Source organism: Pogoniulus pusillus, chromosome 37 (genome assembly GCF_015220805.1).
Source record: "Pogoniulus pusillus isolate bPogPus1 chromosome 37, bPogPus1.pri, whole genome shotgun sequence".
NCBI lineage: Eukaryota > Metazoa > Chordata > Aves > Piciformes > Lybiidae > Pogoniulus > Pogoniulus pusillus.
Genome location: NC_087300.1, coordinates 8,992,047 through 9,128,969, shown reverse-complemented (window position 1 = coordinate 9,128,969; position 136,923 = coordinate 8,992,047). Strand labels below are relative to the sequence as shown.

At 61.5% G+C, this 136,923-nt stretch overlaps 2 protein-coding genes across 6 annotated transcripts; one reads left to right on the top strand and one right to left on the bottom strand.

Moving 5' to 3' along the window:
* Positions 1 to 9,377: 9,377 nt before the first annotated feature.
* On the top strand, positions 9,378 to 32,553 carry CTPS1 (CTP synthase 1). Of its 2 annotated transcripts, XM_064172382.1 has the most exons (19): positions 9,378 to 9,473; positions 10,079 to 10,252; positions 10,636 to 10,806; positions 12,019 to 12,119; positions 14,223 to 14,339; positions 17,477 to 17,560; positions 17,775 to 17,855; positions 20,288 to 20,439; positions 21,884 to 22,016; positions 22,745 to 22,833; positions 23,788 to 23,882; positions 24,308 to 24,370; positions 25,342 to 25,385; positions 26,446 to 26,542; positions 27,100 to 27,155; positions 27,238 to 27,334; positions 28,273 to 28,417; positions 30,659 to 30,749; positions 31,359 to 32,553. In XM_064172382.1, the coding sequence occupies exons 1-18, from the start codon at positions 9,389 to 9,391 to the stop codon at positions 30,741 to 30,743; spliced, it is 1,869 nt and encodes a 622-aa protein (XP_064028452.1). In that variant the 5' UTR covers positions 9,378 to 9,388; the 3' UTR covers positions 30,744 to 30,749; positions 31,359 to 32,553. The 2 variants fall into 2 exon arrangements, with proteins under 2 accessions (XP_064028452.1, XP_064028453.1); XM_064172383.1 differs by lacking the exon at positions 28,273 to 28,417.
* Positions 32,554 to 36,100: 3,547 nt separating this feature from the next.
* On the bottom strand, positions 36,101 to 121,301 carry SCMH1 (Scm polycomb group protein homolog 1). 4 transcript variants are annotated; one of them, XM_064172512.1, is made up of 17 exons: positions 121,199 to 121,301; positions 105,794 to 105,866; positions 99,537 to 99,643; positions 96,256 to 96,330; positions 93,169 to 93,237; positions 86,787 to 86,857; positions 85,922 to 86,156; positions 81,860 to 81,948; positions 79,291 to 79,534; positions 61,479 to 61,711; positions 60,823 to 60,949; positions 59,716 to 59,916; positions 59,137 to 59,322; positions 50,703 to 50,834; positions 42,541 to 42,738; positions 41,461 to 41,603; positions 36,101 to 36,866 (listed from the first exon to the last, which is right to left on the bottom strand). In XM_064172512.1, the coding sequence occupies exons 4-17, from the start codon at positions 96,278 to 96,280 to the stop codon at positions 36,741 to 36,743; spliced, it is 2,079 nt and encodes a 692-aa protein (XP_064028582.1). In that variant the 5' UTR covers positions 96,281 to 96,330; positions 99,537 to 99,643; positions 105,794 to 105,866; positions 121,199 to 121,301; the 3' UTR covers positions 36,101 to 36,740. The 4 variants fall into 4 exon arrangements, with proteins under 4 accessions (XP_064028582.1, XP_064028581.1, XP_064028583.1 ...); XM_064172511.1 differs by lacking the exon at positions 105,794 to 105,866 and having other exon boundaries at positions 121,199 to 121,300; XM_064172513.1 differs by lacking the exons at positions 105,794 to 105,866; positions 121,199 to 121,301 and adding an exon at positions 101,025 to 101,090.
* Between the last annotated feature and the right edge of the window lie 15,622 nt (positions 121,302 to 136,923).

Genomic DNA, 136,923 nt, shown 5'->3' with positions numbered 1-136,923 from the left:
AGGTCTGCTGCCAGCCTCAGCCCTCAGCACCACACCTGTGCCTCTCTGAAACACCTCCAGGGATGGGACCCAACCACCTCCCTGGGCAGCCTGGGACAGTCTTTGAGGAACTTTTCAATGAAGAGATTTCTTCTCGTGCCCAACCTACCCCTCCCCTGGGGCAACCTGAGGCCATTTCCTCTCATTCTGTTACCTGGGAGCAGAGCCCAACCCCCACCCCCTGCAGCCACCTCTCAGGCAGCTGCAGAGAGCAATGAGCTCTGCCCTCGGCCTCCTCTTCTCCACACCAACTCCCCCAGCTCCCTCAGCTCTGTCCTGCAGACCCTCCCCCAGCTTGGTTGTCCTTCTCTGGACCTGCTCCCTTTAGAGTGAGGGCCCCAAAACTGAACGCAGCACTCAAGGTGTGTCCTCATCAGTGCTGAGAGCTGGAGGCTGATCCCTTCCCTGGTCCTGCTGGCACAGCCACTGCAGGCACAGGCCAGGCTGCTGCTGTCTGCTCAGCCACAGCTCCTCTTTTTTCTGCCTGCTGTTGCCCTGCTCTTGCAGGGCACCCAGAACTGCCCTGAGCAGTTTCCTCTGGTGGCTCAGAGCCATCCAGCTCCTGAAAGCACCAAACCTGCTCTGCTGCCCTCCTGTGCCTGTGACCTGCTGCACCCAGAGGCTGCTTGTTAGAGGCAAAGCCTTTTGGTGGATTTCCTTGGCTCTGGGCACTGCCCAAAACCACCCAACCTGCCCTTGGATGTGCCCATGGACGTGCCCATGCATGTGCCCATGGACCTGCCAGCTCTCTGTGGGGCAGCAGACTCGAGATGCCTTGGCCAGAAGATGAGCAAAGCTGCCTCTGTGAGGCCTCCTTGCCAGCTCAGCTTCAGCTCTACAGAACTCCATCCAGGAGTCCCCTCTGGGCACTCTTCCCCTCTCAGGGCTCAGTGTGTGTCAACCTGGATTTCCTCCATTCTCTCTCTAGAGCCTTTCTGCCTCTCCCCTCCCTGCCTGGCTTGCCAGGAAGAGGCTCAGAGAGTCTCTAGGGCCTGCTTCAGCCCTGCTGGCCTGAGGAGCCCCTCTGTAGATCTGCCCTCTGAGTGCCCACACCCTCTGCCCCCACTGCTGTCCTCCCACTGCCCTCTGCTCTGCGCTCCCTCCAGGCTGTTCCTTCTGCAGGTGCTGAGCTGTGCTCTGCTGTCCTCTGGCCAGGCTCAGGTCCCACAGCTCATGCAGGTTGCTGTGCTGGTTGCATTCTCTCTGCTGCTGTCCTTCCAGAGCAGCCACAGGACACTGCTCTGGCACAGGGGCCTGAGAGACAGAGACTCCCTGCACCAGAGAGTGATCCTGGCAGCTTGTGCAGTCAAAGATGGAGCTGATTTCACCCCCACCTCTGCCAGGAAGCTCAGGTGACCTTCAGCAAAACACTGAGTGCCTCCATGGCTGGACCACAGTGCCACAGAGAATCAGGGCTTGGGAGGCACCTCCAGAGGTCATCCAGTCCAAGCCAGATGCCAGGGCAGGGTCACCTGGAGCAGGTCACACAGGATCACATCCAGGAGGGCTTCCACCACCTGAAAGAGGCATCTACACACCTGGGGGAGAAACCAACATGGGGGAGAAGCTAACTTGGAGGAGAAGCTAACCTGGGGGGGAAGCTAACCTGGGGGAGAAGCTAACATGGGGGAGAAGGTAACCTGGAGGAGAAGGTAACCTGGAGGAGAAGGTAACTTGGAGGAGCTAACCTGGGGGAGAAGGTAATGTATAGGGTTAACACTCCAGGGGGAGTAACCCTGAACCTGACCCTAGGTTCTTGGCCCCTCCCCAGGGTTAGCTCACTGCCCCCACTGCCTGTGCTATAAAGGACAGAGGCTTCCTGCTCCTCGCTCTCTCTGCTCTTGGCTCCTTGGCTCCCACTCGCCGCACACACACTCCGCACAGCTCTGCCTGCTTACCTGCACACCCCGAGGCAGCCAGGAGGCAGCCAGGAGGCAGCCAAAGCCACCAGCACACACTCGGGTTGTGTTTATCCCTTTTTGTATTTTGCTGTTTTCCCTTCCCTATCCTTTGTAAACTTCTCTACCTCTTTGTGACTGCAGGTGGGGAGGACGCAGGCTCCCGAGTCACCAGCAGGCACTGATGGGAACACAGAGCTCCAACACAGTACCACAGGATCACAGGATCACAGGATCACAGGATCACAGTATCACCAAGGTTGGAAGAGACCTCACAGATCATCAAATCCAACCCTTTACCACAGTGCCCAAGGCCAGACCATGGCACCAAGTGCCACATCCAACCTTGCCTTGAACTGCCCCAGGGACGACGACTCCACCACTGCAGCTATCCAGAGTGTGCCCAGAGGGTCCCACTCCTCAGGCACAGCTGAGACACAGAAGTGTGACCTGAGCTGCCAGCACTGAGGGCAGGCAGCTGGCCTGAGTCCAGCTCTGTCCAGGAGCTCCAGTTCCCAGCAGATGCTGCTTCATTTGCAACCCTTTCCCTCCCTGCCCAGCTCACTGCTGCCTGCTCCTTAGCTCACAACTCTGACCAAAACGCTCCCATCCTAGCCTGGAGGAGCCCCACAGCACCTCCCTGGGTGCACTTCTTGCTTGGGTGCAAGCTGAGGCAGAGGAAGCTCCATGGGAACACGAGGAGGAATTTTTCCCTGTGAGGCTGCCAGAGCCTGGCACAGGCTGCCCAGGGGGGCTGTGGAGTCTCCCTCTCTGCAGATACTCAACCCCCACCTGGATGTGTTGCTGTGTGCTCTGCTCTGGGTGCTCCTGCTCTGGCAGGGCTTGGGCTGGATGAGCTCTGGAGCTCCCTTCCAGCCCCTGGCACATTCTGATTCTTAGGAAAGAAATGAAGATGCTGAGAGGGCTGCAGCAGCTCTGCTGTGAGCACAGGCTGAGAGAGTTGGGGCTGTGCAGCCTGCAGAGGAGAAGGCTTCGAGGAGAGCTTGGAGTGGCCTTGCAGGATGTGCAGGGGGCTGCAGGAGGGCTGGGGAGGGACTGTTGAGAAGGTCTGGGAATGGCAGGAGGAGGAGGAGGAATGGGTTTGAAATGTGAGAGGGGAGCTTGAAAGTGGCTGTGAGGAAGAAGTTGTTTGCAGTGAGGCTGGTGAGAGCCTGGCACAGGCTGAGGGTGGTGAAAGACTGGCACAGGTTGCCCAGGGAGGTTGTAGAGCACAGATTTGGATCTTTGATCCCATTCTGTGCTTCTGTGCTCCACAGCCTCCCTGGAGGTGTTCTGGGCCAGGCTGGATAAGGCTTTGAGCCCATTGGGATGTGTCCCTGCCTGTGGCAGGAGGTTGGCACTGGCTGAGCTTTGGGCTCCCTTCCAACCTTGACCATTCTATGACTCTATCAAAAGAAGTGGACAGAAGAGTGCTGGAGGAGAGGGAGCCCTGCCTGAAAGAATAAAGACCTAGCAGGAGGGATCACAGCCCCCCAGTGCCACTGGGACACACCAGAGCTGCTCTGAGAGTGAGCCAGGAGGGCACTGCCAGTGCCAGCCGAGCCCCCAAGGCCATGTGGTGCCCCAGGACTCGGTCCCTGAGAGCGCCCCCGAGTGCCACACACTCAGCACCGCCTGGCCCTTGGCAGCTGCTCTGCTCCTGCCCCATTCCAGCACCCAGTGGAGAGGGTCTGGAGAGGACACAGCTCGGCGGAAGGAGAGGACAGTGCCAGAGCCTGCCGGACACGAGGGACTGTCCTCAGCCTGCCCCAGCCCTTGTCCCCCGGGTGGCTTCTCCTGGCACTGCGGTGCCAACCTGAGCAGGTCCAGAGCACAGGCAGAGGCTCAGGAAAGGTTTGGGCACTTCACACAAGGCCTCTGCTAGTCACAGGATGGTTCACAGTGTGAGAGGGGCTGGAAGAGACCTCTGGAGAGCTTCCAGCCAACCCCTGCCAGAGCAGGAGCAGAGGATCCAGCACAGGGCACACAGGAACACCTCCAGGCAGGGCTGGGAAGGCTCCAGGGAAGGAGACTCCACAGCCTCCCTGGGCAGCCTGTGCAGGGCTCTGGACCCTTCCACTCAACAAGTTCTTCCTCATGCTGAGCTGCAGCTTCCTGTGCTGCAGTTTCCATCCCCTGCCCTTGTCTTGTCCCAGGCACAGGTGAGCAGAGCCTGTCCCTGTCCCTCCCTCCCTGGCCCCAGCCCTCAGCTATTTACAGCCATTGCTCAGATCCCTCTCAGCCTTCCCCTCTCCAGACTCAGCCCCAGGCTCTCAGCCTCTCCTCAGGCAGTGCTCCAGGCCCTGCAGCATCCTTGCAGCCCTCCTTTGGACTCCTTCCAGCAGGTCCCTGTCCTGTCCCTCCTGAGCTGGGGAGCCTCTTTGTGCAGGCTGTGGGCACACAACTCACCTGCTGGGCACCTGCCCTGCCATGGCAAATGCCCTTCTGCAAGGACCTGACTGCTGCTACCTGCCTGCACAGCTCAGTTCTCACTAGGGCAGGATCTGTGCTCTCCTCATGCTCCCTGTGCCCAGCTGGCTCAGCTGCTGCCCTGCCAGTGCCAGGCATGCCCCCTGCCTATGCTTTTCCATTGGCTTGTGAGGAGCTTCCATGAGGTAATTTGCTCTGCATTTGTGCCTCAAACTTCTCCTGTGTGGAGGCTGAGATGAGCCCAGGGAGGCTGACCCAAGGGTGCTGCTTGGTGCTGGTGCTCTGCAGGGTGCCAGGTCTGCTGCTGACCCTCACTGCCTCCTTCTCCAGGGCCCCAGCTGTGGTACCCTGAGGGAAGAGGGCAGCAGCCACCAGCTGGAGAGCTTCGTCCTGCCTCCAGCTCTTGCCACAGACATGTCCCCCCCAGGGGGCAGGGAAAGCACTGCCATGCAGGGACTGTGTCCTGGCCTCAGCTGGAGTCCTGTGTCCAGTTCTGGGTCCCCCAGCTCAGGAGGGACATGGAAGTGCTGGAGAGAGTCCAGCACAGAGCCACGAAGACAATGAAGGGGCCAGAGTGGCTGAGAGCAGCCAGGCAGAGAGGGCTCTGTGGGTGATGGTAGAGAGTAGGCTGCAGATGAGGCAGCAGTGCCCAGGTGGGCAGCAGAGCCAATGGCATCCTGGGCTGGCTCAGGAGCAGTGTGGGCAGCAAGACAAGGGAGGTTCTTGTGCCCCTGTGCTCAGCACTGCTCAGGCCACCCCTGCAGTGCTGTGTCCAGTTCTGGGCTCCTCCATTGCAGAGAGATGCTGAGGTGCTGGAAGGTGTTTGGAGAAGGGCAGCAAGGCTGGGGAGGGGCCTGGAGCAGAGCCCTGTGAGGAGAGGCTGAGGGAGCTGGGGGGGTGCAGGCTGCAGCAGAGGAGGCTCAGGGCAGAGCTCATTGCTGCCTGCAGCTGCCTGCAGGGAGGCTGTAGCCAGGTGGGGTTGGGCTCTGCTGCCAGGCAGGCAGGGCCAGAAGAAGGGGACACAGCCTGAAGCTGTGCCAGGGCAGGTCTAGGCTGGAAGTTGTTGTCAGAGAGAGTGACTGGCACTGGGATGGGCTGCCCAGGGAGGTGGTGGAGTCTGTGTGGCTGGAGGTGTTGCAGCCAAGCCTGGCTGGGGCACTTAGTGCCATGGTCTGGGTGGTTGGATGGGGCTGGGTGCTAGGTTGGGCTGGGTGATCTTGGAGCTCTCTTCCAACCTGGTTGATTCTATGATTGATTCTATGCCCAGTGCCAGGCCAGGACAAGAACTGGGGAGCCCAGAGCTGGATGCAATATTGGTCCTGCACTGGAAACCCAAATGAAGCATGCAGGACCCTCAGGGTGCTGTGGTGTGGCACTGAGGTTGGGTCTCACTCTGCTTCCCAAAGACCTGGGGGCTCTGCTCCATTCTGACCACCTCCAGAACCTCACACTCTGGAAAAAGATCTGGGGCCAGGCCCTTTCCTGTAGCTTTCAACCTCAAATGCTCCCCTTTTACCTGCACTTTTTGGCCAAAAAAGGGCTCAGCCTCAAAAAAGCTCTGGAGCCCTCAGCACAGGAAGGAGATGGAGCTGCTGGAGAGGGTCCAGAGGAAACCATGGAAATGATCAGGGGGTTGGAGGAGTTCTGCTATGAGGACAGGCTGAGGGAGATGAGGGTGTGGGGGCTGGAGAGGAGGCTCCAGGGGGACCTTAGAGCTGCTGCCAGTGCCTGAAGGGATTCCAAGCAGGCTGCAGAGGGACTGTGCCCAAAGGCCTGCAGGGACAGGACCAGGGCAATGGTTAGAAATGAGAGCAGAGCAGATGGAGTTTGGATGTGAGGAACAAGTTCTGCAGGAGGAGGCTGCTGGAGCACTGCAGCAGCTGCCCAGGGATGGAAGCTGCAGCACAGGAGGTTGCAGCTCAGCATAAGGGAGAACTCCTTGACTGTGAGGGTCCCAGAGCACTGGCACAGGCTGCCCAGGGAGGCTCTGCAGTCTCCCTGCCTGGGAGGTTGTGTCAATGCTCTGCAGCTTTCCGTGGAGTGCCCCAGCTGCAGCTGGGCAGGCTGCAGGGTTCTAGGCCAAAGGCTCTCTGCGTTCACACCTCCTGGAGAACTTGGCTCAGCCCAGGGAAGCTGTGAGGGGCTCAGCAGGGCTGGCTCCGGGCTCAGCAGAGCAGGTGGCAGAGCCCTGAGCTGACTCCAGCAGAGGCCGAGCAGGGAGCGCCCATCCTGCGCCGTCTTCTCTTGCACAGCCCTCTGCTGCCACCCAGGGGTGGGCACGGCAGCTGGGGACGCTGCCAGCCCTGTCCTCACTGCGCCCCTGGCAGCTGGGGATGCGGAGGGTACCCGGAGGAGACGAGTCAGAAGAGTGACCCTCACCCAGCACGCCCCGAGCAGGACAGGTGCTGAGTGGAAACAGCAGAGGTGTGTGCTGAGACGCAGTGCAGAGCGCAGTGAACCATGCTGTGCAGTGCCTCCAGTGAAGGGTGCTGTGCAGTGCCACCCATGACTGGTGCTGTGCAGTGCCACCACCCATAACTGGTGCTGTGCAGTGCCACCCGTGCATGGTGCTGTGCAGTGCCACTACCCATAACTGGTGCTGTGCAGTGCCACCCGTAACTGGTGCTGTGCGGTGCCACCACCCGTGCATGCTGCTGTGCAGTGCCACCCGTGCATGCTGCTGTGCGGTGCCGCCACCCGTGCATGCTGCTGTGCGGTGCCACCCGTGCATGCTGCTGTGCGGTGCCACCACCCGTGCATGCTGCTGTGCGGTGCCACCACCCGTGCATGCTGCTGTGCGGTGCCACCACCCGTGCATGGTGCTGTGCAGTGCCACCCATGCTGCTGTGCAGTGTCACCACCCATAACTGGTGCTGTGCAGTGCCACCCATGCTGCTGTGCAGTGTCACCACCCATAACTGGTGCTGTGCAGTGCCACCCGTGCATGCTGCTGTGCGGTGCCACCACCCGTGCATGGTGCTGTGCAGTGCCACCCGTGCATGCTGCTGGCCAGAACAAGGTCCAGCATAGCAGCTTTCCCTGTTGGTTCCTCTAACATTGGGAGGAGGAAGCTATCACCTCTGCACTCCAGGCACATCCTGGATTGCTGCTGCCTTGCTGTGTCGTCCCTCCAGCAGATGTCAGGGTGGCTGAAATCCCCCCATGAGGACCAGGGCTGGTGCCCTGGAAGCAGCTTCTATTTGCCTGTGAAGGGTCTCATCTGTTTGGTCCTGCTGGTCAGGTGCCTGCAGCAGACCCCTGCAGTGACGTCACCCTCCCCTGTCTTCCCTTTGATTTTAACCCATACCCTCTCAACCAGCTCAGCATCCTTCCCCAAGTGCAGCTCCACTGGTTCCAGCTGGTCACTGAGACAGAGGGCAACAACTCCTCCTTTCCTTCCCTGCCTATCCTTCCTGAAGAGCTTGTAGCCATCTATCCCTACATTCCAGTCATGGCAATCATCCCACCAGGTTTCAGTAGCAGCCACCCTGTCCTGGCATCCCAGCAGCACAGTGGCCCTTAATTCGTCCTGTTTGTCGCCCAAGCTCTGTGCATTTGCACAGGGGCACTTCAGCTGGGCTGGCCCTGGCCTCCTCTTGTGTCAAGCCCCCTTGGTTGCCCCAGATTGTCCTGGTGCAGCATCCCTGGCTTGCCTCAGGGCACCAAGCTGAGGGCCCTCATTGGCTCTCCATCCTTCTGCCTCCAGCGAGCTGCCCACTGCTCGCCACCAGCCAGCAGGAGACTACTAACCCCTTCCCCCTTCTAATCCAGTTCAAAGCCCTACCAATGAGCCCTGCCAACTCCTGCCCCCTCTGGGCCAAGTGCATCCCAGCTCTGGTGCCTTGTGAACCCAGCTGCAGTTGCAGAGTCCAAGCCCCTGTTGCTGGATGGGATGACGCTGGAGCTCCCCTGCCCCTCAGGGATAGGCAGGACTGTAGACCCCCAGGATTCCAGCATGGGGGGGTTAAGAAGGATCTCTGGAGGCCATCCAGTCCAACCCCCTTGCTGAAGCAGGACACCCACAGCAGCCTGCCCACGATCCAGGGTGTGGAAGCTCCTGGGGGAAGGAGACTTCATAGCCCCTCTGGGCAGCCTGCTCCAAGCCTCCAGCGCCCTCACGCCAAAGAAGTTTCTCCTCCTGTCCAGATGGAGCCTCCTGAGTTCCAGTTTGTGCTCAGTGTCCTCTTCTCCTGTCCCTGGGCACCACTGAGAAGGAACCGGTTCCAGTCTCTTGCTGAGCGTTGATCAGATCTCGTCTGGGGCTGCTCTTCTCCAAGGCTCCATAGCCCCAGGGCTCTCAGACAGAACGGTCTGGGTGGAAAGGGACTTTAAGCTATTCCAGTCCAGTCCTCTGCAGTCAGCAGGAACACCTGCAGCTGGAGGAGGTTGCTCAGAGCCCCGAACCACCTCACCTGGGATGGCTCCGGGGATGGGCACCTCTGGGCCAGGCTCTCACCACGCTCAGTGCCAAACGCCTCTCCCTCCTCTGCTTGAATCTCCTTCTTTCAGTTAACGGCGGCGGCTCCCCCACTCCTGCCGCCCCCTGCCCGGCTGCCCCCTGCCCGGCCAGCCCCGCTCCTGCCGCCCCCTGCCCGGCTGCCCCCTGTCCGGCCGCCCCCGGCTCCTGCCGCCCCCTGCCCGGCTGCCCCCCGCTCCTGCCGCCCCCCGCCCGGCTGCCCCCCGCTCCTGCCGCCCCCCGCCCGGCCGCCCCCCGCTCCTGCCGCCCCCTGCCCGGCCGCCCCCCGCTCCTGCCGCCCCCTGCCCGGCCAGCCCCGCTCCTGCCGCCCCCTGCCCGGCCAGCCCCGCTCCTGCCGCCCCCTGCCCGGCCGCCCCCCACTCCTGCCGCCCCTCTCCCGCTGCCCTCTCCCGTCCTGCCCCCGGCGCCTGCGCAGGCTGAGGGGTGGGGCGGGGCGGGGCCGGGAGCGATCCCCAGGCTGGCCCCGCCCACTCCCCGCCCTCGCGCCTCCACCGCGCACGCGCCGAGGCCGTGCCGCGCCTGCGCGGCGCCGCGCGCCAGCCTCATGCGCCTTGCCGCGAGCCGGCAGCAGCGCCGCGCGCCCAGCTCGTCACGCACCGCCGCGCGCCGCTCGGGCCCGGCGGGAACAGGTGAGGGGGGGGCGGGCGGCACCATGCGGGCTGGGGGGGAGCGGCGGCAGCGGGCGGCACCATGCGGGCTGGGGGGGAGCGGCGGCAGCGGGCGGCACCATGCGGGCTGGGGGGGGCGCGGCGGCAGCGGGCGGCACCATGCGGGCTGGGGGGGAGCGGCGGCAGCGGGCGGCACCATGCGGGCTGGGGGGGGAGCGGCGGCAGCGGGCGGCACCATGCGGGCTGGGGGGGGAGCGGCGGCAGCGAGCGGCACCATGCGGGCTGGGCTGGGGGATGGGGAGGGGGGAAAGCGGCGACAGCGGGCGGCACCATGTGGGCTTGGGGGGGGGAGCGGCGGCAGCGGGCGGCACCATGCGGGCTGCGGGGGGAGCGGCGGCAGCGGGCGGCACCATGCGGAGCCCCGCGGAGGGGGGGCGCGGCGGGGCCGGCGGTGGCGGGAGCGGGAGTCTGTGTAGGCGGGGAGCGAACGGCGCAGGCGGGAGCGGCGGGGCGGGTTGAGGGGAGCGCCCAGCAGTGGCCGCCCATGGCGCTGGCGGGGCACGGGGCTCCTCCAGGCGTTCCCCTGCCCGCGGCGAGCCTGGCTGAGGCCGTGCCGGTGCCGGCAGCGGGACAGATGAAGTACATCCTGGTGACCGGCGGCGTGATCTCGGGCATCGGCAAGGGGATCATCGCCAGCAGTATCGGCACCATCCTCAAGTCCTGCGGGCTGCATGTCACCTCCATCAAGATCGACCCCTACATCAACATCGACGCGGGCACCTTCTCCCCGTACGAGCACGGTGAGTGCCCAGCACCGGGCTCTCCCCGCCGGTTTGCTGCAGCAGCCACCTCCGCCGCACGGTGCTTGCGGCTGGCCGTGCGCCGGGAGCCTGCCCGGTGGGGCAGCCCCTGCCGGCAGCAGGCTGCAGACGTGCCCGGGCGCTGGGCGCTGGGCGCCGAGCCCCCGGGGCCGGAGTCCTCCGCCGCGGGAGGCTGCGGGTCGGGTTCGCCTCGCCGCGGGAGGCTGCGGGTCGGGTTCGCCTCGCCGCGGGAGGCTGCGGGTCGGGTTCGCCTCGCCGCAGCGGTTGCGGGAGGCCTCTCTTTGCCGCGGGTCCCCGCAGCTGCCAGGCAGCCCCAGCGCCGTGGCCGCAGCTGCCCTGAGCTGTGCCTCCCGTGTCCGCAGGGGAGGTGTTCGTGTTGGACGATGGAGGGGAGGTGGACCTGGACCTGGGCAACTACGAGCGCTTCCTGGACATCCGCCTGACCAAGGACAACAACCTGACCACGGGCAAGATCTACCAGTACGTCATCAACAAGGAGAGGAAGGGAGACTACCTGGGCAAGACTGTCCAAGGTGAGGGGAGGCTTCCCCTGTGCTGCTTAGGGATGCTTCTCTCTGGATTTCTGTCCTGCAGCTTCCCTTGATGCCTTTGTTGTGTGGGGCAGAGCCCCTCTGGTGGTTTGTTTGGTCTCCAGAGGGGGAAGCAGGAGGTGCAGGGGCACTGCCGTGTGCCACACTCAGCTGGGTGACCTGGGAGCCCCTCGGAGCTTCAGCTGCTCAGCAGGATGCAGCTCACAGATGTCAGGAGCTGGAAGGGACCCAAAGAGCTCATCCAGTCCAACCCCTGCCGGAGCAGGACCACACAATGCAGCTCAGGGCACACAGAACACATCCAGACAGGCCTGCAAAGGCTCCACAGAAGGAGACTCCACAACCTCTCTGGGCAGCCTGTGCCAGGGCTCTGGGACCCTTCCAGCCAAGAAGTTGCCCTTGTGCTGAGCTGAACCTCCTGTGCTGCAGCTTCCATCCACTGCTGCTTGTCCTGTCCCAGGGGGCAGTGAGCAGAGCCTGTCCCCCCCTGCTGACCCCCAGCCCCCAGAGAGTTACAGACATTGATTCAATCCCCTCTCAGGCTTCTCCTCTCCAGACTCTCAGCCCCAGGGCCCTCAGCCTCTCCTCACCAGGCAGTGCCTCATGCTCTTGGCCCTCCCTTGGGCTCTCTCCAGCAGATCCCTGTCCCTCTGAAACTGGCTGTCTGGACCATGTGCTGGGTGTGGGCCCAGCTGCCTGCCTGTGGCTGTGACCAGAGCACACTGATCCACCCGGGTGGTGTGGGTGCTTGGGCTCATTGCTTCGCTGCTCACAGTGGTTATTGCCTTGGGTAATTGTCCTGTCCTTAGAAAGCCCAGAGGGTCTCTGAGGGCCAGCTCAGTCCCTTCCCTTTTGAAGCATCCTGCACAGCTGGTTTGCATAAGGACTTTTAGGGACAGCTTAACACAGAGTAGCTCTCAGCTTGCAGCACAGAAGTGCCTGTCCCTGGGTCCCCAGCTCTAAGGGAGCATTGGCTCCGTGTGTTTAGGCTGAGGCAGGCTTGGGTGTCCTGCCAAGGCTCTTCTCTTGCAGATCACAGCCAAGAATAATTGCTTCAAAGAATGCATAAAGGCCCAGATCCCTGCCCGGGCCAGAGAGGCCAGGCCTGCTTCTTCCCCATAATTGCTGTGATGAGCTGGAGGCAGAAATGTGCCTGGGCCGTGCTGTTAACCCTTGCTTGGCTTTCTTCTGCAGTGGTTCCCCACATCACAGATGCCATCCAGGAGTGGGTGATGAGGCAGGCACGGATCCCTGTGGATGAAGATGGCATTGAACCCCAAGTCTGTGTGATTGAGGTGGGTAGCTCCTTGTTCCCCTGTGCAGTGAGCTGAGCTCTGTGCTGAGCCTACAGAGTGAGGTTGGATTTTTGCAGTGATGTTCAACTTCTGCTGACACAGAAGAAGGCTTTGAGGCAGCATCTGGGGGTTCTGTGTGGGCAGCAGTGCTGTCCTCCTGCCTTGCCCCCTGCAGGCATTGCCAGCTGCTCTTAGTGGTGAGCACAGGACAGGTGTGCTTGGCTTCAGCGCAGGTCTCTGCTTTTAAGGTGAAGGCCAGAGGTGAGATCAGGGCAGCTGTACAGAAGCTGTGCATTGAAGTTTACCCTTTCACCTGGAGAGCTGAGGAAGTCCTGGATGGTCTGTGCCATGCTTGCCTATGCTGGGCAGTCTGATGCCAGGGCTGCAGGAGCTGCACACAGCAATGCAGCCAAGCTCTTCTATGGAGGGAACTGAGACTCCCTTTTTCCAAGGAGCCCCATGGAAAAGAGAAGGGGCAGTGAGTTACTCCTGCAGAGGTTCCCATTGCTTCCCTTGAGAGCAGCTGGAGAGTGGAGTCACCTCCCAGGGTAGTGGTGGATTCCACTACAGGGCATGACTTGAAGGCTCAGCTTGGCAGCGAGCTGGGCCAGAGCACTGCAGCTCAGCCATCGCCTGGAAGGGTTGGACCAGATGATCCTGGGGCATTCTGTGATCCACCTCTCATTGACTTGGTTAAAACTCCTCTTGTTAGCTTCCCTTCCTCTGCCTAGGCCCTGGAATGCTGCACAGACTTTAGAAGTTCATGGAATTGTTTGGGTTGGAAGGGACCTTGAAGATGATCCAGCTCCAGCCCCAAGGCAGGGACACCTCCCACGGGTTCATAGAGTGGGCTGGGCTGGAAGGGAGCTCCAGAGCCCATCCAGTCCCACCCCCTGCACTCAGCAGGTTGCCCACAGCCCTGTCCAGCCTCACCTTGAATATCTCCAGAGATGGGCCTCAACCACCTCCTTGGGCAACCTGTTGCAGTGCTCCACTACCCTCAGGGTAAAGAACTTGTTCCAGCCTGGCCCTGAGCATCTCCAGGGAAGGGACATCACAGCCTCCTTGGGCAGCTGTGCCAGTGCCTCCCCACCCTCAGTGTAAAGCATTTCTCTCTGGGCTCCAGTCTAACACTAACCATAGAGACTTAGACCTGCAAAGATCCTTTCCAAGCCCAAACATCCCATGGCTCTGGGCCAGTTCCATTTTGGAGGTGCTTTGCTCTCTGCAGTCTAAGTCAACAGAATGGATTTCAGCTCAGAACCTCTGCCCCAGGGCATGACTTACTCCTCAGTGCCCTCTTCCTTGGTGGGTAGAGGCAGGCTGGGTAGGTCTCCTCTGCCTCTCCTCGGCAATGAAGGGAGCCTTGGAGTGACCCAATGGAAGCACAGCCCTAGGAAAGGGCATGGCACAAGCTGGAGGTGCCAAACCCAGTGCAGCTTGCAGTGCACTGTCTGGGCAGAGGCAGAGCAGGGTGAAGGCCCTGAGCCTGCCCAGCTGGCTGCTGGGGGTGGCTTGGACAAGATGACCTTTGAGGGCCCCTCCCAAGCCAGTGCAGTCTGTGAATCTTACAGGCCTTGTCAGGGTGCCCAGATCCTGGTGACCTGGGGCTCTGCCTGCAGCTTGAATGCCAGCTGCTGTGCCAGGATGCAGACCTGAGCCCTGGAGTGCCTGGGGGCACATGGGATGCTCCAGAGCTCAGAGCTCCTCTGCTCCTGACTCTGGCCAGAGCCACTCTGTGCTTACTAAACCTCGGCTGAAGTTTGGCTCCTCAGTGCCACCTGATGCTCAGCAGTGGCCATTTTAACGTCTCCACCTCGCTGGGGAGAGGGCAGAGGTGCAGGCAGTCCTCTGGAGAGGTGCTGCCTGCACCAGGAGCTGGGCTTTGCTGTGCTGCTGTGATTCTGGGGGAGAAAAGAAGAGCTGGAGCTGCCTGGGGGCTGTGGCAGGAGTGCAGGCAGCAGCCAGGCCCTGGCACTCTGGATCAGAGGGGTGCTGGGGAGATGCTTGGTGTCCTCTGGTGTATGTTTTAGCAGGGCTGCTGGGCAGCAGTAGGTGATGTGTTGGCCCTGAGCTCACCTCTGTCTGTCCTGGCCCCTGCAGCTCGGGGGCACAGTGGGTGACATCGAGAGCATGCCCTTCATCGAGGCCTTCCGCCAGTTCCAGTTCAAGGCCAAGAGGGAGAACTTCTGCAACATCCACGTCAGCCTCGTGCCCCAGGTGAGCACCCAGAGCCTCCCCCAGGCCGGGGCTGGCCGTGGAAGTGTGTGCTTGGTGTTTGTGAAGTGCTCTCTGGGCACGGGAGAGAGTTGTGAGGGGGATGCAGGGACTGGTGCTGAGGTGGCAGTGTCTGCGAGCAGAGCGCAGCTGTGTGATGGTGCAGCAAAGCAGCTGGGAGTGGCAGCAGGTTCTTGGAGGAGTTCAGCTTGGAAGGGACCTCAAATCTCAGCCACTTCCAGCCCTCTGCCGTGGGCAGGGACACCTCCCACCAGCACAGCCTGCTCAAGGCCTCATCCAGCCCTGAACACCTCCAGGCAGGGCACATCCACAGCCTCCCTGGGCAGCTTGTGCCAGGGTCTCACCAACCTCACTCAACAATTTCTTCCTCATCTCCACTCTCACTCTCCTATCCCCCAGCTCAAAGCCATTGTCCCTCATCCTGGCACTCCCAGCCTTTGTCCAAAGTTCTTCCCCAGCTCTCCTGGAGCCCCTTCAGGCACTGAAAGGCTGCTCTGAGGTCTCTCGAGTCTTCTCCGGGCTGCACAGCCCCAACTCTCCCAGCCTGAGGTTCTCTGTCCTTCTGATTTTCTTCATGGCTTCCTCTGTACCCTCTCCAGCAGCTCCAGGTCTTTGTGCTGGGCTCTCAGATCTGGAGGCAGTGCTGCAGGTGAGGTCTGAGCAGAGCAGAGGGGCAGAATCCTCTCCTGTGCTGCTGCTCTCCCTGCTCTGGCTGCAACCAGCACACAGCTGGCTCTGGGCTGCCAGGGACCAGTGCTGGCTCCTGGGCAGTTTTGTCACCAGCTGACACCCCCAAGCCTGCTCCTCCTGGTTGCTCCTGAGCCACTCCTTTCCCAGCCTGGATTTGTGCTTGGCATTGTCCTTGTTCAGCTGCAGGACCTTGTGCTTGGCCTTGCTGAAGATGCAGCTTTACAGAGCTGCTGTTGTCTGGGCTTGTCTCCTGGCTTGGGCAGGTGCAGTTGCTGGGGCTGAAAGCTTCTCTGTTCCCCCTCACTGGCACAGCCTTGCTGCAGAGCTGACAGGAGCTGCAGTGCCAGAGCCACTCCACAGCCCTTTGGACTTCTGCTTGTGGCAAAGCTCTGCCTGGGGTCCTTTAATCACAGTGTTAGGGGCTGGGAGGGAGCTCTGGAGGTCATCCACTCCAGCCCCCCAGAGCAGGGGCACCCAGGGCAGGGCACCCAGGAACACATCCAGGTGGGGGTTGGAAGTCTCCACAGAAGGAGACTCCACAACCTCCCTGGGCAGCCTGCTCCAGGCTCCAGCCCCCTCACACCAAACAAGTTTCTCCTCATGTTGAGGTGGAACCTCCTGGGGTCCAGCTTGTACCCATTGTTCCTTGTCCCATCACTGGGCAGCACCAGAAGGAGCCTGGCACCTTCACCCTGACCCCCACCCCTCAGACAGGTATAGACCTTGATCAGATCCCTCTCAGCCTTCTCCTGTCCACACTGAACAGCCTCAGGGCTCAGCCTCTCTTCCCAGCAGAGACCTTCCAGCCCCTTCAGCACCCTCATAGGCTCCACTGCACTCTCCCCAGCAGGTCCCTGTCTCTGGAATTAGGTGTCCCAGAACTGGACACTGTTGCAGCTGTGGTCTTGAGCAGGGCAGATAGAGAGGGGGAGAACCTCCCTAAAGCTCCCAGAGCCTGACACCTGCCTGAGGCCTGGCAGCCTGAGCTGCATCTGCCCTGGGAGCAGGGAGGCTCCATGAAGCAGTGCTGTGGGAAGCAGCAGTTGCTTGGGATCACAAAGGAGAACCAAATGTGCTGAGGTGCCAAGGAGGTGAGGTGCCCCTGGGCAATGTCCAGGCCTGGAAGGGCTTTGTGCCATGTAATCATGGAATGGCTCAGGTTGGAAGGGACCTCAGAGCTCAGCTGCTCCAACCTCTGCCATGGGCAGGGACACCTCTCAGCCAGACTTGGCTTGAGCTCAAGGCCTCATCCAGCCTGGCCTTGGGCACCTCCAGGCAGGGGCAGCCACAGCCTCCCTGGGCAGCCTGGGCCAGACTCTCAGCACCCTCACACTGAAGAACTTCTCCCTCAGCTCCACTCTAACCCTGCTCTGCCTCAGCTCCAAACCATTCCCCCCTGGCCTGGCTCAGACACCCTCATGCAAAGTCTCTCTGCAGCCTTCCTGCAGGATCCCTTCAGGCACTGGCAGCAGCTCTGAGCTCCCCCTGGAGCCTTCTCCTCTGCAGGCTGCACCCCCCCAGCCCCCTCAGCCTGTGCTCACAGCAGAGCTGCTCCAGCTCTTGGCTCATCTTTGTGGCCTCCTCTGGACTCCCTCCTGAAGCTCTGAGTCCTCCTGTTGGGCACAGCAGAGCTGGAGGCAGGATTGGAGGTGAGGCCTGGGCAGAGCCAAGGGGTAGGATCCCCTCTCCTGCCCTCTGCCCACACTGGTACTGCTGCAAGCTCAGCTCTGTTCTCTGCTCTGATGTGGGAGACAACTTTCAGCCTTCAGTCTCTGCTGTAGGAGTCACTGCTGAGCAAAGTGGTGCACGGGGGGAAATTCAGGCTGGAGGTGAGGAGAAAGTTCTTCCCTGAGAGAGTCATTGGACACTGGAATGGGCTGCCCGGGGAGGTGGTGGAGTCCCTGGGGCTGTTCAAGGCAGGACTGGAAGTGGCACTTGGTGCCATGGTCTGGCCTTGAGCTCTGTGGTAAAGGGTTGGACTTGATGGTCTGTGAGGTCTCTTCCAACCTGGGTGATGCTGTGATATGGTTCCATCAGCAGTGCTGGGGAGCAGGAGCACTGTGTGCCCTGGGGGGGGCTTGGCAGAGGTCAGTGTGGCAGTTCTTGGGGTGCAGATCAAGCTTTGTTCTCTTCCTGTTCCTTCCCCCTTCTGCTCAGGCCAGGGCCCTGCTGGGGAGCAGATCAGAGGTCACAGACGTTGGGGGGCAGTGGGCAGAGACCTTGGGAATCTCTGCTTGCTCCTTCCCTCGCTGGAGCTGAGCTCTGGCTGCTGCCTCTTGCCTTCAGTGTTCTGCAGGCTGCTTAGAGCCGCTGGGAGCTGGCCAGGGGCTGAGTGAGAGCCTTTAGCCCATGGATGTGGGCTCCTGGTTGGCCTGATGGATCCACAGCAGCAGCATCTGATCTTCCATCTTCTGCTCTCTTCTGACCAGCCGAGCTCCACCGGGGAGCAGAAGACTAAACCCACCCAAAACAGTGTCCGGGAGCTCAGGGGCCTTGGGCTGTCACCAGACCTGGTAAGGTTTGCTGCTTGCCTCGGGCTGGACCCTGGCAGTGCTCTGCAGCAGCATCCTGCTCTGAACCCCGGCAGAGGGCAGAGCTGCTGTGCTGCGAGGCTCAGAGCTGGGCTTGAGCCCGGCCGTGGCCTGCAGGGGGCCGGTGCCCGCCGGGGGCCGGCTGGTGCCCGAGTGCTGCTGTTGTGCCTCAAGCCCTGACTCTGCTGCTGCTCAGATCGTTTGCAGGTGCTCCACGCCCCTGGATACCTCGGTGAAGGAGAAGATCTCCATGTTCTGCCACGTGGAGCCGGAGCAGGTACCCCAGGGGTGCTGCCTGGGGCTGGGGGAGCTGTGAGCTGAGCGGCTCTGGGGCAGCTCTGCCTCCTTAGCTGCCCTCTCTTGCCCATGTCCCTTGCACATGGCACCCTGGAAAGGAGTCCTCCTTGTGCCAGCACTTAGCTCTTCTCCTGGGGCACTTGGCTGAGCCCCAGAGGATGCAGTGGAACTCGGGACCTGAGCAGCTGCACCTGCCCTTAGTTACCCTTCCACACCCCTGCTCTGAGCACAGGAGGCTGAGATGCCTCCCTCCTTAGGGGCCAAGGAGTAGTCTCCCAAAAGAGATTTCAGGTGGCCATGGATGTATTTTGGCTGCAGTCTGTCTCCTGCTGTGCTGCCCAGGGTGGCATGAGGGGGGAAAGTGGCACAGAGAATGTGGAGTGGGATTTGAGAGCAGCACTGCTGGGATAGGCAAAACTTCCATGTTGGCCTGGTTCCTCCAGTGCTGAGAGCCCTCTGCAGGGCACAGGCTGAGGTGGAGCCTGAGGAGTAATCACAGAATGGTTTGGGTTGGCAAAGCCCTCTGAGGTCACTCAGTCCAGCACCACCATGGCCCTAAGTGCCAGGGGCACAGGGTTCTGGAATAACCCCAGGGCTGGGCACTCCACCACCTCCCTGGTTAGCCTGTGCCAATCCCTGACCACTGCTGCAGCAAAGAAATTGTTCCTCACCTCCAACCTAAGCCTCCCCTGGCACAATTTAGGGACATTTCCTCTGATCCTATCACCTGAGATTGGGCAGCAGAGCCCAACCCCCACCTCCCTGCAGCCTCCTCTCAGGGAGCTGTAGAGAGCACTGAGGCCTGCCCTCAGCCTCCTCTTCCCCAGGCTGCACCCGCCCAGTCCTTCAGCCTCAGTCTGCAGGCTAAAGCTCAGCCCTTCCCCAGCCACCTGAGAGTCATTTCCCAGCTGCAGGCCCTTTCCTGGATGAGGTCAAACTGAGCCCTGCAGTTTGCAGCAGCACACTGAGAAGGGCCTGGCTGTGCTGTGGATGTGTCAGCAGAGCAACCTCTGCCTCCTCTTGGCCAGGCCCTGGCAGCTGCCTCTTGTCAGTCACCTCCTGGGATGCTTGGTGCAGCCTTGCAGCCACCCTCTGGGTGCAGCTGGAGCTGGGTGTGGAGGAAATGCTCTCGACTAGAGGAGGAAAATTGGCATCTGGGAGGGTTTAGAGCTCTGCTTTGGTTTGAGGAATGAGGACTTGCAAATAGTAGTGCCAGAGTATTTGTGAGCCTCAGAGCAGTCTGCCTCGTGGTGGGCAGGCAGCAGTTGCCCAGAGCTGCCTTCCTCTTCCTGAGGAGCCCTTTTTGGTGCAGCAGAGCTGCTGACCCTGCTGCTGCTCCCTGCCCTGGGTGCTCCTTGCTCACAGCTCTTTAATCAGTGCATGGAATGGGTTAGGTTGGAAGGGACCCCAGAGCTCAGCCAGTGCCAACCCCCTGCTATGGGCAGGGACACCTCCCACCAGCACAAGGCCTCATCCAGCCTGGCAGTGAGCACCTCCCTGGGCAACCTGTCCCAGTGCCTCACCCTCCTAAACTTCTTGTCTCCTCTCCCAGCCCAAAGCCACTGTCCCTTGTCCTGGCACTCCCAGCCCTTGTCCAAAGTCCCTCCCCAACTCTCCTGGAGCCCTTTCAGGCTCTCTTCAGCCCGTTGCTGTTGGGGGAGCACAGCTGCCCTGGGGGGCCCTGGCATGGCCTGAGTTGCTGGGCTTGTGGGCAGGTGAAGTCTGGTTTCAGTCAGGATTCCCAGGAAGGCTCTTCTGTGTTCCCTGGACTCTGCTGTCTGCTCCCCCAGCCTGGCAGCAGCTGATTTACTGCCAGGTCATCCTGGGAGAGCCCAAGGAGCTCAGTGAGCAGCAGTCCCTGGGCAGTGTTGGAGGATTCACAGCTTCACAGAGTGCATCAGGCTGGAAGGGACTCTCCAAGGGCATCTTGCCCAACTCTGCTGCAGGCAGCAGGGACAGCTCCAGCTGGAGCAGGCTGCTCAGGGGCTCCAAGGATGGAGACTCCACCACTGTCCTGGGCAGCCTGTGCCAGGCTCTCCCCACCCACCCTCTGCACAACTTCCTCCTCATGTCTGACCCAGCTCTGCCCTGCTCCATATCCAAACCATTGCCCTGGGCCTGTCCCCACAGCCCCTTCTGAGCAGTCCCTGCCCAGCCTGCAGCTCCCCTGCAGACACTGAAATGCAGCTCTGAGCTCTCCCTGCAGCCTTCTCCTCTCCAGGCTGCACAGCCCCAGCTCTGCCAGCCTGTGCCCACAGCAGAGCTGTGACCTTTCCAGCCATGTGGGACTGTTCCTAAGCCATGTGGGTGCTACTCAGGAGCTGTTGCTGCAGGTTTAGGTGCTCACTTGGCTGTCTGCTGGGGCCTGAGGCTCTGAGTGCTCTGCCCTAATGCCCTTCCCTCCTGTGCCAGGTCATCTGTGTCCACGATGTCTCCTCCATCTACCGAGTCCCTCTCTTGCTGGAGGAGCAGGGAGTTGTGGACTACTTCAGACACAGGCTTGACCTCCCCATTGAGAGGCAGCCCAGGAGGATGCTGATGAAGTGGAAGGAAATGGCTGACAGGTGAGCTGCACCCTGGGCACAGCCTGAGCCAGGGCTGCTCTCCAGGCTCCCCTGGGTGCTGAGTGCTGCTCTGTGCTCTCCCGGGGCCTGTCCCCCTGGGGGCTCCCCAGCGACTCTCACCTGCTGAGGTTGTGTTCTTCTTTGCTGCTTTGTTCCTGGGTCTTCAGAAGAGCTCTTCCAGGTGAGCACCACAGAGTCTGGGAGCATTTTGGGCTGGGAGGAGCCTCGAAGCTCGCCCGGTCCAGGCCCCCTGCAGCCAGCAGTGACCTCTGCAGCTAGAGCAGGCTGCACACAGGACGGCTGCAGGGACAGGACAGCTCCCACCTCCGGGCTGCCTGGGCCAGGGATCCAGTGCCCTCACTGGCAGAAGTGTCCACCTTTAACCTGCTTTAATCTGGAAGGGAGAGATGAGGACTCCCATGGGCCTAAGAAGCCTGTCCCCATCTCTGGGCTGGCCCCTGAAGTGCAGAATTGCCACCAGGAGGTCTCCTGCAGCCCCTGCAGGGTGCACAGCTGTGAGGTCACCTCTCTGGGCTCCTCCTGTGCTTCTGCCTTCTCCCACCAGCTCCAGTGCCCTTACAGAGTGCTGTGCAGCTCTGGTGAGCTGTGTGGGAGTGCTCAGGGGGATCCCTATGGATGGGCCTCTGGAGTGTGCTGGCAGGCAAGCACAGCAGCTGCCTCCAGCTGCTCTGCCTGCGACTCCAGCACCCAGGGACTGAGCTTTCCCTGTGGGGAGTGGTGAGCTGAGTCTGCAGGCACCACTCAGGCCCTGCTGAGCTCTGAGCTCTCTTTGTCTTTCTGAGAAACTTAACTACCAAGGTTTAGGTTCTCAGAGTGCCTTGGGTTAGAGGGGACCCTCCAAGGGCATCTTGCCCAATGTCCTGCAGGCAGCAGGGGCAGCTCCAGCTAGAGCAGGCTGCCCAGGGGCACCTCCAGCCTGACCTTGGCTGCCTCCACCACATCCCTTCACTGGCACAGCCCACCCAGCACTGTCAGCAGGGGGCTCCTGGCCATAGGGTGCCCAGGTGGTCAAAGGAGCTTGGCAGGGCTGAACTAAACCTTGGAGGGTCTCTTGGCTGCTGCCTGAGTGCTCTGCTGCCCAGTGCCAGGGGCTGAAGGTGTGGGCACTGCAACCTCAGGATCCATAAGTCTTTTCTGCTCTGCTGGCTGCTGCAGTGATCTGCCTGGGAGCTGCTGTTCACTGCAAACACTGCAGAGCTTTGATCCTCTGCTCAGCTTGCTGCAGCCTTGCAATCCAGGGCAGCTCCTCAGGAGCTCACTTGTGGAGACTCTGCAGCTTCCTCTGTCCTTTCCTTTGTCCTTTCTTTTAACCTTGGTTTGGTGTTTTGAAGTCAAAAAACTGTCCCAGGGGCTGGGAGGACTCAGGGCTGTGGCACTTGGCTGGGCTGTGCCCCTCTGAGCCCCTGCTGTGTGTGTCCCTCAGGTACGATCGCCTGCTGGAGACCTGCTCCATAGCCCTGGTGGGCAAATACACCAAGTTCTCAGACTCCTATGCCTCTGTCATTAAGGCTCTGGAGCACTCTGCACTGGCCATCAACCACAAGCTTGACATCAAGGTAGGACTGGGGTGGGCTGTGTGGGAGAAGTGAACTCACCCAGGCTCAGGCTGCTGCTAGCCACAGCCCTGCCCACGCAGGCTGAGATGTGCACAGAGCCACAGGCAGGGAGAGCTGGGTCAGGCAGGGAGCTTTGGAACTGCCCTTGGATTTCAGCATCTAAACATCTCTTGTCAGCCATAAACCAGCTTCAGAGACAACCTTTCATCCTCTGGGAGTCACCGGCTGCACCGGGTTGGAAGGGACCCTCCAAGGGCATCCTGCCCAACTGCCCTGCAGGCAGCAGGGACAGCTCCAGCCAGAGCAGGCTGCACAGGGACACAGCAAAGCCTGTGCCAGGCTTTCCCCACCCTCACTCTGCACGGCTTCCTCCTGGTGCCTAGCCCAGCTCTGCCCTGCTCCACTTCCAAACCATTGCCCTGGGCCTGTCCCCGCAGTCCCTGCCCAGCCTGCAGCTCCCCTGCAGATACTGAAGTGCAGCTCTGAGCTCTCCTCTCCCGTTGGTTGGAGCTGCATCGTTGGGAGCACAGAGACAGGAAAGGTTCTTCCTGTGCCCGTGAGAGGGTCCAGGTGTGGGGACTGGCACAGACCAGCCTGGGAAGAGCCCCAAGCACACATGCAGTGGGAGCCAAAGCAGAGCTCTCCAGGAGCAGTGATGTCCTCAGCGAGGGCAGCAGCCCCTGTGCCCTCTGCCGTGGCTCATGGTCCTCTCTTGGCTTCCTTCCCAGTACATTGACTCTGCTGACCTGGAGCCAGAGACGCTGCAGGAGGAGCCTGTGCGCTACCACGAGGCGTGGCAGAAGCTGTGCGGTGCTGAGTAAGGCTCCGGGCCCTGGGCTGCCTCTGCAGCCCTCTGCTGCCAGGCACAGCCTCGCTGCAGGCTCCCCTGGCCCTGCAGCTGCGCCCGGGCAGTGCCTGAACTGCTCCCTCGGGGCCGTTTGGGAGGGGATGTAAAGAGGAGAGCGTTAAATGAGGGAGGGGCTGGGGGAAGGCAGCAGCAGAGGGGGGATGGGCACAGGGACGCCAGGGGGAGGGGCAGGTGTGGGACCACAAAGGGGGAGGAAGGTCTGCAGGGAGAGGCTTTGGGGTGCAGAGGAGTGCCAGGAGCCAGCCCAGCCAGGGGGGTTGGTGCTGGGAGCAGGGATGGAGACCTGGGGCAGGCCTTGGTGTCCTCATGCCCCTGGCCAGCAGCTCCCTCAGCCTGAGCCTGGCTGGGTGATGGCAGCCACCTCTGAGCCGTGCAGCCTGAGTGCTCCTTGCTGCCAGCTGGGGGCTGCTGGGGAGGCAACAGTGCCCTGTGCACCTCCCACCAGCACAGGCTGCTCAAGACCTCAGCCAGCCTGGCCCTGAGCACCTCCAGGAGGTCGTGGAGCACAGAATCACAGAATGTGATCTTTGATCTTCAGCCACGTTCTGTGCTCCACAGCCTCCCTGGGCAGCCTGTGCCAGGCTCTCCCCACCCTCAACCTGTGCCAGGCTCTCCCCACCCTCCCACTCAATTTCTTCCCCATCTCCACTCTCCCCTCTCCCAGCTCAAAGCCTCTGTCCCTCATCCTGGCACTGCCAGCCCTTGTCACAAGTCCCTCCCCAGCTCTCCTGGAGCTCCTTCAGGCACTGGAGCAGTTCTGGTTCCAGGCACTGGCTCAGCTGAAGCCATGCTGCAGGCAGGGCACTTCAGGGCCCTGCAGTGCAGGTTGGCAGGAGGGGGTGGGTGGCCGTGGGGAGCCCCCACGCTGGCCCCACCCAACCAGCCCCTCTCGTCCTGGCGCAGCGGAGTGCTGGTTCCTGGTGGCTTCGGTGTCCGGGGCACAGAAGGCAAGATCCAGGCCATCTCCTGGGCCAGGAAGCAGAAGAAACCCTTCTTAGGTGAGAAATGTTCCACCCCCAGAGAGGGGAGGTCCTGCAAAGCCTCTGCTCTGAGCCAGAGCCTCACCCATTGCCACCGGGGTCTGGAGTGGCCTCTCCTGAGGCCCCCCCGGGGGCAGCTTAGCTGCCAGCTCTGCTTAGCTCTGAAGGGGTTGGAGCTGGCTGGCAGCGGTGCCAGGGGGTCTGGCATGAGGGGCAGGAGTCTCTGTGGAGCTCTTGGCAGCAGGCAGGGATGTGTGGCTGAGGGACTGGAGCTGGGCAGCAGCTGGATGGGGCAGGGGGGCACAAACCCCATCAGAGCTGCCTGCCACGGGGGGGACAGGGCCCTGGAGCCACCTCGGGGGTCTGCCTCCCGCAGGCTTTGTGCTCTCTGGGGGCTGTGCTCAGTACTGCCTGGCCTGACCCTGCTCCTCTGTGCCCCACAGGAGTGTGCCTGGGCATGCAGCTGGCCGTGGTGGAGTTTGCACGCAGCGTTCTCGGCTGGCAAGGTAACTGGGCACTGCTCTGGGCACTGCTCTGCCTGCTGCGGGGCTGCAGGGGTGCCCCCGTGCTTGGCATCTCCAGGCCTCTGTTCTCTGGGCCTGTGCAGCTCCCCCTGCCCCTCCCAGAGAAAAGAATTGCCTCCCAGCCAGATAAATGCCTGGGGCAGGGCTCTGGGGGCAGGGCTCTGGGGGCAGGGCCCTGGGGGCAGGGCCCTGGGGGCTGTGCCCTGGGGGCTGTGCCCTGGGGGCTGTGCCTGGGGCAGGGCTCTGGGGGCTGTGCCCTGGGGGCTGTGCCTGGGGCAGGGCTCTGGGGGCTGTGCCCTGGGAGCTGTGCCTGGGGCAGGGCTCTGGGGGCTGTGCCTGGAGCAGGGCTCTGGGGGCAGGGCTCTGGGGCAGGGCTCTAGGGCAGGGCTCTGGGGGCTGTGCCTGGGGCAGGGCTCTGGGGCATGTTTGCAGCGACCAAGCTTGCTGGTGCCAAGAGGAGGGTTCAGCTCCTGAAGCAAGTGGCCCAGTGGAGTTGTGCCTGTGTGTGTTGGGCACCCTAAATTCCTGCCCCAGGCAGCAGGGATGGAGGCCAAGCAGCAGTGCAGGTGCCCAGGCAGCTCACCCAGGAGCCAGAGTGCCCTCTGGGCTCTGCTGCTTGCCCTAGGGGGTCCCTGCTGGCAGAGTGCTGAAGGGAGTTTCTCAGCCTGGTCCTGAGTCTCCCTGGGAGGGGGAAGATGAGTTTCTGGGGGCAGTTCTGCTGCCTGCCCCTGGCTGGGTGCCTCTAGGACACTGAGCTGCCCCTGCTCAGCCCTGCCTGGCACTGCCTGCCCTGGGCTGCTGCAGGCTGGGGCTGGGCTGCAGCTCCCAGCACACAGGGCCCAGGTGGCTGCTGCCAGAAGTGTGGGGATGAGACACAGCAGTGCCTGCAGGGAGCTGTAAAGGCACCCCAGGGCGTGGGGGTGTGCTGCTCACTGCTGGCCATTCCCTTGCAGATGCCAACTCGACAGAGTTTGACCCCAAAACCACTCATCCTGTGGTGAGTTTCTGGCTGTGATGCCCATCCTGTGCCAGGCTGCCCTGCACCTGCCCTTGGGTGCAGCTGGCAGCTTGGATTATTGCATCTGGTGGCTTTTAGGTTTGTCTTCCATCAGCTGCTCTGAAGAGAAGATGTCTGTGCCTGGGTCCCTGTGGCAGCTGCTGCCCCACAGAGCCTGCAGGGCTCGCAGCAAGGCTCTGGCAGGCTCTGTCTGGCTGTGGTTGTCTTTCTCCACCAGCTGGGGGGGAGGTGCTCACAGGGCAGGGTGGGAACCAGCCGGTGACAGGGTAAACACTGAAGCTTGGCAGTGCCCAGAGTGCACTGCACAGGTGGACAGAGCAGACTCAGAGTGGCTCAGGCCGGGAGGGACCCCAGAGACCATCTCCAGCTTCCCTGCCATGGGCAGCCTCAGCTACACTTGGCTGCCCAGGGCCTCCTCCAGCCTGGCCTGGAACACCCCCAGGCAGGAGCAGCCACAGCCTCCCTGGGCAGCCTGTGCCAGGCTCTTGCACCCTCTCACTCAACAACTTCTCCCCCAGCTCCAGGCTCTCCCTTCTCTGCCTCAGCTCCAAACCATTCCCCTTGGCCTGGCTCAGGCACCCTCAGGCACAGGCCCTCTGCAGCCTTCCTGCAGGGCTTGGAAGGTAGCTCTGAGGTCCCCCCAGAGGCAGGGATTCCCTGGGACACTGATTTTGGAACCCCCCAGGGCTGGCCTCTGCTGTGACTGCAAACACTGCATGAGGAGAGGCCAGAGCCCAGCTCCTGGCATCAGTGATCCAAGCCTGAAGGAGCTGCTTTGGGCTCTTCTGTCTCTTCCCTTGACCATGTCCTGAGCTGCAGCTTCCTGGGCCCCTTCAGCCCTCCTGTGTGTGCTCCACAGCCCTTAGCAGGCCTCAGCTGCCTGCCCTGCTCCTCTTGGTGTGCCCAGCCCAGACTGTCCCTAGGGGCAGCTGCCCTGGGGGCTGTGGGGATGTTGAATTCTGCTCATCACTGTTCCAGAGCCTGCCCAGGGCTGTGCCTCCTCCCTCAGTCTCAGCCTCTTCTCGGGTGCCCTTTGCAGGTCATTGACATGCCAGAGCATAACCCTGGGCAGATGGGTGGCACCATGAGGCTTGGCAAGAGGAGGACACTCTTCCAGACCAAGAACTCGGTCATGAGTAAGGCACTGCTCAGGAGGGGTTTGCTGCAGTGAGGGCTGGGGGTGGGAAGTGGGGCCTGGGGGTCTGAGTGGTGCTGGAGCTCTGCAGGCTTCTGGTGTGAAGTGGGAACCACAGCAGGGCTCAGGCTGGGAGGGAGCTCAGAGCTCCTCTGCTGCACCCCTGCCCTGCCCAGGGACACCTCTCAGCCAGACTCAGCTGCTCAGGGCCTCATCCAGCCTGGCCCTGGGCACCTCCAGGCAGGAGGCAGCCACAGCCTCCCTGGGCAGCCTGTGCCAGGCTCTCACCACCCTCACACTGAGGAACTTCTGCCTCAGCTCCAGTCCAATCCTGCTCTGCCTGCAGCTCTAAACCCTTACCCCTTGGCCTGGCTCAGACACCCTCATGCAAAGTCCCTCTGCAGCCTTCCTGCAGGCTCCCTGCAGGCACTGGCAGCAGCTCTGAGCTCCCCCTGCAGCCTTCTCCTCTGCAGGCTGCACCCCCCAGCTTTGGTGCCCTCCAGGCTGAGGGGCAGCTGCTGTGGCCTTGTCTGAAGTGTTTGCTCTGTGCTGCTGCAGGGAAGCTCTATGGGGACCATGACTTCCTGGAGGAGAGGCACAGGCACAGGTTTGAGGTAAGGCAGCTGCTGTGGGCAGGGAGCTCTCCTGCCTGAGCTGAGCACCAGGGCTCAGGGTTCCTTGCTTCTGCCCTCCTAGGTCAATCCAGAGCTGAAGAAGTGCTTTGAAGAGCAAGGCCTGAAGTTCGTGGGGCAGGATGAGGAGGGGGAGCGGATGGAGGTGGTGGAGCTGGAAGGTGAGTCCTGAGCTGGGGCAGGTTCCCAAGGGGAGGTGTTTGGAGCTCCTGTGGCTCTCCCACAAGGGCTCCATCCTTAAAGCCACAGCCAGGAGGGGCCCCTGGGGCCTGTGCATGTGGGGACAAAGGCAGCATCCAGCTGCAGCCTGCAGGGTCCTGACCTTGGGCACAGAGGAACCAGGTGAGGTTCAGCAAGGCCAAGGGCAGAGTCCTGCACCTGGGCAGGGATAACAAACTGCAGCAGTCCAGGCTGGGAGGTGCCTGCTGGAGAGCAGCCCTGGGGAGAGGGCCTGGGAGTGCTGGGGGAGAGCATCCATGGGCAGCAATGTGCCCTGGGGGGCATTGAGCAGAGTGTGCCCAGCAGAGCCAGGGAGCTTCTGCCCCTCTGCTCTGCCCTGCTGAGACCTCATCTTGAGCACTGCCTTCAGTTTGGGGCTCCCCAGTTTCAGAGGGACAGGAACTGCTGGAGAGAGTCCAAGGGAGGGCTGTGAGGATGAGGAGGGGACTGGAGCAGTGCCTGGGGAGGAGAGGCTGAGGGCCCTGGGGCTGAGAGTCTGGAGAGGAGAAGCCTGAGAGGGGATTGAATCAATGTCTGTAACTCTCTGAGGGCTGGGGGTCAGCAGGGGGGGACAGGCTCTGCTCACTGCTCCCTGGCACAGGACAAGCAGCAGTGGATGGAAGCTGCAGCACAGGAGGTTCCAGCTCAGCACAAGGGCAACTTCTTGCCTGGAAGGGTCCCAGAGCCTGGCACAGGCTGCCCAGAGAGGTTGTGGAGTCTCCTTCTGTGGAGCCTTTGCAGGCCTGTCTGGATGTGTTCTGTGTGCCCTGAGCTGCATTGTGTGGTCCTGCTCTGCAGGGGTTGGACTGGATGAGCTCTTTGGGTCCTTTCCAGCCCCTGACACCTGTGAGCTGTGACCCTGTCCCTTGCTGTCTCCTAGAGCATCCCTTCTTCGTGGGGGTCCAGTACCACCCTGAGTTCCTCTCCAGACCCATCAAGCCTTCTCCCCCCTACTTTGGCCTGCTGCTGGCATCTGCAGGCAGACTCACTCACTACCTGCAGAAGGGCTGCAGGCTCTCACCCAGGTAGGTTGGGGGGCACCAGGGCACTGCTGCTTCCTGGTGGCCTCTGGGCACAAGGCCACTGTGGGGTGGCTGGGGGGGGACCTGCAGCACTTCCTTGTTCTGCTCTCTGTTGGAAACCTCTTGGCTTCACTTTTCAGACTGATTGTGGTGCTGTAGAGCTGCCCCCAGGAGGGGTCCTGAGAGGAGGCCACAAAGCTGACAGAGGCTGGAAGAGCTCTGCTGTGGGCACAGGCTGGGAGGGTTGGAGCTGTGCAGCCTGGAGAAGGCTGCAGGGAGAGCTCAGAGCTGCACTTCAGTGTCTGCAGGGGAGCTGCAGGCTGGGCAGGGACTGCTCAGAAGGGGCTGTGGGGACAGGCTGAGGGCAGTGGTCTGGAAGTGGAGCAGGGCAGGGTTAGGTTGGGCCCCAGGAGGAAGTTGTGCAGAGTGAGGGTGGGGAGAGCCTGGCACAGGCTGCCCAGGGAGGTGGTGGAGGCTCCATCCCTGGAGCCATTCAGGCTCAGCCTTGCTGTGGCCCTGTGCAGCCTGCGCTGGTTGGAGCTGTCCCTGCTGCCTGCAGGGGGTGGACAGGATGACCCTGGAGGGTCTGTGGCTGTGACTCGGAGGGCAGCTGCAGTCTGCTGTGCCAGAGGTGCTGGGGGCTGCAGCTGGCCCTGCTCTTGCCTGCAGACCTGTGGGGCTCAGGCACAGGCTGCTCCTTCAGAAACCTGCTGCAGCTGCTGGTTCGAGGCAGCAGCCCTGCAGGCTCAGGGCTCTCCTTCTGCTGACTTCAGCTTTTGTCTCCTTTGCAAAGCAGCTGTGGGGCAGAGCCTGTGCTGCATTTGCTCCCTTCTGCTGCCCTGTGGCCCTGCCTGGCAGCTCTGGCACCATGCAACAAGCAAACTTCTCTGCTGCAGACCTATTCTGCTGCTGGCAGAGGAGAGCACAGAGGGGCTGCTGGAGCAGCTTTGTGCAGCATAGGCTGAACAGCAGCCAGGAGCTCAGGGCAGAGGAGCAGCAGGGGATGCACTGAGCCCAAGCAAGGCAAGGAGGGCACTGTTGGCCTTTCTGGGTCCAGCTGCAGCACAGGAGCTGCTGTGGCCATGGCTGTCACTGTGACTGCAGAGCCTCTGAAGCTGCCTCTGTTTGGTGCTTCCCAGGGCTGCTTTTGCACTTGGCAATCTGAAAGGCTTCTCCCAGCAGGGGAGCTGCAGTTCGCTCTGGGCTGCAGCAGCCTCGCTTCGTGTGGCCTGCTCCTGCTTGAGCTCACAAACACTTCCCTGGGCTGCAGTGGTCTGAGAGCTCTGCTGGCAGCTCTGGGCCTTGCTCCCCTGGGCCCTGGGCCCTTCAGACTCGGCAGGTTTTCAGGTGGGTCTCAGGTGGCAGCCGGTGAGGGGTGCAGGGTGGGAGCACTGCTGGAGGGGCTGGGCCAGGGGAGGCTTAGCAAGGACACAAGAGGAGTCCTGCGACTTGGGAGCCTCCTGAGCAGCACAGGCTGGGAGGGAGCAGCCCAGGGGCAGAGGCAGGCCCAGCAGCTGCTGGGCTGTGTGAGGGCAGTGCCAGGGCATGGAGAGAAGGGCCTGAGGCTCCTCAGCACAGCTGGAACACCTGTGTGGGCTGGGGGCACCCAGCACGAGTGAAGCCTGGACCTGGATTGCAGAGAGCTCAGGGGAGGGCTGCTGAGGGCAGGAGGTTGGAGAACTTCCCCAGGAGCTGGGCTGGCTCAGCCTGGCACAGGGAGGCCTTGGTGGGGGCCTGAGAGCAGCCTGCAGGGACAGGAGCAAGCAGATGGAAGCAGGATCTTTGTGCAGGGGAGCAGGAGGCAGTGGAGAGGCACAGGAGAGGTCCTGAGGGAGTATGGGGAACAGCTCTGCCACCATGAGCTCAGCTGCCCTCGCTTGGGGGGGCTCCCAGGAGGGCTCTGCTCAGTCTCTGCCTTGGAGAGCTTCAGGAGGTGCCTGGAGGAGGCCCTGAGCAGCTGGGTCTGTGCTGGTGGCTGCCCCTCTGCTGCCCTCCCTTCCCTTCTGCATTTCTCTCTGATTCAGGAAAAGCTTTAAGGGGCTGGAGGGCATCAGCTGGCACTGGGGGATGCTCACCCCCACCCTGCTCCTGTGGAGTCACTTTGGCTTGTCCAGTGCCTGAGCCCTCCACACACCCTGGGGCTGATGCAGCCCCCGAGGGGTGGGGACCCTCAGGCAGCAGCACTCAGCACCAGGCCCTGCCAGCACCCCACTGGTGCTCAGCCACAGGCTCTGCTCTCCCCAGGGACACCTACAGCGACAGAAGTGGCAGCAGCTCCCCTGACCTGGAGATCACAGAGCTGAAGTTCCCATCGGTGAACCACGACTGACCCCTGGTAACTCTGACTGCCTTCAGGCCTCTCCTGCAGGCAGAGCTCCTTGCCCAGGCTTCCTCCTGGCAGCTGCACCTGGCACAGCAGCTGGTAGAGAAGTGGCACAGGGACAAGTGCTGGAAGCTGTGTCCCAGCTGTGTTGAGGGCTCTGCAGTCCCTCCTGCCTGTGGAGCAGCTGTGGGTGGGCACTGCCCTGGCAAACAGACACCAAACCCCCTGGGGGAGCCTGGAGGGACCCAGAAACAAAGCACTGACAGCAGAGGCTGGGGCAGAGCTGAGCCTGGACTGAGGCCTGGGGCCATGGGATGCCCGGGCCGGGTGGGGCCATGGGATGCCCGGGCCGGGTGGGGCTGTGCCTGCCCCAGCTGAGCTGCACAGCAGCTGTACCACCATGAGGGCTTCTTTGGGTGCTGGGCTGGGAGGGCACTGCAGGGCTCACTGCCTGGGGCTTGGGGCCTTCTTGTGTCCCTGGGGGCACGGAGTGAGGACATCTGTCCTGGGCAGAGGAGCCTGGGGCTGTGCCTGGGGGCTGAGCTGTGCTGCTCAGGCTGCTGGGCAGGTCCAGCTGTGGCTCTTCACCCCCAGGTCACTCCTGCTCCCTTCTCTCTCCAGATGTCTCCACGGAAGAGGAGAAGTCCTCAGGCTCCCCAGGAGCTGCCACAGCAATAGTGTGACTGAACCTTGGCTTTGGGCTTTCTTACCTTCGGGCTCCACCACTTCCCTCAGCTCCTCTGCCCAGGATTCTCTCTGGGGGAGCCTCTCCCCGCAGGAGCAGCCCTGGGCTGCCTTCAGCTGGCACCGTCCTGGGCAGCCAAGGCCAGCTGCAGGGGTCTGAGGTGATGAGAACCCAGCTGGGGGAGGGCCTGGCCTGGCTCTGAGCCTCTGCCCCTGCACAGCCCTCCCCGGGTTGGTTGTGTGGAGGCCAGGAGGTGCTGGAGGCTTGCTCTGGCGCTGCCAGCTCCATGCAGCTCTCCTGGGGGCAGAGAATGTTTTGCTCTCTTGTGTCTCTCAGCAGTATTTAAGGGCACTGCTGCCCTTGGCGTTTGTTGCCAGCAGTGGGATTTGACCAGGAACCTCTTCCTGGAGTGGCATTCCCTGGAGCAGCACAGCTCAGGGTGTGCCAGGGCACTGCAGAGGTGCAGCTGGAGGGGAGGGGGCAGAGATGCCACAAAGCCCCTTGCTGCCTGGCTCCAGTTGTGGCTGTCCCCTGTGCCACTGCTGGCTGGGCAATGCCAGCTGGCATCCCAGGGAGGCACAGCAGGGCTCCTGCCCCCCTCCCTGTGCTTTGCTGCACAGCTCCTGGTGCCTTCTTCCCTGCCAGGGCCTGGCACCACACAGCTCCTCCCTGAGCTGGTTCCGACGCTGGGCCCTGGCTCTGCCCTCAGCTCCTCCCTGTCCCGCGGGCTCAGCTCTGCACTTCTCACTGTGTTCCCCCCTCTGGCTGCAGCCAAACCCCCCCGGGGCTGGGCTCTGGGCAGCAGGAGCCAGGGGCACAGAGTGCCCATTGACCCCGGGCACAGCTCTCCAGGGGCTCACAGTGGCAATGCTGCTGCCTGGTGCCAAACCTGTGCCCTGCAGCAGCTGCAGTGCCCTCCCCGCGGCCCCTCCCTCTGCCTTGCTCCTTCCCAGCCCCCAGCAGCCTCCCTGCCCTGTGCCAGCTGCTGCAGGGCCCTGCCGCGGGTGCAGCTGCAGAGCAAACCTGGCTGGCAGCAGCTCCCCAGCAGGGGCAGCTCCTTCCTCGCCTCGGTTTTGTTCTGCCCAGACTGCAGCTGCCTCTGCTTTGTAATAAAGGAGGACCTGGCCAGGAGCTGCTCTGTTGCTGCTGTAGCTTGAGAGGGAACTTCAGAGCCCCTCCCAGGAGCTGGAGCTGCCTCAGCTCTGCCCTGGACCTTGGCTCCAAAGTCTGCCTCAGCCTGGGGCTCCCTCCCTGCCTCCCTCCTGCCCTGAGCCCCCAGCACGGCAGGGCAGGGACCAGCTTCAGTGGAATTACTCTGCAGGATGCCTGATGGAGGATTTGCTCCTTCCTCTTCCTCCAGAGCTGGGAGTGCCAGCAGAGAGGGGTGCCAGGGCCTCTGCTGGGCCTGTCCTAGACTCACAGAAAGGGTTGGGCTGGAAGGGGCCTCAAAGCTCCAAGCCCCTGCCATGGTCAGGGACACCTCCCACCAGCACAGCTTGCCCAAGGCCTCATCCAGCCTGGCCTGGAACACCTCCAGGGAGGGCACAGCCTCCCTGGGCAACCTGTGCCAGTCTCACCACCCTCACTCTGGCATTTTCTTCCACATCTCCACTCAGCGTCCCCTGCTGTAGCCTCAGACCACTGCTGTGAGGCTCTGTGGGGCTGTCACTGCTGCAGCCTCACCCCTCCTGGGGGTAGTAAGCAGCTCCCCGTGCCCAGAGCTGCCCTGGGGGCAGGGCCTGTGGCACCCTTTGGCTCCTGCCTGCTGCTCTCGGGCTGGGAGGGATTTCTCCCTTTGTCCCCCACCCTGCTCTGCCGTGCCCAGGCTGTCCCCTTGTGTGCTGCTGGCTGTTCCCCCAGGAGCTGTTCACATCGGAGGTGTCTGCAGGAGAGAGCTGATTGCCCTGGCAGCTGCTGGGTGCAGGTGGAGCTCAGCTGCCCCCTGGACAACCCCAGCAGCTCTGTCTGGGCACCTAGTGCCAGCCTAGCCCTTGCCCTAAGGGAGGGCCTGGCTGGCTGCAGCCCCACTCGTGGGCATGTTGGTGAAGCCCCCCCCCGGGCCATCCACTCTGGAGCTGTGCTCCTACTGCAGTAGGGCAGGGAGGAGGCAGCCCCCAGGGCAGTCTCAGTGCCCAGCTAGGGCTGGGCAGTGTGCCCCTGAGTGCCAGGTGGCTTCTGCCCTCTCCACCCTTTGCTGCATTTCACCCCTGGGGCTGCAGCAGGGAGGAGCTGCAGTGCAGTGTGAGGCTTGCAGCAGGGCAGCCTGGGCCCTGGCATGGGCACCACTGCAGCATCAGCCCAGCCCCATGGGGGCTGCAGATGCCACCCAGGCTCTGCTGCCACGGGCTGGGACATGCTGCCACGCAGTGCCAGGAGGTCTGAGCAGGACAGCTTGGTGCTGCCACAATGATCCAAGGGTGAGTTTGGGCCAGAGGCAGCTGAACCAACATCCTGGGGTGCCCACCGAGCCCCAGGGCAGCAAAGCCAAGAGCGCAGGGCAGAGCTGCTGACCTCCAGGACCAGCCACAGCCCCCCCAGCAGCTCCCAACCTGCTGCCCTCCCTGGCACTGGTGCTCCTCACAGCCTGCTCCAGCCACAGCATCATCTCCACCAGCCCCTCCAGAGCTCCAGGCACAGCTTGAGCCAGACATGCACCTCTGCCCTCCCTGCACCTGGAGGTGAGACCCACCTAGGCCTCATCACCACCTTGGCTTCTTCATCACCTCACCACGGTGCCACTGAGGGCCAGCCCTGGCAAGCTGGGCCAGGTGCAGTCTGTGCCGTGGGTGCAGGTGCCCCAGGTGGGCCTGGCTGGGCCCCTGGGCTCTGCATTGCCCCAGCCCATGCCACCAGCCCCTCCCCGTGGCTCCTGGCTACAGCTGTCCAGATGTGGAGCCTGTGGCCACGGCAATGTTCTGCTCAGCTTCCACCCCTACCCTGTGCCCAGAGTGGCTGTGGGTGGTGCCTGCCCAGCCCTGTCACCTGCCTCAGGGCACCATGGCAGAGCAGCTCTGAGCTGTGCAGTGATAGGGCCATGGCTTCCAGCCTGGGGGCTCCCTGCCCCAACACCCACCTGCTGTGGGGGAGCTCCGAGAGCTCCAGTGCCAGCCTCTGCCCACAGCACTGCCACCCCTGTGCCTCCTGAGCACCCAGGCTGCTGCAGCAGCAGTGCCACAGCCTCTGCCCACAGCACTGCCACCCCTGCGCCTCCTGAGCACCCAGGCTGCTGCAGCAGCAGTGCCACAGCCTCTGCCCACAGCACTGCCACCCCTGTGCCTCCTGAGCACCCAGGCTGCTGCAGCAGGGCAGGCGGTGCCGGTGCCAGGAGCCGCTGCACTGTGCCTGGGGCAGCAGCGGGACCTGCCGAGCAGGCAGCAGCTGCCTCGGGGGGCACAAGCGATGCCCAGGGCTCTTGAGAGGCCAGGGCAGGGTGGCAGGGGCCGGGCAGAGGCTGCCTGCTCTCGCTGCCCGATGGAGCAGGCAGGGCCGGGCCGCGGTTATCCTTTTATTTATAAACCGGGGGGGTAAGAAGTGCAGAGGAAGCTCTGCCCCCCGCAGCAGCTGCGGCAGCACTCGGGGGGGGTCCTGGGGCAGACGCTGCGAGACAAGAGGCTGAGCCAGGCTGCCCCCGACCATGCTGGGCAGCAGCACAGCCTCGGTTCGGTACTCTGGGCGGGGGGGGGGGGGGGGGGGTCGACTTTTCCCCTTAGGGGTAAACCTGAGCCCATGTGAGAGCCTGGAGGGTGCTCTCGGCGGGGCTGCTCTGCTGCTGGGCAGGGCCCTGAGCTGGGCAGGGGCAGGGGCAGGGGCAGGGGCGGGAGATGCTCTCTGGGTGCAGAGGGTGCGCTGGGGACAAGAGGTGCCTGCAGGGGAGATCCTGGCACAGCCCCCTGGCCACCGCAGAAGGAAGCACAAGCCTGGCACAGCCCCGGGCTCTGCCGTGCCTCCAGCTCCAGTCAGCCCTCCCCCAGCTGGCCGGGCCTGGGCAGCGACCTCCAGTGCCCAGCAGTGTCTCTGTCCCTGCTGGCTGCCGCCTGGGGGCCGGGCCCGGGTGGGCTCCTGCAGCCAAGTGCCCGAGCGCAGGGCAGTGCCCAAGTGCCATGGGAAATAAATACATGGGAGCGTCTGAAGCAGAGGGTGCCCTGCACGGCCCCGGCGGGGACAGCGGCACAGGGGCAGCTCACCCCTGGGCTCCTCTGCCCTGCCAGCCTGGCAGGAGCTGGGCCGGGGCGGACCCAGGCAGCAGAGTGCCAGGAGGGCTCCTGGGGAGCCCTTTGCAGCTCTGGCTCCAAGCTCCAGGAGCTGAGTTCAGCAGGTAGCAAAAACCCTTCCAGCATCTGAGAGACAAAGCCACAGACGGCAACAGTCCCGAGGGGGCGGGCAGGGACCAGTGGAACGCTGCAGCCTCCAGCCCAGCAGTGCCGTGGGCACAGCAGCCCCAGCAGTGCCGTGGGTACAGCAGCCCCAGCAGTGCCGTGGGCACAGCGGCCCCAGCAGTGCCGTGGGTACAGCGGCCCCGGCAGTGCCGTGGGCACAGCGGCCCCGGCAGTGCCGTGGGCACAGCGGCCCCGGCAGTGCCGTGGGTACAGCGGCCCCAGCAGTGCCGTGGGCACAGCGGCCCCGGCAGTGCCGTGGGCACAGCGGCCCCGGCAGTGCCATGGGCACAGCAGCCCCAGCAGTGCCGTGGGTACAGCAGCCCCAGCAGTGCCGTGGGCACAGCAGCCCCAGCAGTGCCGTGGGCACAGCAGCCCCAGCAGTGGCACCAGGCCCAGCCACCCTCCCTGGCTCCCCGCGGCTGCCCCTGGCATGGCCTCCACAGTCGGCGACGAGCTCGAGGGCTGCAGCCTGGCAGCTGCTGGGGCCGAGGGCAGGCAGGGCTCGGGGGTGGGTGGCCAGGGCTGGGCAGCCCTGGCAGTGGAAGACAGGGCAGGGGCAGCTGCCGCTCGGAGCCTGGCATGGTGCTGCTGGGTCCGAGTGCGGCCCGGGGGCGCTGTGCCCTCCCAGCTGCGCTGCCCAGTGAAGCACAAAGCGCCCAGCCCCCACCCTGCCCTTGCGAGGGGCCGGGAGCCGCAGCGGGGGGGTGGGGGGCAGAGGGGGCACCCAGTGCCCGCGGGCTGTGCCCAGAGCCGCTGCCCGCCCCAGGAGCAGGACCCCCAGGAGCAGCTCCTGCTGGGCAGCAGGGGCAGACCCTCCGCTTCCGACAGGGGCCACGGCTTGAGTCCGGTGCCAGGCGCGGGGGCAGCCGTGCCAGGCTGCTCCCCGTGGGGCCGCGGGCGAGGCTGGCGAGCGGCGGGGCCGGAGGGCGCCGCGGGCTGCGCTCAGAACTTGCCTTGCTTTAGCCTGTCGATGTGGTAGGAGAGCTTCAGCGCCGGGCCCAGCTTCAGCCCCATGTACTTCATCATCATGTCGCTGCGCAGCAGCAGCAGAGCCTTCCCGTCGATCTCCTGCCGGAGGGCACAGCGCTGACTGCCCCTGCCGTGGGCACCGCCAGCAGCCCCCCCTGCCTCCCACCCTGCCTGCAGCCCCGCGGCGTGGGGAGAAGCAGCATGGCCGGAGGGGCAGCACGGCCCCGGGGGGGTGAGGAGGGAGGAACAGAGGGGGGAGAAGGGAGCAGAGGTGGGGAGGAAAGAGCAGAGGTGAGGAGGAAGGAGCAGAGGTGGGGAGGATGGAACAGAGGTGAGGAGGAAGGAGCAGAGGTGGAGAGGAAGGAGCAGAGGTGGGGAAGAAGGAGCAGAGGTGAGAAGGAAGGAGTAGAGGTGAGGAGGAAGGAGCAGAGGTGAGGAGGAAGGAGCAGAGGTGAGGTGGAAGGAGCAGAGGTGGGGAGGAAGGAGCAGAGGTGAGGGGGAAGGAGCAGAGGTGAGGAGGAAGGAGCAGAGGTGGGGAGGATGGAACAGAGGTGAGGAGGAAGGAGCAGAGGTGGAGAGGAAGGAGCAGAGGTGGGGAAGAAGGAGCAGAGGTGAGAAGGAAGGAGTAGAGGTGAGGAGGAAGGAGCAGAGGTGAGGAGGAAGGAGCAGAGGTGAGGTGGAAGGAGCAGAGGTGGGGAGGAAGGAGCAGAGGTGAGGGGGAAGGAGCAGAGGTGAGGAGGAAGGAGCAGAGGTGGGGAGGATGGAACAGAGGTGAGGAGGAAGGAGCAGAGGTGGAGAGGAAGGAGCAGAGGTGGGGAAGAAGGAGCAGAGGTGGGGAAGAAGGAGCAGAGGTGAGGAGGAAGGAGCAGAGGTGGGGAAGAAGGAGCAGAGGTGAGAAGGAAGGAGTAGAGGTGAGGAGGAAGGAGCAGAGGTGAGGTGGAAGGAGCAGAGGTGAGAAGGAGCAGAGGTGAGGGGGAAGAAGCAGAGGTGGGGAGGAAGGCACAGAGGTGGGGAGGAAGGAGCAGAGGTGGGGAGGAAGGAGCAGAGGTGGGGAGGAAGGAGCAGAGGTGAGGAGGAAGGAGCAGAGGTGGGGAGGAAGGAGCAGAGGTGAGGGGGAAGGAGCAGAGGTGAGGAGGAAGGAGCAGAGGTGGGGAGGAAGGCACAGAGGTGGGGAGGAAGGCTCAGAGGGAGTTTCCCTGACAGGACAAGAGGCAATGGCCACAAACTTGATCACAGAAAGCTTTGCCTCAACACGAGGAGAAACTTGAGGGTGCTGGAGCCTGGAGCAGGCTGCCCAGAGAGGTTGTGGAGTCTCCTGTGGAGACTTTCCAGCCCCACCTGATGTGTTCCTGGGTGCCCTGCCCTGGCAGAGGGCTGCACTGGATGATCTCCAGGGGTCCCTTCCACCCCCCTCACCCTGTGATTGTGTGACAGGCAGGGTGGAGGCAGTGGCAGAGCAGGGCAGCAGTCCCTCACTCAAGGGCATCATTTCCCCACTGCAGGAGAAATCTGCTGGCAGAGGCTGTGCCCACCCTGCACACAGCCCTCAGGTCAAGGCTAAAGCAGCCAAGGGACCAAGCTCTGCCCCAAGAGGCTGCCAGGGTGTGCAGAGCAAGCTCCTGGAGTTTCCAGCAAAGCTCCAGCAGCTGGCAGTGAGGAGGGCAGCAGCTTGGGCACCACAGCTTTCCAGCGGAGCCAGATGTGCCCCTGGCTGAGGGGTCACCAGATGCCAGGCAAGCAGAGAGAGCTTTGCAGTCAGCAGCCCCCAGGGGAGGTTTTCCAGCCCCTGCAGTGCTTCTTTGCTCGACCTGGCCCAGGCTGGGCTCAGAGCTTTGCAGGCCTCAGGTTTCCACGATGGAAATGAGAAAGGGAGCAACAAAAATCACAGCCTGAGACACAGATGCCTGCCCCGGGGCAGGGCTCAGTGAGGTCTCACAGGCAGAGCTCCACTACCAGCTTTGTTCTGCTCTTCAAAGCTCAGTGTCCTGCACCAGGGCTGGGGCAGCCCTCGGTACCGGTCCAGGCAGGGGGTGCTGAGATTGAGAGCAGCCCTGCAGAGAAGGACCTGGGGGTGCTGGGGGGAGAAGCTGGGCAGCAGCCAGCAGTGGGCACTGCCAGCCCAGAGGGCCAAGGGCAGCCTGGGCTGCATCCAAAGCAGTGTGGGCAGAGATGGAGAGAGAGGATCTGAGGTGACCTTACTGTGGTGTTGCAGTACCTGCAGGGGGCTACAAGAAAGCTGGAGAAGGACTTCTAGGCAGTCAGGGAGTGAAGACTGTGGGGAATGGAACGAAGCTGGAGGTGGGGAGAGTCAGACTGGATGTTAGGAGGAAGTTGTTCAGCATGAGGGTGGTGAGAGCCTGGAATGGGTTGCCCAGGGAGGTGGTTGAGGCCTCATCTCTGGAGGTGTTTAAGGCCAGGCTGGATGTGGCTCTGGGCAGCCTGCTCTGGTGTGACCAGGGGGTTGGAACTGGCTGATCTTTGTGGCCTTTTCCAACCCTGACTGATTCTATGATCCTGCCTCTGCTCTGCTCTGGGGAGACCTCACCTGCAGGGCTGGAGCCAGCTGTGGATCTCCAACACAAGAGAAATCTGGACCCACCAGAGAGAGGCCACAAAGATGACCAGAGGCTGGAGAAGCTCTGCCATGGGGACAGGCTGGCAGAGCTGGGTCAGTGCAGGGATGGTTCAGAAAGGACCTGTGGTGATGGGACAAGAAACAATGGTTTGGATCTGCAGCAGGGCAGTTAGGTTGGACAGCAGGAGGGAGTTATGCACAGTGAGGGTGGGGAGAGTCTGGCACAGGCTGCCCAGGGAGGTGGAGGAAGCCTCATCCCTGGAGACATTCAACTCAGCCTTGCTGTGTCCCCGATGCCTGCAGGGGGTTTGGATGAGATGACCTTTGGGGGTCCCTTCCACCCTGATGCAATCTGTGATTCCCTTCAGCTGCAACAGAAGCTCCCCCCCGGGACTGCCAGTCCAGGAGACTCCCACCCCAGCACTGCTGAGCTCTCTCCTGAGCAGCTACCCCAGAGCAGGTTTCAGCCACTGGCAGCTCTGCACCAGAACCAACTGACACAGGAGCTGTGGCTCCTCTCCTGCTCTCTCACTTCATCAGCACCACCATGCACTGGCTGGAAAAGTTGCCTGGCACAAAAGGGCCTGGCAGTACTGGCTGACAGCAGCTGAAGATGAGCCAGAAGTGTCCCTGGGTGGTCAGAAAGGCCACCAGCATCCTGGCCTGGATCAGCAACGGTGTGGCCAACAGGGGCAGGGATCATGCTCCTGGACTGGGCACTGCTGAGGCTGCACCTCAAATCCTGGGGTCAGTTTTGGTCACCTCACTCCTCACAGAAGGACACTGAGAGGCTGGGGCAGGCCCAGAGAAGGGCAACAAAGCTGGGGAAGGGTCTGGAGCGCAGGGCTGGGGAGGAGCAGCTGAGGGAGCTGGGAGTGCTCAGCCTGGAGAGGAGGAGGCTGAGGGAGACCTCATTGCTCTCTGCAGCTTCCTGAGAGGAGGCTGCAGGGAGGTGGGGGTTGGGCTCTGCTGTCCAGTCTCAGGTGATAGGAGGAGAGGAAAAGTCCCGAAGTTGTGCCAGGGGAGGGTTAGGTTGGTGAGAAGGAAAAATGTCTTTGCTGCAGGAGTGGTCAGGGACTGGCAGAGGCTGCCCAGAGAGGTGGTGGAGTGCCCATGCCTGGAGGTGCTCCAGAAAGCTGCAGCCATGGCACCTGGGGCATGCTTTGGTGGCCACGGTGGGGCTGGGCTGAGGGCTGTATTCGATGATCTCAGAGTGCTTTGGCAGCCCAAACCATTCTGTGATTCTATGACCTGGACTTGATCAAACAGCAGAGGGAAAAGCTGGCAGGAAGCAAGACCTGGAGCTGCCCAAACCGGTGTAGCTTTCACTGCACAAGCTCAGTGCTGTGTCTGCAGCTCTTGGACACTTCTAGACCCACACAAGGACTTGGGAGACTCCCGTGCATAGGACAGGAGCCCAGCAAGGCACTCAGTGAATCCTGCTGGGAACATGCCCCTTGCCAGGGGAAACTCACTCCAGGGTGGGGATGAAGTGGGGATGGAGAGGGGATAGAGGACAGAGGGGGGATGGAGAGGAGATGGAGGGGGATGGAGGGGGGACAGAGGGGGGACAGAAGGAGGACAGAGAGGGGATGGAGAGGAGATGGAGTGGGATGGAGGGGGGACAGAGGGAGGACAGAGAGGGGACAGAGAGGAGGTGGAGAGGCCATGGAGAGGGGACAGAGTGGGGACAGAACGGGGATGGGGAAGGGGCAGAGAGGAGACGGAGTGGGGTGGAGAGGGGGCGGAGAGGGGACAGAGAGGGAATGGAGAGGGGAAGAAGAGAGTATGGAGGGGTGATGGAGAGGGGGAGGAGAGGGAATGGAGTGGGAGTGGAGAAGGGGAGGAGAGGGAACAGAGAGGGAATGGAGGGGGCATGGAGTGGGTGCTGTGTTCTGTGCTGGGGCTCAGCTGCAGCTGAGGAGCCGGGCAGGGCTGTGCTGCCTGCCCGTGCTGCCCCCGGGTGAGGAAGGCCAGGCTGGCCAGGGTGCGGGCAGGGACGTGAGGAGGTTTTGCGCAGCAGAGCTCCAGGGGCACCAAGCGCTGCCCCCTGGCTGCTCCCGCCGAGCGCTGCCCCCCGCCCGCAGCCCCAGCGCCGGGGCAGGCTCAGGTACTGACGTGCTTGCGGAAGAGGTCTGCGTGGGGTCCCAGCTGGGGGTCTGCCTGCCGGATGAACTGCATCACCTCCTCCACCGTCCAGCAGGAGGGGTCTCTGCCGCCCAGCCTGGGCGCGTCCCGGGAGCCAAGGTAGCGCTCGGAGCCTGCGGGGTGCGGACAGCAGCAGGTCAGCTCCAGCCCCGCACCGCTCCCCTGCCGCTGCTGCCCCCCGCAGCGCCGCAGGCACAGCGCCCAGGGCAGTGCCAGCCGTGCCCCAGAGCCGCCTGCAGCACAGGGGCAGCTGAGCTCCTGCTCTGGCTCCTCAGCCTTGCTTTCGGGGGCAGCCTTCGGCCCTCGGCCCTCTTCCTCGCTCTACATCTGAATTTCCCCTGCTTGCCCTGAGCCGAGTTTGCCTCCCCCTTCCCATTCCCATTCCCACTCTTCCCTGTCCATCTGTTCCAGCTGCTGATGGCTCCCACCTTGGCAGAAGCAATTCCCCTCTCCCACCTCCCCCAGGTGCTGCTCCTGCCCTCCCTCCCTACCCCAGCAGGTTCAGCAGCACAGACCCGGGGCAGGCTTCCACCAGCTGTGAGCCCATGTGGGACACTGCTGCTGCCCTGAACGCAGCCTGAGCCAACCCAGTCCTGCTCCCTGTGCCCACGGCTCCAGCTCTGCCCGCACACAACACACAGGTGCCAGGGCAGAGGGGTGAGGGCAGCAGCAGCCTGAGTGATGCCATGCAGGCTCCCGTGCCAGCAGCTGGCTCCTCCACTCACACCAATGCCCCTGGCGCATCCTCCCGGACACCCTTCCCCTCCCAGCCCCGCTCCTCAGGGACACAGACACTGTGGCTCTGCCAGCCCCCTGCCCACGCAGGCGAGCCCAGCTCCTGCCTCCTGCCTCTCCTGGCTCCGTGCCCACCGAGCGCCCGCAGCGCCGCAGCCACCCTGCCAGCGTCCCCTCTGGCGCTGCCACCCGCCCTGCCGCCAGGCTCCAGCGCCAGCCTCGGGCCTGCAGAGCCTCTGTGCCCCAGCAGGGCAGGCTCCGGGCCCGGCCCGGGTCAGAGGGGTGCCGCTGGAGCCAGCACAGGCCCCTGCTTACCCGCGGAGCTCAGGCTGCGCAGGGCAGCGGCCGCGCCCGGGCTGCGGCTCGGGGGCTGCTGCCTGTACCCCTGCAGCTGGAGGTCTCTGCAGCTCCTGCTGCGGCTGGATGCATGCACAGAGTTCAAGGCAGAGTCCAGGGGGTCCAGGCGAGGCTCCAGGGGCCCCGGGAGGCCATCTCCCAGGACAAAGGTTTCACCTGGAACGCAGCAAGCTGCAGTCAGTGCACCCGAACCTGGCCCCAGGGCACCGCAGCCCCAGGGCACCGCAGCCCCAGGGCACTGCAGCCCCAGGGCACTGCAGCTCCAGGGCACCACAGCCCCAGGGCACTGCAGCTCCAGGGCACCACAGCCCCAGGGCACCACAGCCCCAGGGCACTGCATCTCCAGGGCACCACAGCCTCAGGGCACTGCAGCCCCAGAGGAACTGCAGCTCCAGGGCACCACAGCCCCAGGGGAATTGCAGCTCCAGGGCACCACAGCCCCAGGGGAATTGCAGCTCCAGGGCACCACAGCCCCAGGGGAACTGCAGCTCCAGGGCACTGCAGCTCCAGGGCACTGCAGCTCCAGAGGAACTGCAGCTCCAGGGCACCACAGCCCCAGGGGAACTGCAGCTCCAGGGCACTGCAGCTCCAGGGCACCACAGCCCTAGGGGAACTGCAGCTCCAGGGCACTGCAGCTCCAGAGCACTGTGGCCCCAGGGCACTGCAGCTCCAGGGCACCACAGCCCCAGGGCACTGCAGCTCCAGGGCACCACAGCCCGGGCAGTGCCCGTGCAGCAGCAGGGCCTCCTCCTGGGCACAGAAACCAGGGCAGGCCTGGCAAGCACCGGGCAGATGCCAGTCCAACCAGTCAGCAGTGACAAGGGCTGGCACCCAGACTGCAGCAACAGCTGCCCGTCAATGCCAGCACCAGCTCCAGCCTGCAGCTCCATGGCCCCAGCCCCTCCAGAGGCCCTGCGGTGGCAGTGGGTAGAGGGTTGCCTGTGCTGGCTGCCAGTGGGCACAGGTCTCACATACAGCCCTGAACAGGCAGAGGAGGCTCCCCGAGGGGCCAAGCACTGCCTGGCACTGGCACTGGTGTGCAAGGTCCCAGCCCAGGCACTGGGTACCGTGGGGGATGTGCTAAGAGTCCTGTGTGGAGCTGGAGCAGGCTCAGCTGCACCAGCATGGCCAGGCAAGGCTCTCACACCCTGCTGGTCCTCCAGCCCCTCAAGCAGGGTGCTGGGGACCTCTCCTGACCTCCCCACGGGCTTTGTGCCATTCCCTAACCAAGGCTACCACCTTGGCACACGGCAGGAAGGACAGGGCAGAGGGCCCTCCCCAGGCCCACTGTGAGATTGGCTTCCTCACCTCAGCTGGCAGTGCAAGATGAGGATGGAGGGGCTGAAGGAGCTCTCCAGGGTGACAGCTGGTGCTGGCTGAGCCAGCAGGATGTCCCTTTGCTGTCACACTGCGACGGCTCCACCCTGTGCCCATCCGCTTGCAGATTTTACTGTGGCACAGCCCAGTGGCAGCCCAGCTGGCCCTGATGTCTCATGGGTCCTCCTCCAACACCTGTGCCCTGTGTTCTGAGCCACCTGACAGGGAGGAAAGCAGCTCCTGCAGCCAGGGGTGATGCCTGGGAGCTGCAGCTCCTCTGCCAGTGCCTAAGGGCAGCTCCCTCCTGAGCTGCAGCTCCTCTGCCAGTGCCTAAGGGCAGCTCCCTCCTGAGCTGCAGCTCCTCTGCCAGTGCCTAAGGGCAGCTCCCTCCTGAGCTGCAGCTCCTCTGCCAGGGCCTGAGGGCAGCTCCCTCCTGAGCTGCAGCCACTCCAACTCCACGGAAGGTGAGAGGCTGAATGCACCTGAACCCCCAGGCTCTGGGGGGCTGCCCTGGGACTTCCAGGCCACAGGAGCAGCAGGGGAGGAGGGCACGGGGAGGCTGCGCTGAGCTGGGGCAGTGCTGGGGGCAGAGCTGAGCCCCAGAGGCTGCAGCTGCAGGGAAGCTCCATGAGGCTTGGCAGAGCCTGAAGTGCAGCCTGAGAGCTGCAGAGCTTGGGCCCTGCCGACCCCTCCCGGAGGCAGCTCTGCCTGCAGTGAGCCAGGCCGGGCCTGGGGGCCTCCAGCAGAGCCCCCGAGGTGCTTCAGCCGCAGGCAGCAGCAGCACAACCTCGCCCCCGGGCTGCAGAGCAGAGCCCTCCCTCTGGCCTGCCCGTGGGCACCCAGCGGAGCAGGGCTGAGGCTGGCACTGCCACCCTGCACCTCCTGGGGTTTGCCACCCTGCACTCTTCTGCCTCCCTCTGCCTTGAGGTCTCTGGGATGCCCTCGGCAGGCAGCAGCACAGCCTGCAAGCCTCAGAGCTGCTCTGAAGACAGCTCCTGCCCTGCTGCCCTGTGCTGTGTGCTGCCCCTGTGGCACCAGCTTCCCCCGTGGGCAGATGTGCTGGCACCTGCTGCACAAGGAGGCTTTCTGACTTGGGGCTCTTCCTGAGCAGCTCTGGAGGCCTCCCTCACTCCCACACCACCTTCCCATGCCCCACCTCAGCACAAGATGGATGCAAACCCAGTGCTGAGCTGGCAGGGTGGAGGTTCCCTGGCTCAGGCTCAGATGCACACAGGGCATGTGACTGGCACCAGTGGCACTCCACAGGAGCTTCTTCGCAGCAAGTACCCAACAGGACATTTCTGCTCCCTGTAAACCATCTCCTACTGCACACCACAGGGTGAGGGAGAAGGCTCCAGGCAGACCTCAGAGCAGCCTTCCAGTACCTGAGTGGGCTCCAGGAGAGCTGGGGAGGGAGTTGTGGCAAGGGCTGGGAGTGCCAGGAGGAGGCACAGTGGCTGTGAGCTGGGAGAGGCCATTAGCAAGAAATTCTTCCCCGTGAGGGTGATGAGGCACTGGGACAGGTTGCCCAGCAAAGCTGTGGAGGCTCCAAGCCTGGAACTGTTCAAAGTCAGCTTGGATGAGGCCTTGAGCAACCTGAGCTAGTGAGAGGTGTCCCTGGTCATGGCAGAGGGCTGGGACTGGATGATCCTTAAGGCCTCTTCCCACCCACTCCATGGCTGTGATCTGTGCCAAGAGGAGGTTTGGCTCACAGGGCAGTGCAGAGGCAGGCAGAGGGCACAGCCCACAGCTCTCTGCCCTGATGCTCTGCAGCAGAACACTGGCTGCAGGCACACAGCTCTGTGCTGACCACCTCCACCCTCCAAGGACAGCCACCACCCTCAGCAGGTGACAGCCTCAGTGTGCCAGGCAGCCCTGGGACACTTGCCCATGGTCTGCTGGGGCAGGCAAACAGGAGCCCCTGCCTGCCTGTGAGGGTCCCAGAGCTCACACACAGAGGATCTGCAGCAGCAGAAGGAGTTTCTGGGCTCAGGCAGTGACAGCTTCAGAGGCTCAGAGACAATCTGCACAGTGCCTGCAGGGGCTGCAGAGGGACTGCCCAAAGGCCTGAGGGGACAGGACCAGGGCAATGGTTTGGAATGAGAGCAGAGCAGATTGAGACTGGATGTGAGGAACAAGTTCTGCAGCAGGAGGCTGCTGGAGCACTGCAGCAGCTGCCCAGGGAGGTGGCTGAGGCTCCATGCCTGGAGATACTGAAGGTGAGGCTGGAGAGGGCTGTGGGGACCTGCTCTGGTGGAGGATGTCCCTGCTGAGGGCAGGGGTTGGGCTGGATGGGCTCTGGAGCTGCCTTCCAGCCCAAAGCCATTGTATTGGTCTCTGACTCTAGGATTCATGTCAGTGCAGTGCTAAAGAGCCTGAAACTGTGCCAGGGGAGGGTCAGGCTGCAGATGAGGAACAATGTCTGTGCTGCAGGAGTGGTCAGGGACTGGCACAGGCTACCCAGGGAGGTGGTGGAGTCTCCATCCCTGGAGGTGTTCCAGAACCATGTGCCCATGGCTCCTGGGGCCGTGGCTCAGTGGCCATGGTGGGGCTGGGTTGAAGGTTGGACTGGATGAGCTCTGAGGGCTGTGCCAGTGCCTGAAGGGAGCCTGCAGGAAGGCTGCAGAGGGACTTTGCATGAGGGTGTCTGAGCCAGGCCAGGGGGGAATGGTTTGGAGCTGAGCAGGGTTAGAGTGGAGCTGCAGTGTGAGGGTGGTGAGAGCCTGGCACAGGCTGCCCAGGGAGGCTGTGGCTGCCTCCTACCTGGGGATGTTCAAGGCCAGGCTGGATGAGGCCCTAAGCAGCTGGGTCTAGCTGAGAGGTGTCCCTGCCCACGGCAGGTCCTTTCACCCTGAACCATTCCAAGGTTCTGTGACCCACTCAAAAGGCAAGAGAGAACTGAACAGGCTCTAAAGCAGAATCATAGAATCATAGAATCAAGCAGGTTGGAAGAGACCTCCAAGCTCATCCAGTCCAACCTATCCCCCAGCCCTATCCAGTCAACCAGACCATGGCACTAAGTGCCTCATCCAGGCTTTTCTTGAAGACCCCCAGGCACGGTGCCTCCACCACCTCCCTGGGCAGCCCATTCCAATGCCAATCACTCTCTCTGTGAAGAACTTCTTCCTAACATCCAGCCTAGACCTGCCCTGGCACAACTTGAGACTGTGTCCCCTTGTTCTATTGCTGGTTACCTGGGAGAAGAGGCCAACCCCACCTGGCTACAATGTCCCTTCAGGTAGTTGTAGACAGCAATAAGATCACCTCTGAGCCTCCTCTTCTCCAGGCTGCACACCCCCAGCTCCCTCAGCCTCTCCTCATAGGATTTGTGTTCCAGGCCCCTCACCAGCTTTGTTGCCCTTCTCTGGACACCTTCCAGCACCTCAACATCTCTCTTGAATTGAGGGGCCCAGAACTGGACACAGCACTCAAGGTGTGGCCTGAGCAGTGCTGAGCACAGGGGCAGAATAACCTCCCTTGTCCTACTGGCCACACTGTTCCTGATACAGGCCAGGATGCCATTGGCTCTCTTGGCCACCTGGGCACACTGCTGGCTCAGCTTCAGCCTACTCTCTATCAGTACCCCCAGGTCCTTTTCCTCCTGGCTGCTCTCAGCCACTCTGTCCCCAGCCTGTAGCACTGCTTGGGGTTGTTGTGGCCAAAGTGCAGAACCCTGCACTTGGCCTTGTTCAGTCTCATCCCCTTGGCCTCTGCCCACCCATCCAGCCTGGCCAGGTCCCTCTGCAGGGCTCTCCTACCTTCCAGCAGATCAACACCTGCTCCCAGCTTGGTGTCATCTGCAAACTTACTGATGCTGGACTCAATGCCCTCGTCCAGGTCATCAATAAAGCTATTGAACAGGACTGGGCCCAGCACTGATCCCTGGGGAACACCACCAGTGACAGCTGCCAACTGCATGTGGCACCATTCACCACCACTCTCTGGGCTCTGCCATCCAGCCAGTTCTTGACCCAGCACAGAGTGAATCTCTCCAAGCCATGAGCTGCCAGCTTGGCCAGGAGCTTCTTGTGGCAGGCAGTGTCAAAGGCTTTGCTGAAGTCCAGGTAGACTCCATCCACAGCCTGCCCCACATTCACCAGGCAGGAACCTGATCACCAAAGGAGCTCAGGTTGGTGAGGCAGGACCTGCCCTTCCTAAACCCATGCTGGCTGGGCCTGATCCCTTGGCCATCCTGTAGGTGCTTTGTGATGGCACCCAAGATGACCTGTTCCATCACCTTGCCTGGCACTGAGGTCAGGCTGACAGGTCTGTAGTCTTCTGGCTCCTCCTTACGACCCTTCTTGTGGATGGGTATCACATTGGCAGCTGCCAGTCTTCAGGGACCTCTGCAGTGAGCCAGGACTGCTGATAAATGATGGAGAGTGGCTTGGCCAGCTCAGCTCCAGCTCTCTCAGCACCCTAGGGTGGATCCCATCCGGTCCCATGGAATTGTGAGGATCCAAGTGTCTCAGCAGGTCCCTTACTGCTTCCTCATGGATTAGAGGAGGACTATACTGGTCCCTGACTCCATCCACCACTTCAGGAGTCCAGCTGTGCTGGAGACAACCTGTCCCACTAGTGAAGATTGAGGCAAAGAAAGTGTTAAGCACCTCTGCCTTTTCCTCATCCTTTGTCACTCTGTTCCCCTCTCTATCTAACAAGGACTGGAGCTTGTCCTTGGCCCTTCTCTGCCATTCAGATATTTAAAGAAACACTTTTTATTTTCCTTACCAGCAGTGGCAGCCTAAGCTCCAAATGGGCTTTTGGCTCTCTCATTTTTCCTCTACAAGACCTAGCAACTTCCTTGAACTTCTCCTGGGACACCTCCCCTCTTTTCCAAAGGTGATACACTCTCTGTTTTGTCTTTAATTCCCTCAGCAGCTCCCTGCCCATCCAGCCTGGCTGCCTCCCTCCTTGGCTCGTCTGCCGGCTCAATGGCACAGCTGCTCCTGTGCCTGCAGGAGTTCTCTCTTGAAGCAGACTAAGGATCAGGCCTACTGCAGGTTCCTCCTTGGGGTCACCTACCAGAGAAGCCTTCTCTCTTCCCTGACAGCAGAGTGTGAGAGCACTCAGCACCTAAGCCAGGCACCCAGAGCACAGCAGTGCTTGGCCAGCAGGCTGACCACTGCCTGCCCCACTGCAGGGGGAGGAGGGGACAGGCTCTGGCTCACTCTGCCAGGTGAGTGCAGTGCCTGATGCATGAGAGGACAACGATGAGGAGCAGATGTCAAGGATGGGCCCCCAGAGGTGAGAGGTTGAGCAGGCCTCATGGAAGCAGCTCTGCCTTGTCAGTGTGCTGGAAGAGACAGCCCAGGTGTCCCCTGGCTCTTGAGCTTCAGCATGCAGACACCAAGGCCACCAGAAACTCTCCTCCACAGGCTGCAAGCTCAGCCCAGCTGGGCTCAGCTGCAGGTCAGTGATGCTGAGGAGCACAGGCACAGCTCAGCCTGCAGAAGGCTCTGCCCTCGAAGCTGGCATCAGCCACCTGAGCCCAGCAAAGTCAGCACGGGCAGGGCAGGGGTGAGTGGCAGGGACAGCAGAGAGCACAGGGCACTGAGCCCAGATTCTGCAGCAGCTCTCCTGGGAGGTGCCAGAGGGCTCAGACTGACTCCTGGGCAGACTCCACCATCAACTCATGAAAAGGCTTCAGCAAGGCCACGTCCCCCGCTGGCATTATGGGATGTCTGAGCTTCACAACAAAGGGAGAGGTGCAACTGTAGTTCTGGAAGAGCCCTGCTCAGGCTTGGGTAGTGCTCCAGCCACCTGGACCCCCTGCTGGACCCCTCCCAGCTGCTCATGGAGCACGCAGCAAAGAGGACATCTCTGCAGCTGCTTCTGAGGCCACGGCAGAGCTCAGCTGCAGCAGTGCTGCAGGGCAGGCCTGGTCTGGGTGAGCTGAGCTTCTGTAACCCTCCTTGCTCTTTAGGGAGGACAAGGAGAGATCCTGGGCAGGGCCAGCAGGTTCCTGGCTGTCCAGCTGCACATCAGCATCTGCCCAAGACACTGGAGCAAAGCAGCAGGGGGAAGCCTGGGGGAGGATGGCCTGCAGCAAGTGGGAGCTGACACCACACAGAGCAAGGGCAGCTAAAGTGTGGGTGGTGAACTCCAGGTGATGCGGTGCTAGGTGATGGCTGCCAGGGCTCAGGAGGGACAGAGAGCTACTGGAGAGAGCCCAGCACAGGGCCACTGAGGTGCTGAGGGCACTGGAACAGCTCTGGGATGAGGACAGGCTGAGAGCTGGGGCTGGGTGGGTTGGAGAGGAGGAGCCTGAGGGGGATCTGATCAATGCTTACAACTCTGAGGGTGGGCGTCAGGAGGACGGGGCCAGACTCTTCTCAGGGCTCAGAGCTCTCTTCTCTTCTCCCCAGTGACAGGACAAGAGGCAATGAGCACAAACTTGCACACAGAAGCTCCATCCAAAGATGGGAAGGAACTTCTTGACTTGAGGGTGGCAGAGCCTGGAGCAGGCTGCCCAGAGAGGTTGTGGAGTCTCCTCTGGAGACTTCCCAAAGCTGCTGTGTGCCCTGCCCTGGTGCTGCTCTGGCAGGGGGGTTGGGCTGGCTGATCTCTGGGGGTGCCTTCCAAGCCCACCAGGCTGTGACCCTGACCCCTCCCTGTGTTCCACAGGCCTCACACAGCCCCCTTGGACCCTGCCTCGGCACCCAGTGGCTTCCTCCCTTCTCTCCACACATGGAGCCTGAGGCGCGGCAGGGACAGAGCGCAGCAGCCTGCGGGAGCAGGGCTCGGGGGCGCCCCCCAGGGGGCTCTGCAGGGCAGCTGTGGGCAGCGTGCAGGGTGCTCACCTTCCAGGGGGTGCCGGTCACTCTTTGGTAACTTGGGGGAGAGAGGAGCAGTGTATGGAGGGGACTCGTGGGAATAGCGCTTGGCACCCCGGGCAGGTCCCTGCAGAGAGCCGTCTAAGGAGCTGCTTCTGTCTAGGAAAAGAGAAGAAGCCCTCTTTAGAGTGGAGCCTTGCTGGCAGCCCCAGTCCTGCCAGAGCCACTCCAGCCTCCCCTGTGCCACCAGCCTGGGCACAGCCTGCCCAAAGGGCTTCCAGCACACCTCAGTGCTGGTGAGAGCTACCCAGAGACCGGAGCCAGGCTTTGCTGCACTGCAGCCCAGACATCTCCTCTGACTGCCTGCAGCCTGCTCCTCCTCCTCCTGCCCCTGGCTCATCCTGCACAGCTCCTGCTCCTCCCCATTCTTCACCTCCAGGCACAGGGAACCCTTGGGCAGGCAGCCCCTGGACGCTGACCAACGCTCGGTGCCATTTGCTGCAGCTCATTACACCTGCTCCAGTTTTCAATCTTGCTCCTACAGGACCCCCCCAGGTGTCCCAACTGCTCCTCTCCAGATGCTTCCCAGCCCTGGGGCTCTCTGCAGGAGGCAGCTGAGGTGCTGTGAGATGCCTCAGTGCAGTTGGCCCAGGGCTGCACAGGCAGGCTCAGGGTGGGTGGACACAGAATGGAAGTGCTCACACGATGGGGACAGCAGCAGGCAAGCCACCCGTGGGTGCCAGACCCGTCTGGACATGGCATTGGCAGCATGAAGAGCTAAGCAACCAGCCCTGCCTGCCCATGCAGGCCACCAGAGCCCCCAGCTGGCCACTCCAGCTGGCCCAGCTCGGGTGCCCTGTGGGAGCTGCAGCAGTCACAGCGTGCAGGGAGCCAGGGTGAAGGAGCTGACAAATGCCAGGGGCACAGCAGGGAGCAGCTCCAGGAGCTGGGGTGGCAGTGGGTGCTGGGGGGGTACAAACACAGCAGGGAGGGGGGACTGGGACCAGCAACCACAGGAGATGCATCATAGCCAACAGAGAAACAAAGGTCTGGGGAGGGGAAGCATTGGGGGGTCACAACTTGGTGAGCTGCAGACAAAGACAGAGGCAGATAAATGTCCCTGCTCTGCCACAGTCCTCTGGGGAAGGGAAAGAGGCTTCTGCTGCCTGCTGCCAGCTGAGGGGAGAGGAAAGGGCCTGAAACTGTGCCAGGGGAGGGTCAGGCTGCAGATGAGGAACAATGTCTGTGCTGCAAGAGTGGTCAGGGACTGGCACAGGCTACCCAGGGAGGTGGTGGAGTCTCCATCCCTGGAGGTGTTCCAGAACCATGTGCCCATGGCTCCTGGGGCCGTGGCTCAGTGGCCATGGTGGGGCTGGGTTGAAGGTTGGACTGGATGAGCTCTGAGGGCTGTGCCAGCCCAAACAGTTCCATGGCTCCAGGAGGAGCTGCCTGTGCTGGGGCCCTGGGATCCACCTGAGTGTGATGCAAACCTTCTGCCACAGCATGAGAAGGACAAACTGTCCTCAGGACACATCCCTGTGGCAAAGCTCCACTGCCCAGGCAGGGAGGGCAAACAAATGCCCTGAGCAATGTCTCTGCACAGCTGCAGAGTCCTGAAGCACCTCAGCAGCTGATGCTCTGAGAAGCTTCTGTCAGGCACGGGGCTGGGCTGCCTTGGAGGCTGAGTCTAAAGGCAGTGCAAGCAGAGGAGGGCAGCTGCAGAGAGGGGGCAGGGATGGGCATCAGCTCAGTGATGCTGTGGCTGCTGTGCTGTGGCTGCTGCCTGACGCTGCCGGAGCTGTGAGCCTGTGCCCGCAGCCTGCTGTGCCCACACCTCTGGCCCCACGAGGGGCAGCAGCACCTGGCACTGCCTGGGAGGTGGCACAGGAGGGCAGCTGCAGAGGACAGCCCAGGGGATGGGGATCAGGGCAGTGGCAGTGAGTGGAAAGGCAAACCAAGAGGAGGTCTGGAGCAGTCAGGGCCTCTGATTTAAAAGGAGGAACAGGAATAAAGCAAAGGCAGCAAAACACAGAGCTGCAGCCAGCAGGCACCACACTGCCAGGGGAAGGAAACTCCTGGGGCTCAGAAGTGCCCTGAATGTGCTGTGGGTGAGCAGAGAGGGAATCACCTGTGAGGGAAGAACCCAGAATGCAGGTGGATAAATGTTCACTGAGAGAAGGATGCTCAGAGCAGCAGATCAAAGCTGGGCAGGAGCCAGCAGTGGGCACTGCCAGCTCAGAAGGCCAAGAGCAGCCTGAGCTGCATCCAAAGCAGTGTGGGCAGAGCTGGAGAGAGGAGATCCTGCCCCTCTGCTCTGGGGAGACCTCACCTGCAGGGCTGGGGCCAGCTGTGGGATCTTCAACACAAGAAGGACCTGGAGCTGCTGGAGAGGGTGCAGAGGAGGCCACAAAGACGGTCAGAGGCTGGAGAAGCTCTGCTGTGGGCACAGGCTGGCAGAGCTGGGGCTGTGCAGCCTGGAGAGGAGAAGGCTGCAGGGAGACCTCAGAGCTGCACTTCAATATCTGCAGGGGAGCTGCAGGCTGTGGAGGGACTGCTCAGAAGGGGCTGTGGGGACAGGCTGAGGGCAGTGGTTTGGATCTGGAGCAGGGCAGGGTTAGGTTGGGCACCAGGAGGAAGTTGTGCAGAGTGAATGTGGGGAGAGCCTGGCACAGGCTGCCCAGGGAGGTGGTGGAGGCTCCATCCCTGGAGACATTCAAGGTCAAATTTGATGTGATCCTGAGCATTCATTTGGAGCTGTCCCTGCTGCCTGCAGAGATGTTGGACAAGGTCACCTTTGAGGTCCCTCCCCAGGCAGTGCACTCTGTGTGACTCCCTGGAGCTGCACAGCACAGCCATGGCCAGACAGGGACCAAGGGACCCAAACTGGTTCTGTCTTCTGACACTGCAGAGGGAGAGCCAGGACCATGCTGGCAGCTGCTGCAGGAACAGCTGCAGAGGGACAGAGAGGACACAGTGCAGAAAGGCACAGGCTGGGACAGAGCTCTGCTTGCCTGCCAACGATGGCACAGCTTGGAGGGCACCTCCCCTCCCCAGGCTAGCAGGGTGGTGGGCAGTAGGAGAAGCCCCTCTGCTCAGGCTGGGGCTGTGCTGGGCACTGCCAGTCAGAGTCTGCTCACCTCAGCTCAGCAGCCAAAGCCAAGGCCTCTGCTTTGGACATTGGCAGCTCCTGCCCAAGGGCAGGGCCAAGACAGCTCAGCTGGAGATGCCCTGGGGGCACTCCCTTGAGGTCCCCCCTTTGCTTCCAGCTGCAGCCATGCTGAGCATGGGGGGCAAGGTTCAAGGGGAAGAAGTGGGTCAGGAATGCAAATCTCCACTGACCAGAGGTGGGGATCAGGTAACTGAGCACACTCAGTGCACAGGAAGCCAAAACCCAGCCCAAGGGCTGCAGGAGAAGCCTGGGCCTGACACAGCAGATCCTCACCAAAGCCAGGGAGCCACAGCCTGGGCTGCTGGGACAGGGCCACGGAGCCACAGAACGCAAAGGGACCTCCCAGCTGGGGCAGGCAGCTCAGAGCCTGCCTCAGCATGGTGCTAACGTTCAGAAAGGAGGCTGGAGAGGTGATTCTGGCAACAGAGAGCTTAGTCTGAGCTCTGCAGGCTTCAGTCTGAGCACAGTTCTTAGTCTGAGCTCAGTTCCTACTCTGAGCTCAACAGTTCTTAGTCCGAGCAACAGTTCTTAGTCTGTGCTCAGCAATTCTTAGCCTGAGCAACAGTTCTTAATCTGAACTCAGCAGTTCTTAGTCTGAGCTCAGCAGTTCTTAGTCTGAGCTTAGCAGTTCTTAGTCTGAGCTCAGCAGTTCTTAGCCTGAGCAATAGTTCTTAGCCTGAGCAACAGTTCTTAGTCTGAGCTTAGCAGTTCTTAGTCTGAGCTCAGCAGTTCTTAGCCTGAGCAACAGTTCTTAGTCTGAGCATAGCAGTTCTTAGTCTGAACTCAGCAGTTCTTAGTCTGAGCTCAGCAGTTCTTAGTCTGAGCAACAGTTTTTAGTCTGAGCTCAGCAGTTCTTCGTCTGAGCAACACTTCTTAGTCTAAACTCAGCAGGCTTCAGTCTGAGGAACAGTTCTTAGTCTGAGCTCAGCAGGCTTCAGTCTGAGGAACAGTTCTTAGTCTGAGCTCAGCAGGCTTCAGTCTGAGGAACAGTTCTTAGTCTGAGCTCAGCAGGCTTCAGTCTGAGGAACAGTTCTTAGTCTGAGCTCAGCAGGCTTCAGTCTGAGCAACACTTCTTAGTCTGAGCTCAGCAGTTCTTCGTCTGAGCAACACTTCTTAGTCTAAACTCAGCAGGCTTCAGTCTGAGGAACAGTTCTTAGTCTGAGCTCAGCAGGCTTCAGTCTGAGGAACAGTTCTTAGTCTGAGCTCAGCAGGCTTCAGTCTAATTTAGTCTGAGCTCAGCAGGCCTTAGCCTGTCCTAGCCTGAGCTCAGTGGCTCCACAAGGCTCTGGCAAGGCCTGCAGGCCAGGGCTGGTTCAGTGCAGCTGCTCCTGGCACAGCCTGTACTGGGGGTTCCTCAGAGCACACTGAGCCCACAGCTGCCCTCTGTGGCACACAAAGCTGGCCTGGAGCTCAGCAGGGCAGCTGGCACTGAGAGCCAGCAGGGCAGGCAGGGCACGGGAGGGTTGTGAGGCAGCAGCACAGACCAGGGTGGTCCTGCTGGAGAGCAGCTCCATGGAGGAGGAGGAGGAGGAGTGCTGGTGGGCAGCAAGCTCTGCTAACTGCAATGTGCCCTTGGGGCCAAGAGCGTGGGGGGCAACAAGAAAAGTCCATCAGGCCTAGGGAGGTTCTCCTGCCCCTCTGCTCTGCCCTGCTGAGACTACTCCTGGAACACTGTGCCCAGTTTGGGGCTCCCCAGTTCAGCAGGGACAGGGATTTGCAGGAGAGAGTCTGACAGAGAGCCACAAGGATGCTGAAGGGGCTGGGAAGAAAGGCTGAGCCCTGGGAGAGGAGAAGGCTGAGAGGGATCTGATCAAGGTCTATACCTGTCTGAGGGGTGGGGGTCAGGGTGAAGGTGCCAGGCTCCTTCTGGTGCTGCCCAGTGACAGGACAAGGAACAATGGGTACAAGCTGGACCCCAGGAGGTTCCACCTCAACATGAGGAGAAACTTGTTTGGTGTGAGGGGGCTGGAGCCTGGAGCAGGCTGCCCAGGGAGGCTGTGGAGTCTCCTCTGGAGACTTTTCAAACCCCCTGGGTGTGTTCCTGTGTGCCCTGCCCTGGGTGCCCTGGCAGGGGGATTGCCCTGGATGATCTTCAGAGCCCCCTCCCAAACCCTCATGCTGTGAGTGTGGCATTAGCACAGCCTGGTGACCTGCACAGGCTGCTCAGAGGGAGCAGCAGTGGCAGAGCACTGAGCAAGAACCTCAGCTTGGAGAGCAGCTGCCAGGACTGCCCTTGAGGCTCACTCCTCAGCCCAGGCTCGGTTAATGTCTCCTTTACCCCAGCACACGCTGGAGGGGTCAGCCCTGACACCTGCTGATGGCTTCCCCCAGCAGGCTGAAATGAAGCAGAAAAACACAGCCAGGATGGAGGCCAGAAAGGGAGGCAGAGCAGCAGCAAAGCAGCAGTGTGCACTGGCAGCACTGCCCAGGAGCTGCAGCTGCCAGGACAAGAGGTGTGGCAGGGATAGGTTGGGCCTCACCAGCCAGAAGGACACCACGAGGACAAGAGGCTTCCACAGACAGTTCTGGTGAGGGTGGTGGTGGTGCCAGTGCTGTGGCACCAGGTCCCCACCAGCTCTGCTCCAGCTGCTGGGTGCCACTCTGCTCACCTCAGCAGGGCTGACTGAAGCCAGAGGGGAAGAGCAGGAGGCCTCTGCTACCAGAACAGCCAAAGCTGAGCTCCCTGCGGGACTCAGCTGCTCTCTAACTGCTCCCAGCAGAGGGAGAGCCAAGACAAGCTGAAAGACAACGCTGAGACAAGGAGGCAGAGGCACTAAGCTGCCCAAACCCTAACATGGGCAGAGGTTCATCACAGCCCCCCGGGGCAGTCTGCAGTGGGGAAGCAAAATCCCCAGCGCCAGGGTGAAAGAAAGCAACTCAAAATGCTGTGGGGCCTGCAAAAGAGGAGCCAGGTCCAGAAGGTGCCTCCAGCCCTGTCTTGGGATGGCTCCAGATGAGCTCTCCCTGTTCACATTCCACAGCCCATGCCTGCTGCAGACCTGCAGCCAGCTCCCTGCCTGCCGAAGCACCACTGGCTCTGCTGCCCCTTTCCCCAGGACCATGGCTTAGCAAGGCAGAAGGCCAGGCTGGAGCTGGCTGCTGCAGGGCTCCCTTCTGCCCCAAGCACACAGGCAGAGCCAGGGGTGCTCTGGCACCTGGCAGTGCCGCTCGGGGCAGGAGCAGCTGCGCTGCAGAGAGCCGAGGCAGCAGGCAGGGAGCTGGGCACTGGGTGTGCCTGGGCTGCTGCACAACTGCAGCCTCCCCCTGCCAGGGCCAGTCCTAACCTCTCCTTGGCCCTGGCCATGTGTGGACAGCAATGCCCTTTGCCTTCCAGGTGCTGAGGAAGGACTGCAGTGCCCACCGATGCCCAAGAGGCCAGCAGGAAGCACAGGACTCAGGCTCCCACTGCTCTGTGCCCCCTGCAGCCACTCTGAAGGAGGGCTCAGGATGGGCAGGGCTCAGCTCCATGCCCTGAATTCTGATTTTCCCCTCGAGCCAGGCAGCCCAGCCCCTGGCACAGCCTCCACTGACCTCTCATGGTGACTGTACACCATAGTTGGCTAAACGACACTCTCCATCCAAGCCTGCTACCATGCCCAGACCCTGCCCTCCTCCTCCTGTTCTGGCTTTGCCCACAGCAGGGTGAGAGTTCTCCAGAGGGGAAGCTTCCAGTCCCAGTAACCAGACCTGCTGCTCCTCTGCTTGCCACAACAACCAACTCACTTCCTCCAGCAGGGCACAGCACAGCTCCTGGCATGGCTGGCTCCAGAGCCAGGCTGGAGGTGAGCAGCCATGGGGGAAGTCAAGCACAGTCATTGAGATCCTCCTCATCTTCAGCCTCGCATGGATCCCTTCCCTGAGCACGGGTGCCTTGAGATGCCACACAGCAGAGTGCCATGGGGCAGCACAGTGCCACGGGGCAGCAGAGTGCCACAGGGCAGCAGAGTGTCACAGGGCAGCAGAGTGCCACAGGGCAGCACAATGTCACAGGGCAGCAGAGTGCCACAGGGCAGCACAATGTCACAGGGCAGCACAATGTCGCAGGGCAGCAGAGTGTCACAGGGCAGCACAATGTCACAGGGCAGCAGAGTGCCACAGGGCAGCAGAGTGCCACAGGGCAGCACAATGTCACAGGGCAGCACAATGTCACAGGGCAGCAGAGTGTCACAGGGCAGCACAATGTCACAGGGCAGCAGAGTGCCACAGGGCAGCAGAGTGCCACAGGGCAGCACAATGTCACAGGGCAGCACAGTGCCACAGGGCAGCAGAATGTCACAGGGCATTAGAGTGCCATGGGGCAGCAGAGTGTCACAGGGCAGCACAATGCCACAGGGCAGTAGAGTGCCACGGGGCAGCAGAGTGCCATGGGGCTGCTGCTGCCAAGCTTCATGCTTAGCAACATCTCCTTAACCAGCTCCTGCCAAGTGCTTCTCAGCTCCCATCAGGAGTTCTGCCTTCCTCAGCAGGGCCACAGTCAGCCACAGGATTCATGCTGGAAAGGCCTCAGCCAGAGCCACAGCTTGTGGAGGAAGCAAGAGAGGAGAGCAGTCAGCACAGTGCACTTCTCAGCTACCTGGAGAGGCTGCAGGAAGCTTTGCCCTCTCCAAGACTGGCATTCCTACCACAGCAGCTCCCCAAGAGCCCCCTGCCAGCCCTGGGAGGCAACTCCACCCTGGGGGCTGCTGCCACTACCCAGCAGTGCTGGGCAAGCTGCTGGGCCTCTTGCTCTGCAAGAGCAATTCTGCAGCCTGGGGATTTGCACCACGGCAGGAACAATCTTGCCAGGGATGTGTTGTTTCAGCACAGTGGAGGGAGGGAAGCCATGCCAAGAACACAGCCACCTAGGCTGAGCTGGCTGCAGTGTGGCACCACCCAAGCAGGCTGGGCTCTCACTGGGGGCTGGGGGTGCAGAGGCATGGCCAGTGCAGAGACCCCTCTGCGGGGCTGGGGTCCCACTGCTGCTTACAGCTGACCTGCTGCACCTTAGCACTCCTCTACCTCTCATGCAGGCTTGCACCTGAATTCCTGACTGAGTGAGGTCACCACAATGGAATTACAGGAAGCAGGAAGGGCTGGGGGACAAGGAGAGCAGGGAAGACAAGGAGACAGCAGGGATGAGCAGAGACCTGCAGGCGGAGATGGAAACAGGCAGCAAACACAGGCACTGGGATCCTGCACAGCAAGAGCCCCGGGGCGATGCCAGGCGCCCTGCAGGCAGGGCTCTGGGCGCAGGCTGCCTCCCCGGGCTGGGAGCAGCTGGGGTCCCTGCGAGGCCTCCCCCCCAGCTCCTACCTGGTAGATACCTGTCGTGGCCGTAGGGGTGCGGGCGCTGCATGTGGCAGCGGTGGGAGAAGGGTTGGCTGCCGAAGAGGTTGTCGCTGCGCAGGCTGTGGCAGAGCTTCTCCAGGAAGCGCAGGACGTAGCTGATGCTGTTCACCGCCGGCAGGTTCAGAGTGTGCTGCTCCCGGTCGAACACAGCTGGAGGCAGAGGCAGACCCCGCACGTGAACCCCCAGCCCAGGCGGGAGCCGACGCCCAGGGCCGTGCTGCGGCGCTCAGCACCGCGGCTCTGAGCCCAGCCCCGGGACAGGCCGGGACCAGCCTGCTGCTGCCAGCGCAGGAGGGGAAGGCTTCCAGCAGGGGCTGTGCTCCTGCACCTTAAAGGCGAAGCTCAGCGCCAGGGCAGCCTCACCCTGCCGGCAGGAGCTCCGCAGCGCCCCGGGGCCTGCCGCTGCCGGGGGCTGGGGCAGTGCTGGGCACAGGCTGCAGGCAGAGCTGCCACACTGCCAGCTGCAGGGCACCGCCTGGCCGCCGCAGAACGCTGCCTGCCCCGGCCAGGGCTGCAGCAGGCTCCGGCAGTCCCAGCCCTCACCTGAGATGACCTCTCCCCCGTGGCCCTGCTTCAGGAAGCTGAACACAGTCTTCTGCTGGTAGGCGCAGTCGATGCAGGCCTGCACTGCCTGCTGCAGCACGACCGAGGCGCGAGCGGGGCCGAAGTGGTCAGGCAGCTGCTGAACCTTCTTCTTGTCCAGGTGGGGCCCAGTGCTGCCACTCTTGTTCAAGTAAATGCAGACTGCCAGGGGGAGAAAGGTGCTGGCCATTAACCCAGCCCAGAAAGCAGGACACAGGCCAGAACCCAGCCCGGGAGGCACTGGGACTCTGCCTGCCCACACCAGTGCCAGAGGGAACCCACTGCAGCTGCCTGCTGCTCCCCAGCCTGCTCCTGCCCCACGCTCCCCTGCCCAGCTGCTGCTGCTCCCCCTGCACTCTGCCCAGCATGCAGGCTCCCAAAGGCAGGCTGCAAGGGGGTTCCCCTGCCAGCCAGGTAAGGTGGCCAGGATGTTCAAAGGAGACTAAGGAATGCAGCCCCCCCGCCCCCAGCAGGGAAAGTGCCTTCCTCAGGTTCCTCTGAGAGCTGGCCAGCTGTGGGGCTCAGCCCATGGCCTGTGCTCAGCCCCTGGCCCACAGAATGAAGCTTTGCTTTAGACCTTCCTGCCTGGATTCATCTTCAGCTACCTCACAGCTGAAGCCGAGCACAAACTGCTGCTCCTCCCCTGCTCCCTCCTGCTCCTCTCTGCCTGGGTTCCCTTGCTGCAGCTGGACAGGGCATTGCTGCTGAGCTGATGTTCTGCATCTGGCTGTGGCTGGCACAGTTCTGGACCCAGGAGAGGTGCTGCAAACAGTCCTGCCTCTGGGCACAGGGGGCACGAGAAGGGCTACCAGAGTCACTGGCATGCAGGAGGTAACTCGGGGAGGGAGGTCCCTGCCCCGAGCAGGTGGACTTGCAACCTTCCCATGACTTCACTGGCTCTGGAAGTGAGCAGCAGCTCTGCACTCAGTGCCTTCTCCCTTCCTCCCTGCCAGGCCAGCCTGGCTGCACACAGGAGCAGCAAGCAAGGGGCAGAGCCTTGGTGCCACCACCTGCCCGGTGCAGATCTGACTCTATGACCTGGCCAGGAAGGCAACTCGAGACCCTTACCTGTGGGAGCCTGCATGGCAGAGCTGGGGATTGTAGCAGCGTCCTGGGGCACAGTGCTTGTGTCTGGTTCTGGGGTGCTGGTGGTGGGAGAGGTGGGTGCTGGGTTCAGCAGCGTCCTGGGTTTCCTCTGCAGAAAAAGAGGAGAGGTCTCCTTCCATCCCTGCTCTCCGTCCCCGCCCCTGCTCGCTGCTCTCTCCTCCGCAGCCGCCAGCCAAGGCGCTGTGGGACACCACACTGCTGCCGGCGGCGAGAGGGAGCCTCAAGAACCTCCCTCCCTGTGCACTTGAGAAACCATGACCCTGGCAAAGCAACAGGCCTGAGCTCTGCCACCTCTGCTCGACCCAGCCCGGCCACAGGGCACAGAGGGCAGAGTCTGCTCCCCTGCTGGGCCACCCTCCTCTCAGAGCCCAGCAGCGGCCACGCCACAGCTCAGCCAGCCCTGCAGCTCCCGAGACACAGCTCCTGGCCGGCAGTGGTCCCTGGGACACAGACATTGTCCGCAGCTCCGGGGCTGGCCTCTGAGGAGCACTCCCAGCCCGCACACCGCCTGGGGCTCCTCCTGGCTGCAGCAGCGGCCGCAGGCTGAAGCACTGTGCGCAGCCTCAGCATGCAGCACCCCGCGGCTGCCCCTGCCCTACCCCCGCGGCAGCTTCTACCTTGCTGCCAGGCTTGGGGCCTCTCTTCCTGGGGAACTTCAAAGGCTCCACCGACTTGCTGGGTGCAGGCATGGGGTGGTGGATTAGTGCTTTGGTGGCTCGGCCACGCTTCTTCCCTGCCTTGCGGCGCTTTTGGCCCTGCTGGTGCCCCAGGGCAGCCTTGGTGCTGCTGTGCATGCCTGGCTTCTCCGAGCTCCCTTCGGAAGCAGGCAAAGGGCTCTTTGGGATCACAACTGAAAGGGAAAGAGAAAGAGCAGATGCAATTGAATCAGGTGAGAAGCAAAGCAACAGCAGCCTCCAGCTTTAGATGGTGTCACAGGGTGAGCCCTGGAGCCTTCGCAGCTGCTGCTCTCCGTGCCAGCAGGACAACCAAACACACTGCCCCTTGGCACAGCATTGGAGCTGTGGGGCACTGCGGGGCACGGGGGCTTAGCCTGGAGGGGCTGCACTCCTCGAGGCTCCTGCTTCCAGCCACTTTCCTTCCTGAAAAGCACTGGAACCTGCAGCTCTGGCACCTACAGCTCTTCCTGCAAGCAGTGTCCTGCCAGCCACGCCACGAGATGCCCAGACAGCATTCCTGCAGCAGGGACCAGTCTTGGCCTGCCTGGCACAGCAAAGCCCAGGCTGCTCTGTCCCTGCATCTCCACTGAACTGCAGGGGAAGGCTCCGTCCTGGCTGCCTGCAGGGACTCCTGCTGCTGGCTCTAAGCCCAGCTCAGGAGGGCTGAGCAGCTCCTCTCACGGCTGCCAGAGCTGAGTGCCAGCCCAGCCCAGCCCCTGTTACCTCCTGGTGCCTTCCATGGCAAACCAGGATCCTGCTGCTTTGCCCACGAGCCCCTCGGTGTGCCCAGGGGTGAGCTGGTCAGGCTCAGCACACAGCAGCCTTTAGACTGGAAGCTCTGCCAGGACAAACCAACCAAACTGTGGTGGGCTGAGAAGTGCTCGGCAGGGACCTTTGGGCTGCCCTGCTCCTCGGGCCAGGGAACCTCACTGTCAGCTCAGCACGGGTGGGCAAGGCTGAAGGGGAAAACGCTGCCCAAGGGAGCAGAGTGCAGCAGCAGGCTCTGCCAGGCTGGCAGGCAGCCGTGGGTGGCACCCCTGGGGGCACAGGAAGAGAGATTCCAGGTTTTCCTAAGGGTTTAGGAGCAGTGACAAGGAGCAGGGACCCATTCCCTGGGCACATTGACCCTGCTCCTGCCCACAGCTGAGAGGCAGCAAACAGAACCAGGGCAAACCTTCGAAGGTCTGGAGGAGATCTGTGGCTGTGAGGTGGCAGCAGAGCCCCAGGTCAGCAGGCACTGCAGGGGTGTGCCAGGGAGCTGCATCTCCCTGAACTCCTTCACTGCCAGCAGAGCACAGACTGAGTGAAGGGCACCCAGGCAGGCAGCACAGGCTGGGGGAGACCTTTAGTATCATCTGACCCCACACTGCCAGCCACTGACCCCACACTGCCAGCCACTGACCCAACACTGCCAGCCACTGACCCAACACTGCCAACCACTGACCCAATGCTGCCAAACACTGACCCAATGCTGCCAAACACTGACCCCACACTGCCAACCATCGACCCAATGCTGCCAACCATGACCCAACACTGCCAACCACTGACCCAACACTGCCAGTCACTGACCCAACGCTGCCAACCACTGACGCCACACTGCCAATCACTGACCCAACGCTGCCAACCACTGACCAACACTGCCAACCACTGACCCCACACTGCCAATCACCGACCCCACACTGCCAACCACCGACCCAGTGCTGCCAACCACTGACCCAACGCTGCCAACCACTGACCCAACACTGCCAACCACTGACTCCACACTGTCAATCACTGACCCAACGCTGCCAAACACTGACCCCACACTGCCAATCACTGACCCAAAGCTGCCAACCACTGACCCAACACTGCCAAACACTGACCCCACACTGCCAATCACTGACCCAACGCTGCCAAACACTGACCCAACGCTGCCAACCACTGACCCAACACTGCCAAACACTGACCCCACACTGCCAATCACTGACCCAAAGCTGCCAACCACTGACCTAACACTGACAACCACTGACCCAACGCTGCCAACCACTGACCCAACACTGCCAACCACTGACCTAACACGGACAATCACTGACCCAACACTGCCAAACACTGACCCCACACTGCCAATCACTGACCCAAAGCTGCCAACCACTGACCCAACACTACCAATCACTGACCCCACACTGCCAATCACTGACCCAATGCTGCCAGCCACTGACCCAACGCTGCCAAACACTGACCCAACACTGCCAAACACTGACCCCACACTGCCAGCCACTGACCCAACGTTGCCAGCCACTGACCCAATGCTGCCAGCCACTGACCCAACGCTGCCAGCCACTGACCCAATGCTGCCAAACACTGACCCAATGCTGCCAAACACTGACCCCACACTGCCAACCACTGACCCCACACTGCCAGTCACTGACCCAACGCTGCCAAACACTGACCCAACACTGCCAACGACTAACCCAACACTGCCAAACACTGACTCCACACTGCCAATCACTGACCCAACGCTGCCAAACACTGACCCAATGCTGCCAACCACTGACCCAATGCTGCCAACCACTGACCCCACACTGCCAACCACTGACCCCACGCTGCCAACCACTGACCTAACACTGCCAACCACTGACCCAAAGCTGCCAACCACTGACCCAACGCTGCCAACCACTGACCCAACACTGCCAACCACTGACCCAATGCTGCCAAACACTGACCCAAAGCTGCCAACCACTGACCCAATGCTGCCAAACACTGAACCAATGCTGCCAAACACTGACCCAACACTGCCAATCACTGACCCCACACTACCAATCACTGACCCAACACTGTCAATCACTGACCTAACACTGCCAATCACTGACCCAACACTGCCAACCACTGACCCCACACTGCCAATCACTGACCCAACGCTGCCAACCACTGACCCAATGCTGCCAGCCACTGACCCAATGCTGCCAATCACTGACCCAACACAGCCAATCACTGCCCTAACACTGCCAACCACCGACCCAATGCTGCCAACCACTGACCAAATGCTGCCAACCACTGACCAAATGCTGCCAATCACTGACCCAACACTGCCAACCACTGACCCCACACTGTCAATCACTGACCTAACACTGCCAATCACTGACCCTACACTGCCAAACACTGACCCCACACTGCCAACCACTGACCCCACACTACCAATCACTGACCCAACACTGCCAACCACTGACCCCACACTGTCGATCACTGACCTAACACTGCCAATCACTGACCCAACACTGCCAACCACTGAGCCCACACTGCCAACCACTGACCCCACACTGTCAACCACTGACCCAATGCTGCCAAACACTGACCCAAAGCTGCCAATCACTGACCCAAAGCTGCCAACCACTGACCCAACACTACCAATCACTGACCCAATGCTGCCAACCACTGACCAAATGCTGCCAATCACTGACCCAACACTGCCAAACACTGACCCCACACTGTCAATCACTGACCTAACACTGCCAACCACTGACCCAACACTGCCAACCACTGACCCAACACTGCCAACCACTGACCCCACACTACCCATCACTGACCCAACACTGCCAACCACTGACCCCACACTGTCAATTACTGACCTAACGCTGCCAATCACTGACCCAACACTGCCAACCACTGAGCCCACACTGCCAACCACTGACCCCACACTGCCAACCACTGACCCAATGCTGCCAAACACTGACCCAAAGCTGCCAACCACTGACCCAACACTGCCAACCACTGACCCGATGCTGCCAACCACTGACCCAATGCTGCCAAACACTGACCCAAAGCTGCCAACCACTGACCCAACACTGCCAACCACTGACCCAATGCTGCCAACCACTGACCCAATGCTGCCAGCCACTGACCCAATGCTGCCAAACACTGACCCAAAGCTGCCAACCACTGACCCAACACTGTCAAACACTGACTCAATGCTGCCAACCACTGACCCAATGCTGCCAGCCACTGACCCAATGCTGCCAACCACTGACCCAATGCTGCCAACCACTGACCCAAAGCTGCCAAACACTGACCCAATGCTGCCAAACACTGACCCAATGCTGCCAACCACTGACCCAATGCTGCCAGCCACTGACCCAATGCTGCCAACCTCTGACCCCACACCAAACCATGTCCCTCAGCACCACATCTGCATAGCCTATCAGTTCCTGCAGAGATGGGAACTCCACCACTGCCCTGGGCAGCCTGTGCCAGGGATTCATCACCTTTAGGGGAAGAAATCTGCTTTGCTGCCTCTGTCCCACAGCTTTGCTGCCTCTGTCCCACAGCTTTGGTGCTCGCAGCAGCTCTGAGCAATCTAAAGCATCATCTCCAGCGTTGGCCTTGCTTTAGGTCAGGTAACCCCAAAGAGCCCTTCCAGCTTGCACTGCTCTGTGGTTTGAACTCAAGGTGAATCATTTCAGCTTGTTAATGGAACACTAAGCAACAAAATCTTCTGCTGGCTGAGCTGCCTTGTTCTGGGCCACACAGCACCCAGCAGCAGGGCAGCCATGCAGGAATGGGTGGCTCCTTGGTGGGCTGTCTGCAGGCTTCACCTCCTGGGGCCAGAGTCTCCTGTCAGCTGCCCACCACACTGTGACTCCAGCTGGATTTACAGGAGGCTCTCTCAAGTTGCTGTGCACACTTTGAGGGTTAGCCAATGCTGGAGGGCATCGTCTGCCCCTCACAGCTTACCTCAGCCCTGTCACAGGGCTAAGAATGCAAAAGCAAAACATCTCCTGGGAGCACAGGCTGAGTTGGGGCTCTGCAGCCTGGAGGAGAGAAGGCTTCCAGGAGACCTTGGAGTGGCCTGGCAGGGTCTGAAGAGGGATGCAGGAGGGCTGGGGAGGGACTGTTGACAAGGTCTGGGAATGACAGGATGAAGAGGAATGGGTTTGAAGTGGGAGAGGAGAGATTGAAACTGGATGCTGGGAAGAAGTTGTTTGCAGTGGGGGTGATGAGAGACTGGCACAGGTTGAGGGTGGTGAGACACTGGCACAAGTTGCCCAGGGAGGTGTCCAGGACCAGGCTGGATGAGGCCTTGAGCAACCTGTTCCAGTGGGAGGTGTCCCTGCCTGTGGCAGGGGGTTGGGACTGGCTGAGCTTTGAGCTCCCTTCCAACCTATTCTAAGATTCTATGTAGCAAAACGTGGAGCAAGAGAGGTGAAGATGCAGAGGGGTGGAGAGCAGCTCTGCCACTCTGCACTGCCCAGCAGCCCAGGACCTCCACTCACTGCTTCTGCAGATGCTGCTGTAACTCCCAGCCCTGCCCTGCAGAGATGTCAGCACTCAGCCAAGCACAGGACTGAGCTCACCACTCACACCCCTTCAAAAGCACCAATGAAGAAGGCCCTGCAGGGCACCCATGCTGTGGTCCTGTGCTGCTCCAGGTTGAAAAAGACCTCAGATCACTGAGTCCAACCTAGCACCCAACAGCTTCTCATTAACTAAGCCACAGCACCAAGAGCCTCCTGCAGCCTCCTCTTAAACACCTCCAGCCATGGGCACTGCACCACCTCCCTGGGCAGCCCATTCCAATGCCAATCTCTCTCTCTGACAACAACTTCCTAACAACATCCAGCCTAGACCTGCCCTGGCACAGCTTCAGGCTGTGTCCCCTTCTTCTGGCCCTGCCTGCCTGGCAGCAGAGCCCAACCCCACCTGGCTACAGCCTCCCTGCAGGCAGCTGCAGGCAGCAATGAGCTCTGCCCTGAGCCTCCTCTGCTGCAGGCTGCACCCCCCCAGCTCCCTCAGCCTCTCCTCACAGGGCTGTGCTCCAGGCCCCTCCCCAGCCTTGCTGCCCTTCTCCAAACACCTTCCAGCACCTCAGCATCTCTCTGCAATGGAGGAGCCCAGAACTGGACACAGCACTCCAGGGGTGGCCTGAGCAGTGCTGAGCACAGGGGTGGGCACAAGAACCTCCCTTGTCCTGCTGCCCACACTGCTCCTGAGCCAGCCCAGGATGCCATTGGCTCTGCTGCCCACCTAGGCACTGCTGCCTCCTCTGCAGCTCCTCTCTGCCAGCACCCCCAGGGCCCTCTCTGCCTGGCTGCTCTCAGCCACTCTGTCCCCAGCCTGTAGCTGCTTGGGGTTGTTGTGGCCAAAGTGCAGAACCCTGCACTTGGCCTTGTTCAATCTCATCCCATTGGCCTGTGCCCACTCATCCAGCCTGGCCAGGTCCCTCTGCAGAAGGTGCTGTGATGCCCAGCACAGCAAGCTCAGGGGCACAGGGCACAAGGGACTCATTCAGCACAGTGCCCTGGGTCAGCACAGCTCCATTCTGCTGATGGCCAAAGAGAGCTGAGTGGCAGCCTCACGACCAGAGCCAGGGACACTGACAGCCTGGGCAGAGCCCCAAGCTGCTGTCCTCAGCAAAAGCCATCTCCAGTCTCCTGCTGAGCACACACAGATGTATCCAGTCCCCAGAGCCAGCTCTTGGTTTCTCTCCCCCTAAGGAAGAAGCTAACTGCTGAGTGCCCACAGGGCAGCTCCACCACACCAGAGGGCCAGGGAGGGACCCTGCACAGGCTGCAGAGGTGGGACCAAGCCAACCTCAGGGAGCTCAGTGAGCCCAAGGGCAGGATCCTGCACCTGGCTTGGGGCAATCCCAAGCACAACACCAGGCTCAAGAGCAGCCTTCAGGAGAAGGCTTTGGGGGTGTCAGCTGGTGACAAACTCCCCAGGAGCCAGCAGTGAATCACACTGCTGTCAGGGCTGGGAAGGACCTCAAGGATCATCCAGTTCCAACCCCCTGTCATGGGCAGGGACACCTCAGCTTGCTCAGAGCCACATCCAGTCTGGCCTTTCACCTTCCTGCTGCTGACCACCAGCTCAGCACACCCCAGCTCTGCTGCTGACCACCAGTCCAGCACATCCCAGCTCTGCTGCTGACCACCAGCTCAGCACATCCCAGCCCTGCTGCTGACCACCAGCTCAGCACATCCCAGCCCTGCTGCTGACCACCAGCTCAGCACATCCCAGCTCTGCTGCTGACCACCATCTCAGCACACCCCAGCCCTGCTGCTGACCACCAGCTCAGCACATCCCAGCCCTGCTGCTGACCACCAGCTCAGCACATCCCAGCCCTGCTGCTGACCACCAGCTCAGCACATCCCAGCTCTGCTGCTGACCACCATCTCAGCACACCCCAGCCCTGCTGCTGACCACCAGTCCAGCACATCCCAGCCCTGCTGCTGACCACCAGCTCAGCACACCCCAGCCCTGCTGCTGACCACCAGTCCAGCACATCCCAGCCCTGCTGCTGACCACCAGTCCAGCACATCCCAGCCCTGCTGCTGACCACCAGCTCAGCACACCCCAGCTCTGCTGCTGACCACCAGCTCAGCACATCCCAGCCCTGCTGCTGACCACCAGCTCAGCACACCCCAGCTCTGCTGCTGACCACCAGCTCAGCACACCCCAGCTCTGCTGCTGACCACCAGCTCAGCACATCCCAGCTCTGCTGCTGACCACCATCTCAGCACACCCCAGCCCTGCTGCTGACCACCAGTCCAGCACATCCCAGCCCTGCTGCTGACCACCAGCTCAGCACACCCCAGCCCTGCTGCTGACCACCAGTCCAGCACATCCCAGCCCTGCTGCTGACCACCAGCTCAGCACATCCCAGCCCTGCTGCTGACCACCAGTCCAGCACATCCCAGCCCTGCTGCTGACCACCAGCTCAGCACATCCCAGCCCTGCTGCTGACCACCAGCTCAGCACATCCCAGCTCTGCTGCTGACCACCAGCTCAGCACACCCCAGCTCTGCTGCTGACCACCAGTCCAGCACATCCCAGCCCTGCTGCTGACCACCAGCTCAGCACACCCCAGCCCTGCTGCTGACCACCAGTCCAGCACATCCCAGCCCTGCTGCTGACCACCAGCTCAGCACACCCCAGCTCTGCTGCTGACCACCAGTCCAGCACATCCCAGCTCTGCTGCTGACCACCAGTCCAGCACATCCCAGCCCTGCTGCTGACCACCAGTCCAGCACATCCCAGCCCTGCTGCTGACCACCAGCTCAGCACACCCCAGCTCTGCTGCTGACCACCAGCTCAGCACATCCCAGCCCTGCTGCTGACCACCAGTCCAGCACATCCCAGCTCTGCTGCTGACCACCAGCTCAGTACACCCCAGCCCTGCTGCTGGGGTGTAAGGGACACACTTGGCTTATGCCTGCCCAGTGCAAGGCCTCTGCTTCTCCTGAGTCAGGGAGAGGTGAGCCTGTGGCTTTGCCTAAGGTTTGGCTGCCATCCTGACTGGCTGCTCTGTGTCCAAGGGGCAACTGATCTCAGCCCACACTGATCAAAGGAGACAGGCAGGTGAGCAACCTGCTTTGGCTTCCCTGCTTAGCTTCCTGCTTTGCTTCCCTGCTTTTGCTTCCCTGCTTTGGCTTCCCTGATTAGCTTCCTGCTTTGCTTCCCTGCTTTGCTTCTCTGCTTTGCTTCCCTGCTTTGCTTCCCTGCTTTGCTCCCTGCTTTGCTCCCTGCTTTGGCTTCCCTGCTTTGCTCCCTGCTTTGCTTCCCTGCTTTGCTCCCTGCTTTTCTCCCTGCTTTGCTCCCTGCTTTGCCTCCCTGCTTTGCTTCCCTGCTTTTCTCCCTGCTTTGCTTCCCTGCTTTTCTCCCTGCTTTGCTCCCTGCTTTGCCTCCCTGCTTTGCTTCCCTGCTTTTCTCCCTGCTTTGCTTCCCTGTTTTGCTTCCCTGCTTTGCTCCCTGCTTTGCTCCCTGCTTTGCTTCCCTGCTTTGGCTTCCCTGCTTTGCTCCCTGCTTTGCTCCCTGCTTTGCTTCCCTGCTTTGGCTTCCCTGCTTTGGCTTCCCTGCTTTGCTCCCTGCTTTGCTTCCCTGCTTTGCTCCCTGCTTTGCTTCCCTGCTTTGCCTCCCTGCTTTTCTCCCTGCTTTGCTTCCCTGTTTTGCTCCCCTGCTTTGCTTTCCTACTTTGCTCACTGCTCTGATTCCCTGCTTTGCTTCCCTGCTTTGCTCCCTGCTTAGGCTTCCCTGCTTTTCTCCCTGCTTTGCTCCCTGCTTTGTTCCCTGCTTCGGCTTCCCTGCTTTGCTTCCCTGCTCTGCGCCTGCTCTCTCTGCTGTGCCCAGCCCTGCTGCTACTGCACACTGCCTTATTGCTGCCTGCTAAACTCCACTGCTGCCAGTTACCAGCAGCAGACCCTGGATGCCTGTGTGGCCAGCTGACACCGTGCTGAGACTGCACCACATCTGCCTCTGCACCTGCAGGTCCTGCCTAGACTCCCTGGACACATACACAGATGGTCCAGAAGGAGCCAAGAGACAAGGCCAGAGCCTGTCTGCATCCTGTCTCCAGGAGCAAGGAAGATTCAAGCCTCAATGTCCAACAAGGCAGAGTCCCCTGGAAGCATTTGGGCAGTCTGGGCTGTGGCCAGCCCCCATGAGGGTAATAATCATAACCTGTGAGTAAATCACAGTATCACAGCATCACAGCATCACCAAGGTTGGAAGAGACCTCATACATCATCTAGTCAAACCAGCTCAAGGCCAGACCATGGCACCAAGTGCCACATCCAGTCCTGCCTTGAACAGCTCCAGGGATGGTGACTCCACCACCTCCCCGGGCAGCCCATTCCATCAGCCAATGCTCAGTGCCTCTTTGTAATTCTCCCCTGCCCTCTGCCATGGAGCAGAAGGAGCTCCCTGGGCCCAGCTGCTGTGCAAGCAGCACAGTGGCTGCAGGCAGCACTGGGCGCAGGAGCAGCCTGTGCCAGTTCAGGTGATGCTTCTGCATTTGCTGGTCACTGCCAGGCCTGGGTATCACCCACAGGATGCTTCCACGGCCAACTCAGAGCCAGAATATGATTAAAGTGAGTGTGGGGGTGGCAGAGCTCTGAGCAGCAACACCAATGAACAATATCCATGCTGGAAAATGCCATCTCACATCAATTAATCCCCCCCCGACAAGGGCAGGCTCCACAGGAGCTCTCCCAACCCAGCTGGGCCAGGGGCCTCTGTGCCAGCTGTACTGGTGCCAAGGCAGTGACTCCACTCCTCCAGATACCAGTGCCAGAGCTGCCCCAAGCTGTGCCTGCCCAGCCTGAATGCTTTCACTGCTGCCCTCTCCCACACCAGCACCACACCACCCTCTACAGCATCCAGGAGGGTGGAAGAGGGTACCCAGCCCAGCAGGAGCAGCAGAGGAACTCAGCACCACTCAGAGGAACAGATCAGGGTTGGCACAAGAACTTTCTGAGTAATACAGATCTGAGGGCTACAGAAGGCACAGCCCAGAGAAGGGTTGGCACAAGGACCTGCTGAGGGCTGCAGGAGGCACAGCCCAGAGGAGGGCTGGCACAAGGACCTGCTGAGGGCTACAGAAGGCACAGCCCAGAGAAGGGTTGGCACAAGGACCTGCTGAGGGCCGCAGGAGGCACAGCCCAGAGGAGGGGTGGCACAAGGACCTGCTGAGGGCTGCAGGAGGCACAGCCCAGAGGAGGGGTGGCACAAAGACCTGCTGAGGGCTGCAGGAGGCACAGCCCAGAGGAGGGGTGGCACAAGGACCTGCTGAGGGCTGCAGGAGGCACAGCCCAGAGGAGGGGTGGCACAAGGACCTGCTGAGGGCTGCAGGAGGCACAGCCCAGAGGAGGGCTGGCACAAGGACCTGCTGAGGGCTGCAGGAGGCACAGCCCAGAGGAGGGGTGGCACAAGGACCTGCTGAGGGCTGCAGGAGGCACAGCCCAGAGGAGGGCTGGCACAAGGACCTGCTGGGTTACAGATCTGAGGGCTGCACTCGTGGCCCTGGGCAGGTCTCAGCAGGCTGCAGTGTTCCTGCATCCTTGTTTCAGGGGCCAGCATCTTCCTGCCCCCCAGCAGTGATGCACCTGGAGCAGAGGAGGGTGGCTGAGGTGCATGTGGGGAAGGTCCTGGCGCAGGCATGGATCAGATCTGGATTCTCAGTCCCTGAGCTGCTTTTCAGGACCCCAGACTGTCCCTGCCACAGCAGCAGCACTGCTGGGGCCCTGCGGAGAGCCAGCAGCACTCAGCCCCCGGGAGCTCCTGCGGAGCCCTGACACTTGGAGAGGCAGATCACAGCTGGAGGCCCTGACCCTGCACAGGAGGCCCAGCAAAAGGCACTCCTCTGCCACGCAGAGCTGTGTGCCAGCAGGACCTGCAGCTGCTCTCTGCTGCCTGCACCTGGAGCTTGGAGGACATCCCAGATTCCTGCACCCACAGTCAGCACCTAAAGGCCTGATCCTGCTGGCTCAGTCCCTTTGCCCAGCCTGGGGCTCTCTACCTGGTGCAGACACTCTTCAGGCACCACCTGGGAGTGCAGAGCTCAGCTGGAAGCTCCTTACCTCTCCAGGTACCCGAGGAGCCCCCAGGTTGCTTCCTCTTCATCCCACAAACCATTCAGAGAGAAAAATAACTCCTGGATGCTCTTCCACCCTCTGTGTCCCTGAGAGCTGAACTCCAGCCTGTGATGGGGCTGTCACCTCCCAGCTTATCAGCAGCAGAGCCCAAGGCCAAGCTGCAGGAGGATTCCCCTCACCCCAGCTCCCTGCTGAGGGCAGGTGGCCAGGAAACTCCAACCACTAACCAGGCTCTGAGCTGCTGCTTTCTCCTCGGTGATTTCTATCAGGCTCCTACCTCCCTCTCCACTCTATTCTGCCCTGAGCCTCAGCAGCAGCAGCAGCTCCCCTGGCTGTGCATCTCTCTCGCTCTGCTTCTGCCCAGACACCACTGCAATGCCAATGCCAGTCTGGGCTGCATGAGTAGGTCGAGAGAGGTTCTCCTGCCCCTCTGCTCTGCCCTGATGAGGCCACAGCTGGAGTCCTGTGTCCAGTTCTGGGCCCCCAGGTCAAGAGGGACACAGAACTGCTGGAGAGAGTCCAGCACAGAGCCACAGAGGATGAAGGCAACGGAACAGCTCTGTTAGGAGGAGAGCCTGAGGGAGCTGGGGCTGGGAGCTGGGAGAGGTGACCTCAGCAATGATGATCAATGTGTGCAGGTGAGTGGCAGGAGGCCCAGCCAGGCTCTGCTGGGGGATGCCAGTGCCAGCACAAGGGGCAGTGCAAGCTGAGGCAGAGGAAGTGCCATGGGAACAGGAGGAGGAATTTTTCCCTGTGAGGCTGCCAGAGCCTAGCACAGGCTGCCCAGGGGGGCTGTGGAGTCTCCCTCTCTGCAGATACTCAACCCCCACCTGGATGTGTTGCTGTGTGCTCTGCTCTGGGTGCTCCTGCTCTGGCAGGGCTTGGGCTGGATGAGCTCTGGAGCTCCCTTCCAGCCCCTGACACTCTCTGGCTCTGACTCAAGTAACCAAGCCAGAACCCTCCTGCTTTGGGGTGATCCTCAGGATCCACCTCCTGCCTCCCCAGGGCAGCTTTCCAAAGCCTTGCTCCACTCACCTCACTGAAGAGCTTCGAGAGCTGGAGCTGCCCAGGGGCTGCCCCAGGGGAGGGAGGGTGCAGAAGGTAAACACAAATGGTTCTCCTGAAGCACTTCACTGGCTCAGGCTGCAGCTAACCTTGAGCAGCAGCTCCCATGGGGCTGGGCCTGGGAGCTGGGACAAGGCAGTGCTGGGACACAGCAGTGCTTCAGCTGCTGCTGGGCTGTGCCTGCTCAGGGGCCAGGACTCTGCTTCCCACCCCACCAGCGAGCATGCTGAGGGGACACAAGGTGCTGGGAGGGGCACTGCTGGCCTCAGCTGACCAAAGGGCCAGCCCAGAGCATCTGACCCTGCAGGAAGGAGGCTCTGGGCTGTGCCCAGGCCTGCTGGATCCTGCCTGTGCTGGGCAGCAGTGAGTTCCTGTCTGGCTTTGCCCTGAGCTGCAGCTGTGGCTTTGCTGTCTCACTGCCTGCACCTCCACCCAACAGCTTCCACATCTTTACCCTTCCCACTCTCTCCCCTCCATCCCACCGAGGAGGTTGAGGGGCAGCTGTGGGGGGTTCAGTTGCCCACGGGGCCAACCCCCAGCAGCTGGGTTTAACTCCCTCAGTCTCTGCTCTCCTCTCCCAGCTCCCATTTCTCTGCCTAACACCTCTGCAGTGCACAGACTCCTCTGCTCCTCAGCTGCCTCATGAGCTCACCTCAGCTGGAGGAACAGCAGCAATCTCCTGTCCTGCATCCAGCACCACCCAGCTCCCAGGGAGGGGATAGTCCCTGCCCTACCCAACACACCTGCAGGGCTTCTGCTGGGAAAACCCAGGAGCTGCCAGTGTGCACCCAGTGTGTGTTGGCACCAGGCCTGTGTGCTGCAACAGCTAGGGATGAGGAGGCAGCCACCATCCTCACCATCGTCCTCTCTTCTGGCCAAGTCCTGAAACTCCACCAGCAGGAAACCCAAAACCTCTGCAGGCAGTTTGGGCTCGATGCCCCAGGGGAGCTGAGTGAGGCTGGAAGATGTGGATGGGCTGGGACAGAGAAGCAGTCCTCAGTCAGCACCTCCAGGTGCCTGCCTGGCCCAGCCAGAGCAGACCTGCAACCAGCTCCCCCAGGCAGAGCCAAAGCAAGGCAGCATCAGCAGCTCTGGAGTGAAGCCAGGAGGGCAAGGGAGGTGCAGGAGCTGCCACCAGCACAGCCTGCCCCAGAGCAGGGCTCTGAGCTGCCATCCCCACTCCCTCTCACTGAAGTCCTCCTCACCCTGCACTCCTAAAAGCCCAGGAGGTGCCTTCGAGGGGCAAAGAGCCCTGTAGGAGGCATGGGAAGGCACAGGAGTCGTGCACACTACACGTGGGATGCCTGCCAGGAGACAACCCCAGGAGTGCCCCACTGGCATGGCTGGGAGCTGGAGGAAGCCTCCTGCACCCTCACAGCGATGCCCTTCCTTTGGGACAGCCACAGAGACACCACAGGCACCTCTCCTGGTGTGGGGCACAAGATGAGCTCTGCCAGGCCTCGCCCTGCTCTGCAAGCCCAGCAGAGCCACCCTGCCAGCCCTGCACTGGTGGCCCAGCAGAGCCACCCTGCCAGCCCTGCACTGGTGCAGAGGGCATCAGGACCCGCACAGGCCCCCTGGAGCTGCACTGCCCTGCAGGGGAGGCTGATTTGCACCCCCAGCACGGGGCTGTCCCTGCACATCCTGGCAGCGATGGGCTCAGCAGCCTGGCACCGAGCTGCTCCTGCTGCCTGCCTCACCTCCCCCTCCCTTCACTCGGTGCCCTCCTGGCAGCTGCCCCCAGCACGGCCGGCAGGGGCCCGGCGCCAGCAGCACCCAGCCCTGCTCCGCCGCTGCGAGGGGGAGTGGGAGTGGGAGTGGGAGTGGGAGGCCCTGCAGCTGCAGGGGATCTGCCGGGGAGAAGCCTCACACTCACCTGCCCCATGCTCCTCTGCCCCTCCACACTCCTCCACCCCCCCAACTCCTCCTCCACTCCACACTCCTCTGCTCTCCTACACTCCCCTGTCCCCCCACACTCCCCTGTCCCCCCACACTCCCCTGTCCCCCCACACTCCCCTGTCCCCCCACACTCCTCCGCCTCTGCGGGCAGCGAGCAGAGGGTGGGACCGCAGCCGGCGTCGCCAGCCCTAACCAGCCCTGGCCTCTTTGAAGTTCTGCTTCCCTTCATCATGAGCTCATCTCAGGAGGCCTCTTCCCTCCGGGCCCCAGGAAGCATCACTCTCCATGGAGTTAACTCTTCACAGGACTCCTCAGCTCCCCCAGGTGCCTCCCCCTGGGCAAGGCTCAGTGCAGGGTGTGACCCAGGCCTGGCCAGCACCCACCTCCTGCTGCCTCTAAGTAAGGGCAGTTCCCACCAGGAAAGGGAACCTGCCTGACTGCAGGTCCTGCGGGCTCCAGGCTGGCACACAGGGAGGCTTTACTGGAGCTGAAGGAAAGGAGATCCCTCCGTGGTGAAGCATCCTCCAAGCCTGCCAAGAGCAGCACTCGGGTCCTGGGAGGTCTGTGCTGAGCATTCCTCCACAGCAGGGCTGAGGAGTGAAGGAACAAGGCAGGAATTGAACCTCAGCCCAGGCAAGCTCCCAGCACTTCTCTGCCTTTGGCTGAGTCCCACGGAGTGGAAATCAGAAAGCCTGGGGCAGGAAGGGCTGGGGAGCCACAGGGAGGAAAGGGAAGCACCACAGGGACAAGGCTGATCCCAATCCAGGGCATTCCTCCATGGCTCCTGCACCCTCTGCCAGCCTCTGCCCCGGTGCTCGGCAAACCTGGCACAGGGAGGAACTGAGCCTGGGGCAAGGCCTGCCCCTGCCTGGGGGGCAGGTGAGGCTTTGGGGGTTCACTCTCTCTGTCCACAAGCAGGAGCTGCAGAGCTGGTGCAGATGGGAGCAGGGGAGCCTCTCACTGCTGCCTGCCAAGGTGGGAGGCAAATCCTTCCCACCATGGCTCCGAGCTACCATGCGGCCACCCCCTGGATGGGGCATGGCCTCTGGGTGCTCTGCTCTCTCCCAGCTTCAGCCCCTGGCACAGGGAGGCTGGAGGGGAGCAAAGCTGCCTGTGCTGGGTGCCAGAGCTCAGAGAGAGCTTCCACCCTCCTCCTGGAAGGTGACCTCCACCTTGTCCTGAAACCTTCCACCTCCAGTTTCCTGCCAGGAGAGCTCCCACCCAACTCAAACAGATCCTCAGCCACTCGTGCCCAACTCCATGGCACCACTGCAGATGTCAGCCACTGGCCTGGAGGTCCCCAGCAGCTCTGTGGAGGCAGTGGGCAGGACACAAAGCAAGAGCAGCAGTGAGGGAGAGGGCACATCAGGAACGCAAGGGAAGCAGCAGAGTGCCCCTTGCTGCCCAGCCCGAGGGGGGCACACAGGCTGTGCCCCACCCAAGGCAACCCCCCAGCAGCACAGGGACAGAACCAGCTCCCAGCCAGGGACAGCAGGAAAGCTGCAGCCTGATGGGCAGCTCAGGCTGAGCCTGGAGCCTCAGAACACTCTCAAGGGAGAAACACCTTTGCTAAGTAAGCCTTAGCTGCAGAGCTGCTCTGCTGCTGCTGCTGCCCTGGCAGGCAGCGAAAGCCTGGGCACAGCGACAGCTGCCCCGGGGCCAGCACAAGCACACAGGCACCTCTGAGCTCCCAGCAGCCGCAGCTCAGCGTCCTGCTGCCAGCAACAGGCAGGGCTGGAGGCGCAGGGCATGCACAGCCCAAGCAGCTCTGCTCTCCTCGGCCTCGCCTGGAGCTGCCAGCAGCGGCGAGGCTCGGCCAGAGCGCAGCAGAGCAGCCCCAGCCGGACACTGCCGGGCCCGGGGCACAGCAGCGCCGGGAGCCTGCTCCGAGGCACCAAAGCCTCCCGGGCAGCTCCTGCAGGGAGCTCAGCTCTGTTGCTCAGCACTGAGGTCCCCACTCTGCCCAGCTGGCTGCTGCTCAGCACCATGCTGAGGGCACCCACTCTGCCCAGCTGGCTGCTGCTCAGCACCATGCTGAGGTCCCCACTCTGCCCAGCTGGCTGCTGCTCAGCACCATGCTGAGGGCACCCACTCTGCCCAGCTGGCTGCTGCTCAGCACCGCGCTGAGGTCCCCACTCTGCCCAGCTGGCTGCTGCTCAGCACCATGCTGAGGGCACCCACTCTGCCCAGCTGGCTGCTGCTCAGCACCATGCTGAGGTCCCCACTCTGCCCAGCTGGCTGCTGCTCAGCACCATGCTGAGGGCACCCACTCTGCCCAGCTGGCTGCTGCTCAGCACCATGCTGAGGGCACCCACTCTGCCCAGCTGGCTGCTGCTCAGCACCATGCTGAGGTCCCCACTCTGCCCAGCTGGCTGCTGCTCAGCACCATGCTGAGGGCACCCACTCTGCCCAGCTGGCTGCTGCTCAGCACCGCGCTGAGGTCCCCACTCTGCCCAGCTGGCTGCTGCTCAGCACCATGCTGAGGGCACCCACTCTGCCCAGCTGGCTGCTGCTCAGCACCATGCTGAGGGCACCCACTCTGCCCAGCTGGCTGCTGCTCAGCACCATGCTGAGGTCCCCACTCTGCCCAGCTGGCTGCTGCTCAGCACCATGCTGAGGCCCTGACTCTGCCCAGCTGGCTGCTGCTCAGCACCATGCTGAGGCCCTGACTCTGCCCAGCTGGCTGCTGCTCAGCACCATGCTGAGGCCCTCACTCTGCCCAGCTGGCTGCTGCTCAGCACCATGCTGAGGGCACCCACTCTGCCCAGCTGGCTGCTGCTCAGCACCATGCTGAGGCCCTGACTCTGCCCAGCTGGCTGCTGCTCAGCACCATGCTGAGGCCCTCACTCTGCCCAGCTGGCTGCTGCTCAGCACCATGCTGAGGCCCTGACTCTGCCCAGCTGGCTGCTGCTCAGCACCATGCTGAGGCCCTCACTCTGCCCAGCTGGCTGCTGCTCAGCACCATGCTGAGGCCCTCACTCTGCCCAGCTGGCTGCTGCTCAGCACCATGCTGAGGCCCTGACTCTGCCCAGCTGGCTGCTGCTCAGCACCATGCTGAGGCCCTGACTCTGCCCAGCTGGCTGCTGCTCAGCACCATGCTGAGGTCCCCACTCTGCCCAGCTGGCTGCTGCTCAGCACCATGCTGAGGCCCTGACTCTGCCCAGCTGGCTGCTTCTCAGCACCATGCTGAGGTCCCCACTCTGCCCAGCTGGCTGCTGCTCAGCACCATGCTGAGGCCCTCACTCTGCCCAGCTGGCTGCTGCTCAGCACCCTGCAGCCCCACTGCAGGGAGCGCCCACAGCCGCAGCCTTGGCACGCAGGGGGCAGCAGCAGGGAGCCCAGCGAGGCCCCCAGCGGTGCTTGCTGCCAGCCTCGGCCCGTCCTGGTGCGCTCTGATTGCTGCGTGGAGAGGGAAGGAGCCCAGCGGCGCCCCAGGGCCTTACCTTTGGTCCCAGGGGGCTGCAGGTTATCTGCCGTCAGCGAGCACCAGCCTACGGGAAAGATGTCCCGGGAGTCATACCGGCACCAGTAATCGAAGGCACCTCTCCAGCCATCAAAGGTGATCAGCACCTCAGAGCCTCTCACCTCCCCAATGGTGGCCGGGCAGATGAAGTGAGGATTCTTCCTGTCCACTGCCTCCAGCTTCATACCTGTCTTGAAGAAGTTTTGGGATGGGGATGGTGGTTCCTGCAGGGAGGAGCAGAGAAAATGTGCTCAGAGGCTCCAGCAGCACCAAAGCCAGAAGAGGGCTGCTCCCTCCAGCACCAAACCCACCTCCACCAGCAGGTGAGAATCACAGAGTGGCTGGAAGGCAGCTCCAGAGCCCATCCAGCCCAACCCCTGCACTCAGCAGGGACATCCTCCACCAGAGCAGGTCCCCACAGCCCTCTCCAGCCTCACCTTGAGTACCTCCAGGCATGGAGCCTCAGCCACCTCCCTGGGCAGCTGCTGCAGTGCTCCAGCAGCCTCCTGGTGCAGAACTTGCTCCCAGTGGGCTGATGTGAGCCCCAGCCAGGAGTCTGCTGCACAACCACAGGTCCTTTGGGTAAGAGGCTGCACAGCTCAGTGCTGCCTGCTCTGCCAGCACCTGGCTGCAGCCCCAGCCCAGACACCGCCTGCCAGCCCTGCCACTGCACAGCAAGCCCTGGGGGAGGCTGCTCTGCAGCTCCCTCACCTCAGAGAGGCAAACCTGACCACCACAGCACCCTGCAGCAGCCCTCCCTGCCCAGAGAGCCACTGCCCGGCCTCGCCTGGGCCTTCCCTGCCCAACCACACCACACCAACCACACACCAACCACACACCAACCACACACCAACCACACCAACCACACCACACCAGCCACACACCAACCACACACCAACCACACCACACCAGCCACACACCAACCACACACCAACCACACCACACCAGCCACACACCAGCCACACACCAACCACACACCAACCACACACCAACCACACACCAACCACACCACACGAGCCACACACCAACCACACCACACCAGCCACACACCAACCACACACCAGCCACACACCAACCACACACCAACCACACACCAACCACACCAACCACACCACACCAGCCACACACCAACCACACACCAACCACACACCAACCACACACCAGCCACACACCAACCACACACCAACCACACCCCAACCACACCCCAGCCACACACCAACCACACACCAACCACACCCCAACCACACCCCAGCCACACACCAACCACACACCAACCACACACCAACCACACACCAGCCACACCCCAGCCACACCCCAACCACACACCAACCACACACCAACCACACCCCAACCACACACCAGCCACACCAACCACACACCAACCACACCCCAACCACACCCCAGCCACACACCAACCACACACCAACCACACACCAACCACACACCAACCACACCCCAGCCACACACCAACCACACCCCAACCACACACCAACCACACACCAACCACACACCAGCCACACCAACCACACCCCAACCACACCCCAACCACACCCCAGCCACACACCAACCACACCCCAGCCACACCCCAACCACACACCAACCACACCCCAACCACACCCCAACCACACACCAGCCACACCAACCACACCCCAACCACACACCAGCCACACACCAACCACACCCCAGCCACACCCCAGCCACACACCAACCACACCCCAGCCACATACCAGCCACACACCAACCACACCCCAGCCACACCAACCACACACCAACCACACACCAACCACACACCAACCACACCCCAGCCACACACCAGCCACACACCAGCCACACCAACCACACACCAACCACACACCAACCACACACCAACCACACACCAACCACACCCCAGCCACACACCAGCCACACACCAACCACACACCAACCACACACCAGCCACACCACACCAACCAGGCCAGAGCAGAGGCCTCCAGCCTGGCTTCTGCCCCTCTCTGGCTTCACCAGAGGTAGAGAAGAGCAGGCCCAAGACCTGAGCACTGCTGCACTCCTTGGGAGCTCTGCTTCTGGGCAGGTGCCACAGCAGTGCTGGCTGTGCCTGCCCCTGGGAGCAGCTGGAGCCCTAGGGGAGTTCCAAGGCCAAGTGCTGACAGGAAGCCCAAAGCTCTTTGTCCATAGACTCATATCCATGGGTTGGGTTGGAAGGGAGCTCAAAGCTCATCCAGCTCCAGCCCCCTGCCCTGGGCAGGGACACCTCCCACCAGCACACCTCGCTCAAGGCCTCATCCAGCCTGGCCTGGAACACCTCCAGGGAAGGGGCATCCACAGCCTCCCTGGGCATCCTGTGCCAGTGTCTCACCACCCTCACTGGTTGGCAGAGCTCTGGCTGCATCTGGCCCCTGCCGTGGCTTGGGTGCAGAGCCTGCCCTGCAGGAGTGGCAGCATGGCCAAGCTGAGCAAAGTGCATCTGCTCTGGGCTCAGGGGACCTGACAGGAGCTGCTACTGGTGCTGGGCAGGAGGGGGAGGTGGCAGCCACAGCCCAGGAACATACCTTGTGGAAAATCCTGACGGGAGCCATCTCTGCTCCGTTCAGAGTCTTCAGGAGGAACATGGGCCAGGAGGAGGCGTTCAGGCGGAAGCCTGCGGGAGGGAAGCAGAGGTGGAGGCTGCAGGCTGTGGGCTCACTGCAGAGCAGCACACACCTGCTCTGGGGGGCCCACACTACCCTCCCCCCCGGGCTGCAGTCAGCTCTGACCTTCTGCAGATGCTCTGAACACACAACTTGGGGTGGCTGAAAAGAAACATCTGGAATCAGAGAACGGTAGAGGCTGGAAGGGAGCTCTGCAGAGCACCCAGCCCAAGCCCCACCTGGGCAGGGCACACAGAGCACAGCCAGGGGGGGCTGGAAGGGCTCCAGAGCAGGAGGCTGCACAACCTCTCTGGGCAGCCTGATCCAGGCTCCAGCAGCCTCACAGTGAAAGTTTCCCCTCCTGTTCCCCTGGCACCTCCTCTGCTGCAGCTGGCACCAGTGCCCCTTGTGCTGCCCTTGGCCACCCCTGGGCAGAGCCTGGCTGCGTCCTGCCCACACTGCCCTGCACAGCTTTAGCACAGCACTGGGGGCAGCCTTCAGGCTGCTCTGCTGCCAGCTGCCAGCCCCAGCTGCCTCAGCCTGGCCTGACATGAGATGTTCACTGCCTGCAGCATCTGGAAACAGCTGTGCTTGACTGCAGCACTGCTGCACAGGCTGCAGTGACCATCCAGGCACAGGCCCCTGTACAGTGCCAGTGCTGGCAGCTCCAGTGAGCTGCTGCAGGGAGGCCACGGAGCAGCAGCAGCTCACTCAGGCTGTCAAACTCCTGCCCCTGCAGAGGATCTCAGCTTCTGGGTGGCCTCCACCTCCCAGCCAAGCTAACCTGAAGGACGAAGAGGCTGAGACTTGGCTGGGAAACAGACTTAGTCCCATTCTGGGACTCTGCTTCAAGCAGTCCAGGCAAGGTCAGGCTTTGGCTCCAACCTTCTGAGGAGCAACTGGAAGGAGCTTCTGGGATGGAAGCAAATCCAGACCCTCCGAGTGGAGCAGCTGCCTTGCTGCCATCAACACTCTGCCTGTCCTACTGCTGCCACCAACACCCTCCCTGCCCCACTGCCATCCTCCTGCAGAGCAGTCTCTGCTGCTCAGCTGCCCACGGTGCTGCCCTCTGTGTTTTGAAGGTGGTCTTGGGACTGGACCTAGAGGAGAGCATTCCCTGATGATCAACACAGCCAAGCTCTGCCAGGGCTGAAATGCCAGAAGGTGCCCAGCTCAGGCCAGGCCACCCTGCCAGCCCTGGGACTGTTGGAGCAGCCTGGGAGCACAAGGAGCTGGGCATGGGGAGGGCAGCCTGGGGCAGGGTCTGTGTGCAGGGGGCAGAGCAGTGCTGAAAACCCTACCTGGGATTCTGGGCCCTTGCACTCTGCGGGCAGAAAGCACAACAGCAGAGCCAGCTGGGCAGCAGCTGGGCAGCAGCTGGGCAGCAGCTGGCCTCCTGGGCAAGCTTACAGGAGCTGCAGCTCAGAGCTGGGCACGCTGAAGGCTTCCACAGCACCAACCCCTCCCCTGGCACAGCCAGAGCTGAGTTCTGCTCTGCAGCTCAGTTACACCTATTGCCATCTGCTGGCGAGACCCAGGCAAGGCCCAGGAGGTGCCTTGCCCATCAGTGCCAGCCAGAACAGGATCCCATCAGTGCCAGCTTGGACAGGCACCCATCAGTGCCAGCCAGAACAGGATCCCATCAGTGCCAGCTTGGACAGGCACCCATCAGTGCCAGCCAGAACAGGATCCCATCAGTGCCAGCTTGGACAGGCACCCATCAGTGTCACCTAGGACGGGCACCCATCAGTGTCACCTAGTACAGGCATCCATCAGTGCCAGCCAGAACAGGATCCCATCAGTGCCAGCTAGTACAGGCACCCATCAGTGCCAGCCAGAACAGGATCCCATCAGTGCCAGCTAGGACGGGCACCCATCAGTGTCACCTAGGACAGCTTCCCACAGCTGGGTGTGAGCTGTGAGCTGCACCCTGAGCCCAGCGTTTCAGGGAGCTGCCTACCAAGGGCCAGCAGCAGGCATGAGAGGCACAGGATGGTGGCAGCCTGCCCAGAGCTGCAGCAGGTTTGCTCTGCAGCAGTGGTGAGGGGCAAGGCTCCAGGCAGGCCTGCAGACACAGCCTGGTGTGCTGTGAGGTGCCACCAGCCCCTGCTGCTGCTGCTCCCCTTCTCAGGAAGGCCAGAGCCAGCTGTCCCCAGCTCCCAGCTGCTGCTCCAGGAGGAAGCACAGGTGAACACATTCCTAACTCAAGGCATCCTGCTGAAGGCTTCTTGCACCACTGTGGACTGGCTGAGGATTATCTGGGGCTGTGCTAACTGAGAGGGAGATTGAGGAAGACACTTCACAACCAATGGGCAGCAGAGTGCCAGGGCAGAGCCCTCCTGCTGCTCCCTCAGGAGACAAGCAGCAAAGCAGCTCAGAGCCACGGAATGGGCTGGGCTGGAAGGCAGCTCCAGAGCCCATCCAGCCCAACCCCTGCACTCAGCAGGGACATCCTCCACCAGAGCAGGTCCCCACAGCCCTCTCCAGCCTCACCTTCATTATCTCCAGTCATGGAGCCTCAACCACCTCCCTGGGCAGCTGCTGCAGTGCTCCAGCAGCCTCCTGCTGCAGAACTTGTTCCTCACATCCAACCTCAATCTGCTCTGCTCTCATTCCAAACCATTGCCCTGGTCCTGTCCCTGCAGGCCTTTGGGCACAGTCCCTCTGCAGCCTGCTTGGAGCCCCTTCAGGTACTTCAGGCAGCAGCTCTAAGGCCTTCTCTTCTCCAGGCTGCACACCCTCAGCTCCCTCAGCCTGTCCTGGTATCTGGCCAGTGTCAAAAGCAGCCACAAAGAGATGTGTGGGGAGGCTGTGACTGAAGACAAGACTGAGCAGCTTACTTGTAAGGCTGCAGCCAAGCAACATGACCTAAAGCAGAAGATGGAATGCCCCAAGAGCCCCTCCAGCAGAGGCAGGACTGCAGGCCCTGGGAAGCCTTTCAGCCACGGTTTCCCCACCAGATGCTCTCAGCCCCACTGCTGTTGCCCCACAGCCACTTGGGCACAGCTCCCTCAGAGAGCAGGGCTGCAGATCTGGGAGCTGCTCAGGGCCAGCAGGGACGTGGCAGAGGCCTCAGCTCCAGTTGTTCTCTGGCTCAAGCTTCTCAGATCCCCAGCAGGGCACCTCCACCTGACGGGTGCCAGCCATTCATGCCCAGCAAAGCTCACCAGCAGGATCAGGAACCCAACCCAAGGGGCAGCAGCCAGGGATGGAGCTGCTGCCGGAGCTGTGCCAGCACTGCCCAGGGGACTGCCTGGTGCCTCTAGCAGGAACCTGAGCTGCTTCTCTCCCTACACAGGCAATCACCCAGCAAAGGCCATCTCAGCTGCTCCACCTTCAGTGCCACCCCCCACACCCCTAGACCACCAGCACTGTGGGGTGCCCCTCAAGTGCTTGTGTGCCCTCTGGGAGGTGGAGTGGCTCTGGCATGGGTTCACACACGTGTGGAAAATGGTTCTTCTTTCAGGGACACAGGTAGAGCTTCAGAGGGCTGAGAGCATGGCCAGCACCTGCTGATCCTGAGCTTCAGCTCCAAGGAGTGCAAGCAGTACCCCTGGATGCAAAGAGCTCTACTCTCCAGAGCATCTCCCTACTCTCCAGAGCATCTCCCTCCATTCCAGAGCATCTCCCTATACTCCAAAGCATTTCCCTACCATGCAGAGCATCTCCATACTCTCCAGAGCATCTCCCTCCATGCCAACACATCTACTGGACTTTAAAGCATCTCCTTACACTCTCAACCATCTACCTAGACTCTAAAGCATCTACTGGACTTGAAAGCATCTCTCTCCACACTCTAAAGCCCAATCCATGCCACCACATCCCCGTGGGCCTGCTGTGGGCTAGCTGTGTTTCCCAGCCCAGACTAGCAGCGGGCAGCAGGGGCAGCGCCCAGGGCTCTGTGCCCAGCGCAGAAACACAAACCCCCTCGGGTCTTCCCCACGGAAAAAGCAGCACTTGCTGGACAGCTGAACTGCAGCTCACCAAGAGGAGGCTGCAGCATGCCCCCATTCTTCTCACAGTTGCCTATGGGCTGGATCTCAGCAGAGTCCACCAGCCTCCAGAAGTCGTTCTTGTTGTCGCTGCCGTCCAGGCGCAGGCGCAGGCGCGCGCCCGTCAGCCCCACCACGGTGGCGATGCAGGTGGAGGTGGTGTTCCGCGGGTCCTGGGCCTCCAGCTTCATGCTGATCTTGAACTCGTTGGCAGGTGGAGTGTATGACTGCAAGAAGGACACAGGGAGCCAGTCAGGGCCAGGCTGCCACAGAGCCCCGAAGGCACCACAGCGGAGTCCAGCAGCGTCCTGCAAGCACACTGCGGGAGGAGGCACCGCAGGGCCCCAGCCACCATCTGGCAGTGTGGCACCAGCAGCCAGCCAGGCCTGGCCTCTTCCCTCAGCCCTCAGGAGAGCCACCAAGCCCACCCAGGACCCAGCAGCACTGCTCTGTGCTGCTGCTCCTCCACCCAGTCCCAGCCTCTCTCCCGTGTGCCCGGCACTCAACACCCCCAGCTCTGTGCTCCCTGCTGGGTCACTCCCAAAGACTGGGTGCACTCGGCAGGAAACCTCCTTGCTGGGCAGGACCCACCCCAAGCTGGATCACAGCCCACTCAGAACAGCCTCCCAAGGGCCTGTGCCTGGCAGAGCACAGACATGCAGGTGCAGCTGGGCACAAAGCCCTCTGTGCTGCTCCAGCATCTGCAGCACCCAAATGTCTCTCCCTGATCTTCACTCCACCAAATCCAGACGTTCCTTAGGGCTCTGATACCCTAAAGCATCTTCCTTGCCAAAACAGAGGCCTGTCCCTGAGCCCTGGCTCACCACCACCGCCCCTGGGCTTTGTTCCAGCCTCACCTGCTTGAAGCAATGGGCAGGAGCTGGGATGGCACAGGTCTCTTTCAGGTATTTCTCCCAGGTGAAGTGACCTGAGGAGAGAAAGCAAAAGGATTCAGAGAGGATCCGAGGAGGAAGAATCCCAGCTAAGAGGTGGCTGAGCTCCTGGCACTGGCACTTCTCCACTCCGGGCAGAGGAGGTGCTCACAGGCAGCACCTTTTCATCAGGACCCTCTGATGTTCGCGGCCACGGAAGATTTACAGCTGCAGCTGACAGGCGGAACAAAGCTCAGAGCTGCCCACAGCACGGCTCTGCCCCTGGCACGGCTCTGTCCCTGGCACGGCTCTGCCCCTGGCACGGCTCTGCCCCTAGCAATGCTCAGCCCCCGGCACGGCTCTGCCCCTGGCACGGCTCTGCCCCTGGCACGGCTCTGCCCAGGCATGGCTCTGCCCCTAGCAATGCTCAGCCCCTGGCACGGCTCTGTCCCCGGCACGGCTCTGTCCCAGCACGGCTCTGCCCCTGGCACGGCTCTGTCCCTGGCACGGCTCTGCCCCTGGCACGGCTCTGTCCCTGGCACGGCTCTGTCCCGGCACGGCTCTGTCCCAGCATGGCTCTGTGCCAGCACGGCTCCGTCCCCGGCACGGCTCCGTTCCCGGCACGGCTCTGTCCCTGGCACGGCTCTGTGCCAGCACGGCTCCGTCCCCGGCACGGCTCCGTTCCCGGCACGGCTCTGTCCCTGGCACGGCTCTGTCCCTGGCATGGCTCTGTTCCCGGCACGGCTCTGTCCCGGCACGGCTCTGTCCTGGCACGGCTCTGTGCCGGCACGGCTCTGTCCCGGCACGGCTCTGTCCCGGCACGGCTCTGTCCCTGGCATGGCTCTGTTCCCGGCACGGCTCTGTCCCTGGCACGGCTCTGTGCCAGCACGGCTCTGTCCCAGCACGGCTCTGTCCCAGCACGAATCTGTTCCCGGCACGGCTCTGTCCCAGCACGGCTCTGTCCCTGGCACGGCTCTGTCCCAGCACGGCTCTGTCCCTGGCACGGCTCTGTGCCAGCACGGCTCTGTTCCTGGCACGGCTCTGTCCCGGCACGGCTCTGTGCCAGCACGGCTCTGTGCCAGCACGGCTCTGTCCCTGGCACGGCTCTGTGCCAGCACGGCTCTGTTCCTGGCACGGCTCTGTCCCGGCACGGCTCTGTGCCAGCACGGCTCTGTGCCAGCACGGCTCTGTCCCTGGCACGGCTCTGTGCCAGCACGGCTCTGTCCCAGCACGAATCTGTTCCCGGCACGGCTCTGTCCCAGCACGGCTCTGTCCCTGGCACGGCTCTGTGCCAGCACGGCTCTGTTCCTGGCACGGCTCTGTCCCGGCACGGCTCTGTGCCAGCACGGCTCTGTGCCAGCACGGCTCTGTCCCTGGCACGGCTCTGTGCCAGCACGGCTCTGTCCCGGCACGGCTCTGTGCCAGCACGGCTCTGTGCCAGCACGGCTCTGTGCCCGGCACGGCTCTGTTCCCGGCACGGCTCTGTCCCAGCACGGCTCTGTCCCTGGCACGGCTCTGTCCCGGCACGGCTCTGTCCCTGGCACGGCTCTGTCCCTGGCACGGCTCTGTCCCGGCACGGCTCTGTCCCAGCACGGCTCTGTCCCTGGCACGGCTCTGTCCCTGGCACGGCTCTGTCCCGGCACGGCTCTGTGCCAGCACGGCTCTGTCCCAGCACGGCTCTGTCCCTGGCACGGCTCTGTCCCGGCACGGCTCTGTCCCGGCACGGCTCTGTTCCCGGCACGGCTCTGTCCCAGCACGGCTCTGTCCCGGCACGGCTCTGTGCCAGCACGGCTCTGTTCCCGGCACGGCTCTGTCCCAGCACGGCTCTGTCCCTGGCACGGCTCTGTCCCAGCACGGCTCTGTCCCGGCACGGCTCTGTCCCTGGCACGGCTCTGTCCCGGCCCTGCCGGGAAGGGGCTGCAGGATGCGGGGATAAGAACCTGCGGCTGGCACCTGGCACACACCATCCAGCACAGAGGGGCACCGGAGTAGGCCTCCAGATGCCAGCCCTGGCACACATTGCCCACTCTGCGCTCAGGAACAACCACGGGAGGCTGACAGTGCCCAAAGCCACGGGAGCCTGCATGGTGCTGACTCTGCGGCTCCTCTGCACTGCCAGTGCCCAGTGCCAGGCTCTCAATCTGCCCTCTCCCAGCTCAGACTCATTGGCCCTGATGGGATCCTGTCCCAGCTGGCTTTGACTAAAGCAAAAGGGCTCTGGGGTGGTGGGAGCATCGCTGCAGTGATCCACTGAGCTTCCTCCTGCGCCTCGGTGCGAGTGTGCTGCTGGAAAGGGCAACCATAAAATGGTGGTTGGAAAAGACCTTTAAGGTCATCAAGTCAACCACTGCCTGCCAGGGCTGGTGCTCACCTACACCCCTCAGCACCACAGCTCTGCCCCTCTGAAGCACCGCCAGGTGCCCATCCCTGGCTGCCCCTGCCCGCCGGGCAGTGCTGCAGGGGGTGCTGCTCGCAGGCTGTCAGAGCTGGGCTCTGATGTCTTAACCTTCCAGAGGATTTCCTGCAGGGGCCAGAGGTCAGCCTGCGGGAGCTGTGAACCTGCAGCTCTGCCCCCCTGCCGCTGGGCTCTCAGCAGCTCCCAGCTGAGGTTGATCTGCTGCCCAGAATGTAAATGAGGACAGGGATTTGTCTGCAGATCTGCGGCTGAAGGCTGCTTTGGGCCCCATTAGCATTTCGGCTCCCGAGGGCTCATCAATCCGACTGAAACGATCCATGTGCGCTGCAGGTCACAGCTGGCAGGGGGAAGGTGCCCCCCCCCAGATCAAGGCATCCCATTAGAGCCTGCAGCCCATATGTGCGGCCGCTAACGAGCACCCAGGCAGCAGATGAAAGCAGCACAGCCAGGGCCGACCCCTGCCAAAGGAGCAGAGCTGAGGCTCTGCTGCCGGAGGTCTCGCTGGGCGCAGCCCCCCCGGGCTCAGCTCTCCGCTGCCACACGCAGCTCCCCCGCACCGCCCCCGCCCGCTCCCAGCTCCGGCCGCGCTCGGCCATCCATGCAGCCGCAGCTCCTCGGCAGCAGCCACAGCTGGCAGCAGCACCCCCCCGGCTGGCTGCTCAGCAGGAACTCGAAAAGTGAGAGGCCAGGCCAAGAGCCCCCACGCCAGGCTGCTGTCTGCCCTGCTCCTGCTGCCAGCTTCCCAGCCCAGCAGCCGCCGGGGGGGGGCTCTGTGCCAGCACCCACTGCAGTCTCACATAGAATCAGCCAGGTTGGAAGAGAGCTCCAAGTTCATCCAGCCCAACCTATCCCCAGCCCTATCCAGTCATCCAGACCATGGCACCGAGTGCCTCATCCAGGCTGTTCTTGCACACCTCCAGGCACGGTGCCTCCACCCCCTCCCTGGGCAGCCCATTCCAGTGCCAATCACTCTCTCTGTGCAGAACTTCCTCCTAACATCCAGCCTGTACTTCCCCTGGCACAACTTGAGACTGTGTCCCCTTGTTCTGTTGCTGGGTGCCCCTCGCCGTGTGCCCAAGCTTGGGGCAGCCATCAGCTGCTCAGGGCTTCCTACTGCCCAGATCCCTACTGCCACACCACAGAGACATTAAGGTTGGAGCCCAGCAGTACCCCAACTGCCACGGCCACCATCAAGTGCCACACCTGCAGGCATGGGCACTCCAGCACCTCCTTGGGCAGCCTCTGCCAGTCCCTGACCACTCTTGCAGCAAAGACATTTTTCCTCCTCTCCCACCTAAGCCTGGCACAGTTTCAGGCCATTTCCTCTCCTTCCATCACCTGAGGCTAAGCAGCAGAGCCCAACCCCCACCTCCCTGCAGCCTCCTCTCAGGAAGCTGTAGAGAGCAATGAGGTCTCCCTCAGCCTCCTCCTCTCCAGACTAGCCAACCCCAGCTCCCTCAGCTGCTCCTCTTACAACGCCCTCCAAACCCCTCAGCAGCCTCACTGCCCTTCTCTGAACACCCTCCAGCCCCTCAGGTCTTTCCTATCCTGTATCACCCAGAACCAAACCCAATGCCCAGGCTGTGGCCCCACCAGTGCCCAGTCCAGGGGCACTGTCACATCCCTGCTCCTGCTGGCCACACCACTGCTGACCCAGGCCAGGCTGCTGGTGCCCTTCTTGGCCACCTGGGCACACTTTGGCTCATCCTCAGCTGCTGCCACCCAGCACCCCCAGATCCTTTCCCACAGGGCTGCTTTCCAGCCACTCTGCCCCAAGCCTGGAGTGTTGTTTGGGGTTGTTGTGACTCAGGGGCAGAACCCAGCACTTGGTCTTGTTAAACCTCAGCCCACTGACCTCAGCCCACGGCTGCAGCCTGGCCAGGCCTCCCTGCAGAGCCTCCTACCCACGATGTGTTTGCTGAGCAGACACACACAGAGCAGTCTGCCTGCTGAGGCTCCTCCCCAGCCCAGCAAGCCTGGGACACTGTGCGGTGTGGAGGCTGTGTGCTGGCTGCCCGGGAGCGCTGGGGGGACACTTCTCAATGGCACAGAAAGCTCTGCTCTAGATCGGTGTTGTCACCAAACAACAGCCACCCCCGGGACAGCTGCACACAGTGCACCATGTGGAGCAGAGGGGGACTGCAGTGGAGCCCCAGAGCCCCACAGGCTGACTGCACAGAGGCCAGGTGAGCTGGGACAGTGCCCCACCATGGCACTGCTCTCCTCAGAGCCCACCTGGAGCACTGGGTGCAGCTCTGCAGCCCCCAGCACAAGCATGGAACTGTTGGAGCCAGCCCAGAGGAGGCCACCAAGATGCTGAGAGGGCTGCAGCAGCTCTGCTCTGAGCACAGGCTGAGAGAGTTGGGGCTGTGCAGCCTGCAGAGGAGAAGGCTTCCAGGAGAGCTTGGAGTGGCCTTGCAGGATGTGCAGGGGGCTGCAGGAGGGCTGGGGAGGGACTGCTGAGAAGGTGTGGGAATGGCAGGAGGAGGAGGAATGGGTTTGAAGTGTGAGAGGAGAGACTGAAAGTGGATGTGAGGAAGTTGTTTGCAGTGAGGGTGGTGAGAGACTGGCACAGGTTGAGGGTGGTGAGACACTGGCACAGATTGAGGGTGATGAGAGACACTGGCACAGGTTGCCCAGGAAGGTTGTGGAGCACAGAATGGGATCAGGATGGCCCAACCCCAGTGGCACAGCATCCAGCTCTGCTCTCCCAGGGCTCTCAGCAGAACCTTTCAGGAGGACAAACTCCTCTCTCCTGTCAGAAATGGCTTTGCTCAGGCAATCATTTCACTTCTTGTTGCTCCACACTTGGTGGGAAGTTCCAAGTTCCCTTGGAAAGGAAGACTTCACCTCCTAAGGACATCCCTGTCTTACACCCTGGAAGTGAAATACAGGTCCTGAAATCTTCTACCACAATGCTCAAGCCCCACAGAAACCTGCAGGAGTTGGAAGTCATCTGCAATACACCTGAGAGACTGCAGCAGCTGCCAGTGCCACCGACGCAGTCTGTGCACAGGGTCACAGCCTGGGGCACCTCATCTGCAAAGGGTCAAGAAGCCAACGAATCCTGTCCCAGTCCCACCAGCCCTGGCCCTGTGCTCTGCCAAGCCAGCCAGCACCAGCTCTGCTGGAGTAAGAGCCACTGGGAAGGAATGAGCATGGGCCCCAGCACAGCCCCCACAGCAAGCAGGATGGATGGGGCTGGCTGCTGCTGGGAGAGTGGAGGAGGAGCAGGGTGCCCAGGGTGCCTGTGACAGTGTGCAGCCACCCCCTGGCACTTGTGCCTGGCAGCACAGAACAGACCTCCTCCATCCTGCCACATTCAAACCCTGCTGGCTCAGCTCTGTGCCTGCCTGGGGTCATCTGGGTCACTTCTGACTGTCAGAACCAGACACCAGCAGCAGCTTTCCTCTGCAAGTCGTCTGGCAGGCTGCAGGGTCCCACAGCAAGAACTCAGAAGGCTGTAAGGGAAAATTCCAAAACAGCAATGGGGGAGAAGGAAGAGGGGAGAAGAGGGAGGGAGAAAGGGAGAGAAGAGGGAGGGAGAAAGGGGGAGAAGAGGGAGGGAGAAAGGGGGAGAATGGAAAGGGAGAAGGGGGAGGGAGGGAGAAGGGGGGAGAAGAGGGAGGGAGAAGGGGGGAGAAGAGGGAGGAAGAAGGGGGGAGAAGAGGGAGGGAGAAGGGGGGAGAAGAGGAAGAGAGAAGGGGAGGGAGAGTGTATGGGGGAGAAGAGGGAGAGAGAAAGGGGGAGAAGAGGGAGAGAGAAAGGGGGAGAAGAGGGAGAGAGAAAGGGGGAGAAGAGGGAGAGAGAAAGGGGGAGAAGAGGGAGAGAGAAAGGGGGAGAAGAGGGAGAGAGAAAGGGGGAGAAGAGGGAGAGAGAAAGGGGGAGAAGAGGGAGGGAGAACAGGGGAGAAAAGGGAGAGGGAAGGAGAGGGAGAGGGCACTCCCTTACCTTGGTACTGGGCGGGGGCCTCTGCGGGGCGGCTGTGCTTGTGCTTTTTACCATCCTTCCAGTCTATGGCTGAGAGAAGAACACAGCATTGGTGTCAGAGCAGGCAAGCAGCCACTGCCCTCAGCATCTCCTGCTCCTGTCTCCTGCTCCACAGGTGGAGCACAGCAGTGAGCGCTCCGGGGCTGACCTGTGAGAGCCATGTGCTGTGCTCCCAACCTGCACAGGCTCCAGAGCAGAGCTGCTCTGAGGCACCTGCACGTGGACCTCCATCTCTGCCTGCTCCTCACCAGCTGCAGCTTTGCCACCATGCCAAGCAATCAGGCCAAGGGCAGCAAACTGCTGCAGCTTCACCACTTGAGCTGTGGGAAGGGCTGGCGAGGCTCGAGAGGCACAGACATGGAAGCCTCTGGTGGGCTGATGGGGATCTTGTGCCCTGGAAGTGGAGCCTGAGCTAGTCCTTGTCCATCAGCTCCAGGTGACTGCAGCCAGCCTGACTCACACCAGCTGCGGGCAGAGGACATCACAAGGCTGCACTGCCCCTTCCCTGCACAGCACCAAGCTGCCACCGCACGTCCTGCAGCTCGCAGGGGAGCCAAGAAGCACCAGCCCTGAAGAGCAGCTCCTCTCTGGGCCACGCAGCTGCAAAACCAAACAAAAGGTGCCCAAGAGAGCTGTGGAAAATGGGAGAGCAAGAGGTGAGGGATGCCCACCCCTGCCTCCAGCAGCCCAGGGCAGGGGCGGCAGGGCTCAGCCTGCCCGCAGTGAGCTCCTCACCTCAGGCAGCGTTTTGAGGGCCACTAGGAACAGCAGCTTGGTGGTGCTGTGTGCACTGTGCCTCGACAGCTCCCTGTGAAAGGGAGAACGAAGGGAACAGGGCAGATTGTGAAATCTCCTGGCCGGCAGCTGGAAGGGGCAGGCCCTGAGCTGCTGCCAGCACGGCCTGGTAAGTGTCCAGAGGTCTAGAACTGCTCTGGGAGTTTGCATCTCTCCAAACTGCAGAAGTTTTGCAATCTTCTCTACTTGCCATGTTCCTCTCAACGCTGCAGGCAGGAGCAGGGCAGGCAGCTCCTCACTGACTGAACACCAGGGGCCCATGGAGGTGTCCAAGAGAAGTGTGCCCACGGCACCTGGGGACATGGTTTGATGGCCATGGTGGTGCTGTGCTGATGGTTGGACTGGGAGACCTTAGAGGGCTTTTCCAACCCAAACAACTCTGTGGTGCTGTGACTGTGGCCACTGTGTCATTGTGTGTCCCTGAGAGTGCGGCCACAGCCTCAGCAGACATGGGCAAGGCAAAGGGCCTGGCTGGGGAGACAGAAATGAGCGAGGACTATGGCAGGATCCCCCCCGGCAGTGCACTCCCACCAAGGACAGCATTCTGCCATCTCCTTAACGCAAGAACAAAGGACACAAAGCAATTAAGTCGGCAGCAGAAGAGCCTCCCAGGATGTAGCAGGATTGCTCTCCAGCAGCAGCCCTGCCCTCGGAACAGTCCCTCACAAGGCTCTGCAGGTGAAGCTCCGTTTTATTCTTAACCTCTCACATGCAAAGTCCTCATTAAGCAGCAGAGAGGCAGAGGTAGGAAGATTTCTGCAGGCAAATAAGGGAAAAAAGGGAAGGTTGGATGCATTATTTAAAAAGCAGGTAAAGTAGGACAGGATCCACCACGTGTGCAGGATGCAGCAGCTCCTGCGGGGCAGGGCAGGGCAGGGCAGGGCGGCAGAGCTGGGGTCAGGCAGGCACTGAGGAGAAGCTGTGTGAGAAGCTACAGCCAGGCAGCCGCTGACTGCTCAACCTGCCTGCTCGCTGCCAAGCCCTCCAGCTGCCTCGCAGCAGGGCTCCCCCCGCTCCCTGCTTGCCTTCATCTATTTTCACTTCATTAAAGGCCAAGCAGCGCCAGGCAGGGAGGAGGACGCTGGAAGATGAGCACCAGAGCAGCAAAGCAGCCGTTTAAAAAGAATCAAGGGAGGAGAGAACTCGAGCAGGGAAATCTCCTGCCATAAAGCCTGGCAGCGAGCGGCAGCTGGGAACAAAGAGCTGCCGAGGATGCTCCTGCCTCGCCCTTCCCCCACCCCGGGATCAGCTCAGCCCAGAGCAGCCACACGCCTGGCACCGTGCCAAAGGCAAGCCGCGGCCGTGGCAGGCACAAGGAGCAGCAGCAGCTCGGCTGCCCCTGGCATGCCTGGCTTCACCCTTGGCTTGGGACAGGCGGCACTGCGGTGGCCCTGCGAGGGCTGGGGTGGGCAGGGGGAGGTGTCCGTGGCAGATTCCAGCTCCACAAGGTTGGCTGGTCCCGGGTTTCATGTCTCATTAGGCCAGGCTGTGCCAGCCAGGAGCAGTCTGCCTCCCGCTGGAAGCAGCAGATGGCCTGTGCTGAGGGCTCCCAGGGCACCCTCACCCTGACACCCTGCCCTGCCGGGGCACATCCTCACCCTGACACCTTCCCCTGCCGGGGCACATCCTCACCCTGACACCTTCCCCTGCCAGGGCACCCTCACCCTGACACCCTGCCCTGCCAGGGCACACTCTCACCCTGACACCATGCCCTGCTAGGGCACCCTCACCCTGACACCCTGCCCTGCTAGGGCACACTCTCACCCTGACACCATGCCCTGCCAGGGCACCCTCACCCTGACACCCTGCCCTGCCGGGGCACATCCTCACCCTGACACCTTCCCCTGCCGGGGCACATCCTCACCTGACACCATGCCCTGCCAGGGCACCCTCACCCTGACACCCTGCCCTGCCAGGGCACACTCTCACCCTGACACCATGCCCTGCCAGGGCACACTCTCACCCTGACACCATGCCCTGCCAGGGCACACTCTCACCCTGACACCATGCCCTGCCAGGGCACACTCTCACCCTGACACTGTGTCCTTCCAGCTAAAGGGGTGCAGCCAGCAGGGGCTGCCCTTTGCCTATCTCAGGGATACCATCCCTGAGGAGCCATCCCCTGCACGCTGCCGGAGGAGCAGGCAGCTCCCACCTCTGCTCCCACCACAGTGCCAGCTGCGCCAAGCACTCGGCCCCTTGGCTGTGCCAGCTGGCTGCCAGGGCCCTGGCTGTGCCACCCCCCCTGCTCACCTTTCTGAGGGCCTGGCTTCCGCATTCTATCACCTGCTGCTCCCGGGGCGGGCTTGCTGGAGGGAACTGAAGTGCCTAGGACAGAAGAAACAGAGCTGAGGTCACTGCTGGCCCGGGAGCAGGCAGCCCTCTGCACGTGGACTAACCGCACCGGGGGCAGTCGCTGCTGCTGGCCCCGGCTGCACGGAGCAGCTCCTGCTCAGCACAGAGCATTCATCCCACCCCTGGAACTGCAAGTCTGGCTCCTGCAGGCGGCCAACCCGAGACTGATGGCAGCAGGAGCAGGCAGGAGCTCAGTGCAGGGAGCGAGGCTGCTCCTGCTCACTGACAAAGGGGCCAGAGCTGAAATCGATGACAGAAAACACAGGGAAACATAACACTAACCCTGGCAAAGCAGAGCCACGGCTGCAGCTCCAGCAGCTCGCAGCAGCGCTGGGTACCGAGGCTGAGAGATGGGACAAGGACCCAGGCAAGGCTCCTGCCGGGAGCGCCGCCCGGAGCGGCCACGCTGCGGCGCAGCTCTCCGGAGCGAAGCTGCCGGCCCCGGCCGAACGGCGCTCACCCTCCGCGGGGAGCAGCGCAGCCGCTGCGGAACGCCTGCAGGACACGCAGAGCCCGGGGCTGCCCCTCCGGTACAGCCTCCTGCATGCTGCCACAGAAAACACCGACGGGCAGGGCAGGGCAGGGCAGGGCAGGGCAGGGCAGGGCAGGGCAGAGCAGCCCCCGGGTAAGGCACCGGCGCAGGTTCGGCACTGCTGGAGAGGGGCCAGAGGAGGCCACCGGAGCAATCAGAGCGCTGGAGCACCTCTGCTATGGGGCCAGGCTGGGGGAGCTGGGGGTGTTCAGCATGGACAACAGAAGGCTCCAGGGAGACCTTAGAGCTGCTGCCAGTGCCTGCAGGGGCTCCGAGCAGGCTGCAGAGGGACTGTGCCCAAAGGCCTGCAGGGACAGGACCAGGGCAATGGTCTGGAATGAGAGCAGAGCAGATGGAGATTGGATGTGAGGAACAAGTTCTGCAGGAGGAGGCTGCTGGAACACTGCCCAGGGAGGTGGCTGAGGCTCCATGCCTGGAGATACTGAAGGTGAGGCTGGAAAGGGCTGTGGGGACCTGCTCTGGATGTCCCTGCTGAGTGCAGTCACTTTCAACCCAGCCCATTCTGTGATTCTATTCACTGTGTCAGAGACAGGAGGATGTCAGAAGAAGCCATCTCAGGACACAACACTGGGGGTGAGCTCTAGGCACAGCCTGGTGAGGAGCTGTGGTTTGGAGCAGACTCCAAACCAAAGAGAAATGAAGAGCTTCGTTTTCTATGAACATCACAACCTCCTGTGCAGTGCTTTCAGCATGGAGCTGGAGGAAGACACTGAAAGAAGACTGAACACTGAAGGACCCTTCCCCAAGCTGTTTTTAACCCCAGACACAGCACAGAGTCTCTCAGTGCCCCTCTCATCCATCCCCTGTTGGGCTGGGAGAGCAGCAAAGTCTCTCCCCCTGTCTCTAGCAGCAGGCACTCTGCCTCTGAAGGCTTCTGTGCAGCTTCAATGCTGCCTTTCAGCATTTCCTTCAGAGGAAGGGCTGGGAGGAAAAGTCCCCAGCCACAACCCCCCGGCTGGAACAGCTCATCCAAAGGCACCAACTGGCATTCACCACTCCTGCCTCTGCCCCTCTGCTTGGCCCCCAGGTCTGGGACCTTTTGAAGCAGGGCCAGGGCAGTCCTTCTGCCCCAGGGCTCAGCACTGCTCAGGCCACACCTTGAGTGCTGTGTCCAGTTCTGGGATCCTCAATTCAGGAGAGATGTTGAGGTGCTGGAAGGTGTCCAGAGCAGGGCAGCAAGGCTGGGGAGGGGCCTGGAGCACAGCCCTGTGAGGAGAGGCTGAGGGAGCTGGGGGGGTGCAGCCTGCAGCAGAGGAGGCTCAGGGCAGAGCTCCCTGGGCAGCCCATTCCAGTGCCAATCACTCTCTCTGACAACAACTTCCTCCTCACATCCAGCCTCAACCTGCCCTGGCACAGCTTCAGCCTCTGTCCCCTTCTTCTGGCCCTGGCTGCCTGGCAGCAGAGCCCAACCCCACCTGGCTACAGCCTCCCTGCAGGCAGCTGCAGACAGCAATGAGCTCTGCCCTGAGCCTCCTCTGCTGCAGGCTGCACAGCCCCAGCTCCCTCAGCCTCTCCTCACAGGGCTGTGCTCCAGCTGTCTCTGGCACTGTTTGCAGCCCTGCACTGTGGCTCTGCACCAGGTAGGTTCTCTCCCCACAGACACCAAGACCTGGTTTCACCCTGCCCAACCCCAACCCAGTGATAACAAAAGTGATGTACAACAGGTCCTGTGCTCCAGGGCCACACAGTGCCCCGAGAGAGCCCGAGCTGAACCCCAGGGTGGGCAGCTTCAGCCTGCCTGTCCCAGCAGTAGCTGGCCCTACACAGTGCAGATGGCTGTCCCCAGCCTCTTTGCAGACAGGGACAGGGACCAGCCCTCCTGGAACTGGCACAAGGTGGGCTTGGGGACTGGCAGTGCCCAGTGGCTGCCACTCTCTGTTTTCCCAGAGAAGCTGTAGAATCCCCATTCTTGGAGACTCACAGACTGCATTATCCACAAAGGTCATGTCCAACCCTCCTGCAAGCAGCAGGGACACCATCAACTAGAGCAGGCTGCCCAAGGCCACATCAAGTCTGATCTTGAATGTCTCCAGGGATGAGGCCTCATCATCCTTGGGCAGTCTGTGCCAGTGTCTCACCCACCCTCATCGTGCAGAACTTCCTCCTGATGTTCAGTTACATCTCCTCATCTCTCCTGTAGCCCCTTCAGACACTGGAAGGACACTCTAAGGTCTCCCTGGAGCCTTCTTTTCTCCAGGCTGAACAGTCCTTGCTCTCAGGTTGCTCAAGGCTTCATCCAACCTGGCCTGGAGCACCTCCATGGAAGGGGCACCCAGGACCTCCCTGGGCAACCTGTGCCAGTGTCTCACCAGCTTCACCCTAAAGAATTTCTTGCTCAGCCCAGCACATGCTGCAGTGTCCATCTTGTACAGAGCTGCACAGCAGAGCTCAAGGTTAATGCTGCCCTCTTTTCCACAGGCTGTGCCCCTCATGCTTGTGGCTACCAGGACAAGCTTGCAGCACAGAGCAGAGCTGCAGCTGCTGTTGGTTCCTTGGATCCATGCCTCAACAGAGCAGGTCACTGTGCAAATCGATTGCAGCAGGATGCTACCTTCCAAGCACTGCTGTGCTGCCTTCTGCAGCAGGCAAAGAGGCCTTCCCACAGCCTCCACCAACTTCCACTCACCAAGATCTCAAACGTGCCAAGGGCTCCAGGGGGCTGTCATGGGCTCTAGTTCCCCATCACTGCTACAAGACAGCCAAGGCAGCACAAACTCTGCGGCATAGCAAAACCTGAGAACACAAAATGGAGAAGCTGGCATTTAATTGCAGCAAGGAGAGGTTAGCAGCTGCATTATTCATCTTCATATTTAATTCATTTAAAACATCCACATTTAAATTTAAAGACAACTGCAACAAACATCCCCACCTGCCACAGCACCCTGCGGAACCTGACACAGTTTAAGTTGGGCTTGCAACAAGTACAGGGGACTGCAGCTGTTCAAACACCTTTGATTTCAGCAAGATCACATCAGTGAGCTGCTAGAAACTAGTTCAGCTTTTGTAGAGTGAAACTGTTGCACAAAGCAGGATTTAAAAGCCCAGACCTGATTAGGAATGAAAAGGAGAGAGAGAGCACAGGAGAGGTGCACCGAGTGAGGAGGAGTGGGAAGGGAGCGAAGTGGAGGCTCTGAGTGATCCTCGCCCAGGGCAGCAGAGCTCAACTGCTGAAGCTCCACAGATGTTTACTGGAGGCTTCCCAGGCACAACCTCCCCACGCAGGATGCTACCAGGAGAGACTAACACCGAGGCAGGAAAAGGCATTGGAAAGCACAGCAGCATTTGCAGCGGTTTGCTTCCCCTCAGCAAACCCAGTGTGGGCCTTGGCTCCTGCTCTGCCTTGCTCTGCACGCAAGCCTGGGAGGCTGCAGGGCACCTGCATGCCTGGCACCTCCAGCAACAGGGCACCCAGGCCCAGGCAAAGGCAGAGAGGAAAGGGCTCTGACAAAGGCCAGCTCAGTCTGGCCTGAGCCTGCCAAGAGGAAGCCACTCCACAACTGCAGTCTCCTCAGAGACTTTCCTGGGAGGCAGCAGAGTCCCTGCCCCACAGCTGCCACTGCTGCAGCCCCACGCAGGATGCTACCAGGAGAGACTAACTCCGAGGGAGGACAAAGGCACTGCAAAGCACAGCAGCATCTGCAGCGGTGCCAGAGCATGACTGGTGCAGGCTGCTGGTGCTCACACCTCCAGTGCCAGCTGACCCAGCCCTGCCCAGCCCAACCCTGCCCACCACATCCCCACCTTAGCTGCTGCACCTGGGCTTTTGGCAAGGAAAAGCCCAGCACTTGCTGCCTGCCAGGCTGCCAGGATTGGTGGCACAGCAAGGCTGGAGAGCAGCAGTTTTGCAGCACCCAGGCCCTCTCTGGCACTGCTTTTCACCTCAGCTGTGCTTCCCTCTCTCCTGCTCCAGAAATAAAGCAGCACAGAGGCAGGCAGGGCTGGGAAGTGCATCCCAGAGCAGCCCCTGCTCAGGCTGCTGCTCTCCATCAGGCTCACTGCTCAAACAAAATGCATCTTAATCTAATTAAGCTCTTCCCCCCTGCTGCTCTAACTGCCAGGCTCCTCCACCAGCTCATCCTCCCCATCTCTGAGAGAGAATGGTTCAGTGTGGTACCTGTGCCAGCCTGGAAGGGGCTTTCAGGGCTGCTCTGAAAATCCTTCCACTAAATGTTGCAACTGCAGGAAAACAGACAGGGAGAAAATGTGGGTGGGAGAGACTGGCCTGTGCCTGCAGCCCTCCCGGGGGCTGCCATCTCTTTATCTACACAGCCCCCAGCAGAGCACAGCTACCAAAAGCTGAGGACCTTAAGGTCTCCTCTGGGCACTTCTTTATTCCACTAAGGGCACCACTTCCATCTGAATGACTTCCTGGGGTTGTTTGGACTTCCTACCCTGGGAGGCAGATTAGGGCGAACCTCTGGCAGGAGGCCAGGTCTGCTCACATCCCTGACTGAAGGGGAACTGAGGCTTGCTGACACAGTGCCAAGCTTCAGCCCTCGCTGCACAACGGAGCTGCCAGCAGGCAAGATGCCTGCAGAAAGAAGAGGAAGAAAACTACCGAGAGGGAAGCTGCAGAGCCGTTTGATGAGGTGGGCTGCAGAGCCCGCAGCGTGGAAAGCAAGGGACCTGCTGCCAGGGCACTGGAGAGGGAGCTGCGTGGAGCTGCCCTGGAGCCGCGGGAGAGCCCTGAGGGCTGCTCGGCAGCAAATGCCTGCAGTCACCCAGGTCCTGCCCCACACATGCACCAGGACCAGCCCAGTCCCTCCACCTAACCTCAGCTTCGTCTGAGCTTTTCTTCTGGGCTCCCCTGGCACCAACAGCACTCAGGAAGAGCTTTGCCTGGCAAATTCCCTTGGGAAATCTGAGTGCAGCACTGTAGGTCCTTGCCCCCCAAGGCTGCTGCCATTCCTGCTTCCCAGCCACACTGGGGCCTCTACCAGCATCCTTATCACAGAAGGGACTTCCAGAGCAGGGGTACCCAGGGCAGGGCACCCAGGAACACATCCAGGTGGGGGCTGGAAGTCTCCACAGGAGACTCCACAATCTCCCTGGGCAGCCTGCTCCAGGCTCCAGCCCCCTCACACCAAACAAGTTTCTCCTCATGTTGAGGTGGAACCTCCTGGGGTCCAGCTTGTACCCATTGTTCCTTGTCCCATCAGTGGGCAGCACCAGAAGGAGCCTGGCACCTTCACCCTGACCCCCACCCCTCAGACAGGTATAGACCTTGATCAGATCCCTCTCAGCCTTCTCCTGTCCACACTGAACAGCCTCAGGGCTCAGCCTCTCTTCCCAGCAGAGACCTTCCAGCCCCTTCAGCACCCTCATAGCCTCCACTGCACACTCCCCAGCAGTTCCCTGTCTCTCTTTAACTGGGGAGTCCCAAACAGTATTCCAGGCATGGCCTCAGCAGGGCAGAGCAGAACCTTCCTACATCTGCTGGGCACACTTCTACTCATGCCCCCCAGGATGCCACTGGCCTTGGCCACCCTCCTGGAAGCCTAAGCATGCACCGTGGCTGAGCTGGCAGCACCCAGGGGCACTCTGGCTCAGGCAGCAAACCAGGCACAGGCAGATGATGACCTGCACAGAACCATCCCAGGCTGCTCTGGTAGCATCTTTGGGTTTTGTCACTGTTAACTTGTGCTGTGCAGAGAGAAAGGCACTTGGAGCCACCTGAGAGGGCTGCCAGCACCTGGGCTGGAGCGCTCTGACCTCTTCTGCTCCACACACTGGACTCAGCTGCTGAGATTTGTGTCTGACCTGTGGGCACCAGCATGGACCTTTGGCATTCCCCCTCAAAGTGTGCTCTGGTCAGGCAGCTGCCTGACCTCTCTTCTGGGTAGGGGGTCTGCCCAGCAGCCACGACCACCCTGACCACCAGCCACCACCTAAAGCCAAACGACAAGCACAGATGGGCACCAGACCTGAAGGAAACCCTTCAAGAGCAGGCAGCTGCAGAGTGAAAGAGGTGGCTCAGAACTCCTCCTGACCCACAGGCTTATTTCCTTTCACCTCCTGGACAAGACTGGAGTTTCATTTCCCCCTGCCCATGCACAGCTCTGGCAGCTCCAAAGCAAGCTTGGTGAATCTGCAGCACCCCTGGAAGCATCTCCCCTGCCTAGGCCTTGAGGGCTCTGACGTTCAGACCAGGGCATTCTCAAAGGAACTCTGGCACAGTAGTGGAGCTTCCAGCTGAGTGCTGATCCCCCTGTGTGAGCTGAAACATCTGCTGGCTGCAAACCACTTCCAGCAGCAGGACTTTGTGCCATTTCCAACATCTCTCTCTCTCTGGAACTAATTTTATCTTTCTACCATGTAAGAAGTGGATTGATAAAGTCCAGACTCCAGGACTGGCTCCTCAGACACATTCCTGTGAAAGATGTAAAGACACTGAGGTGTCTCAAAGATGTGATCAGGAGCAACACACTTCCTCAGCCCCCCAGCCCAGCCCCAGGGGACAGCACAAACCCAGGGAAACAGCAACTCTGTGACTCCCCTTGGGACACCTTCAGGGGGGAGGTGAGAGGGGATGGGTGCAGCTAACACCAGCTGCATCAGCAGGCACTGCTGAGCTGAGCTCCAGGGGACTCCATGGGCTCAGGATGAGGGGGAGAAGCAGGGACCCCTGGAAGGGATCACTCAGCCCCTCGAGGGAGGCTGCAGCAGTCACCACCTCTCCTGGCTAGGGAGGGAATGAACCAAAGCCTTGCAGGATTCCAGTAAAGGTTTGCTTCCCCTCAGCAAACCCAGCGTGGGCCTTGGCTCCTGCTCTGCCTTGCTCTGCACGCAGGCCTGGGAGGCTGCAGGGCACCTGCATGCCTGGCACCTCCAGCAACAGGGCACCCAGGCCCAGGCAAAGGCAGAGAGGAAAGGGCTCTGACAAAGGCCAGCTCAGTCTGGCCTGAGCCTGCCAAGAGGAAGCCACTCCACAACTGCAATCTCCTCAGAGACTTTCCTGGGTGGCAGCAGAGACCCTGCCCCACAGCTGCCACTGCTGCAGCCTGGCACCAGGCCCTCTGGCCCCTGGCAGCCTCTGCACAAGGGCCCAGGCTGACTGCTGCCAGTGCACAGAGCTGCTCTGGGGTCTGCCTGGTGTTACTTTGCTTCTTACCCACTCAACCCCCACCCCAAACAGACTGGGTTGGGTTGGGAGGGAGCTTAACGACCATCTGGTTCTGAGCCTCTGCCATGGGCAGGGATGAACACCACAAGAGGAACCTGTGTTGCTCCTGCCTGTGATCAAGGCTTGCAGCAAACATCTCCCACTGCCAGGGAGACAGGGAGTGGCACCGTGAAGGGTGCCTGATGTGGTGTAGGCTTATGCCAAGCCCCTGGCATTACAGCTGGGGTTAAGGAGGCTCTGCTAGCTCCAGAGTGATTTCAGCAGATCCTTTTGGCACTGCTCCTGAAGTGACTTTCAGGCTTTGTCTGCCCTTGGGTGAGCACTGTCCCTGTGCCACACCCCATGGGAACGAGCCCACCAGGCCCAGGGCTTGCCCCAGATGTTCTGAAGGGGCTCTGGGAGAAGCAGCAGCTCTGTCTCTGGGTGCTAAGCAGAGACGTTTCTGACCTGTGCACCTCTGCCTGCAGTGGAGCTCTCCCAGGTGCACCCTGACAGAACCTGACCCGGGGCCAGGACTTGCCAAGAGCTGTCCAGGAAAGCAGGCCAAAGGCAGGAGCTGAATCCGTGTGCCCCAGGCTGGTGTTTGCCACTGAACCATCTGCATTGTCACTGCCTGCTGTCACCCACTGCAAAGCTGAAGTTCTCTGCCTTCAGCAGAGGAATGGCTCAGGCCACAGCAAGGAAAACTATCCAAGGTGGCACTGCCAGGTACCCACACCCAGCCCACAGAGGTCATCTTGATGGAGAAGAGAAAACTGAGCACATGTGGCACTGCCCTGATGTATCCTGACCATACTCTGGCATGTCAGTGGCTGGGGGCAGCTCACAGGTCAGCTCTGCACACAGAACCATGGAATGGGCTGGGCTGGAAGGCAGCTCCAGAGCCCATCCAGCCCAACCCCTGCACTCAGCAGGGACATCCTCCACCAGAGCAGGTCCCCACAGCCCTCTCCAGCCTCACCTTCAGTATCTCCAGGCATGGAGCCTCAGCCACCTCCCTGGGCAACTGCTGCAGTGCTCCAGCAGCCTCCTGCTGCAGAACTTGTTCCTCACATCCAACCTCAATCTGCTCTGCTCTCATTCGAAACCATTGCCCTGGTCCAGTCCCTGCAGGCCTTTGGGCACAGTCCCTCTGCAGCCTGCTTGCAGCCCCTTCAGGTACTAGAAGGTTGTTCTAAGGTCTCCCTGGAGCCTTCTCGTCTCCAGGCTGCACACCCCCAGCTCCCTCAGCCTGTCCTGGTAGCAAATGAACCTGGGGTGTTTCTCAGGGCACCCCCAAGAGCATGGGGAGGTGCACCCCAGCAGGCCTCTGGGCTGGGTCACACATTCCTCACCCTCCAGGGATGAGCTGGAGGTGACAGAGCAGGCAGGGCAGCTCTGCAGCAGTCTGCTCACTGGCATACACCAGAGCCCAGAGCTGCTCAGGACAGCAGTGGCTTACAGAAGATCCTGAAATGGGATTCTGCCCATGAGGGTTCCACAGTCACACCACAGGATGCTTCAAAGTCTTCAAGTTGAGAGTTTAAAGAGGAGTACATCAAAACCACAGCTCGTGGGTTCCACAGCATCCCTGGGCTGCAGCACAGGCACAGTCTTCTCTCTCAGCTGCAGGACAGGCTAACACAGCACCCCTGGCACCCCTGACCCTGACTGCTTCACCCCACAGCACTCACACCAGGAATGTGCCCCAGGGTGCAAACCCCTCACAGCTCTCTGGTCAACATGCAGGACAGATGCTCTGCAACAACTGTTTGACCTACCTCACCCTTGGCTGGGCAGGACCTCACCAAAAGCTCATCTCTTTGTGGGATGGGAGATGGGGGAAGGAAGCATCTGGTGGATAAGCAGACACATGGGTTGTAAAACTCCTTGTTGAAATGAGGAGAGCCCTCAGAGCAGCCTTCCAGTACCTGCAGGCACTCCAGAAGAGCTGCGGAGGGGCTTCTGACAAGGGCTGGGAGTGCCATGACGAGAGGCAATGACTCTGAGCTGGGAGAGGGGAGACAGAGAGAAGATGAGGAAGAAATTGTTGAGAGTGAGGGTGGGGAGAGAGTGGCACAGGTTGCCCAGGGAGGCTGTGGATGTGCCCTCCCTGGAGATGTTCAAGGCCAGGTTGGATGAGGCTTTGAGTGCCCTGTGCTGGTGGGAGGTGTCCCTGCCCATGGCAGGGGGTTGGAGCTGGCTGAGCTCCCTTCCGACCCAGCTCATTCTGTGAAACGATCCCGTTGGGAATGCCAGCCCAGGCTGTGCAAGCAGCAGCCCTGCAGGGCGCTGCCCATTTGCCACTCCTAGCAGCTAAGTCGGTGAAGTCTCAGCCTAGTATCCCCGGGAGCCCAGGAGCAGGGAAAGGCAGCTTGAGAGGGAACAAAATACCCAGGGGATGGCAATGAGGGGACACAACAGAAATGCAAACGAGGAAAGCCTCGGAAAGAGAGGGAGGGAGGCGCCCCCAGGCCTGCACTCCCCTGTAGGATGCACTCCCAGCACAAGTGGGAAGGGCTGGGCAGGGACAGGCACGCAGGGCAAGGAGTCCCCTCTGGCAGACAGCTCGGGGAGCAGGCAAGAGCCAACCAGCCCTGGAGGGAAGGGAAGGGCCAATGCCACTGCTCCCTAACGAACTGGAGCCATGGGCAAGCTGCTGGTGGCACCTGGAATGGCACCTCCCTGCCTCTGCTGCCCTTGCACTTCCCTTCCGACCCTAACAATCCCGTGGGAGGTTCTGAACGGCCCTGAGGGAAACACTCAGGGTGGCAACTCTCATCCTGCAGCCTCACACGGCACAGAGAGGCTGGGTGGGGAAGGTGCCCTCTTCCCTCGCCCAGCAGGATGGAGAGGCCTTCCCCGGGCTCAGCCGTGGCCCCGCTCCTGGGCTCCCCCATCGCAGCCCTGGCAAGCAGCGCTGGGGGCTGCCACTCAGATCCTCCACAGAGCCAGCCCCAAGCCCCTGCTCCTGACCCCACATCCACACAGCCAACGGCCCCGACCTGCCAGAGCCAACTCCCTGCCCTCCCGAGCCTGCTTGCTGGCAGCAGGCAAGGTAAGATGATGCCTTTGCTTTATGTGCCCTTAGAGTGCCAAACGCCACTCAGCAGAGCCAGGCTGAGCCCAGCGCCTCCCTGCAGCGCTCCCAGCAGCTGACTCCTCTGGTGCAAACACAGCGCAGACCAGAAGGAGCTCCTGCTGCTCTGTCCTGTCTGCACGGGAAATGAAAACAGAGCTTCAGCTAAAGCCTCGGGGCTGGAGCGGAGCCACACGAACCTGGATGTACCCTGCCAGAGCGGAGGAGGACACAGTCCCTGCTGCTGGGAGCGTGGAGCCAGGGATAACCCATCCGGGAGTGCTGGGAGGGCGAGGGCAGAGGCTGTGCTCTTAGCAGTACAGCAGCAGCGCTGCAGAGCAGAGCTCTCAGCTCCCTGCACGCCAGGGGAGGAGGCTGCCAGGGCAGCAAACAAGCACTTGGGGCTCCTCTCCTCACTCCTGCAGGCAGATACGGACTCCTCTTCTCCGTAGTCAGAGGTAATGCAGCAGTGCAGCGGCCAAGCAGAGCCAAGAGAGCCAGGCAGAGCCAGGCAGAGCCAAGCAGAGCCAAGCAGAGCCAAGCAGAGCCAAGCAGAGCCACGCAGAGCCACGCAGAGCCAAGCAGAGCCACGCAGAGCCAAGCAGAGCCACGCAGAGCCACGCAGAGCCAAGCAGAGCCAGGCAGAGCCAAGCAGAGCCAGGCAGAGCCAAGAGAGCCAAGCAGAGCCAAGCAGAGCCAAGCAGAGCCAGGCAGAGCCAGGCAGAGCCAGGCAGAGCCACGCAGAGCCACGCAGAGCCAGGCAGAGCCAAGAGATCCACGCAGAGCCAGGCAGAGCCAAGCAGAGCCAGGCAGAGCCAGGCAGAGCCAAGCAGAGCCAAGCAGAGCCAGGCAGAGCCAAGAGATCCACGCAGAGCCAGGCAGAGCCAAGCAGAGCCAGGCAGAGCCAGGCAGAGCCAGGCAGAGCCAGGCAGAGCCAGGCAGAGCCAGGCAGAGCCAAGCAGAGCCACGCAGAGCCAAGCAGAGCCACGCAGAGCCAAGCAGAGCCACGCAGAGCCAAGCAGAGCCACGCAGAGCCACGCAGAGCCACGCAGAGCCACGCAGAGCCACGCAGAGCCAAGCAGAGCCACGCAGAGCCAGGCAGAGCCAAGCAGAGCCAGGCAGAGCCAGGCAGAGCCAAGAGATCCACGCAGAGCCAGGCAGAGCCAAGCAGAGCCAAGCAGAGCCAAGCAGAGCCAGGCAGAGCCAGGCAGAGCCAGGCAGAGCCAGGCAGAGCCACGCAGAGCCACGCAGAGCCAAGAGATCCACGCAGAGCCAGGCAGAGCCAAGCAGAGCCAAGCAGAGCCAGGCAGAGCCAGGCAGAGCCAGGCAGAGCCAGGCAGAGCCACGAGAGCCACGCAGAGCCACGCAGAGCCACGCAGAGCCAAGAGATCCACGCAGAGCCAGGCAGAGCCAGGCAGAGCCAAGCAGAGCCAGGCAGAGCCAGGCAGAGCCAGGCAGAGCCAAGAGATCCACGCAGAGCCAAGCAGAGCCAAGCAGAGCCAAGCAGAGCCAGGCAGAGCCAGGCAGAGCCACGCAGAGCCAAGCAGAGCCACGCAGAGCCAAGCAGAGCCAGGCAGAGCCAGGCAGAGCCAAGCAGAGCCAGGCAGAGCCAAGCAGAGCCACGCAGAGCCACGCAGAGCCAGGCAGAGGCACGCAGAGCCAAGCAGAGCCAGGCAGAGCCAGGCAGAGCCACGCAGAGCCACGCAGAGCCACGCAGAGCCAAGAGATCCACGCAGAGCCAGGCAGAGCCAAGCAGAGCCAGGCAGAGGCACGCAGAGCCACGCAGAGCCAAGCAGAGCCAGGCAGAGTCAAGCAGAGCCAAGCAGAGCCAAGCAGAGCCAAGCAGAGCCACGCAGAGCCAAGCAGAGCCAGGCAGAGCCAGGCAGAGCCACGCAGAGCCACGCAGAGCCAGGCAGAGCCAAGCAGAGCCAGGCAGAGCCACGCAGAGCCAGGCAGAGCCACGCAGAGCCAGGCAGAGCCAGGCAGAGCCAAGCAGAGCCAAGCAGAGCCAGGCAGAGCCAGGCAGAGCCAGGCAGAGCCAAGCAGAGCCAGGCAGAGTCAAGCAGAGCCAAGCAGAGCCAAGCAGAGCCAGGCAGAGCCAGGCAGAGCCACGCAGAGCCACGCAGAGCCAGGCAGAGTCAAGCAGAGCCAAGCAGAGCCAAGCAGAGCCAGGCAGAGCCACGCAGAGCCAGGCAGAGCCACGCAGAGCCAGGCAGAGCCAGGCAGAGCCAAGCAGAGCCAAGCAGAGCCAGGCAGAGCCAGGCAGAGCCAGGCAGAGCCAAGCAGAGCCACCCAGAGCCAGGCAGAGCCAGGCAGAGCCAGGCAGAGCCAGGCAGAGCCAGGCAGAGCCAAGCAGAGCCAGGCAGAGCCAGGCAGAGCCACGCAGAGCCAGGCAGAGCCAAGCAGAGCCAGGCAGAGCCACGCAGAGCCAGGCAGAGCCAGGCAGAGCCAAGCAGAGCCACCCAGAGCCACGCAGAGCCAAGCAGAGCCACCCAGAGCCAAGCAGAGCCACCCAGAGCCACGCAGAGCCAAGAGATCCACGCAGAGCCAGGCAGAGCCAAGCAGAGCCAGGCAGAGCCAGGCAGAGCCACGCAGAGCCAGGCAGAGCCAGGCAGAGCCAAGCAGAGCCAAGCAGAGCCACGCAGAGCCAGGCAGAGCCAGGCAGAGCCAGGCAGAGCCAAGCAGAGCCAGGCAGAGCCAGGCAGAGCCAGGCAGAGCCAAGCAGAGCCACGCAGAGCCACGCAGAGCCACGCAGAGCCAGGCAGAGCCAGGCAGAGCCAGGCAGAGCCAGGCAGAGCCAAGCAGAGCCACCCAGAGCCAGGCAGAGCCAGGCAGAGCCAGGCAGAGCCACGCAGAGCCAGGCAGAGCCACGCAGAGCCACGCAGAGCCAAGCAGAGCCACGCAGAGCCAAGCAGAGCCAAGCAGAGCCACGCAGAGCCAGGCTCCCCCAGCGTGGCAATTAATTACTGCTGCTATTTTTATCCTGAGTGCAGCTCTGAGCTCGTCTGTGACCTAAGAAGCTGAAATCCCAGGAGTTCTAACTGTAAATCTACTGAAAGAGCTGAAACATCCTCTGGAGTCTGCAAAGGCTGGAGACAAGGAAATTCTAACAGGTGTCCATCAGAGCTGCTGCCAGTTCTAATAAGGAAGAGCAATCCAGCAGCACTCGGAGATTGCTCCCCGAGGGCAACCCCCACTGGCCAGCTCCGGCAGGGAGTGAGTCCCAGCATGGCAGGGCTAGGAAGAGACCTCTGGAAGGGACCTAGTCCAGCCCCTCTGCTAAAGCAGGGTCCCCCAGAGAAGGTTTCAAGAGCCAGGAGGTCTTCACCCTTGCCACAGAAGAAGCTAAACCATCCCAGCTCTTTGTGCCTCAGCTGCAGAGCAAGCAGGAGCCATCTCCTCACAGGGCTGTGCACCAGCACCACTTCAGGTGCTGCAGGAAGCTTTCAGTGATTCAGACCCTTTAGCAAGGGCCAATTCCTGACCTGACAACATCAAGTCCCTACAGCAGAAGATGGTGACCAGCACTCAGATGTGGCTCACAGGACCACCTTGGTGCTTAGCTTCTCCAAGCTTCTATGACTGTCTCTGGGGCCTGGTTCAGCCCTGGCCAGGTGCCTTTTCATTCAAGAAATCCGGATGGAAACGTGATGAAAAGAAAAGGGTGTGAGGCTGCCTCGTGCTCCTGCAGGGCCAAGAGCCTGGAAAGCTCAGAGCTCCCTGGTGGGGCCCTGCAGGGCTGCCTGAGCAGGGCTCCACCAAATCTCTTTTTCTGGCAACAACAGCCACAGGCAGCAGGTGCCAGCACAAAACCCACCCGGGCCAGAAGGGAGCCAAGGTCCACCCTGCAGCTCTGCAGCTCTGCTCAGGCTCTGCCAAAGAGCTGATGAAGAAAAGGCCCTCACAGAGATCTGCCTGACACTGAAGTGCCTGCTGGACACTGTACAGCTCAGAAAGACATCACAGGGCACTCAGAGGCTGCCCAGCTGGCAACAGCGTGGACTGAGGAGCAGGTCCAGAGCAGAGTCAGTCCTCTGCTCAGGCCCAGGGGTTAACTGCCACACAGACACCCAGAAACTGCCAGCTACATCTAGAGGACGGGGTCCAGTTCTGGGCTCCCCAGTACCAGGACAGGGACTTGCTGGAGAGGGCACAGCAAAGGGCTGCAGAGCTGCTGAGGGGCCTGGAACATCTCTGTGAGGAGCAAAGGCTGAGAGCATTGGGGCCGGAGAAGAGCAGCCTGAGGGGAGCTGATCAATGCTGATCAGTACTTCAAGGGTGAGGGTCAGGAGGGTGAGACCAGGCTTAGCTCAGTGGTGTCAGTGACAGGACAAGAGGCACTGGGCACAGACTGAACAGCAGAAGCTCCACCTGAACACGAGGAGGAATTTCTGTGATTTAAGGGTGGCAGAGCCCTGGAGCAGGCTGCCCAGAGAGCTGCTGGAGCCTCCATCTCTGGAGACATTCACAACCCACCTGGCTGTGTTCCTGTGTGACTTGTCCTAGGTGCTCCTGCCCTGGCAGGGGATAGGACTCAAACTCCAGTGGCCTCTTCCATCTAATAACAAGTGACAGGAGAATAAATAGCCTCAAGTTGCCCCAGGGCAGGTTTTGGTTGGACATCAGAAGAAACTTTTAGACAGAAAGGGTTCTCAAAGACTGGCACAGGCTGCCCAGGGAGATGGTTGGGTCCCCATCCCTGGAGGTGTTTCAGAGAGGCAGAGCTGTGCTGCTGAGGGCCATGGGTTGGCAGCAGCCATGGCAGAGTTAGATAAAGGTTGGACTGGAGGAGCTTAAAGAGCTTTTCCAGCTCCAAAAGTTCTGTGATTCTAAGCAAACTTTCAGCCCCTGGAGAACAGGGGAAGCTGCACTGCCTGTTGCTGAACTACCAACACAGCCCTGACCCAACAACCACCTGGGAGCAGACAGCACAGCACTGCACCAGCAGAGCTTCCTGAGACCCCCTGACCTGAAACACCTTCCAAAGATCCTGCACAGCCTCAGTCCTCTTCAGGAGCCTGACCAGCACCTGACAACTGGGATGCTTCCATGCTCTTTTTGCAGGCAGGCACAAGCTTGCCAAACAGCAGAAACTCAGAGCTGGAATGGTGCAAGTGCAATCAGCACACTGCTGCCCAACCCAAACACAGCACTGCAGTCCAGAGCTGCCTGGCACTGCGCTTGCCACCAGCAGAGAGCAGGGTGCCAGGTGCCTCTCACCAGCCTGGCAGGGCACACAGGAACACATCAAGACGAGTTCTGGAAGTCTCCACAGGCGACTCCACAACCTCTCTGGGCAGCCTGCTCCAGGCCTCCAGCACCCTCACACCAAAGAAGTTTCTCTTCACCTTGAGGTGCAGCTTCCTGGGCTCCGTTTTTTCTCCACTGCTCCTTGTCCTATCACAGGGCACCACTGGCGTGAGCCTGCTGCCATCTTCTTGCTCCCAACCCTCCAGATATCTGTAAGCATTGACCAGATCCTCTCCCAGGCTGCTGCTCTCCAAGCTCACCAGCCCCAAGGCTCTCAGCCTTTCCTCCTCACACAGAGCTTCCAGGCCCTTCAGCATCCTCACAGCCTCCACTGGACTCTTTCCAGTAAAGCAAAGTGCAAATGCAGTTCTGAGGTTTAAGAGATAACAATGCTGAAGCCTACAGTGGTGAGGACTCCAGGAGCTGGGCAGACAGGAGGGCAGGGACTCTGCAAGGGCATCCTGCACGTCTGCTGCCACAGCTCCTCGCTGCGGGGCAGTCACCCACTGCCAGCGCTGCAACGACCTGCAGAGCCCAGCGAAGGCAGCAGGGAGCCTGCGAGAGAAACCCTCCTGCGACGCAGCCAGCCTCAGCACCGCTGCTGCATGCAGCCTGCAGCCCAGCCCCCGGAGAGCAGCTCAGCTCAGGGCAGAGCTCCAGAGTGCTTCAGCCTCTGTGCTCCCCCATCTGAAAGTCACAGCCTAGCCCTACTGCAGACCTCTCCTTGAAACGGTGCTAGCAGAGTTACCAACGACTCACAGTAACGGCCTGGAGGGACTGGGAAGAGCCACGGCAGGCAGGGAAGGGGATGGGAAATGAGCTTTGGACTGTGGAGGTCCAAGCAAGCAGACACTGCAGCACAGGAATGGGACAGAACCCACCCGTGACAGAGAACTTTTCAGAGTCACAGAATGGGTTGTGCCAGAAGGGAGCTCAGAGCTCATCCAGTGCCAACCCCCTGCCATGGGCAGGGACACCTCCCACCAGCACAGAGCACTCAAAGCCTCATCCAGCCTGGCCTTGAACATCTCCAGGGAGGGGACATCCACAGCCTCCCTGGGCAGCCTGTGCCAGTCTCTCCCCACCCTCACTGAAAAGAATTTCTCTCTACTCTCCACTCTCACTCTCCCCTCTCCCAGCTCAAAGCCATTGTCCCTCATCCTGGCACCCCCAGCCCTAGTCAGAAGTCCCTCCCCAGATCTTCTGGAGGCCTTTCAGGCACTGGAAGGTTGCTCTAAGGTCTGCCTGGAGCCTTCTCTTCTCCAGGCTCCTTCCTACTCAGGCACAGTGTTACCATGACATTAAGAGGCAATTACAACTTTTAATGTCATCTTGCTGATTGCAAAGCAAAGCCTTTGGAAGAAGTTCAAGACATCCACTGGGCTACAGCAGTGTGAGACAAGTAGGGAATGCCCCACACAACTCCCAGAGCACCACGTTCTCACTGCCAGCAGCACAGATGAAGGGCTGTAAGTTATGGTCAGCAGAGCAGGAGGAGTCAGGACTGGGGCTTCCCAGCTGCCACTCGTGTAATTAAACACAGGGAGTGCAGCAGCACAGAAGGGAGAGGTGGAGAGGAAGATCAATCTCTGTGTAAATGATTGCTTTTCCATTTACAGAACTGCTCTTCTCTTTGGTGGCCTGCCAGAGAGAAGGTGAAATGTCAGAATGAGGAGGTTAAAGCACAGCAATACCAGCCTGAAAGCAAGCAAAGCTCCTTAATCATCCCCATCAGCAGGCACTGGAGGAGGCTGCGAGGAAAGTCTGCATCAGCTGCATCGGAAATCTTTAAGAGCAGCTTAGACACACCTCTAGGAAATCCCTCAAGGTCACTTCTGGAAACACTGAAACAACCAAGAACTCCTTCCTAAGCACAGACCTGACCACGCAGCCACCGCAGGGCTCTGATGCTTTAAAATCACCTTGGTTTAAAATCTGCCAGACATCAAAGCCAACAGGCCCAGGGTGCAGGGAGCTGCAGGACACTCGTTTGGCTTATTTTTAGCAAGTGGAATTGCTGCAACTTCCTCCTGGGTCCATAGCAGACTCCAGCAGCTCTGCTGTCTGCTTGCAGCCTTCCCTTCCACCGTGCCCCGTGGGTGCAGGCAGGAGTTTCTCCCGCCCCACGGGAGCTGCCTGGCCAGAGGAGGCCACGCTCTGGTGAGCGAGGCGAGTTGGGGGCAGGAGCCTGCAGCAGTGCCAGTGGAGAGGGGAGCCCTGCCAGGAGCCCCAACACCCAGCAGAGCCTCCCCAGCCCAGCGCATCCCAGCGGCCGCCCGAACGCGGGCTGCGGGCTCCGGGAGCAGCGTGGCCGCCGCTGGGCGCTGCCCTGCTCCTGCTCCCCTCGCCGGCGTGCCCAGCCCGGCTCTGCTCGCTGGCTGCTGGCTTCACCGGGAGGGTCGACAGCCCTGGCAAGCGTCCCGGGGAGGCTGTCGGAAAGGCAAGAGCCAGGAGACAGCGCAGGGGAAGCTGAGGGCAGCCCCCACTGGCTGCGGCCGCAGCTGGACTCGTCCCAGCGCTTCAAAGGCAGCGCCCAGGGCTCGGCGTGCTGGGAGGAGGCAGGGACCCGCTGGGGACACGGCAGGGAAAGGGGCCCGGGAGCAGGGCACAAGGAGCAGCCCTGGCACAGGCGGAGGCCGGGGGGCACAGCAGCCGGGGGGCACAGCAGCCGGAGTGGCAGCAAGGTCGCTGCCAGCAGCACCCAGAGATTACGGGGTCGGGCACAGCAGCGCTGAGCTCTCCACCCTGCAGTGCTCTGCCAGTGCGGAACTGAGCCAGCACAAGTGTCCTCCGGCTCCCCTCCAGACACCGACTCCCTGCTGGAAAGCAACGGCTTCTCCCGGCAGGACCTCTCCGTGGAGCTAAACATCAGCAGTACCCTGGGGCAGCTCCAACCTGCCACGCACCCAAGCAAACTGCAGCAGATGGAGCTGCACCCTCGTGGGAGCTGCACCCTCGTGGGAGCTGCACCCCTGCCCAGACCACAGAACCACAGCGCGGCAGGGGACGGAAGGGACCTCTGGAGGTCATCCAGTCCCCTCCCCTCGCCAGAGCAGCATCACCCAGGACAGGGCACACAGCAACAGAGGCAGGGGGGGCTGGAAAGGCTCCTCAGAAGGAAACTCCACAACCTCTCTGGGCAGCCTGCTCCAGGCTCCAGCACCCTCACACCAAGGAAGTTTTTCCTCATGTCCAGGTGGCACCTCCTGGGTTTGTGTCCACTCCCCTTCATCCTATCACAGGACATGAGCCTGGCTCCTTCCTCTCACCCTCCACCCTTCAGGTATTTCTATACTCTCACCCTGCTCTTTCCACATATCCATGGCAGGCAGCAGAAGGGACCTGGCAGTGCCCCGTGCAATGCTAGACGTGCCAGGACAGGGGAGGAATTCCATGTTTCTCAATGGGCAAAGATGGAGCTTCCCAGATTTCCACAGGCATTTTACTCCTATGGGCTCCACTGCCCAGCACAGGCTTCTGGACTGTTCTCCCTGTGTCAGTCTGGAAAGCATAAGAGCCAGCTGAAGCTGGGGAGCTCGGAGGTCCCTCCAGAAGGAGGTCAGCTTCTCACTGCTGCTCCTGCCAGCTGGTTGGCCATGAACAGGAAAAACCTCTGAGCAAGACCTGGAGAGGGAGGTGTGCCCTGCAGCTTGTCCCAGGGCAAACCCACTGCACTCCCATGCCAGCTGCCTTGGCCTGCTAATGGCCACATCCACTCAGCTCTGCTCTCCTGCCCTTATCTCCACGGAGCAGTCTGCAAGCTGCCAGGGGAGCTGCAGGGGTCACTTCCCACTGCAGACAGAGTCAGATCTCAGGAAGGCAAATGCTGGTAGGTGTCCCAGGTGTTTAAGCTAGGAACGAGCTCAAACGTCCAGAACAGCACCTCCAGAGCAGCTTAAGGCATCCCCCTGCCCCCACAGCCTGCTTGCTGCTGAGGCTGCCACAGGCACAGCAGAGACAGTGAATGGGGCACTCAGCCCTTCCTCCTCCTCACAGCCAAACGCTCCAAGTTCTGCCCAGGATGAGTCTGCATAAGCCCGGGAGACTGCAGGGAGTGAGGGCAGAGACACAGCCAGCCACTCTGCTCCAGCCCTGCTCCAGAGGCATTCCCCAGTGCCAGGGAACCCTGCAGACTGCCATGCTCCACGCCACAGCCTCTGCCTGAAACCCTCGCAGAGCTCAGCATGCTGCTGGGGGTTAACAGATTCAACGCAGATGGAGACCTCTGGGAATTAAAAGCTTTTCAGCACCAGCAGGCTGTGACACTGCCCCTCCACCGCTTGGTGAGGGCTCATAACAGAAGCTACCTCTGAAATGTCCTGCTGCTGGGGAGTGCTGTGCAGAGACAGCAGCAAGCAGCAGAGCTCTGCAAACAAGAGGCTGTGCTGACCTCCCCAGCGCCTGCAAGCCCCAGCAGCTACTGCTCTGACACCACCATGTCCCCAGACATGGACAAGTCCTCCTTGGTGGTGAGGCAGCAGAACAGGTTGTCCAGAAAAGCTGTAGACACCTCAGCCCTGGAAGCATTCAAGGATGAGGCCTTAAGCAGCCTGCTCTAGTGGGAGGAGTCCCTGCCCATGGCAAGGGTTTAGAACTGGATGACCTCTAAGGTCCCTTCCAACTCAAGCCATTCTGACTGCTTGCTCCAAGCAGACCTGCCCAGCCTGACCATTTCACAGTATCACAGTATCACCAGGGTGGGAAGAGACCTCACAGATCACCAAGTCCAACCCTTTACCACAGAGCTCAAGGCCAGACCATGGCACCAAGTGCCACGTCCAGTCCTGCCTTGAACAGCTCCAGGGACGGCGACTCCACCACCTCCCCGGGCAGCCCATTCCAGTGGCCAATGACTCTCTCAGGGAAGAACTTTCTCCTCACCTCCAGCCTAAATCTCCCCTGGCACAGCCTGAGGCTGTGTCCTCTTGTTCTGGTGCTGGCCACCTGAGAGAAGAGAGCAACCTCCTCCTGGCCACAACCTCCCCTCAGGTAGCTGCAGACAGCAATGAGGTCTCCCCTGAGCCTCCTCTTCTCCAGGCTAACCAATCCCAGCTCCCTCAGCCTCTCCTCGTAGGGCTGTGCTCAAGGCCTCTCCCCAGCCTCGTTGCCCTTCTCTGGACACGCTCAAGCATCTCAATGTCCCTCCTAAACTGGGGGGCCCAGAACTGAACACAGTTATCACTTTAAACACTGAGCAAGCACTTTACAGAAGCCTCCACTGGTAGATACTAAAGCTTGGTAAGAAAGGAGTATTAAAGGAAGAAAAAACCCAGGCCTTTTCCTTCAGGCCTGGCCTCTGTCACCCTGCAAATGAAGTGAGATGAAACACTCAACGTCACGCAGCTGCACCAGGGCATAGCAGTGGGATGCAGGAGGGCTCAGAGTTATTGTTCCCTCACACTGACAGTTTAATTGTGGGGATGATTTTTACCTTGGCACGTTGCTGAATGACATAAAATGGAGATGAACCATCTTGCCAAAGGAGCCAGCAGCAGAGCTGCTGCTCTGTCCTCAGAGCAACTCACTTCATTCCTCCCCAGCCCTCCTGGCTCCTCGTCAGGAACCTTTTCAAACACAACTGGGTGAGTAAAGGGCTCCAGATCTGCTTGTCTCATCACCAACTGAACTGCAGATGCAGCCAAGAAAAAGAGAGGGCAAAGAGACAGGGGGGCCAGATGCAAAAGTTATGGCTTTAGGAGGCCCAAACGTGGCAAGCTTTCAGTTCGGCAGCTCCGAGGCCAGGCTGCTGGCAGGCTGTGCCAGGGGGCTGCAGAGAGGAGCAGGCTGAGTGCCCTGCCACAAACACCCTGCAGCATGCCAGTGTGCAGCTGCCTGACCCCCTGCTTTCACACACAGCAGGGCTTACAACATAGCCCAGCTGGGGGCATTCCAGCCACAACTGCCCCACAGAAGCTCAGCTGGCACAGTCCCACCCAGCCCAGCCCCACGGCAGGGAAGCGAGGACGAGCAGCAGAGAGGGGCAGGGATCAGCTGTGCAGACAGCAACCCGCACAACACCAGCAGAGGAACGCCGTTTGCTCAGCTCAGGAAGGGAGAAAGCCTTCAAACACTTCGGATTCAGCTGCAGAGATGTAAGGAGTGGAGTGCTCCCACCTGCCCTGGAGATCAGAGAAGGAGGAACAGGCTGGAAGTGCAAGACAAAGACCTAAGCAAAACCCCACAACAATCTCTAATGTTGAGAAGGCTCAAGGGCTGATGTAGATCACTTGCCCAGGAGGTGACACTGCAGCAGGGACAGCCTTAAAAGCAGAAACTCAGGAAGGCTTTAGGCCTTACCCCGAGGTATGGGAAAAACAGCAACATTTCTGGAGGTCCTCTCTAGACACTGGGGCTGAACCTCAGAGCAGCCTGAAGGGGCTCCAGGAGAGTTGGGGAGGGACTTCAGACAAAGGCTGGGAGTGATGGGATGAGGGACAACAGCTTTGAGCTGGGAGAGGCGAGACTGAGACTGGAGATGAGGAAGAAATTCTTTGCAGTGAGGGTGGTGAGACCCTGGCACAGGTTGCCTAGGGAAGGTGTGGATGCCCCCTGCCTGGAGGTGTTCAAGGCCTGGATGAGGCCTCGAGTAGCCTGTGCTGGGGGAGGTGTCCCTGCCCATGGCAGGGGGTTGGAGCTGGATGAGCTTTAGAGTCTCTTCCAACCCTATGAAGCAGAAGTTTCATACAGTCCTTTACATTAGCTGTATGGCAAGGAGGGCACCAACAGACCACTCACATCCCAGTCTGAACCACAGCTACTCGAGGAGTATCATCACCTTATACCCCTACAGCATCTGCCATGGGAGGACACCAGACTGGGCTGCACAACTCCTGGTGTCCAGGGATCAAGAAGTGAACAACACCAGAACTTGTGTCCCAGGAAAAGCAGGGATCACAGACTCACAGATGCAGGGGACACCACTCTTGCTCCTGTCCTAAACAGCTGCTTTTACTTCTAATTAGCTAATTGCTTGACTTAACTGATACCAAATAATGAACTAAAAGGCAGGGTAGCAAGATGCTGATCTATGACTTCCTAAGCCACACACACAGAAAGAGGAGGGCCAAGGGCCAGTGCATCCCCCCCAAACAAAGCACACTTTAACCTCCAATCAAATCAGTACTTTAAGCAGCCCACAGATGCCTGTTTCCCTCTTGCCCGTGGTAGAGGACTCCCCTTGCTTCTCTTTGCATCTTCATACCATCTACTGGGCAGATCCTGAACTACCCAACACACAGCACAGGCCCTGCGAGGCTGCAGCCCAGGGCAGTTTACCCCGAGCTGAGCCTCCCACCAGACCGATTTTGTCCTGAGCAGCAGTGCCAAGCCACAAGCCAGTACCTGCTGCAAGGCAGACGGGAGGTATGACAGCACCACCCCATGCTCCAAGCATCTGCAGTGAGCACATGGGGACACCACAGCCTGGCTGGCAGGAGGGTGAGGGTGAGAAAAGAGGAAGGCAGACAGAAGGAGGGGGTGGCTGTGCCTGCACCAGCAGCCTCAGTACGACCTGCCGCTTGTCCTCGCTCCGGCAGCTGAGCCGAGGAGGGAGAATATCTCCCCCCACTGTTCCTGGTTGCTGAAGAGGACTCACCACATGGCTGTGCTCAGCCACTCAGTACGCAGCGTTTACTGTCAACAACAGCAAACAGCAACAGAGCCAAAAATCAAAGCTTGCTACCCCAGACCTGGCTCTCCAGACCCTGACTTCACCCACGGAAACAATTCCTTCAGCGTTCAGCCGCTGAACCTAAACCCCCGAGGCCAAGGGGAGCCAGGCTGCTCAGGCACCCAGGCTCAGGCCCCCTGCTTCGCTCTCGCTACCTCTGAAGACTCCAAAGTGCTGCCAGCTTCACAGCGCCTGCAGATGAGACCCGCTCGGCACACAGCGGCAGCAGCCCGGCCCCGGGGCTATTTTTAAACCCCTCACTGTGCATGGAAGCTCAAATCTTGTCTCACTCCCAGCTCTGCTCAAGCGCTCGGCCCCGGGGGGCTGTGAAGGTGCCGCAGCGTTCCCCCAGGGGAGATGTCTCTGCCCGATCCCCAAGGTCACCACTGGCCCCTCCAGAAGCGTGGCCCCGGTGTTCGGTCCAGCTCAGAGCATCCCAGTCCATCTCCGCAGCACAGTGTGCTTAGGGCAGGCTTTCACCGGCGTCCGAAAGGGCTCCTGGAGAGGGGAGAGCACAAACCTCCCCCGGGCATCCTGCGGGCAAGGGCCACCCCTCCCGCACGAAGCCCTCCGGCAGCCTGCTCCGGCTCCTCTCGTCCCGCAGCTAATGGAGAGCGGCGGGGCCGGGGCCAGGCTCGGGCGGGCCGCACAGACCGCGCCGAGGCCTCCGGGGCAGCAGCATCACCGTGACCCGGGGCTGCGCTGCTGTGCCCCGGTCCCCCCAGCTGGCAGGGCCGTCCCGGCTGAGCCTCGCCAGCGGACACCTGGAAGCACAACAAAGCCTCTCGAAGGTGCTTCGCCGGCAGCAGCTACCCCGCGGTGGGCAACAAGCAGGCGACCCCCGGGCAGGTACGGGAGGCCGGCGCAGCCCCCAGGCCCTCTGCCCCGCTGCCGGCGGCACCCGCAACGCCGCCCCGGAGGCCCCGGGGGTGCAGGGAGCGGGGCCGTGACAGGCACCAACAGGTGTCGGCGGTGACAGGTCCCTCCCGGGCCCGCGGCCACGGCGGCTCGGCCCCGCGGGTGCTGCGGCGGCCGCCGGGCCGCGCTGACAGCAGGGCTCGGCGCCGGGCCCAGCCCACGGAGCTGCCCCCGCGGAGCCGCGGCGCAGGACCTGGGCCCGGGCTCCGGCAGCGCCGAGCCGCGCCGGGCCGGGCTGCAGCGCCCCCCGCCGCCCCCGCCGCCCCTCACCTGCGCGGCCGCCGGGCGCTGGGGCTGCTCAGTCCCTCGCCGCCGCCATGTTCCGACGCGCAGCGCAGGCGGGGAGCGCAGCGGCGCGGGGGGGGAGCGCGGCCAGCCCCGGCCCGGCCCGGCCCGGCCCCGCGCCGCCCCCTGCCGCCGGCCCCCGCCGCTGCCGCTCGCTGCGGGCTGCGCCGCGGGGCTCGGCCCGGCCCGGCCCGCACCCAGCCCTGCGCAGCGCCACCGAGCGCTGGGGGCTGGCCCAAGCCGCGGCCGCTCGGCGCCGGTGCCCGCGCGGGGCCGGACCCCAGCGCTCATGGCACACTGTGGGCACGGGGCAGACCCTCGCCGTGATCTCCAGCCTGAACCCCCCCATGCCCACTCAGCACCCTCTGGGCGCCGGGCGGACACCTCTGTGCCCGTACGGCACATCCTGGGGTCAGGGCAGACCCCCGCTGTGCCCACCCGGGACATGCTGGCTATGGGCAGCCTCACACCGTGAGCCGCAGCCTGGGGACAGACTGCCCTGAGCCCACCTAGGGCACACCGGGGGCAGACCCCCCCTGTGATCGCTATGCTGGGAGGGAATCCCCCGGTGCCCGCCTGGGACCCTCTGGGCACAGGGCAGCCCCCCGCTGTGATTGCCAGCACTGCAAAGTGATGTCCACCCGTGTGTGGGCCCCCACTGAGGACAGCCCCAGGGCCCACGGGACCCGCTCAGGGCTAGGGTGGGCTCCATGCAGCACATCTGCAGGCCCTGGGGACATGCAGCCCCCAAATGTGCCTGTTCCTCTCGTCGCAGGCAGGACCCCACCCCACAGGCAGCCCTTCCCGTGGGGACACCGCGGACGAGCCTCAGTGCCCTGATCCCACCCAGCCGGAGCCGGAGCCCTTTGGCTCCCAGCACTGTTGTGTCTCCTTCACAACACCATCCCCAAGCCTGCATCCAGACCGGCCCCATGAGCACAAACGGAGACATTCACAGCGCCCCTGAGCCGCGGTGACCTCTCCTGGCCAGACGTCACCTTTTGGGGAGCAGCTGTCCTGCAGGGGGGCCAGGGCTGGCACATGGTACCCCAAAGCATGCCCTAGCACTCCTCGGCTAGGGAACTCCCAAGCGACATGAGACAGGACAAGAGGAAACAGCCCCAAGTTGCTCCAGAGGAGGTTTAGGTTGGATATGAGGAATAATTTCTTCCCCCAGAGGGATGTCAAGCCCTGGAACAGGCTGCCCAGGACGGCCTGAAGGCATTTGAAGGGCAGGAAGGCAGCTGTGGTGCCGAGGGCCGTGGGTTAGTGCTGGGTTAACAGCTGGACTCAGCCAGAAGCCTTTTCCAGCCCAAGCATTTCTCTGGTTCTGTGTGACAAGTGGCTGCTGCCATCACCCCCTTTGCCCCCACGGCCCCCACCAGTGCTGCCTTCTCCCTCTCCTCCTCGGCCCCTCGCACTGACACGCAGCTGCCTCTCCAGGCGGGCAGAGCCCACGTCCTGCTCGCGGTGCTGACCGCTGCTGTGCAGCACCGACCGGGGAAGGCTCCGGTGCCTGAAACACCCACACGAGGGGGTGGGCGGCTGGAGGCGCTGGTGGGGGGCTTGGGTTAACATCTGGAATCCCCAGCTGTGGTGGGAGCTGTGGTGGGTTCCATAGCAGGCCCCTGAGCACCTTGCCTGTACCTGCAGAGATACAGGCTGGGGTCGGAGTGGCTGAGAGCAGACAGACAGAGAGGGATCTGGGGGTGCTGATTGATACCCGCCTGAACATGAGCCAGCAGTGTGCCCAGGTGGCCAAGAGAGCCAGTGGCATCCTGGCCTGCATCAGGAATGGTGTGGTCAGCAGGAGCAGGGAGGTCATTCTGCTCCTGTACTCTGCACTGGTCAGACCACACCTTGAGTGCTGTGTTCAGTTCTGGGCCCCCCAGTTTAGGAGGGACATTGAGATGCTTGAGCGTGTCCAGAGAAGGGCAACGAGGCTGGGGAGAGGCCTTGAGCACAGCCCTACGAGGAGAGGCTGAGGGAGCTGGGATTGGTTAGCCTGGAGAAGAGGAGGCTCAGGGCAGACCTTATTGCTGTCTGCAACTACCTGAGGGGTGGTTGTGGCCAGGAGGAGGTTGCTCTCTTCTCTCAGGTGGCCAGCGCCAGAACGAGAGGACACAGCCTCAGGCTGTGCCAGGGGAGATTTAGGCTGGAGGTGAGGAGAAAGTTCTTCCCTGAGAGAGTCATTGGACACTGGAATGGGCTGCCCGGGGAGGTGGTGGAGTCGCCGTCCCTGGAGCTGTTCAAGGCAGGACTGGACGTGGCACTTGGTGCCATGGTCTGGCCTTGAGCTCTGTGCTAAAGGGTTGGACTTGATGATCTGTGAGGTCTCTTCCAACCCTGATGATACTGTGACACTGTGATACTATGCAGAGGGCCGAGCAGTGCTCCTGCCAGCTCCCATCGGCTCTGGCATTTCCTCACTTCCACAGTCAGGATTTCATGAATGGAGCCAGTGCCGGAGAGCTGCAAGATGGAGCCTGGCGAGAAGCCTCCCCGCTCGGTGAAGTCTGGGGCTAACCACAGGCGGGTTCAGAAGGGTTTCCATGTGCCGTCCATGTGAGCACCGCGGGAGCGCAGCCGCAGCAGTGGTTTCTGCTCGGTTCTGAAGCGCTGCCAGAGCAGCTCCGGCTGGGGCCAGCTCCCGGAGAGCGCCAGCGGCTGGGAGCTAACCGCGGCAGAAGGCAGCGCTGCCTCGCTGCGTGTGGGGCCAGGCACGGCGGGGCAGGACCTGCAGGACAGGGTGGAGGGGAACGCAAGGCGGTGTGGCTGGGAAGAAAACCTCCTGCTGTCTGCGCCCCCTCCCCTGCCTCTTCCTCCCTCCTTGGTGCCTCTGGGCGATCGGGGCCACACTTCTCCTCGGCTGCTTCCTGCCCTTCGCAGCGTTCCCATGATATCATTGACTTGATTGGCTGCCAGAAATTGATCCCGACCCTGGCAGGGATGATCTAAACATAGACCACGTTCTGCTAGAGCAGCACCTGAGGTCCCACGGCCCCTGACCTCCTGGCCCTGGATCTGACATTTCATAGAGGGCAGTAGCAGGGCATGGGGATGGAGGATCTGAGGGAACCTGTGCACGCAGTGATCCTGGCTCTGCATCCCTCTGACCTGACATCTCCCCTGAAGGGGGGGAGGTGCAAAGCTCCTCTCTGCGCCTTGAAAAGGCAGGAGGAAAGGTTATCTACAGAGCTTAAAGCCTTGATCAGAAGCAGATCACCTTGCAGGACCTCCCATGCGTTCCCCTTCCCAGAGCAGTCCCATATTGAGACCAGCTGTTGGGTTTACCCGGGATAAATCCTACCAGAAGGATGTATTTTTGTGCTCCTGCCTTGGAAAATCACCTCTGTGGGTGCAAGCAAGGGGGAATTGTCTGGGATGATGTCCCAAGCATTTGCAGGCAGCTCTGCCTTTCCCTGCCAGGCTTCACTGATCCTCTACCAGAAGGCTGTGCCCTGCAAACCCACCCAGGCCACCCCCCCAGTGTCCAGCTTCCTTGTGAAGCAGAAATCTCACTGCAATGCACTTCTCTTTCTCCTGTTTCTGATGGCTCTTTCCAACTGTTTCTGCTTGTTTCATGTCCCTTGTAGACACCAAGCCTGGTGCAAAGTGCCAAGGTGCCAGTGCCATTGCAGACACCCTCCCCTCTCCAGTATGCACCCCAAATTTAACCCAGACCCCTCTGTTGAAGACTCACTGCTGCAGTTCAGCTCTGCTCTGCTCACCACTGAGTTCTTCCTAGCGCTGCTGCTTTCTTCAGCACACCCACCCAGCCCACCCTTGCTGCTGAGCCCCCCACCAAGCCTGGCTACATACAACTCTCCCTCCTGTTATGCCAACATCAATCTAGCCAGCTCTTAATGACCTGAGTTCACGTCCTCACCGTAGCCCAGCAACAGCCCTCAGCAGCTGTCTGGTGTTCCCAGAGCCTGCCACAGACCTCCAGCAGATCGTTCAGGATTCATAGAATAGTCTGGGCTGGAAAGGAACTCAAATATCATCCAGCTCCAACCACCCTGCCTTGGGCAGGGGCACTTCCCACTAGTCCAGGTTACTCATGGCCCCATCCAACCTGGTCCCTTCAGGAAGGGGGCATCCACAACCTGTGCCAGTGTCTTCTCACCCTCACTCCCAAGAATTTCTTCCTCATCTCCACTCTCAGTCTCTGCTCTCCCAGCTCAAAGCCATTGTCCCTCATCCTGGCACTCCCAGCCCTTGTCCAAAGTCCCTCCCCAGCTCTCCTGGAGCCCCTTCAGGCACTGCAAGGCTGCTCTGAGGTCTCCCTGGAGCCTTCTCTTCTCCAGGCTGAACAGTCCCAACTCTCCCAGCCTGTCCCTGCAGTGGAGGTGCTCCAGCTCCGTCTTTGGGGCACTCCTCTGCACCCACTCTGGTTTATCCAGGCATAGGTGTAACAAATAGGTTTGTTCTGAGCTGTTTAAATGTTTTGGCTGAGAGCAGCCTTGCCCTTGCCCTTGCCAGAACAGGACCCAGTTCCCCTGCAAGGGCAGGACTTTGGGAGCTCTCAGACACCTGATTTGTCAGCGCTGTTAACCAATTCCCTCTGTTTGCTACCAGACACAGGGCTCTGCAGAGCCTTTCTTTGTTCCTGCCTCCTCCTAAGCATTTCCTGCTGCTGCTCTTTAATCCCCCAGCCTCAGCTACGTCCCCTAAGAGCTTGTTTCTTCTCTTCCCACCCTTCACAAATTACTGCGCCTCTTAATCCACGCCGACCCTCGTCCTCCCGGAGGGATTCGCGACTCCAGAGCCCTCTTTGATGGGAAAGGCAGGCGGATCCCCGGGCCGTAACGAGCTGCTGGGGATGGGTCATTAGCGCTGCTGGCCGCTGGGCTCCCAGCCAGGCGTGGGGCGAGGCAGCCGCCGGGGCCGCGGGGCAGCGAGGGAGGGGAGCTCAAAGAGCAGGGCTCGGGCACTGGCTGCCCGCTGGCCCCTGGCCGGCTGGAGCCCAGGGAGCTGGGTCTGCATGGCCTGGAGGAGAGCAGCCTGAGGGCGCTTCTCTTCGTGCTCGTAAATAGCCCAGGGACCAACCCAGGCTGGGCAGAGGGACCTGGGGGTGCTGGTGGGTGAGAAGCTCAGTGCGAGCCAGCAGTGTGCTCTGGCAGCCCAGAGAGCAGGCAGAGCCTGGGCTGCAGCCAGAGCAGGGTGGGCAGCAGGGCAGGGAGGGGATCCTGCCCCTCTGCTCCACGCTGCTGAGACCCCTCCTGGAGTACTGCATCCAGTGCTGGAGCCCCTGGGACAAGAGGGCTGTGGAGGTGCTGGAAGGGGTCCAGAGCATGAGCAGAGGGCTGGAGCTGCTCTGCTGTGAGGAGAGACTGAGGGGGCTGGGGCTGAGCAGTCTGGAGAGGAGAAGGCTCTGAGGTGACCTTCTTGTGGCCTTGCAGTGTCTGAAGGGGGACACGAGAAAGCTGGGGAGGGACTTTTCAGGCTGCTAGGGAGTGGCAGGACTGGGGGGGATGGAGCAAAGCTGGAAATGGGGAGGGTCAGCCTGGATGTTAGGAAGAAGTTCTTCAGCATGAGGGTGGTGAGAGCCTGGCAGGGGTTGTCCAGGGAGGTGATGGAAGCCTCATGCCTGGAGGTGTTTGAGTCCAGGCTGGCTGAGGCTGTGTGCAGCCTGCTCTAGTGTGAGGTGTCCCTGGGCATGGCAGGGGGGTTGGAACTGGCTGATCCTTGTGGTGCCTTCTAGCCCTGACTGATTCTATGATTCTAAGGGGTGTCCAGTGACAGGACAAGGGCAGTGGTCACAGACTGGGACACAAGAGGGAAAGAGCCCTGGAATAGGCTGCTCAGACTGGTTGTGGAGTCTCCTCTGTGTGCTGGTTTGAGGCTAACTGGAAGATTTTAATGAGAGAAATTAGATCAGTGGCTGTGAACAAGAAAATAAAGATGATGTCTGTGTTACCCTCTGGGATTGCTGAGAGACAGGACAAGCCAAAACACAAGCAAAGATTCTCAGCCTCTGTCTGGCTGCTGCTTGCTTTGTTAACTCCTTTGCCTGGACCTGTGTCCAGTTCTGGGCCCCCCCAGTTCAAGAGGGACATAGAACTGCTGGAGAGAGTCCAGTACCGAGCCACGAAGAGGATGAAGGGAATGGAACAGCTCTGTTAGGAGGGGAGCCTGGGGGAGCTGGGGCTGGGAGAGGAAGAGCTGAGAATTGCCCTCAGCAATGGTGATGAACTTGTGCAGGTGAGTGGCAGGAGGCTGAGCCAGGCTCTGCTGGGGGCTGCCAGTGCCAGCACAAGGGGCAGTGGTGCAAGCTGAGGCAGAGGAAGCTCCATGGAATCACGAGGAGGAATTTTCCCCTGTGGGGCTGCCATGCCTCTGCCAGTCCCTGACCACTCTTGCAGCAAAGACATTTTTCCTCCTCTCCAGCCTAGCCCTCCCCTGGCACAGCTTCCCAGTGAAACAGGAAGGGATTCCAGCCCCTGCTCTCCTCCAGTGCTGTGACCATTGTGACTGTCTGACTAGAAGTTTCTCCAGAGGTTTCTCCCCATCTCTGCTCAATTCTTTTGACCAAGTTTCTCCCCTGGCCAGTATCTTGCAGCCCCTTCAAAGCCACAGACTCACAGAGATGCAGACTGGGCTCACCCCGTGGTGACCCCTCGGGCCAGAGCATCCTTTAGAATGCAAACCCAGAGTGATTACCATGGAATCACAGAGTGGGTTGGGTTGGAAGAGACCTTGAAGACCATCCAGTTCCAATCCCCCTGCCACGGGCAGGGACACCTCCCACCAGCCCAGGGTGCTGAAGGGCTCCATTGTTTGATGCTGATTTGAAGAGTGAGCAAAGCAGAACACAAAGCCCTCAGGGGACTGGAGGCTGTGGGCATCCTTCTGGGAGGCTTTTCTTTCTAAATCTGGTATCAATCATAGAACCAGAGAATGCTTTAGGTTGGAAGGGACCTCAAAGATCATCCAGTTCCAACCCCCTGACACACTCCTCTTCATGCACCCCAGGATCCCATTGGCCTCTTGGCCCCCAGGGCAGATTGCTGCCCATGGATGCTCTCCCCCAGCACTCCCAGGCCCTCTCCCCAGGGCTGCTCTCCAGCAGGCACCTCCCAGCCTGGACTGCTGCAGTTTATTATTGCTCCCCAGGTGCAGGACTCTGCCCTTGGCCTTGCTGAACCTCATCTGGTTCCTCCTGTGCCCAGCTCTGTCTGTTCAGGTCTCACGAAGTGGCCATACAGGCACCAACTCATGGCCTTAGCTGAGAGAGACTGAGCTGCAGAAAACATCCACAGGGGGCCAGGCTGTGTCCCAGCAGCAGCACCAGGGCAGAGGGAGACTGAATCCAGTGTGGAAATTGTACCTCTGAGGAAACAATGGAACAGGAAAGATGTTAAAGGTTGGCTTCATGGCAGAGCTGCCAGCCAGAGCAGCACCCTGACCTGAAGGGGAGATCACAGGATCACAGTATCACAGTATCACCAAGGTTGGAAGAGACCTCACAGATCATCAAGTCCAACCCTTTAGCACAGAGCTCAAGGCCAGACCATGGCACCAAGTGCCACGTCCAGTCCTGCCTTGAACAGCTCCAGGGACGGCGACTCCACCACCTCCCCGGGCAGCCCATTCCAGTGGCCAATGACTCTCTCAGGGAAGAACTTTCTCCTCACCTCCAGCCTAAATTTCCCCTGGCACAGCCTGAGGCTGTGTCCTCTTGTTCTGGTGCTGGCCACCTGAGAGAAGAGAGCAACCTCCTCCTGGCCACAACCTCCCCTCAGGTAGTTGCAGACAGCAATGAGGTCTGCCCTGAGCCTCCTCTTCTCCAGGCTAACCAATCCCAGCTCCCTCAGCCTCTCCTCGTAGGGCTGTGCTCAAGGCCTCTCCCCAGCCTTGTCGCCCTTCTCTGGACACGCTCAAGCATCTCAATGTCCCTCCTAAACTGGGGGGCCCAGAACTGAACACAGCACTCAAGGTGTGGTCTGACCAGTGCAGAGTACAGGAGCAGAATGACCTCCCTGCTCCTGCTGGCCACACCATTGCTGATGCAGGCCAGGATGCCACTGGCTCTCTTGGCCACCTGGGCACACTGCTGGCTCATGTTCAGGTGGGTATCAATCAGCACCCCCAGATCCCTCTCTGTCTGTCTGCTCTCAGCCACTCTGACCCCAGCCTGTATCTCTGCATGGGGTTGTTGTGGCCAAAGTGCAGCACCCTGCACTGTTCCTGCTGGATCTGGGACAAGAAGTTAGAAAGGCAGAGCTGTGGAGCCATTTGGCAGAGCTGCAGATGGCAGTCAAAAAGCCTTTGCAGGTGACAAGAAGCCTGAGCAGGGCAGGTAACTGCTCAAGCCCATCAGTGCCATTAACCAGCCCCACAGTGCATCACAAAAGCCCACCTGAGAGCCAGCAAAGCTCATTCCCCGGGTGAGAGACTCCATCTCACAAAGCATCCTTCAGGGCAGCTTCAGAGTGGTTCTGTGCCTCTGCCTGACGTGGGCCTTATCAAAGAGGAGCAGCAAGAAGGCAGGGGTGACCTAGATCCTTCAACAGCACTGAGAGAGCTATTGGAGGAACACAGCAGCAGCTCTGCTCTCAGCTCCTGGCAGGGGTTGCAGGAGCACAGAAGAGCACTGGAAGGAAAGCTGCAGAAGTCTACTGGGGCTGGCAAGCATCCGTGGCTTGAGGGCAATTGATGCTTGGCACAGAGAGCTGGAGGGTCTTTGCCATGGGGTGCCCCCTCACAAGGAGGCAGCTGAGTGGAGAGGCTGGCATTGGAAATGGGGGTGCTGCAGAGCAGGGGGAGCTGCTGGTGCTGGGGTGGCCTGGTCAGAGCAAGGGAAATAGAACATCTCCCCATGGACAGTGCCTCAGTGGTGCTTTGCCCCTCTCTTGCTGACCCTGGTGGAGCAGGGAATTCCTGGCATTGTGCAGACAATGCCATGCAGACAGTGCCACTGTGCAGACAATGCCATGCAGACAATGCCACCATGCAGAGAATGTCACCATGCAGACAGTGCCACTGTGCAGACAATGCCATGCAGACAATGCCACCATGCAGAGAATGTCACCATGCAGACAGTGCCACTGTGCAGACAATGCCATGCAGACAATGCCACCATGCAGAGAATGTCACCATGCAGACAGTGCCACTGTGCAGACAATGCCATGCAGACAATGCCACCATGCAGAGAATGTCACCATGCAGACAGTGCCACTGTGCAGACAATGCCATGCAGACAATGCCACCATGCAGAGAATGTCACCATGCAGACAGTGCCATGCAGACAGTGCCACCGTGCAGACAGTGCCATGCAGACAATGTCACCATGCAGACAAGCGCAGAGTCCTGCAGCTGGGGAGGGATAATAAACTGCAGCAGTCCAGGCTGGGAGGTGCCTGCTGGAGAGCAGCCCCAAGGAGAGGGTCTGGGAGTGCTGGGGGAGAGCATCCATGGGCAGCAATGTGCCCAGGGGGCCAAGAGGCCAATGGGGCCCTGGGGGCATTCAGCAGAGTGTGCCCAGCAGAGCCAGGGAGCTTCTCCTGCCCCTCTGCTCTGCCCTGCTGAGACCTCATCTTGAGCACTGCCTTCAGTTTGGGGCTCCCCAGTTTCAGAGGGACAGAAACTGCTGGAGAGAGTCCAAGGGAGGGCTGTGAGGTTGAGGAGGGAACTGGAGCAGTGCCTGGTGAGGAGAGGCTGAGGGCCCTGGGGCTTAGAGTCTGGAGAGGAGAAGCCTGAGAGGGGATTGAATCAATGTCTGTACCTCTCTGAGGGCTGGGGGTCAGCAGGGGGGGACAGGCTCTGCTCACTGCTCCCTGGCACAGGACAAGCAGCAGTGGATGGAAGCTGCAGCACAGGAGGTTCCAGCTCAGCACAAGGGCAACTTCTTGCCTGGAAGGGTCCCAGAGCCCTGGCACAGGCTGCCCAGAGAGGTTGTGGAGTCTCCTTCTGTGGAGCCTTCCCAGGCCTGCCCGGATGTGTTCTGTGTGCCCTGAGCTGCATTGTGTGGTCCTGCTCCGGCAGGGCTTGAACTGGATGAGCTCTTTGGGTCCTTTCCAGCCCCTGACACCTGTGAGCTGTGATCTGAAGATCACCCCCTGGGCTTCTCCTTCTGTCTGCACAAAGACTTCCTGTGCCCTTCCTCTCTGCAAGTCACTGCTGCCCACCCCAGCTGAAGCAGCAGCAGGATGGGCTCTGCTTTGACCTGTGGGACCCTGACCAGTGCCTTTTCATCAAGCACAACCCCTGGGAGAAATCTGCTCCTTAGGCTGGCAGAGGCCTGAGAGGTTTTCATCTCTTTGGAGCAGGAGTTTTGCCACACTCACCAGGGGGGGTCCTGCTGGATCCTATCTGACCCAGTAGCCCTGCTGGTGTCTCTCTGCTGGCAGCTGGAGCTGACACCCTCTGATCTGTGATGCTCTAGGGGACCACAGCCCCCATGGCTCTTGGTTCCTTGCCCAGGCTCAGGGCTTGCTTTGCTTGCAGGCAGGCTGGGAAAGGAAAGAGTCCTGCGGGAGCCTGGCCCTGGTCAGACCTTAGCACACCTGCCCCAAAGCCTGCCAGCCTCAACAGAGCCTCAACAGCTTCCAGCAGGGCAGCTCTGGCAGCTGTGGCTCTTGCTTTCTGCTTTCACCCCACGCTGGGGCTGCCTGACTGAGCCCTGCATGAGGACATCCTCACAGGAAAGAGCATCAGACCCAATCCACTCCAAGCATGAATCCATCCCCACCCCTGCCCTCCTGGAGCCAGAGAGAAGCTCCCTCGCTGCTCTGAGGCACTGCTGGAGCACAGCCTGAGGCTGCACTCCCTGGTGTCCACCAGAGCCAGCTGGGCTGGCAGTGAGCTCATGGCACTGATGCCAGCCCCAGAGACCTCAGGCCCCTCTGGAGATGTCTGCCTGGGAAGAGTCCTGTATCCTGTCACCTGCTGGCCAAAGCTGCCCTGGCTCAGTGGGATGAGCTGCAGAGGGTCCTGCAGGTGGAGGGGAGGCTGCCACTGAGGGCATCTCAGAAGAAAATCTCTCTGAACTCCTCTCAGGGCATCTGCAGTGCTGTGGGCAGCAGGAGCAGGGCAGGGATTGTGCCCCTGGACTCGGCACTGGTGAGGCCACAGCTTGATACTGGGCTCAGGTTTGGGTTCCTCACTCCAAGAAGGACATTGAGGAGCTGGAGCAGGTCCAGAGAAGGGCAACAAAGCTGGGGAAGGGTCTAGAGAATAGGGCTGGGGAGGAGCAGCTGAGGGAGCTGGGGAGGTGCAGCCTGGAAAAGAGGAGGCTGAGGGCAGAGCTCATTGCTGTCTGCAGCTGCCTGAGAGAAGGCTGCAGTGAGGTGGGGGTTGGGCTCTGCTCCCTAGGATCAGGTGATAGAAGGAGAGGAAATAGCCTGGAATTGTGCCAGGGGAGGGTTAGGTTGGAGAGGAGGAAAAATGTCTTTGCTGTAGGAGTGGTCAGGGACTGGCAGAGGCTGCCCAGGGAGGTGCTGGAGTGCCCATGCCTGGAGGTGCTCCAGAGAGCTGTGGCTCTGGCACCTGGGGCTGTGGTTTAGTGGCCATGGTGGGGCTGGGTTGCTGGTTGGGTTTGCTGTTGCTGCTGCCAGCAAGGGGAGGTCTCTCTCTGGGCCTGGGCAGCACAGTGGCTGGAGCTGGCAAGGTGTGGTGCTGCCTTCAGCAGTGACCTGGATCCTGCCCAAATCCATCCCAGCTGCATCCTCCCCTTTCTCCTGATTGTGTCCCTCACCAGGAGCAGGACCCTGAAGAAGGCCCTGGCCAGGAGAGGTGGCTGAAGCCGAGGCTGAGCTCTGAAGAGCCTGGGACCTGCTGGGTTAAAAGGCCACTGAGGCAGCAGGAGATGTGTTGGGAAGTGGCCTGGGGTGGGGATTCCTTCCAGGAAAGAAAGTGACTGCTTTGAGTCTGTGCTGCTGGACAATTGTCAGTGCCTGAGCCAGGGAAACTGAGGCAGCACAAGGCTGTGGGGAGCTCCCTGCTGCACTTCTCACCAGGGACCAAGTGGCCACTGCAGATCTGCTGCAGGCTGCTCTTGCCCCTGGCACAGCAGCTCTCTGCACCCCAGCAGAGAGGCTGAGGCTGGAGCTGTGCCAGCCCAAGCTGAGCTCCCTCTGCCCTGCGGGGCTCTAGCAAAGGGTGGCAGCAGCAGCCTCTGGAGGGGCAATGGGCTGGCAGCCCTGAGAGGTGCTGCAGGGGGACAGCTGGTGGCACCCAGCTCTGCCTCATGCCCTGGGGTGCTCTGCTCCCTGAGCTGGGGGTTGTGAGCAGGGTGAGGATGCAGCCTGGGGACTACTCTGCCCCAGTGGGGATGTTTGGCTCCAGTTCTGGGCTTCCCCAGTTCAAGGGAGATGGAACTGCTGGAGAGAGGCCAGCAGAGGCCACCAAGATGCTGAGGGGCCTGGAGCAGCTCTGTGAGGAGCAAAGGCTGAGAGCCCTGGGGCTGAGAGCCTGCAGGAGAGCAGCCCCAGAGTACATTTGAGCAATGCTCAGCAAGAGCTGAAGGGTGGGGGGCAGGAGGCTGGGGCCAGAGTCTTGTCAGTGGTGCCCAGGGACAGGACAAGGAGCAGTGGCACAAACCGGAGCCCAGGAGGTTCCATCTGAACAGGAGGAGAAACTTGTGTGGTGTGAGTGCTGGAGGCCTGGAGCAGGCTGCCCAGAGAGGTTGTGGAGTCTCCTCTGGAGACTCTCAAAGCCTCTGGGCATTGTGGCCCTGGGCAAGCTGCTGTGAGAGCCCTGAATGGCCTCCAGAGGTCCCTTCCGACTGCACCGTGCTGGGGTTCTGGGGGTCTGTGAGTCCCCAGGGCAGTTGGGCTGGGCAGCAACTGGGAGGGCTTGAGCTGGAAGTTACCATCCCTGTCCTGCCAACCTCTGCTGGAGTCACTGAAAGCTTCCTCCTCTGACCCAGAGCTGGTCTGAAGCCAGGGCAGGGAGCGCTGGGTGCTGGGAGCGCTGCTGGAGCTGCTGGCTCGGGCTCCATCCTCACCTGCAGGGCTGACTCGGGGTAAGGCTGCACCTTGGCAGCTCCGGGCCAGCTCCTCTGCCTCCGCAGCACACAGCTGCAGCTTCGTCGAGCGTGGCAAATGTGCAGGACCTGGGCTAGAGCTGTTAGCATCCTGGCGGTGCTGAGCAGACCCTCGAGAGCCGAGGTGCTGTAGCTGGCACCAGAGACCTCTCCCACCCTCTTTAGCTGCTTGTGAGTGTCTGCCACATCCAGCTGAGATTCCCTGCACTGCCTGTGCCGGAGGAACAGCTGTGCTGGCCAACCCGAAGGAGAATGACCAGGGCAGCTGCCAGGAGCCGAGCACACGGCTGGCACCTCCCCACCGCTTAGAAACGCCTCCCTGTGCGGTCACAGTGCAGCTCTGCAGCTGCAGGAGCCCACGGGGGAGGCTGGAGGCCAGCACTGATGTGGTCCCCACCAAGGGAGTGCTGAGCTGAGTGCTCCCAGCAGCTCCAGCAGCCAGCCCTGAGCCTTGGGGCTGCGCTTTGGGGGTCACTGAGCTTTGAGAGGGCAAATCGTGGGGGGTGGAGTGGCAGAGCCAGGAGCTGTGCCTGAGGAGGGCGCGGGGAGGGGCAGGCAGTGCCGCAGCTCTCTGGAGCCTCGGGAGGTGCTGGGTGCCCATGAACACCTAAGGTGCAGCAGCCTTGGGCACAGAGCTGCTGGCTCCAGCAGGGGCAGCTTTGCAGCAGCAGCCTGGGGGGCAGGAGAGGCTCCTCCACAGGCTGATTTCCTGAGACGTGAGGATGGCTCTGACAGCGTTTGGGGCTCTCCAGCCCCCAAGACTGCAGAAACTGCTGGCAGTGCCCTGCAGTATGCTGCCTGCCTCCCAGCTCCACCCCATGGCACTGGGAGCTAGGGCTCCTCTGCTGCCCGAGCGCTTGCCAGGCTGGCAGATGGGCACCCATGGCTTCCAGGCTTGCTGAGTCCTCAGCAGCTTGCCACACAGGTTGCTGCAGAGTGGGGACTGCCAAAGCACTCTGCAGCTTGCCAGACAGACCACCAGGCTGGCAGCAAACGTCTGCTCCTCGCTGCCCGCTTGGCAGGCTGTGGGCATCCCTGGGCTGGCCTGCTCCCTGGGTGCCTTGGCCCAAGGCTGGGGCAGCCTGGAAGGACACTCAGCAGCTGGGACCCTCAGGACTTCCAGGAGCCTGCCTGGGCAGCCACTGAGGAGCAGGAAAGCTGTGGGGTCAGGGAGCCTCAGGAACCTCACCTCTGGCACTGAAGCTCTCTGGGAGTCTTCCTCTGCTGCTGCGCACAGTGAAGACCCCCAAGGCAGGGGCACTGTTGTGCCACTTCACTGGCACCCCTTTACCACTGGCAGAGTCCTCCAGCCTGGGACACAGCTCAGGCCTCCCCAGGAGCTTCTGAGGAGGGTCTGGGCTCTGCACCAACCTGCTGCTGAGCATTACAGAGCTGTGTGCCTCTGAGCCTGGTGATCCTGGAGAGGATCATGGAGATGATCCTGGCTCCTGCAGAGCTCCTCCATCCTCCTGGTGCCAATCTGAGTGGTTGTCTTCTCTCCACGTTGACCCTCTGACCTCTGCCCTTCCTTCGCTTGGGCTCTGCCAGTGCAGCCCAAATGGGCAGGGCTCAGCTGCAGGAGGTGAGCAGAGCTCACTCCCTGCACCCCGGGGCTCAGAGGGGTGAGGCTCTGCCAGGTAACCACAGCCAGGAGCAGAACCGAGTCACTGAGAGGCCTCTCTGGGGGGGCCAGCAGGAGCTCGGGGGTGGAACTGTGGTGCAGTGAGGGCAGAAGTGCTGAGAGAGGAGGAGGCTGCGGAGCCAGCCGGGAGCGCCAGGACAGCCGCTGAGCAGCAGCAGCTCCCCCAGCTGCCTGCAGGGAGGGGTTGGCTGCCTCCAAACCACTGCCAGGAACTTCCCTCTGCTCCAGGCTGTGATTCTGCTCCTGGAAGATGCAGGGCAGGTTAGCCAAGGTTAGAGCAGGAGCTGCCCAGGAGAGCTGGGAGTCTGCAGGGGCTGGGGGCTGCCATGAGTGAGAGAAGCTGAGGCCATGTATGGCCTTGAGCAGTTTCTGGGGGTGTGACCTCCTCTGATGTAGGTTCTCCTCTGCTCTACCCTGCTGAGGCCGCACCTGAGGCACTGGGTCCAGTTCTGGGCTCCCCAGTTCAAGAGACAGGGAACTACTGGGGAGAGTCCAGCAGAGGCTGTGAGGATGCTGCAGGGCCTGGAGGCTCTGTGTGAGAAGAGGCTGAGAGCCCTGGGGCTGCTTAGCCTGGAGAGCAGCAGCCTGGGAGGGGCTCTGAGCAGTGGTTACAAACAGCTGAGGGGTGGGGGGCAAGCTGCAGGGGCCAGGCTCTGGGCAGTGTCCTGGGACAGGACAAGGAGCAATGGGCACAAACTGGGACCCAGGTGTGAGGCTGCTGGAGCCTGGAGCAGGCTGCCCAGAGAGGTTCTGAAGTCTCCTTCTGTGGAGCCTTTCCAGCCCCACCTGGCTGTGCTGCTGTGTGCCCTGCCCTGGGTGGTTGCCCTGGCAGGGGTCTGGTCTGGATGACCTCCAGAGCTCCCTCCCAGCCTCCACCACTCTGTGGTTCTGTGGACTCTGCTCCAGGGCTGTGGTGTGGAGCAGCAGCAAAGGTTGCTGCTGGCAGAGGTGTCCTGGAGTGTGCTCAGGGCAGGTTTGCAAAGCAGGGGGAGGTGGATCAGACCCTCAGGGACGAGACTGGGCACAGCCCCCCACGGGTTGCAGGGTTCATCTGCCCTGCAGGGGATGTCCAAGGCT

Coding starts and splice junctions, on each gene's coding strand:
- CTPS1 (XM_064172382.1), top strand. CDS start 9,389: ATGCGCCTTGCCGCGAGCCGGCAGCAGCGCCGCGCGCCCAGCTCGTCA. Junction 10,253..10,635: donor CTTCTCCCCGTACGAGCACG/GTGAGTGCCCAG, acceptor CCGTGTCCGCAG/GGGAGGTGTTCGTGTTGGAC. Junction 14,340..17,476: donor ACGTCAGCCTCGTGCCCCAG/GTGAGCACCCAG, acceptor TCTTCTGACCAG/CCGAGCTCCACCGGGGAGCA.
- SCMH1 (XM_064172512.1), bottom strand. CDS start 96,280: ATGCGGAAGCCAGGCCCTCAGAAAG. Junction 86,858..93,168: donor GGCCCCCGCCCAGTACCAAG/GTAAGGGAGTGC, acceptor TTCTCTCCTCAG/GTCACTTCACCTGGGAGAAA. Junction 36,867..41,460: donor CAGACCTCTTCCGCAAGCAC/GTCAGTACCTGA, acceptor GCCCTCCGGCAG/GAGATCGACGGGAAGGCTCT.